At 39.4% G+C, this 129,992-nt stretch overlaps 1 protein-coding gene across 1 annotated transcript; it reads left to right on the top strand.

Moving 5' to 3' along the window:
• Positions 1 to 10,257: 10,257 nt before the first annotated feature.
• Positions 10,258 to 118,571, top strand: LOC149185598 (putative aldo-keto reductase 2). Its single transcript, XM_089410737.1, has 5 exons — positions 10,258 to 10,627; positions 10,752 to 10,949; positions 117,171 to 117,343; positions 117,433 to 117,535; positions 117,822 to 118,571. Exons 1-5 carry the CDS (start codon positions 10,409 to 10,411, stop codon positions 118,161 to 118,163), a joined length of 1,035 nt encoding a protein of 344 aa, XP_089266863.1. The 5' UTR covers positions 10,258 to 10,408; the 3' UTR covers positions 118,164 to 118,571.
• The last annotated feature ends 11,421 nt before the right edge of the window (positions 118,572 to 129,992 follow it).

Genomic DNA, 129,992 nt, shown 5'->3' with positions numbered 1-129,992 from the left:
GGATCAACCGTAAGTCGTGGTTGTCGCCCATGGTTTACAATAGTCTACAGATTTTTGCAGAATTTAAGGCAGACATGCATAACATATATATCAGGGCACGCAAGGATCTGATGAAGAAGTCAACAAAGCTACCCTTTGTAGCCACTGATGACGCCATTTTCAATGTCTTGGAGGCATGGCTGCCGGAATGGCGCCCCCAGAAATTGCAGAACTCGAGAAGTCAGCAGCACAAAAGAAGAAAGACGATGTTAAGCTTCGCATCGCACAGTTGGTCGAAAAAGGAAGAAAGGAAACAACAGTAGCAGAAGTGTGGGCAGCGCAGGACGCGACACAGAAAGCAGCCGAGCAGGAAAAGGCCGCAGCAACAACAATAACACAGGAAGCAGCCGCGAAGGCGAGCGAGGGCCAAACAACGCCTTCGCAAGGGCAGGCAACAGAGGAAGCATAAATAGAAGAAGGAGGCGCAGACCCACGAACCACGTCCACACAGCTGAAGTGGCAACACCTAGCAGAACGAGTAGGATCGCAGAAGAAGGTCAAGGCTTCGAAATTGTCCATTGACCCGATCACCCTAACCGAGGGTGATCTGCATGACATTGGTGAGACGGTGTGCGATGTCACAAATGAGGCTCTCCAAGATTTCATGAAGGAGAACTATATTGTGTTGGGGGCCCTCAAAGTGTAGTTGCAGGAATTACATGCGCGCCCCCTTCAAGTTGGCACCCTTTCGACCAACCTCGCAGTCCGATCCACGGTAGCAACGCAGATGTTGCGCGCACGGATAAAAAAATAGTGTTGCCGAAAGGGGCACTAGTGACATCAAATGAGGCAGACAGGCCTTCGGTTAGCATGCTGAAAGGTCTCGGTGTTAATCTAGCTGCCCTTCCTCACAAGACATAATATGTGCTGCAGGATGGAATAACTGTAGAGCTGCGAGCTAGGGAGAGTCGCGCGCTCCAAGTCCTCAGTGAGCAGAAGATAAATATGGAACAATTAAGCTTGCAACGCTACAAATTGGTGTTGCAAAATCAACAACTGATGCAGGTGATAGACGACGCTTGCCGAAGCGTCCCGGAGCTGTCCATCCCAGTAGATATACAAGTGGAGGTGCATATCCACAGGTTAGTAGCAGGAGTCCGCGAGGCCAGGGAGGAAATGACAAAGGTTCAGCTGGAGTTGAATCTTCAGATCGCTGAGCTGCGGTTAAAGGCGCAACTATCCACTCCCCTGGAAGTTAGAGAACAATGCGCTAGCGCTATCACAATGGGATTGGATGAAATCGGAGGTGCAGTGCGAGACTGCACTAGCATGTTGGAAGAATCACTTGAGGTCCTCACAACTCTGCAGGAGGACCCCAACATCTAGCGCTTAGAGACAGAGGTGCGAGAACTCCAACAACAATATGACAGTGTCCGAGGAACTGCGCAGACAATGGTCCTCACCCAACGACTTGTGAGGATGTAGCAGACTAAAGCACTGAAGGAGCAGGTGGACACGGAACAACATAAGGAGGCAGTCCTAAAAGCGCACGTCCAGCCTTGGATCAATGAGGCCTTCACCATCACAACAGACATCGAAGGCAAGCTCACACACATACAGGGGATGCACACATTGATGCAGAGAAACACTCACGACACAGAGGTCTCAGAACAATATATGCAACAGACCCAGCAAGAAACAGCTCAGTGCATTGTTGACCTCCGTGCAGTTCACAAACAGTTGAAGGGACTCCGCGTAAAGATCGTCGCACCAACAGAGTGACTCGAGGGCGAGTCATGATGTTTGTGTTGGGGGCCTGTTGGGCATGGAATCCCCCCAAGGCATGTTTTGGGGCTCAAAGCCCAAGTTTTGACCCAATCTTGTTGTAAAGCTCTGCGAATTGCGGGCACAAAGCACAAAAAGTATGATAGAGTCATAGGGTTGTCCACCCTGGTTTTGTAATGTAATGTCGGCTGGATAGACCTACCCATGGTCTGCGGACCATGGGATTGTATAAATAGAGCGAGCCTCTAAGTGTAAAAGAAAACTAGAAAGAGAGGAAGAAAGTCTAAGGAACTAAGTGAAGCGTGTCTTTGGGTTGTAGAGTAGGAGAAGGTTGTGCAGCTAAGTGCGCAGAGGCCTAGTAGTCCGCAGCTGAGTGCGCGGACCCCTGCAGATGAGTGCGCAGAGTCCTAGTAGTCCACAGCTGAGTGTGCGGACCCCCGCAGCGGAGTGCGCAGGGCGGAGTCGAGCTTGTAACCATGGAAGGAATTAATAAAGAGAAGTTTTATCATTATTCTGTGTATCTGTTCTTGGGTTAATGCATGTTTGATATAATTTTCAAATACACTGTTTATTTACAGGTCATCAGACATCTCCATGGTGCGGGAACCTGGTTCTAGCACCCTCCCTTACTACTTCAGGTGAGACCTCAGTGCACGCTCCACGGACTGTTGCCGAAAGGGCTAGTAGTACCAGGATTTGTTTGGCTAACTTAACTTTAAACTTGGGTCAGGCCCCTATAAGCCAACAGTTATGCTTACAAGAACCTCCCACTCAGTTAAACAAATAAATGATCTAGCTTATATATGACATTTGCGGAATTAAATACTTGAAATAGGTGTGTGTTTTCTTTTAACTGTTTAAGTGCTTTAAGTCCATTTGTTTCTATTGATACTAAACACATATAACATCCATATAATGCATCAAATAAACAACCACACATAACAACAAATTTAATCTAGGAGTTCACCCGAATATCGTGGGCTACGTCTCCTTGAGCTTTTGTCATCTTGACTTGGCTCTTTGGGATTATGGCAAAGTTTCTTTTACAAGTTCCACACTTAACTCCAAAGGTTACTGAACCGAACCAATGGTCTTAGAATACCATATATATCCTTGTCATGGTTGTCATCACTTTGCAAATAGATCTAAGCTCCCTTAGACTTGATTCCTTCAATCAGTGCTCTGAGCCACCCTGAGCTTCTTGATGGCAATAACTCCTTCATAATTCTTTAACTTTCCCTGAAACTTTATCTACTATCTCCAGCACATATCAGACACCGAAAATAGATTGATCATTTGCTCAAAATGAGCACTGCATCCCCAAACTAGGCCTTCCTCCACGGTTGGCACTAAGCTGCCTAAAAATTCCCTGTAGCATCTCAGCCTTTAGAAGTCTTCAAATGCTTCTGCAAATCCCTACAATGGATTCAAAAGGCTCATTACAGTCAGGAATGACTGTTGGTTCGCTGAGAACGAGTACTGGTAGCTCCTACAACTGCCTCCAACTCCTGGTGGCCCTGAGCTCCAAAATCTCCCTGGATGAAAATCTCTACGAAGATGACTTCCTCAGCTTCTCTGGACTATTCAATTGGCTTCAGCAGGCTCCAATTAACCTAGCTAGCCTTTTGTTTCACTCCCTCTCTCTCTGGCTCTGGATGAAAACTGCTCCTGGAGTGCATTTAATAAATATCCCCTAAGGATACTCCACCAAATTTGGTGAGTTGCACTTAACTCCAGCGAAACTTAGCATTCCGCCTAAATTTGTCTGCTCCGCCATGCTGACCGTCGGAGGTAGCCGTTACCATAATTGTTGGGCGTGCATATGCTGGCGGTATAACCTTGATGGTTAGGCTAATCTGACGGTCGTATTAACTTTAAAGACATATACATTGTTTGCAACCGGCGGTTACGTTGGTATCAGCACCTGATACCACTTTGATGCAGCAAAACTGCATATTTACACAATTCACACGTGGACCTAAGGGTTATGGGCCCACGTATACATCGGAAGCATTTCAAATAGCAGAATCTCCACCACAGATCTATCTCGCTTGATCCAACGGATATCGCGTCGTCCGCTCACCAACTAACCCGGACGATCTCCACTGTTGATGTGACGTGTCAAATAAAACAGGTGTCACACAATCTCGCGTGAAATATTGCTCAATTAATATCAGATCGAGAGCACGCGAGAAAAGTTGTTTTCTCGTGCTATGTGTCGCATGCTAAGGTTAATTGCGTGAATTTTAGAAATACCATTTCCAGCCTTTAGGGCGTGTGAGATATCGTTTCCCACTTTCTGAATACCACCCACGTTCTCAATACAGAACTTAAAGAAAGTCGTTTAAGGAAAGGTTTAGCGCTTAATTTGGTTTTTTTAATATTTTCAAAAACCAAATTAATCTTGGTCAAATGTCCAGACATTGCAGTTTACTGGACTTTTCAAATTGCAATAACTCCTTCATATGGTATCAGTTTTTTGAATCGTTCACGGCACCGGAATCAGGAAGACGAGATCTACCCAATCGCTCAGGTTCGACACTCTTTCTAGCACTTTGAAATTTGAGCTATCATTTGGGTCATGGATCAATATCTGATCACTAAGGTATGCAACCAATGCACAAACCAAGTACCAACTCACTAGCATAAGCCCAATCATGTACCAATCAACCACCATATAGTAGGTCATCCACACACACCAATGATTATAAACCATTCAACCATGTGCATAACAATCACATACTACTAGGTTGACATCAATGACAACGAACACCATTGCTAGTAGGTTGACGTTAATGCTAACCAAACAAATGAGCGATAATGCCAACAAAAATGACACCAAACGTCATTATTAGAGTCAATCCAAGTACATCCCTGCTATAAATGAAAGTAGAACTACTAAATAACAAGTGTTCCTCAAAATAAGGCTAAAAGTTCCATGCCCTTAGAGGCTAATTCAAATTGATACTTATACAAATTGATGGGGAAGCATCCTCCTTGAAAGGAGACCATTTTTCCCTCCAAAACCCCTCAAAAACTGGATTTGGTTCCCAACAGTAGGAATCTTCATTAAATAGTGAATTTTGGATTCTCTAGTAGTAGCAAACACATCCCTAGATTTTCTCAATCAATGGAGCTCTAGAGTCTATTCAATAACTTCCTAATATCCTATTCATTTATTGGTAAAATATTATTAAGCACATAATAGACAAATCATCTCTAAACCTTCCTAATAACATATTAAAACTAAAAAATACATTATTAAGTGCATAAGGAAAGGTTTAATACAACCTTTGTGTGCCTAGGAAAGGTTAGATGGGCCTTAATTTATATCTAATTTGGAGGCGCATCACCTACCAAAGCATTAACCTCGAACATGACTCAAGGGAATTCTTGTTACCATCAAAAAGATATTTTAACTAATCCAAGAGAAATATCAAACGAGTACTTTCATTTTGCAAACAAACTTTATTTCACTATTAGGATCAACTAGAATTTAGTTTTTCATTAAATCAAACAAACGAGTCAAATTTCTTTGTGACTAAGAGATTAGAATGCATTTTGCTTGAGGTAAAACTACATGTAAAAGAAGAAGATGTAACAAATCTAGAATCTAATTGCTTTGTTGAGGAGACACTTAGCTGAAAAGATGGACAAGGTATCTTCTTGGCAAGCCAATTCATCAAGCTTTTATAATAACAATTGAAAACTTATTGTACTTTTTAATACTACACATTCAACTTTCATTAAAAGAAACATCCTTTCTAATGTTGAAGAACTCCAAAAGGAACTTTGCTTAGGTATTCATAAAACACACATTTCAAAAATCATGCATTATGAATTATGCAATAGACACAAAACTGTGATAATCAACATTATCCATGTAGCTCATATTGCAGAGGGTTTTTATATTAGTTTCATAATAAATTTGTTGTCCATACTTCATTCGTATTTCATAAAAAGGACAAAATACCTAGAAACAAGACATTCTTATATCACCATAATATAAGTTTTCAATAATAGCATTCAAAAGATTACTCTTAAAAATCAATTCACTTCAATAAAACACCATAATATAAGTTTTCAATAATAACATTCAAAGGATTACTCTTAAAAATCAATTCACTTCAATAAAACTTATAATAGGAGATAAACAAGCCATGGATTTGACTATTAAAGTATACATCTTGATTCTAGGATAATGAATTTGACAAATCGAAAAGTGGAATTTCATTTAGGCACAATAACTATAACTATAACTCAGTTAATCAAAATCGATAAACAAATTTCTTTTCTGATAGTACCATAATTTGGATAGCTTGTCAAGACTTCAAAATAACAATATTCACTGCAAAATTATCATTTTGTCTTAGTGGGCAAGATACTACAATGAACGCTTATGCCCAATTTAAAATAAGGTGTGAACAAATGTGTCAAGGTTGCAAGATTGACTCAATTGAGAGAAACTTAAACTATCAAGTCAAGGTCACGCTTGAGCTAAAAACTCATGATAACATGTTTCCACCAATACAAATTGAGTAACAAGAAGGAAGAGCATCATATCGTTTTCTTTAGTTTTACTAGTCAAAATTTACCTCCTTCTTAATACTCTTAAATAATAAAATGTATTTGTTAATGTCAAAAATGTATTTGTTAATAATTAATACTTATCACCGTTATAAAAATAATTAATAATGAGTATTAATAATAATAAAAAGTTAACAAATAAAGTTAAAAAAATTAAAAACTTGAAAATGATTTAGATATACCATAAATTCTAAACTTAATTTAGTTATTTTCACTTAAAATTTCATAAATCAAGTTATAGTTATATTAAGTAATAATAATAATAATAATTATCTAATTTTAAGGCCATGACCAAGCCAGGCACCAAATTGGTGTATGAGACCTTTTTGTCTGTGGGACAAGGGACCCACTTCTGCGCAACAATTTGACTGCTAAGTCTATGAAGGCATACGTACTCTACCCCCCTCTGGTTTTGAACCTGCGACCTCTTAGGAGGAAACACATGCTCTTAACCATTGAGTTTGTGTAGGGTTTAGCCCCTATCAAGTCACAGATTCAAAGTTCATGGGGAGGGGTTGAGGTGGAAGCCACTTCGGGGGAATTAAACTTCCCAAGGGGCATTGACAATCTTAGTGATAAACATAGGCTAGTTCCATCCAATAAATGAGCTATTCCCAGCCTAGGTTTATCCTAATCACAAAAAAAATACATAACCTAGATCTTAGACTTTTGTGATCCATATTGACAATGATACTGTCTTTCAGATTAATCACATCATGAAGATTTGGTCGACGTGTCGAACCATCTAATGTGGTTCATCATCAGGACAAAGGTGAAAAAATCAATCTTTCCAAATGTTTAAATAATAGAGATGCACTTGGGTCGAGAGTTCACTGTTAGGAATTAGTTAGCCGTTAGGAATTAATTGTTAGGAATTGAAAAAAATGATTTTATTATTTATTTATTTTTATTTTATATAGATATTAAATTAATATCAAATCAAATTATAATAAATTATTATTTAATGATTAAGATCTTGCGGAAAATCTTTCATGTGATTTTCTGGAAGATCTTAATCATTATATCATGAATCACAAAAGCATCCAATCTGAGAAATTATTATTTAATTAAAGGATAAGAATTGTTTGTTAGGAAATAGCCATTAGGAATTAGTTTATTAGAAGAATATGAAGTTAATTAATTATTTGATTTTATTTTGCACAACAGCTAATTCTAGACCCGTATGCATCTCTGCTATTTAAACATTTGGACAGATTGATTTTTTTCACCTTTATTTTGAGGATAACCACATTAGATGGTTTTGACCAAATCTTCATGACGTAGTTAATGCGAAAAACAATCTCATTATCAATATATATATTTTTATTAAAATCAACATTATTAATTTCATTTACTGTTAAATATAATTGAGAATAATAATCTTATTCATCCATCTATAAATATTATATTTTAAACCTTCATCATAAATATTATATTTTAAACCTTCATTAACACCAAAATAAAGTTTACATTGAAATATGACGTTAGCTTATAACCTTCATCGACACCAAAATAAAGGTTACATTGAAATATGACGTTAGCAATAAGTTAATGACATTTTCACTCATGCATGTGTTGTTGAAACAACCATTTCTTTTGGAGGGGCAAGCAAATGATAAGTAATATATGGGTATCAAGAAGTTGGGTGTTGGAAAAGCAAAAGGCTTAGTTGAACTCCAAGCTGAATATCTAAAGTGGGGCTCAAAGATTCTTGCACCTCACATTACAAAAATCTTCAACAACATCATACAACAAGGGCTCTCCACAGATTGCTCAACTAGTCTGGCAATACCTCTTTTCAAGAGCGGTGACGTCAATAATCCCTCCAATTATAGGACCATCATGATAAACCCTTTGTTTGCAAAGCTATTTGGAAGCATGCTAGAAAACAAAATTAGCAAGTGGGCAAAAGAAAGAGATAAGCGTGCTAAAGGGAAAGCAGGGTTTAGACCTAAACATTCCACATTTGATCATTGCATAACTTTAAGGCACATCATTGAAAAAGTTTGGGAGAAAAAGGAAGAAGTCTTTTGTTGCTTTGTTGACTTCAGAAAAGCGTTTGACTTGGTTCCTAGGGATAAACTTTGGTAGAGAATGGAGGAACTTGGGGTTCCTAAACATTTGAGAGCAGATGTGCATAGGCTGTATGAAGATGTGAAAGTCAAAATTAGAACTTCAGCAGACATTTATGAAAGTTTTAGAAGCGATATCGGGGTCAAGCAAGGTTGCCCACTGTGTCCTACCCTTTTTGGTTTATATATCGACAAGCTTGATGAGTGGTTAAATTCGCAAGGGGGTGATGGTATCTATTTGTGCAAGTTTGTTATAAGGCTTCTTTTATATGCAGATGACCTTATTTTGATTGCCAAATCGGCTCTTGGTTTGCAAAAGCACTTACTATCCCTTGAGAATTTTTGTAGAAGTGTGGGGATGCAAGTCAATATAAGCAAAACGAAAGTAGTGGTCTTCTCTAAGAAAAGAAAGCATAACCAACATAAGTTCTACTTTGAAGGCAACATTCTGGAAGAAGTTGCGGATTACAAATACCTCGGATTGACTTCAACAAAAACCTAAGCTGGAATGGTTATAGAAAAAAAAGAACTTTGGGGGGTTGGAAAGCATTTTATGCTTTTCAAAATAGGCGTAGAGGGGCAGAGTTATGGGATTGGAAGACCACTCAAACTCTTTTTGGGTTTCTAGTGATTCTGGTGATTCTCTATGGTTGTGAATTGTGGGCTAGCTGTACCTCCGACATGCAGTGGAGACAAATTGAGAAAATTCAGAAGCGTTTGATTACAAACAAATTTAAGATTAAAAGTGCAGTTTCTTATGATATCTTGTTAAGTGAAACAGGGACTGCTCCTATTGAAGCAATTGCTATGGTGCGAGTCATAAGGTATTTAAAAAAATTTGAGCAAATGGAAGAAGGGTAGATGGCCTAAGGTTGTCTTTAATGATAGATTGTGCAATAGAAAAAAAACTTGGATGCAACAAAATAACAAATGGTTTAGTAAATGGGGTATTTGCTTGAACGCGTGTCCCATAAACAGTAAAGAGATAAAAGCTACGTACTTAGAATAAGGAGCTCGGAAGAAAGAAAAATTACTATATTGAAGTGTATAATCCCACTCATAATCATCAACCAAAAGCATACATAGAGGCCAATATTTCTTGGAGAGCCAAAATTCTTATTGCTCAGTTAAGGACTAATTCTCATCAACTCCGTTGTGAAACACGGCATTGGAAAAGGCCAAAGGAAGTGTGGGAGGAAAGGGTATGCATTTTTTGTTCTTCCGGAAAAGTGGAAACAGAAAAAGCATTTCATTTTAGAATGTGAGGCCTTCAAAGACAACAGAGAAAGTTATGCAAATATGCGACAACTAGCTCTTGGGATAATCTATTTAGCGAGGGGTTTGTCGAGAAGCTGGGAGCATTTATTGTGAGGCTTCACAGGAAAATGACCGAATATATCAAGCAGATGAAGAAGCAATCTGTCTCATAAGATATTTTTAGCCTCGTGGACATTAAAATAATTTCTTTCTTTCTTCTTTCTCTATATAAAATATATTTTATGTATATTTTATGTATATAACGAAATATCAACATGATTAGGTGTACATAGTTTGACCTTTGGCGTACTTCATATCCGTTAGAGTACATATCTCCGCACGCATGGACTTTCGTAACGCTGAGCTGCTGATTGCTTACTGCGCGCGCTGAGAAAGTAGGCCCGCCCTCTCACTTGAGTGGTTCATTTATCGATTTTTTTTTCCATTTTCTCGTGTTTGTTGACCATAATTTTAATTAATTTATTATACATCCTACATATTTGATCGCCTTTAATTGAGCAGTCGGTGGAAAGGGGATCACAGTGATCGTGTTCTATGAATTTGGTCAGGATTGGCGACTTGGGTGAAATGTCGTTAAGACTGTGGTTAAGGACCGTGGTTAACCATTCATTGCGTTCAATCCATAAATACGTACACTCCACAGTCGAAGGTACAACATTTGCTGTGATTTCGAAAAGGGAGTACAGTGAGTGCATAACAACACAGCAATGGCACAGTTAGCAGTGCGTAGATTGCGTTTGGGGTCGCAAGGACTAGAAGTATCAGCGCAGGGGTTGGGTTGCATGGGCATGTCTGCTTTCTATGGCCCTCCAAAGCCCGACGACGAAATGATATCTCTCATCCGCCATGCTGTCTCCAGGGGCATCACTTTTCTGGACACCGCGGACGTTTACGGCCCTTTCACCAACGAAATTCTCGTTGGGAAGGTAGGACAGCCGGCCTCCTGTCTTTTCTTTTATGTTTTCCTTACAATTACCATTACCAGTGAATGCTATATAGCTTAGCCCTGTTCTTCTGGAACTTAACTTAAGCTTTTGGTTGCACTTGCAGGCCATTAAAGGGATAAGAGACAAAGTCCAATTAGCCACAAAGTTTGGAGGGGTGTTTAAAGACGGAAAACGGGAGGTCCGAGGAGATCCTGAATATGTTCGTGCCGCCTGTGAGGCGAGCTTGAAGAGACTTGATATCGACTGCATTGATCTTTATTACCAACATCGGGTAGACATTAAAGTCCCCATTGAAGCCACGGTATGTATGCATATCATCCATTGATATAAAAAAATATTTTGTCCTTTTCAGTCCCTGGGTCGATGTCAAAGCATCCTCTCCGTTGTCTTGGTGTTATGTTTTTGTAGGATTTTTGGGTTGTCTTGTCTTGGGATTTTTGGGTTGGCTTGGTGTCATGTTTTTTGGGATTTTTGGAAAGGTAGAGTAGGGAAAACACACCCGTTGTTGCTCTTCAAATGTTCATACAAAATTTGATTTTTACAATGAATAGGGTGATGGTATTTATGTTTTTTGGCCTAGCTACTCCCCACACAAAATAACTTAACATGCATAGATTCTAAATTTGACTTTTCCCAAAATATACCTTAACCGACTCTCCTAAATTTAGCCAACTCTAACCTGTAGGAGTAATTGCAATTTCTTACATTTTTTGGTATTTTTTTTATTTTATGGTTGGTAATTGCTTATAGTATTGCCATATGTCAGCCATGCATCAATTTTACAGATATTGATATGGCATAAAGTGGTAAATTTTTTGAGCACAATAATTTTGTATATGGAAGTAAATTTTATATCGCTGAAAAGCTTAATAGTGACCTTAGAAAGAAAATTTGAAATGATCCACAAACAAAATAATAATTGTACCACACCTCCATAAGTGGCCTTAGGGATTTGGTCTATTACATGCATTCTTAAACTTCACAACCATATAAGAAGGAGAGACAAGCGTCTCAAGGAGAATTTTTTTCTTATCCGCAAACCAAAGGTTCATTGATTTACAATAGTTTTTGTCCATTATAAGCTTTCTACGTTCCATTTATCATTTTTTTTTACAATGGTGGATGGGTAACTTGTTGGAGCCATCTGCCTATAAAACAAATATACCAAGAATATATCACTTAGTAAGAATCGAGATGTCCCTTATTGATCAGGGACCGAGTTTCTCCTTGAGGCTGTCCATTCCTCTAGCCTCATCATAACAAGCTTAACATGTCATTTTTGAGGAATCGAATTTGGCCCGAGGAAGTTAACATCCCATCTTGACCTACCCTTGACTCAATTATCCTTTTCTTAACACTATAGTTCTAATAAGAGAATGTACGCTTCCACACTCCATAATAATAGTAATGGTGTTATTTTTGGGTATTGTTAATGTGTATGTAGATTGAGGACAAATGCCATTTTGGGTGGACACTCCACCCATATTAAAGGACTAAAGAAAAAGTGATTAGAAAAGAGTGAGCATATAGGATTATAAAGATGCAGAGAAAGAAAACCGTATCTAAATTTATATAAATTGAAAAATATATTTTGAAATTTTAAAATATTGAGTAATAATAATTTATTCAATTATATTTTTTATTAACTAACTCAATAACTAAAGAAATAATAATAAGTTAATAAATATGAAAAGTTAATGATTTTAAAACACTAATTTTTTATTAATTAACTCACTGAATAAAGAAATAATGAGAAGGAAAATGTAAAAATAAAAAAGGCAACATTAATAAAATGAAGAGGTTAAAAAGATAAATAAAAAGAAACCAAGAAAACTAAACTAACAATAATCATTTTTAAAAATAACGGCAATAGTTGTCTGCTTCGGGTAGCTCAATTGGCAATGGCCGTGGAAATGAAGTCTCACCAAACCGGAAGTCTTGGGTTCAAATCTTGTGCTATCCCCCGATGAGGGTGAGCAGTTGGACACGATGAAGATGTAAGTAACGCCAATAATTATTAAAAATAATATTAATTAATAAAAGGGGGAAGTGAGAGAAGGAATTGATAAAAGAAAGAAAAATGAGACCAAACAAAAATGAAATAAAGACTAAAGGGGAATCAATGTTTTAATGAATATTGATTTCAAGATATTTGTATGAAGGAACTTCCTCTATTCTATTGGTGTCATACATTGAATTATTGTAAGTGATATGTTTGAATTTAATTATCATAACTTTCATTTTGTTAGTGTTAACAAGCATACTCATATTATAGTAGAACTACTTGAGGATTCTTAGTTGCTTTCCGGATTACAAAGACTCCTCATTACACAATCAATACCATCAACATAATGAAGAAGGATGATGACAATAACAACAATAGTCGAGCTAACACAACCCACCTGTTCCAAACAATCTTGTAACTTGTGAATATCAATACTAAAAGGGATAAGACATTGGAGATAACCTTGCTTGACTTCTAATTACAATCAAGTTCTTTTGACCAACCCTTGATGTTCCTAAACTTTGCAATAATGTTTTGGTATAACCTTACTTTGACAACTCTCAACTTGAAAAGAACTCTTAGCATTTCTAACTTGTTCATAAGCTTAGTCTTGCACAATGTGTCAAAAGCTCTTCTAAATTCAATAAAACAATATAGGAGACTGATTTTATTATTCAACACTCATTTGCAATGATATTAAGCGTAACAAGATGACCCATAATTGAATGATAGCTGCTAAGTTTGATGTGGCCTTTAACTCTTTTTCCATGGCATTCTAGCCATACATTGATCTCTTTCCAAAATAATTCCATATTACTTCACTAAAATAGGGCTAATCATATTGGTCCTATATTTAGGGTGTTTGCTTTTTCACCACTTTTAAATATAGGTTTGATGAGACTCTAGGGTTTAAGGAAACCTTGTTTGACTTCTAGCTCGAAGAGCTTGTGTATGCAAGGGATGGGCCATTTGATCTCTATGATTTTAGCTTGGTAACTTTTGATATCCATAGCTTTCCCTTTATTTGTGTTGTTTAACCCCAAACTTATGTCTTCTAGAAAACATTTTCCCATACTGGGTTGTAGAGCACCTAGCTATTCTAGGAGCAAATAACTTTTTACTTTATTGAGATGTTTGGAATGTTGTCCACCCACATTGTTAAAGAATTTCAAGGTAAGAATTCCAGACCTAAAAAGAATCATATTATTTTCTCTAGTTTTATCAGAAAAAAATTACCTCCTTAATACTCTTAAATAAAATGGATTTGTTAATATTAAAAATCAAGTGAACTAATACATATTATTATAAAATCATTATTAATAAATATTAATGATAACAAAAACATATATATAAAATAAAGTGAACAACCACAAGCGATTTGAACAAGTGATTTTTTCACACAAAATACCTTAATAAAACATCCATTCACGGTCAATTAAAAACTTATAAACTTAATGAAATTGAAAAAATAAAAACTTAAAAATTACTAATTTTAATATTAATTTTAATTCTTAACAAATTCTAAATTTAATTTAATTATCTTCGTTTCAAATTTCATAAACCTTAATTTAATTATCTTCATTTCATAAACTTAATTACAATTAGATTAAATAAATTTAACATTACTAACCACAAAAAAAACTTCCCATTCTTATTTGTCATATAAATAAAAAACTAGTTTTAATAAAAAGACATACATAGGATTTTTATTAAAATCAAACATGGTTGAATTCATTGAATGTTAAATGTAATCGAGGATAATGATATATCTCCCACTATCAATATAAACATAATTGATAATAATGATATCTTTTAATATCTTAAAACCAATTTAATATAATTAGAATATTTTTTTTTATATAAATATAAAATTATAATAAAATAAAAAGTTAATTTAATTATTATAATTAAATAAATATTTGTTAAAATTACTTTATTTATATAGTAAAAACATATTTTAAATAATTAAAAGTTACAATCTTATTTAAACTTATCCCATGAAATTTCGATAAAATAATGAAAACAAATTTAGAAAAATGTGACTTAATTGGTTTTTGTGAATAGTTAATCATCATCATCATTAATATGCACAAAATTTCTAATTTTGTTCATCCATCAATAGATATTATATTTAAAACCTTTTTCGATAACGTAATAAATATTATACTGAAATATGACATTTTCAATAATGTCAGCGTTGTTTATGACATTTTCACTGATGCAAGATTTGTTTATGACGTTTTCACTGATGTTTTTTCATTGATGCAAGATTTGGTTATGACGTTTTCACTGATGACTGTGTTGTTGAAAGGACCATTTACTTTGTGGGGTGAACAAATGATAAGTAATGTTGGAAGGATACGTGTCTTGTTGGAGTCTGAGATCTGAGCTCTAGTTTTAGTTTCTGGTGATCTCTCGGTCTTAAGCTGAACTACGAGTTTTTGATATATGTGGCTTACTAGCTGTTTCATATAGGTGTTGTCTACTGAGGTGGCAATTTCGCCTTAATGACAATTTTTTTGCCAAAATCTGATGGTAAAATTTTCAAAAATATGACTGTTGTTGTTATCACTGGGCTAGAATAGGTTGAGACAACCCAACCTATTCTAGCCTAGTGATAGGCTAGAACAGGTTGGGCCGTGTCAACCTCCAACCAAGTGTAACTATTTCAAACCAACTTTTGATTGGAAGGCTACCTTCCAATCAAAAGTTGGTTTGAAATAGTTACACTTGGTTGGAGGTTGACACGGCCCAACCTGTTCTAGCCTACTGATAACAATTGGAGTGATTGATTCATTTTTTTGATGGTGGAAATGGATTCAATACCATAAAAAACCCCTGTAGCACCCAAAATTTTGAAGCTTGACAGATGTAACCTAAATTTCCAAAAAATTCCGCTGAATTTTGTCAAAATCTTGTTAGAATTTCCACTATTTTCTTGACAAAATTGTCTCTACTCTATGGCATATATCTATGTAGGTTACTAGTTCCCGTCAACCATTGTAATATATATATATATATATATATATATATATATATATCTGGAAAAATCAACATGGTCAAATGTACATAGTTTGGGGTGCTTTCACATCCGATAAGTATGTATCTCTTCACACGTTGACTCTTATAAAGTTAAGTTGCCAATTGCTTACTGCTCGCACTAGGAAAGTAGGTCCGCCCTCTCGCTGGTGTCGTTTAAGGTAATTTTTTCCTTTTTCTAGAAATGTTGACCCCCTTGTCAGTTGACCATAAGTGGGGAATGAACATTCTTGCGCCACACATCATGGGAATATTCAACAATGTCATTCAGCAAGGATTCCCAAGGGACTGGACAACTAGCCTAGCAATATCCATTTTTAAAAGTGGAGATATTAATAATCCTTCCAACTATAGAACCATTATGATCAATCCTTTGTTTGCAAAGCTTTTCGACAACATCGTAGAAAATAGAATCACTAGGTGGGCAGAAGTAAAAGAAAAGAAGGCAAAAGAGCAAGCATGATTTAGGCCAAAGCATTCTCAGTGGATTGTTGGATTTGGGTAGCATCGAATGTGCTCTAGCTCCGAAATTTTGTGGAGGGGCTAGAACACATGAGATCTCCAGAACCTAGAAATCGTTTGGAGAATTCTACCCAGATGAGAAGTTATTAAAATAATTAATATCTTTAATGAGTTCCCAAGTCTAAACTTAGGAAAATAAAAATATTAATGTGTATTAATAAAAATATGGGTGAGAAGGTTCTAAGTGACGAGGATCAAGCCTGTTTTAATCTTAGTCGTTGATTCATCAATAGGAAAAGTATAAGAGGAGACTTGAGGGTCAGTGGGAGATACACTAAGAGATCAAAGAGTTCAATTTTTCTGAGTCGTGGTTTGCTGAGAAAGTCGAGCTAAGTGATCTGAGTTGCAGTGAGAGTGGCAGTTCAGAAGAGGGACTTCAGTTCAAGGCCGAGGATACATAGCAGACAGGCAGAGTAGCAATAGGAGAGACAACACAACTCCAGAGAGGGTGACGCAGACGTTAGAGGGGCTGACGCAGTTCCTTAGAGGCAGCGCTGGGGTTTTCTGTGGGGCAGAGAGAGCAGCAGTTCAACATATCGACTTTTGAGCAAGGGAGGCTCACTGGGAGGGTGACGCAGCTCCTAGAGGAGGTGATGCAGTTCCAACACGGAGGTTGGAGCAGCCATCACTGCCAAGCACTGGGAACAACAATTGTCATCTATGGGGTTTGATCATCCAGTTGCTGGAATTGTTAAAATATCTGTCTCCAGATAGAGGTACTTCTGCCAGTTTTATTCTCTGTTGGGTGAGCCGGATTTGGGACGCTAGTTGTATTCATAAATTTTCTTAATAATACAAACCCTCTATATGCTGCACCGATTTCCCGAATTGGGTTTTGCTAGGGACGATTGTCCAAAAATAACGGTGTCCCTTGTTTGATTGTCTCGGTTTATTTCAGTTCATGATCTGTATGTATGTGTAGGCTGCAATAGTGTTTTCATTGCTGTTTAAGTAATTAAATAACTTGTTGAATGTAAAGAACAAGTAGGAGATGATAAACCAATGATTGCAGTAGAATTTCTGATGTGTAGATTCAAAAATTCTCACATGGTATCAGAGCATTGCAGATCATAGGAGACTGAAGACACCAGCCGAGAAATCCAGAGAATTTGCTATAAAGAAGTAGCTGTCCCTAGTGACAGCGCTGTACCAGAGGCAGAGGAGCAGCTGCAGGAGTGACGCAGAGCTAGAGGAGTGACACAAAGGTTCACGTAGTGCCCGTGTCAGCCTTTCGAACCTGCAAAGGGTGACGTAGAGCCAGAGAGGAGCCCACGCAGTGACTACGTCAACTTTTTGGGCCAACACAGAGCCGAGAGGTTCGAATTAGTCAGTTGCCGGGGCTGAGGGAGCATAGCAGATTCGATTTGAGGAGATGGTGGGACATTGTTTTTGTTGGTGCAGAACAGTGTCTATGGAGACAGAGTCGAGGTAGAGGGAATCACTGCCTTGAAAGATTTCTAGCCAAAAGAAATCTAGATCCGGGTTGCAGCAGCAAAGGAGGATTGGAGAGGAAGTGATTCGACAGTTGCCAGGAGGATTTCCGTGAAGGAACTCAGGACTCAGAGGGAGTCTATAGGAGCTTGTTCCTTAGAGGGTTTCTTGCGCCAAAGAAGTCTAGATCCAAGTCTTGCTAGATTGAAAACAAGAGAGAGAGAAGAGAACTAGTCCTATTTTTGAGCAGAGATGGCAATGAATGGGTTGAGGGATTAGGACAGATTGGATGGAGCATCCAATTTTGTCATTTGGAAGGCCAGGATCCTGGCAATCCTAGACAAACATTGCATCAAGGACTATGCCTTGAAGGTAGTTGTTGAGCTGGTCGACGCTGATCCGTTGAAGAAGTACGAGGAGGCCCAGGCTAAGGCCAAGTGCATGATCCTAGACGGGGTCAAAGATCATGTAGTACCACACATTGCTGAGAAGAACACAACAAGGGAGATGTGGGAGGCGCTGACCACCTTGTATCAGGGATCTTCCATCCAACGAAAGATGCTATTAGAAAATCAGCTGAGACAGTACCAGATGTAGAAGGGAGAAGAGATCGATCCCTTCCTTCTCAAGTTGCAAGGGATTCGCGACCAGTTGACTTCTGTGGGGTCTACACTAGATCCTGAGTTCATGGTCAGGACTACCCTAAATGCAGTCACCGAGGACTGGGAGAATTTTGTCCAAAGTATCTTGGGCAGAGCGACTCTCCCCAGTTGGGAGGAGATGTGGGCAGCTCTTCGACAAGAAGAGCTCAAGAGGATGACAAAGACAGGGAGTAGTGGCAAGGGAGCCCGGGTCAAGAAGGAGGAGGAGGAGGATGCAGTTCTTGCATCGTTGGGTCAGGAAGGGCAGCAAAAGAGAAAGAAGGACATAACCAAGGTCAGATGCTTCAACTGTGGGGAACTGGGACATTATGCCACTCAGTGCCCCCGGAAGAAGGGCAAGGGGGAGGCTTCTGACTCAAAGGCTGCTCCAACGAAAGATGACAAGGAAGGCGAGGATGACGATTGTGCCATGAGTGCTCATGTGCCTCTAGAGAAGAGGTGGGGCGACATGGAGTTGTAGTCAAGAGGACTGCATGGGGGGCAAGATCCTTGAGGTGCCCAAACTCTTGGATCACACACGGCTATGGGAGCCCTTAACGATAGTAGCAAAATGACGGGTGTCAGTTCGTGCGAGGTGTGATGGAGCGATAGTGGCAGAGTTAGAGTGCCAAAGTCTGAGGCAGCACAGTGGATATTGTAGCAGTGTGACAGGCACAGAGCAATTTGCAGCAACGTAGTGGCAGTAGAGGGTCAGCACAGATTAGCAGCAGAGGTAGCTTCAGCATCACGAGGTGTCCATACTAACCAGCATGTCAGTGGGTGAAGTTTCAGTTGCTTACTTCTCAGAAATTGAGTTGCAGTGTAGCAGTTAGCAGTGGCAGTGTTATGGGCAACATTTTGAGAGGGAGTTGTAGTACAGATGCAGCAGTGGCAGTGGCAGAGTCATGGGCACCAGTACAGGATGCAGTAGTGCAGTGGATGAAGGGCAACAGGCCAAGCATCAACAACACAGAGGACTGATGCAGTGGATCAGTGTAGTACTTCTGTTGAGAAGTGTTACTAGAGCACATTCCTCGCTAAGAGGTAGTGTTGATTTTGGGTAGCATTGGATGTGCTCTAGCTCCGAAATTTTGTGGAGGGGTTAGAACACATGAGATCTCCAGAACCTAGAAACCGTTTGGAGAAATTCCACCTGGATGAGAAGTTATTAAAATAATTAATATTTTTAATGAGTTCCTAAGTCCAAACTTAGGAAAATAAAAATATTAATGTGTATTAATAAAAATATGGGTGAGAAGGTTCTAAGTGACGAGGATCAAACCTGTTTTAATCTTAGCCGTTGATTAGAGATTAGATCACGACTGTTGCTTCATCAACAGGAAAAATATAAGAGGAGGCTTGAGGGTCAGTTGGAGATACACTAAGAGATCAAAGAGTTCGATTTTTCTGGGGCGTGGTTTGCTGAGAAAGTCGAGCTAAGTGATTTGAGTTGCAGTGAGAGGGGCAGTTCGGCAGAGGGACTTCAGTCCAAGGCTGAGGATACATAGCAGAGAGGTAGAGCAGCAACAGGAGAGATAGTGAAACTCCAGAGAGGGTAACACAGAACCTAGAGGGGTTGACGCAGTTCCTTAGAGGTAGCGCTGGGGTTTTTGTGGGGAAGAGAGAGCAGCAGTTCAGCATATCGACTTCTAAGCAATGGAGGCTCACTGGGAGGGTGACGCAGTTCCAATGCAGAGCTTGGAGCAGCCATTGCTACCCAGCACTGGGAACAACAATTGTCATCTGTGCGGTTTGATCATCCAGTTGCTGGAATTGTCAAAATATCTGTCTCCGGATAGAGGTACTTCTGCCAGGTTTATTCTCTGTTGGGTGAGTTGGATTTGGCCTCCTAGTTGTATACAAAAATCTGCTTAATGATACAAACCTTTTATATGTTGCACCGATTTTCCAAAATTGGGTTTTTCTGGGGACGATTGTCCAAAAATAACGGTCTCCCTTGTGTGATTGTCTCAGTTTATTTCAGTTCATGATCTGTATGTATGTGTAGGCTACAATAGTGTTTTCATCTCTGTTTAAGTAATTAAATAACTTTTTGAATGTAAAGAACAAGTAGGAGATGATAAACTAGTGATTGCAGTAGGATTTCTGATGTGTAGATTCAGAAATTCTCACATGGATCATGGTATTACATTGAGACACATTATTGAAAAGGCTTGGGGGGACAAAGAAGAAGTATTTTGCTGCTTGGTTGACTTCAAAAAGACATTTGACACGTTCCCTAGAGATTAGTTGTGGTGTAGAATGGAAGAACTTGAAATTCCTTTGCATTATAGAGTTGTTGTTGATAGGCTCTATGAAGAGGTGAAAGTCAAAATTAGAACTTCAGTAGGAATTTCGGAAAGATTTAGAAGTGACATTGCAGTGAAGCAAGGTCGCCTTTTATCCCCTACTCTTTTTGGTTTATATATTGATAAACTGGAAGAGTGGCTAAATCTGCAAGGTGAAGATGGTGTTCGGTTGGGGGAGTTTATGATAAAGCTTCTTTTGTATGCTGATGACCTTGTATCGATTGCAAAATCGACACATGGATTGCAGTTGCACCTATATGCCCTTGAGCATTTTTGCAGAGCAGCGGGGATGCAAGTCAATACCAACAAGACCAAAATAATGATTTTCTCTAATAAAAGGTAGCAAAGCCAACATATGTTCTTCTTTGAGGGTAACATTCTTGAAGAAGTAAATGAGTACAAGTACCTTGGGATTAATTTCAACAACAAACTTAACTGGGAGGACTGCAGAAAGAAGAGAATTTTAGGAGGGTGGAAAGCATTATATGCTCTTCAAAACAGAGGTAGAGAGGCAGAGTTATGGGATTGGAAAATGATTAAATTGCTTTTTGGACTCCTAGTTTGTCCAACGATACTATATGGGTGGGAATTATGGGCTAGGAGTACGCCTGTCTCAAAATGGAAACAAATTGAGAAAATCCAAAAATGCTTGATCATGAGATAGTTCAAAATAAAAAGAAGTATTTTGCTGCTTGGTTGACTTCAAAAAGACATTAGACATGGTCCCTAGAGATTAGTTGTGTTGTAGAATGGAAGAACTTGAAATTCCTTTGCATTATAGAGTTGTTTTTGATAGGCTCTATGAAGAGGTGAAAGTCAAAATTAGAACTTCAGTAGGAATTTCGGAAAGCTTTAGAAGTGACATTGTAGTGAAGCAAGGTCACCTTTTATCCCCTGCTCTTTTTGGTTTATATATTGATAAACTGGAAGAGTGGTTAAATCTGCAAGGTGAAGATGGTGTTCGGTTGGGGGAGTTTGTGATAAAGCTTCTTTTGTATGCAGATGACCTTGTATCGATTGCAAAATCGACACGGATTGGAGTTGCACCTATATGCCCTTGAGCATTTTTGCAGAGCAGCGGGGATGCAAGTCAATACCAACAAGACCAAAATAATGATTTTCTCTAATAAAAGGAAGCAAAGCCAACATATGTTCTTCCTTGAGGGTAACATTCTTGAAGAAGTAAATGAGTGCAAGTACCTTGGGATTAATTTCAACAACAAGATTAATTGGGAGGACTACAGAAAGGAGAATTTTAGGAGGGTGGAAAGAATTATATGCTCTTCAAAACAGATGTAGAGAGGCAGAGTTACGGGATTGGAAAATGATTAAATTGCTTTTTGGACTCCTAGTTTGTCCATTGATACTATATGGGTGGGAACTATGGGCTAGGAGTACCCCTGTCTCAAAATGGAAACAAATTGAGAAAATCCAAAAACGCTTGATCATGAGCTAGTTCAAAATAAAAAGTTCAGTTCCTTATGAGATAATGTTGAGTGAAATAGAAGCAACTACCATCGAAGCAATTGCTATGGTGCAACTTATATGATATATAAAAAGAACTGAGCAAATGGGAGTAGGTAGATGGCCTAAAGTTATATTCAATGAAGGCATGAGTGAAAGAAAGAAAACATGGATGAGACAAAACAACGAATGGATGCAAAAATGGGATATCTACCTCAATGCCCGTCCCTCAAATAGCAAGGAGTTAAAGAATTTTGTATTGAGAAGTTCCATAAGCTTATATGGGGAAAAGAGTTGGGTAGAAAGAAGAAGTAATATGTTGAGGAATTCAGCCCCACTTGTGATCTCCAACAAAAAGAGTACATTAGAGGTAGCATTTCGTTGAGAGCAAAGATTCTTATTGCTCAATTAAGAACTAACTCGCTTCAACTTTGGTGTGAAACAGTACAGTGGAAAAGACCTAAAGAAGCTTGGGAAGAATGGGTGTGTACTTTTTGCACTTCCAGGGCAGTGGAATTGGAAAAACATTTCATTTTGGAATGTGATGCTTTCAGAAACATTAGGGATAGTTATGACAATATGTTAGCATCGGTTCCTTGGCATTGTCTTTTTAGCGAGGGGACTGTTAGAAGTTCGAGTCAGCTCATCATTAATTTGAATAAGAAAATGATTGAACTGCAAAAGGTGAAAACAGGACGTTAGTGGTCCCCTAGAATATTTTTAGTCTGGTGGACGTCATTCATTCATAATTGTAATTTATTTCTATCTCCTACAAATATTTGATCGCATTCATTGACTAGTCAGTGGATAGGGAATCAAAGTGATCGTGTTACATGAATTTGGCCAGGATCGGCGAATTAGGTGAATTGCCATTTAGATTGTGATTAACTATTCTGTGCATTCAATTTATAAATACACACACTCCACAATCAAAATAACAATATTTGTTGTGATTTGGAAATAGGGGATAAAGTGATTGTATAACAACAACAATGGCACAATTAGCAGCAACATTAACAATTCGTAGATTGCATTTGGGGTCACAAGGATTAGTAGTATCAGTGCAAGGATTGGGTTGCATGGGCATGTCTGCCTTCTATGGCACTCCAAAGCCCGACAAAGAAATGATATCTCTCATTCGCCATGCCTTATCTAGAGGCATTACTTTTCTTGATACTTCAGACATTTATGGCCCCTTTACCAACGAAGTCCTCGTTCGGAAGGTGGGACGATAGGCCTCCTCATGGGTTTTCTATTTTCCTTAGGACCAGTGAGACCAACGATAGGCGGTCTTGAGAATAGCAATTGGTGCAGGGGAGACAACGATAGCTCTAGGGAGGCAGCAGTGGTTTCAAGCAACAGTCAGACACTGTTGTAGACAATGTTCTCGGAGTTCCAGGCAGCAGTCAGACACAACGCTCAACGCTCAGGTCGAGGTTTGGTTCCTAACAGGAAGCACAGGTCGGACCCACCTCTCTCCTTTTTAGACTATTTGCCTCTGTTCATTGCTTGTGTTTCAAACTGGCATAGAAAACCAGAACAGTTCAAACGGGCAAACAAAAACCAGAATAGTTCAAACTTGGGTCCCCTTAAACTCGGTTAAACCTCTTGTGACTGACAATTAAAGTGGGAAGATAACATAGCATGGGGACAAAGGGGCCCAATGCAGAAAAAACGCTTGTTTTGGTGGAAACTAAATACCCAGGAAACATAGAGTTAAGAAAAAATACCTCAAACAGGCGGGATGTAGCAGGAGGTTATCAAATGCAAATATTGAGTTCAGTACTAAGAATGATTTTGGAGGAAGGCTGGTGCCCATATTGGAATCCCAATCTCCAAATATCAGGAGGAGATAGGGAGCCCTATCCCAACACTATTGCAGAGAATATAAGTGGGAACTGGAATCCCTTTCTCCTAGAGTTTTCTCAAGCCAATGAGAGATCGATCTTTGTGAATGCAAAGCAGTACCAGGGGATTTTACGACACATACAGGCCAAAAAGCTAAGATAGTCACAGAGAAAAAAACTCACCTGGATCTTACCAAAAACAATTAAAAACAACACAATTGTTAATGCCAATATTCATCTGTTAGTAGAAGAGCAGGCAAATCAAGATGGGGATATTAACAAAAATAAAAAGGCCTCATCAAAATAAGAGGAACCTAGGCCAAAGCAAAATGAAAGTGAAGCTACTCCAACAAATAGAGAAGAGAGCAGTAAGGACACATACAACCCCACAACGACTTTGTTGTTGTGGCCGTCGGAGCTCTATGTAAGTGAAATCGTGAGCATGAAAAAAAGGATTGAGTATGTTGAGTTAAAGGGGCAACATGAAGATCTCAAATTAAAAGAAATTTTGGAGGCTAGTCCGAAACTTAAAAGGGAAAACAAGGTTCTCAAAGAGCAGGTAATAAGATTACAAAACAATATGGAAAGAGGGCAGCAAGAGTTGATCATGCTGAAACAAGAGTTAGAGCAAACGAAGTCAGTAGAAGAAAAAGACACAGGGACAAGGAAAATTAGCAGAGAAAATAAGATGGAAGAGAGTTTCAATAAACAATTGCAAACATGGAAATGAGGGAAAAAAACTAAAGCAACAAATAGAAGAAGCTAAATCTTAGGTTCAAGTGGTAAAGGAACCATTGGCAGAGCAAAAAGAAACCATGGAGAGACAAATAAAGAGGCAAATAAGAGAAGAAAAAGCTAGGCAAGACAAGGCCACAAATGTCATCATCAAGGGCTTGAAAGACTATGGAGAAAAAGAAAGAACATATATGTTATTAAGGGATTTTCTCAAGGACACGTTGAATTGGACAGGTTATGTTCAACAAGCAAATAGGATTGGTTGGAAGGCAGAAAATGGAAGAAATAGACATATCAGAATTTCATTACGAAGTATAGAAGATAAGATGAATATACTAAAGAATAGGGGGCTACTTAGAGGCACTCATATTTACCTAGACGATGACTTGACACTAGAACAACAAGACGAGCGAAGGAAGGAATGGGAGAAAGTGAAATCAACAAGAGATGCAGGAAAATGGGCATGGCTGAAAAATGGGAAAGCCCAAGTCAGTGAGCGCTTAACAAATAAAAAGTAGGGATTCGGGGTTCCCTGAGAGTATCTAAACATGGTGAGTTGGAATTGTAGAGGTTACCCATGGAGGAGAGGACTGGGATTGGGGCCCATAGCAGAAGGGAAAAACATCATTATCCTTATGGAAACCCATGAGCAGGATGGTTGCAAGGTTCCATTATTTGAAGGATATAGTAAAAGTTTAGTGTGGAATGAAGAGAGTAGTACAGGGAAAGGTCATGGAGTGATCACTGTTCTAATAAGAGAAATGTGGAGTGGAATAGTGAAAGTGGAAAAAGAGGATCAAAATAAGCAATTTATATGGCTAAATATAATAGACAACAAATTAACATTCAGGCTAGTTGCATGCTACTTTGCCCCAAAAAACTCGAAGTTCTACACGAAGACAAATTTAGATAAAGAAGACCGTTATGCTACTTTTAAAAGAGATATTGTTGCCTTCAGGAGTTTAGGAGTGTTGAAATTTCTAAGTCTGACACGTTAGAAACCCCTACTGCATTATCTGGTTTATTTCACCTACTTGTTTATTCCATTAACAAGTTATTTATACATATAAATACTGAAAATAAACACAAATGCAACCTTAACTCATATACAAATCAACAACTGAAATACTGGACAAACACACAAGGGACACCGTTATTTTTGGACAATCATCCCCGAAAAACCCAATGCGGGAAAACCGGTGCAACAATTCTGAGGGTTTTATTATTAAGCAGATTTCTTGAGTACAAATAGGGTGCCGAACTAGCTCACCCAACAGAGATTGTTACACGACAATAATACCTCTTCTCGGAGACAGATATTCAACTAGTCTGCCCCACGAAAATCCTTCTGGCGCTTCTCCAAGGCTTTGCGTCAGCCCTACTAGCCTCAGCGTCACTCCTGAACCCTCTGCATTAACCTTCTGCCTCTCTACGTCAACTCTTTGGCCTTCTGCCTCACCCATGTAGGCCCCTCAGCCTCTATGCAGTCTCTAGCTGCCTTTGTGTGGCTCTTGCTGCCTCTGCGTAGCCTCCTTAGTCACTGCACTGACCCTTTGGCACTATCTCTGCCTCTCTACTATGTACTCACTGCCCCTTGCTGTAACTCAGATCACTTGTTCAAATTTTCTTAGCAAACCCCACTCCAGAAAATCAAACTGACTGATCAATCTTGGTGTGTCTCCAACCGACCCTCAATCCTCCTCTTATACTTTTCCTGTTGAGTCTTCAACGACTGAGGTTAAGTCTCTAATCAACGGATAAGATTAGATTTGGCTTGATCCATGTCATTTAGAACATTCTCACCCAGTTTTATATTAATACCAATGTTTTTAAAACTGGAACCGGTGACCGGACCGGTCCACCTAATGAATCGGTTTACCGACCGGAACTGGTCTAACCGGGACTGGTTTGGTCTAAACGAACCGGTTTTAAAAAAATACATTAAATAATTAATTTTTAATGAAACAAACCTATTTTTAAGATGTAAAACCATGATTCCAAGCCAATAGAGACAAAATATGCAAAGTTTGCTCATTTATATACCATGTAAAGGTGAATATATCAAAATGGCACTGAGTGCAATACATATCATCGACAAAATAGCAAAATACATAAGAAATGAGGCTCTAAATGGCCTATAAAGTCCAAAAACAATGTTGCAAGCTATGAGGCCATTGGCCTACTACAATTCTACGGTGTACACATGATCATTCATCAAGTTCATCACCACTACTAGACACAGGATCATCATCAGGAACTACATAGACATCATCTGGTTCAGACGCTGAGCATGCCTCAGCCTGATCTGCAACCTCAGTATCAATGCCACCAATGATAATAGAAGTGGACCTAATGGAAGCACGAGTTTGTCGACCTGCATGACTAGTGCCTTCCATTGGTTCTTTGCCTTTCCTTGATGCCGCTACTGATCCTGGTTCTGATGCCACCACATAATCTGCTTCATCCCCTGCTAAAGCCATGTCGATATCAAAATCAGCCTCAAGCACAGGTTCTTCAGTCTCCTCCACCCATTCTGATGTTGGATCAATATTGTCCAACACAATGGGATCTAGATTAGGAGTTTTTCTCATCATTTGGAGTTCCGATTTCATTTATTGTTTACCCCCAAACCATGAAATCCTGAAAACCATTAAGTCTGCTGAGTGAAATCTAAAATTCTAGTTTCTCCATATGAAATCCAATGAGGTCGAAACCACTCTCAAACATCTTGAGTCATTTCATGGTAATATTAAAAATTTAAGTAAAAGGATGAAAATGAAAATTAAAGGAAATGTCACTTCTACTTTAAGAATTTAACATTACCATTAATTTCCAACATTGTTAGGGTTGAAACACCCTTAGTTTCCCCCTAAAACCCCTAAAACGCAGTAAAAAATATGCTTTTTTTAACTTTACAGTGGGCGTGCCTAAAACCGGCCGGTTTTCACTGGTTAGGGCAAAAAAATGGCGAAATGGCCTTTCCAACCGGGTTTTTTGACCGGTTTAGACCGGCGGCCTTGCTAACCGTCCGGTTAGACCGGTAACCGGTTTTGAAAACACTGATTAATACCCATTAATATTTTAATTTTCCTAAGTTTAGACTTAGGAACTCCATTAAAAATATTAATTATTTTAATATCTCTCTAACCAGGTGGAATTTTCCCAAACCATTTATGGGTCTTGGAGATCTCATGTGCTTTAGCCTCTCCACCAATTTTCATGGCTAGAGCACATCCGATGCTACCCCAAATCAACACTCCCTCTTAGCGAGGAATGTGCTCTAGTAATGCTCTACCACTGAACATCATACTGATCCTTCCGCACTGGTACCTGTGCTGATGCTTGGCCTATTGCCCAACATCCACTGCACTATTGCTTCTTGTACTGCTGCCCATGGCTCTGCCACTGCCACTGCGACATTTGTACCGCAATTCCCTCTGCTTCCTGTACTGCTGCCCATGACTCTGCCACTGTCACTGCTACATCTGTATTGCAGCTCCCTCTCAACATGCTACCCATGCTTCCCATAGCACTGCCACTGTTAACTTCTGCACTGCAACTTAGTTACTGAGAAGTAAGTAACTGATCTACCCAAATATTGACATCCTTGTCACCCTGGAAGCCTCCTCATGTTGAAGCTACCTCTGCCGCTTCTTGTGCTCCCTCTGCTGCCTCTGCGCTGCTGCAAACACCTCTGTGCCTCTCGCACTGCTGCAACCCCCTCTGTGCCTGTTGCACTGCTGCAAACACCTATGTGCCTCTCACACTACTACAACCTCCTCCGCGCTGCTATAGACCTCTGTATTCTCGCACTGCCTTGTCGCTCCATCGCATCTTGCTTCACCTGACATCCGTCATCTTGCTATTGTCATTCGAGGCTCCAGCAGCCGGATATGATCCAAGAGTTTGGGTACCTCAAGGATCCTGCCCCTCATCTTCTGTAGTCCTCCTGACTACAACTCGATGTCACCCCACCTCTTCTCTAGAGGTGCATGAGCACTCATGGCACAGTCGTCATCCGTCTCGACTTCTTTCTTTGCCTTAGCCGAAGCTGCCTTGGAGTCAGAAGCCTCTCCCTTATTCTTCTTCCTGGGACACTGGGTTGCATAATGACCCAGCTCCCCACAATGGAAGCACTTCACTTTGGAGATGTCCTTCTTCTTCCTCTTCCCCTGTTGTCTTGTAGATGCCAGAGCCGCATCCTCCTCCTCCACTTTCTTGATTCGAACTCTTTTGCTGCTACTCCCCGCCTTGATCAACTGTCTGATCTCTTCTTGGCGAAGAGCTACCCACATCTCTTCCCATCCTGGAAGAGTAGCTCTGCCCAAAATGCTTGGACAAATGTCTCCCACTCCTCGGAGACTACATTCAGGGCGATCCTCACCATGAACTCCTGATCCGGCGTGGCCCTTATGGAAGTAAGTTGTTCCTGAATCTTCTGCAATCTGAGGAGGTATAGATCTATCTGCTCCCCCTTCTGCATCTGATACGACCGCAATTGATTCTCCAATAGCATCTTCCACTGCATGGAAGTGCCCTGATACAATGTCGTCAAAGTATCCCACATCTCCTTTGTCGTGTTCTTTTCGGCGATATGTGGTACGACATGATCCTTGACCCCATCAAGGATTACACACTTTCCCCTCGCCATTGCATCCTCATACTTCTCATTATCAGTTGGCTCTAGTAGGATAGCTACGGTTCTCAAGGTGAAGCCCTTGATGTGATGTCTATCCAGGACTGACAGGATCCTGGCCTTCCAGATGACAAAGTTGGAAGCCTCGTCCAAGCTATCCTGATCCCTCATTCCGTTTACTGCCATCTTCGCTCCTTCTTCTGGACTCCCTCTGAGATTCGACTTCCCTCCTAGAAATCTCCCTCTAAGTTTTGATTTCCCTGCTGGAAATCTTCCTGCCAACTGTCGAACCGCTCCTCACCAATCCTCTTTGCAACTACAACTCGGATCTGGATTTCTTGGGTAGAAATCCTTCAAGGAAGCGACTCCCTCTACCTTGGTTTTGTCCCGTTAGGTACTGTTCTGCTCCGACAGAAACAACACCCCACCAGCTCCACAATCTGCCCATAGCTCCCTATGCCCCGACAATTGAAGAAACTGATCCTTCGAGCTCTGCGCAATCTCGACAAAGGCTGAATCACTGCTCTGGCCAACTGCGTCAAGCCTACCTGGTTGTGGAGGATGGCGTGGCTCTTTGTGAGCCTCTTCTGCCTCTCTCTGCCTCTGCATTGGCCCTCTCTCTGGCTCGAGGTGATGACGCAGGCCCTCTGCGTCACTCCTTCTCTGCTGCTTTCTGCTTAGGAGCAACTTTGTCTCTCAGGACAACTGCTACTGCTGCAAATACCTTCGATTATGCTGGTGCCTTCAGTCCTCCTGTGATCTGCAATGCTCTGATACTATGTTGAAATTTCTAAATGTTACCCATTAGAAATCCCTACTGTATTATCTGGCTTATTTCACCTACTTGTTTATTCCTTGACAAGTTATTTATTCATATAAACACTGAAAGTAAACACAAATGCAGCCTCAACTCATATACAGATCAATAACTGAAATACTAGACAAACACACAAGGAACACCGTTATTTTTGGACAATCATCCCTGGAAAAACCCAATGCGGGAAAACCGGTGCAGCAGTTCTGAGGGTTTTATTATTAAGCAGATTTCTTGAGTACAACTAGGGTGCGGAACTGGCTCACCCAACATAGATTGTTACACGACAGTAATACCTCTTCTCGGAGACAAATATTCAGCTAGTTTGCCCCACGAAAATCCTTCCGGCGCTTCTCCAAGGCTCTGCGTCAGCCCTGCTAGCCTCAACGTCACTCCTGAACCCTCTGTGTCAACCTTCTGCCTCTCTACATCAACTCTCTGGCCTTCTGCGTCACCCACGCAGGCCCTTCAGCCTCTGTGCAGTCTCTAGCTGCCTCTGTGTGGCTCCTGCTGCTTCTGCGTGGCTCCTGTTGCCTCTACGTAGCCTCCTCAGTCACTGCGTTGACCCTTTGGCACTATCTCTGCCTCTCTGCTATGTACTCACTGCCCCTCGCTGCAACTCAGATCACTTGTTCGAATTTTCTTAGCAAACCCCGCTCCAGAAAATCGAACTGACTGATCAATCTTGGTGTGTCTCCAACTAACCCTCAAGCCTCCTCTTATACTTTTCTTGTTTAGTCTTTAACGACCGAGATTAAGTCTCTAATCAACGGTTAAGATTAGATTTGGCTTGATCCATGTCATTTAGAACATTCTCACCCATTTTTATATTAATACTCATTAATATCTTAATTTTCCTAAGTTTAGACTTAGGAACTTCATTAAAAATATTAATTATTTTAATATCTCTCTAACCGGGTGGAATTTCCCCTAACCATTTTTGGGTCTTGGAGATCTCATGTGCTTTAGCCTCTCGACCAATTTTCATTGCTAGAGCACATCCGATGCTACCCCAAATCAACAAGGAGATATAGTTATAATCAATGACTTTAATGCTAGGACAACAAACAACCAGTGTATTCAGTGGGGAAGTGATGGGAAATTGGATAGCAATCCTCTTTGGTTAGAGGAGAATGAAGAGCACACGTGGAAAAGGACTTCTCAAGATGGGAATGGGAGTGTGTCACACTTTGGCGCTAAGTTGTTAGGCTTATGTAGCCTCTATGACATGGTAATTTGCAATGGCATGAAAGTTTGGCCAACATCCAGTGGCATCACATGTAAAACATACAATGGTCAAAGTGTGGTGGACTATGTAATATGCTCTCAGAACTCTATTTGCAATTTGTTAGAGTTCGATATTGAGGCTTGCCCTATTTTGATGAATTCTGACCATATGCCTCTCTATATTAAGTTGGGCATACACACAAGTGGGCTACAAGAAGGGCAGGACCAATAGTGTCATAAAAATGAAGAGCACACGTGGAAAAGGACTTCTCAAGATGGGAATGGGAGTGTGTCACACTTTGGTGCTAAGTTGTTAGGCTTATGTAGCCTCTATGACATGGTAATTTGCAATGGCATGAAAGCTTGGCCAACATCCGGTGGCATCACATGTAAAACATACAATGGTCAAAGTGTGGTGGACTATGTAATATGCTCTCAGAACTCTATTTGCAATTTGTTAGAGTTCGATATTGAGGCTTGTCCTATTTCTATGAATTCTGACCATATGCCTCTCTATATTAAGTTGGGCATACACACAAGTGGGCTACAAGAAGGGCAAGACCAACAATGTCATAAGAAAGGGCATGCAAATGGAAGAATCCTCATAAATTAAGAAAACCAAGAGCTCTTTGTTGTTGCTCTAGAAAAACACTTTTAGTGGGAAAAAAACAACACAGAAAACAAGGAAGACATTGCAAAAATAGAATGCATTGGCAGCAATATGTTGATCCCTCTGACCGACAAAGCCTTAAAGGTGTGCAAAAGATCTCGGCCTATGAAGAGGTTATCAAACACTTTTCCAACTAATCCTTGGTATGATGAAGAGTGCAAGGTTGCTAAAAGGTCCCTTAAGGAGAAGGAGACAGACATAGAAAGCAGGAAAAAGTATAAAAATCTAATAAAAACAAAAAAATAAATTTATGTAACTTCAAGAAGGAATGAATTAATCTCTTTGGGAAAGCACAACCCCAAAGGATTTTGGCAGGAACTACAACAAAAGAGAAAGCAAATAGATAATAATTTATCGGATACACATTGGTTGGAATATGCAAAGCTCCTCTATGAGAGAAAACAATAGAAAACTATCCCCCCCATAATCAGCGCTACACCCATGTTATTTTCAGTAGACGATGTCAAGCGTGGTATAAAAAATTTAGCAAGTGGTAAAGCCCAAGACATTAATGGGTTACAAGCAGATCTTTTAAAATGGGGTGTTGATATCTTGGCCCCAATCATCAAAAGGATCTTCAACAACATTATGCAAGATAATTTTCCAGATGAATGGACAACAAGTGTTGCTATCCCTCCTTACAAAAGTGGAGACATCAATAATCCCTCTAATTATCACACTATTATGGTCAATCCTCTTCTTGGAAAATTGTTTGGGGGCATGATGGAGCATAGAATCAACAGTTGGGTAGAAAAGGAGGGTAAAAGAGCAAAAGGACAAACTAGTTTTAGGCCAAAGCACTCTACAATTGATCATTGCATAACTCTTAGGCACTTCATCGAACAAATATGGGACATTTAGGGTGGGGAATCCTTTTATTGCTTTGTTGACTTCAAATAAGCTTTTGACACTGTTCCTGGGGATAAGTTGTGGAGAAGAATGGAAGAGCTTGGAATCTCAAATCAATATAGAGTTGCTGTCCATAAACTTTATGAGAAAGTTAGTGCAAAAATAAGAACTAAAGAGGGCTTTTCAGAATGCTTTGGTAGTGACATTAGGGTCAAGCAGGGATGCCTCCTTTCCCCCACTCTATTTGGTCTATATATCAATAAGCTAGAAGAATGCCTAATCAACACCAATGGAGAGGGTATTCAACTAGCAGGTTATGTGGTGAAGCTACTTTTGTATGCTGACGATCTTATCCTAATTGCAAAATCTTCTCAAGGTTTAAGAGAGCATTTGAAGGCCTTAGAGCTCATTTGTCAAGAGGTTGAGATGCAAGCAAACAGTAGCAAAACCAAAGTCATGATCTTCTCTTTGAAGCAGAAAAAGCAGCAGTTTAGCTTTATATTTGAGGAAAAATCCTTGGAGATAGTGGAAGAGTACAAGTACCTAGGAATTGTTTTTCACAACAAGCTCAGCTGGGAGTCGTGCATAACTAAAAGGATCCAAGGGGGTTAGAGAGCTTCTTACCTTTGTCAGAACAGATGCAGTAAAGCATAATTATTGGCCTGGAAAACCAGTAAAGCTCTTTTTGAAGTGTTGGTTACCCCAATTGTCCTCTATGGATGTGAAGTTTGGGGGAGCAACATGTCAAATCACAAGTGGAGACAACTAGAAAGAGTTCAAAAGCACTTGATCATTAGTAACCTCAAAGTCAAATCAACGATCCCATATGAGATCCTACTAGTTGATGCTGGAATGTTCCTGATGGAGGCTTCAACAATCATTCATTTGTTAAATTATTTAAAAAGGGTGGAAAGCATGGATGCACATCATTGGCCGAAGATGATTGTTGCAAAGGAGCTAAAGCGTAAGAAGAAAACTTGGAGGAAGCAAAATGACAAGTGGGTAAGCAAATGGGGAATTAATTGGCAAGATTGTCCTAATTCCAAAGAGGAAAAACTGGTGCTTGAAAATTTAGAACTGCCATGTGGGAAAAATAGGTTGGCAAAAAAAAAGTGCTATATGCCAAAATTTTCAACCCATCCCACTCACATGATGAAAAGACTTATTTGAGTGTCGCTATCAAGCGAAAGGGTAAAATTTTAATAACACAGCTGAGGACCAGATCTCACCATCTCAGGTGCGAAATAGGTAGATGGACAACTCCCAAGGAAGAGTGGGAAGAAATAACTTGTATCTTTTGTAGGGCAGGAGCGATAGAAACCGCATGGCTCTTCATCATGGAATGTGCAGCTTATGAGGACATTCATAATCAATTTGAAAGTGATCTAAAGGTGGACAGTTTGAGCAAATTGTTTGAGGAAGCAAGGCTTCACAAAATTGTGAATTTCTTGATCAAGATTCATGGAAAAATGGTTGTTTTAGAGGGAAACTTGAGATTGTGATGTCTTGTTTGGTTTGGATTCTAGGTCCCTTAGACCGCGGGGTTGTTAGGATATTCCGACACATAGGATATAGTTAAGTTCAACTTGGTCTAGTATAGAGTTAGGTTAGAGTTAGGTAAAGTGTGTTTCTTTACCGTTGTACATTTTGTAACTTACAATCCGACGGTCACGATATGTAGTGATCCGACGGTTCACTCTCACCTCGGTATTACCGACACTTGATCCGTGGCTTGACACCCGATTGGTCCATGAGTTCTATTTAAAGCGCATGGAGGGTCATTGTTCGGGTAATCCGTGCATGAGAGAAGCTTATGTAAATTTTCATTCTTTGATTAATAAATTGCCTGTAGTACCCACGTTGGGACAGGCCGTGGACTGTTTCCCTCCTTGCACTTTGAGGGTTTTAACCACGTCAAAAATACTGGTGTATTGATCTGTGATCTGGTTGTGAGCGGTGTCCTTTTGGTATTCTTTCAGAGGAACTTACCCTGTAAATTCCTACATGGTATCGGAGCTATTTGAGGGCCGCGTCCGTTGGTGATCCAAATCTGAAGTCGGTAGAATTGCATGCGGCTGTCGTTTCCTAGATCTGCTGTTTCTGACTGCTTTCGGGCCGAGAGGACTGCTCTGTTGCGTTCGGAGCATTTGTTCCAGTGAGGAACCCCTTTCGTTTCACGCGAAAAGGTTTCCGGTAGCCCTAGCTGCGTCATTTTTTCAGATCGGGAGGTATACAGTGTTTTTTGCAGTTTACTGTTATTTTCTCTATGCTTATTTCGGTCTCAGTTTATTTAGCCTTTTTTTTAACCGGATCTATACCTTTCATTTCTGCGTATGCTCTTTGCCCCGCGACTCTGTGCGATCTGGGCAAATCAGAAACAGAAAGGAAGGATTTTTCTCATGCGTATGCTCTTTTCCCTGCACCTTAGTGTGATCTCGGAAAATCAGAAACATTGAGAAAAATATTTAGTTTTTCGGCTAAAGCTAACTTTGAGATTTTTTTTTTAAATTTCTAGTTTTTTGGCTAAAGCTAACTTCGAGCCGCAAGGTTCGTTTTTTTTGCATATTCGTGTTGGGTTTTGTGTTTTGTGTTTTGTAGGGAAAAAGAACTTTCTCAAGGCAAGCACGCAAACCAAGCCCCCCCCCCTCTCTCTCTCTCTCAAATTTTTTGTATAGATCAATTGGTTCAAGCTATTTTAAGAGAGTAGAGGTCTTGGGTTCAAGTCTCCATTTTGTGGGGGCGGATTTTTTTTCATTCCCGCACATTCGCGCACTTTGCCGGCAACGTCAACAATTTTGTTTCAAAAAGCCATAACTTCTTCATCCGGAAGCCTTTTTCAGAGCCGTTTTTTTTAAAACCGCCTATTTTTTCGAGATCTATCCATTGGAACACTTACTTTCAGCATCTTCAGCTTCAGGTTTTTTTTAAAATGGAAAGTCCATGCCAAGTCATTCTTGACAGCACTAACTACTTCCAATGGGTAGCCTACATGGAAGATTTACTTAGAAGTAAAGGTCTCTTCAGAATAGCCACAGACCAAGAGAAGAAACCAAAAGATGAAGACAAGGCTGCAAAATGGGAAAATAGACAAGATCAAGCACGTGGTTTGATAGGGATGTCTATTTCTCCTGATCTTAGATTCCACATTGCAGAACTTGAGACTCCTCATGAAGCATTAGAAAAACTCGCTAAAGTTTTTGGGATTAAAAATGAAATTAGAGCCCATCAACTTGAAAATGAGTTGCTTACTTTGGATCCTAATAATTTTTCTTGCATTGAAGATTTCTTGTCCAAATTCAAGACTCTTCGATATCTCTTGGAAGGTGTTAAAGTTAAGAAAGAAGATGGTAACCTTATTTATTCAATCCTTACTAAGTTGGGACCAGCCTACTCTGTATTTGTTTCCACTTTCCATTCTACAAGGGAAGCTTTCATTTGTCAAGGAAAAGACTACAAGGCCCCTTCCTTTGACTCCTTTTGTGATTCCTTAATAAGAGAACAAGAAAAACTCTTACACCTTGGTCTTCTTAATCTTGGAAACTCTTCCGCAAAAGCGTTAGCCACCCAGCAGCAACCAAATTCAAAGAATCCTAAGAAGTCATATCCTCAAAAGAATGGTCCTAAACCATCTCAGCCTCAAAATGAAAGATCATTTCAGCAAAATGATAAGACCAATAAAAACAAATGGAAGAAGACTGATAGACACTGTAACTTTTGTAATCGAGATGGCCACTTAGAATCTAAATGCTTTAAGAAGATGGAAGCCTTGGAAGCCGCAATGAAGAAACATGACATCCATGTGGAGCCTACTTCAACTTCAACTTCCGGAATGGCACTTTCTGCATGTCGTTGTCAATCATCTCAGTCTGGTTATGCATTAAATGTATCTTCTTCTTCTTCTCATTCTCATGAGTGGCTCATTGATTCTGGAGCCTCTTATCACATGGCCAAAAACCAAGCCATGTTTTCTTCTTTAAATGATTGTAACACCAAAAATATATATATTGGTGATGATAGATCTCTTAATGTTGTAGGGACTGGAACTGTTCATCTAGACAATGGTCAGTTTAATGATGTATTATGTGTTCCAACCTTATCCTGCAACCTTCTATCTGTCTATCAGATAACTCATTCAGGTGAAGGTAAAATTGTTGAATTTTCACCTCATGATGTTGTAATCAAGGATCTAAAAGATCCTAAACAGATTCTAGCTACTGGTCTTGCTGATGATTCCAAAAGGTTGTATAAGTTTCACAACTTTGGGTCATCAAATCTTCCCTCAGTATTTGTTGCTCATAATGATGAAGTGAGCAAACTTTGGCATGAGGGATTTGGTCACTTAAACTATCGCTCCCTTCAGCATCTATGTAAAGAAAATATGGTGACAGGTCTTCCTATGGTATCTTGCAGAGATGGTGTTTGTTCCGGATGTGTACTCGGAAAACATCATCGGGACAGTTTTGACAAACGTGCCTCTTGGCACACCTCAGCCCCTTTACAGCTTGTGCACAGTGATTTATGTGGTCCTCTTCCTGTTGCTTCATTCTCTGGTTGCAAGTACTTCTTAACTTTCATTGATGATTTTTCCAGACGCACTTGGGTATACTTCTTAAAACTCAAGAGCGAAGTATTTAACACTTTTTTGGCCTTCAAAGCCTTTGTTGAAAAACAATCTGGACATCAAATTCTTAAGCTAAGAACTGATAATGGTGGAGAATATGTTAAAAACACATTCATCAACTTTTGCACCAAAAATGGAATTCAAATGCAACATACTGTTCCATACACTCCACAACAAAATGGTGTAGCTGAAAGGAAAAATCGCACCTTAAAGGAAATGGCTAATTGTATGCTGCAATCTAAAGGACTCAGTCTTAGTTTTTGGGCCGAAGCAATTAATTGTGCAAATTATATAATCAATCGTACTCCTACTAAGGTTCTAGAGAATATCACTTCAGAAGAAGTTTGGAGTTCCATTAAACCAGATGTAAGTCACTTTCGTGTGTTTGGAAGTGAAGCATGGGCCCATATTCCAGATGAAAAGCATAAAGCTTTAGAACCTAAGAGTGAGAAATGTACTTTTGTTGGATATTCTGAAGATGTAAAAGGTTATAGACTTATTCCATTTAAGTCCAAAAATGTTATCATTAGAAGAGATGTAAAATTTGATGAAAATAAATCGGCCTGCGAGCCTAGTCCGGCGGATGTGCCACCTCTTCCTATCTCTTCTACTTTTGAAAACATTTCTTCTTCAGATGATGAAAGCGAGGATGATAATCCTCCCCCACCTTCTCAGGATCCTCAACTTCCAAGATGGGTCCGTGCTACTCGGGATGCAGCAGGTGATCTTGCCGGTGATCCTACAGATCAGCGACGTACACGTTCTCAGTTTGAAAGAGCCTCTTCTTTACTGGCTCAAGCTCCAGTAAATCATGATCCTGACACTTTTGCAGAAGCTTCAGGCCATCCACATTGGGAAGCAGCTATGAATGAAGAATATCATTCATTGATGACAAATGATACATGGGATCTTGTTCCTCTACCAAAGGGACGCAAACTTGTTAGATGTAAATGGGTTTACAGAACCAAGTATGGACCAGATGGGAAAGTTGATAAACATAAAGCTCGTCTCGTTGCTAAGGGCTTTTCACAGGTTGAAGGCATTGACTACACTGAAACCTTCTCCCCTGTTGCCAAAATGAACTCTATCCGCCTTGTTCTTTCCCTTGCTGCCTCTTTAAAATGGGAAGTCCATCAGATGGATGTTAAATCTGCGTTCTTGCATGGGGACTTGCAGGAAGAAATCTATATGGAACAACCCATTGGCTTCATACAAACAGACTCCAGCCTTGTTTGTCGACTTAAGAAATCCCTTTATGGCCTCAAGCAAGCTCCTCGGGCTTGGTATGCCAAAATGGATAGCTTTCTTTTAGAATCTGGCTTTTCTAGGTGTCATTCTGACAATACTGTCTACACCAAGAAAGTGGACAACTCTCTTATCATCCTTGTTCTTTATGTTGATGATCTTATTCTTACTGGTAGTGATCCCAACCTTATAAACCATGTGAAGTCCAGCCTTAAAAAGAAATTTGAAATGACAGACTTAGGACACTTACACTATTTTCTCGGTCTTCAAGTCTTGCAATCCCAGGAGGGTATTTTCCTTTCCCAGTCCAAGTATGCTTGTGATATTCTTCGTCATTTTCACATGGAAGACTGTAAGCCATCCCCTTCTCCCTTTCAGTCTGGAGTCAAACTTTCAGTCTCTTGCACTTCTCTTGAAGTTGATGCTACCTTATACCGTCAACTTGTCGGAAAACTCTTGTATTTAACCCATACTCGTCCTGATCTTTCCTTTGCTGTTGGCCTTGTTGCTCGTTTTATGCAAAACCCCCGTGAAAGTCATTGGAAAGCAGCTAAAAGAATACTTCGTTATGTTCGAGGTACAGTACAGTTTGGGATTCATTACAGTGCCAAAGCAGCTCCTCTGTTAGTTGGTTTCACTGATTCTGATTGGGTTGGTGACCCTGATGATCGGAAGTCTACTGCCGGTTATGTCTTCACTCTTGGTTCAGGACCTATTACATGGGCTTGTAAGAAACAGGCTGCCATTTCTCTTTCGTCAGCAGAAGCAGAGTATCGTGGTGCCGTGGAAGCTAGTAAGGAAGCCTTGTGGCTTCGTCAGATCCTATCAGAGTTTGGCTTTGAGCAGCAGCATCCAACCACACTTTGGTGTGATAATCAAAGTGCCATTCAGCTATGCAAAGATCCAGTCCAGCATCAGCGCAGCAAACACATTGAACTACACATGCACTTCATCAGAAAGCTCATTCATGACCATGTTCTTGAAGTGCAATATTGTCCAACAGATGATCAGGTTGCAGACATCTTCACAAAGGCTCTCATAGAGGCGAAGTTCACTAAACTTCGATATATGCTTGGAGTTCAGGAAGTTGTCACTAAGGGGGGATAGGCTCTAGTGCCTCCTTCCTTCTCCTATTGTGTCATATTTGTAAATCCTTCAATCCTATCCCAAGTTGTTCTTAAGGGGGGATGTTAGGATATTTCGACACATAGGATATAGTTAAGTTCAACTTGGTCTAGTATAGAGTTAGGTTAGAGTTAGGTAAAGTGTGTTTCTTTACCGTTGTACATTTTGTAACTTACAATCCGACGGTCACGATATGTAGTGATCCGACGGTTCACTCTCACCTCGGTATTACCGACACTTGATCCGTGGCTTGACACCCGATTGGTCCATGAGTTCTATTTAAAGCGCATGGAGGTTCATTGTTCGGGTAATCCGTGCATGAGAGAAGCTTATGTAAATTTTCATTCTTTGATTAATAAATTGCTTGTAGTACCCACGTTGGGACAGGCCGTGGACTGTTTCCCTCCTTGCACTTTGAGGGTTTTAACCACGTCAAAAATACTGGTGTATTGATCTGTGATCTGGTTGTGAGCGGTGTCCTTTTGGTATTCTTTCTGAGGAACTTACCCTGTAAATTCATACAGGGGTCTCCTGGACTTCATTAAAATTCCTTCATTCATTCATTCACCAATGAGTGCTATATAACTTGGTAAAATGATAGAAGTTCTATGGATCTTAACTTCTTTTGCAATTGCAGGCCATTAATGGGATAAGAGACAAAGTCCAATTAGCCACAAAGTTTGGAATTAAATATGCAAATGAAAACGAGAGATTCAAGGAGATCCTGCGTATGTTTGTGCCGCCTGCGAGACAAGCTTGAAGAGATTTGATATCTTTATTACCAACATTGGATAGTCATTACAGTCCTCGTTGAAGTCACAATATGTATGCATATCATCTATTGACTCTTCTAAAAGTTTCTTGATGTCCTTTCTTTTCAGTCTGGGGTCGATGTGAAAGCATCCTCTTTGTTGCTTTGGTGTCATCATTTGTGGGTTTTTTTAAGTTTCACAAAATTGTGAATTTCTTGATCAAGATTCATGGCAAAAGGTTTGTTTTAGAGGGAAACTTGAGATTGTGATGTCTTGTTTGGTTTGGAGTCTAGGTCCCTTAGACCACAGGGTCTCCTGGACTTCATTAAAATCCTTCATTTCATTCATTCACCAATGAGTGCTATATAACTTGGTAAAATGATAGAAGTTCTATGGATCTTAACTTGTTTTGCAATTGTAAGCCATTAATGGGATAAGAGACAAAGTCCAATTAGCCACAAAGTTTGGGATTAACTATGTAGATGGAAAACGGAAGATTTGAGGAGATCCTGCATATGTTCGTGCTGCATGTGAGACAAGCTTGAAGAGATTTGATATCTTTATTACCAACATCGGATAGACATTACAGTCCTCATTGAAGTCACAATATGTGTTCTAAAAGTTTCTTTATGTCCTTTCTTTTCAGTCAGGGGTCGATGTGAAAGCATCCTCTCTGTTGCTTTGGTGTCATCATTTGTGGGTTTTTTAAAGCTCATCTTGAAGTTGCTATCATCTTGAACAGTAGGAATCATTGATACTCTTGACCAATATTACAAGTATTGGGTGAGCAATAGCATTTTGCAGTGATGCACACTTCAGTATATATATTGGTCTCCATGATGTCCAATGGCATACCTACTGATGTGCATACCACACCATATTGTACCTCACTACAAGGTGCATAATGCTTACCCAAGGTTTAGGTCTTGGGTGCCGTCAAGGTCCATTTTATCATTTATGGGAATGGGGGCTTTTTAGCCATGCAAAACCTTGGGACTGCAATGCTGCAATATCCCTGCCAATTATAATGATCATCCCATTTTCTTGCTTTATCATCTGTTCAATGTTCAAGCCTTAAGGGATCCCTTAAGGACTTTCTTAAAGCAAATGAAGAAAACCACCGTGAAATGCCAAACATTTAAACGACAAAAACAATGTGCCCATAATCTCATAAACCAATTTGCTCAAATACTAAGACAAATAATTTGACTGAATCATTTTTGGTAAAATGCCATTGTAGTAGGACTAGGAGTCGCTGAGTCAAATGGCACACAATAGAAACAAGCAAAATATACCTGCCCTATCAAACTCAGTCAAACTTGCCATGAATAGGTAAGTATAGGAAACCTTTATTGAGTATGATCTGAAAGCTCAGTGAACCCATAATGGTAAAGTAACCATTCTCTAACGTTCTCTCTCACACACACACACGCATTTAGAGGTGATTTTTCTGCAACTACAGTCTACATTTTGTTTGCAGGGGGAATTCAAAGTCTTTTGTAGGGTTTGATACATGTATTAGAGGGTAAAATGTCAAGGAAATAGTTTTCGTTCAGAATTGATTGGTTTTATGGGCTAGAAATGAAGCATAATGAAGAAATCTGAAGCACGAATCCTAAATTGCCAAGACAAAGCACATGAAAAACTTGCTTATGAAAACATAAGGCAATGTTTTCATTCACCCTGGCCTTTATTATACTGGAAAAGATATGTGTAATTGCTTGGAAAAATGGAAGATTTTTGTAGAAGTAGGCTACCCGTAGATGAGTGACACCTTTCATTAACCTATACAAAATCTCAAGTGTTACAAACTATAAGTTACCTAGATGTAGGAGTTCAAAGGTGTTGAGATGTCAAATTCTGCGAATCACAAAATTTAGTAAGGCAAACTCTTTATGACATATGTGACCTATGTCACAAGGTTTGTTAAACTTAAACCTTGAGATTCGTAATTCAGCGAACCTATTTTTTTTTTTTTTTTGAGGTTTGGCAAACCTCATCGAACCTCATGGCCATTTGATCAAGTCCATAACTCAGGCTCATATCCTCATGTCACAACTCAAGCTTGCAATCTATCCTTGTAGTTTCAAGTCCATGATAGCATTTTTTTATGTTTATTGATGTTGATATCTTGTTGTTTTATACTATATTTCATTTTAAAAAGTTTATGTTTATATATATATATATATATATATATATATATGAAATGGAAACTTCACTATAAGACTTTTTAAAAGACAAGAAGCTATATCAAGATCCTACTCAACGAGTTAGTGAGATCTGGGAGTTGAGTGAGGGTAGAAGTTGGTATATCTCATTATTGGAGTGTGAGAATGATGCCATCATATGAAGAATCATCGATAGATAGGGCCATGGTGGGTTGAGGGACCAAGAAAAAGAAGCCAAGAGGGGAGAACACACCCATCCAAGAGCCAAGGGACCTGGTCTCTCTGTTGGCCCTTAGGTTTATCATAGAATGCAATCTGGGGTAACTCTGTCTTGACTCTTATTTGTTCATCCAACAAGGCTTTTGGAGTGACAACTTGCAGATCACCTAGTGATGGAAGATCGACACATCTCTGAGCGGCCAACCAACTTGAGGAGAAAACGAGCTCGAGATTGAATTGGATTGAGAAGATGCTTCAGATGTGCTTTTGCAAGGAAGGAATACCACTAGAAACTATCAAGAATGCCATTCAGCCAAGGCGAAAGCACCTATATATATTTTTCTCCCTATTATCGCCCTTGTTGTTTCTTCCTTTAACTAACAATCATTGCCCCATGTCAAAGACAAAGCTTTCCAAGCAAGTTTGTGTATATATATATATATACTTAAGGGTGAACTTCATCACAAAATTCAAACTTGAACCAAACCTAATCATTGTTGAACCTAAACCATGTGATGTAGTATGCAACCAAAGATGATCCTAAGATTTACAATACAATGCATTGCACTCAAGGTGCCCATTATTTCTGAATCTTTTCTTTCAAATTTGTTCTCAATATTTGTTGTATAGGGGGAAACTGCTCTTTGGTGTGCGCTGATAGATCCACTTAGCTTGCAAAGGTAAGATTTGTTTTCTATCACTTAAGTATGTTGTATTCTATTTGATTCTTGTTTCCCTTGTCGTAGTATCTAGCGATGTGTCTTTTCGGAAAATATGTTAGGCATTTGTAACAATATCTTGTGGGTGTATAACTTTTTCCTTCTTCTTTGTATGCATCCACTAACATAATTTTAGGTTGTTAATGTTAAGCTTATAATGAATCTTAAGATCAACCAAAATGTTGAGAAGGATGACATTCACTCCAGTGGCTCACAATATGCTATACAAATCATATCTAACAAACTTTGATTACATGGGGTGCCTAATACACTAACAAGTGTACATGTGAGGGAGTGGTTGAGAAGGCTTGCCACTTTTTTGTGTGGCTTCTTTCTTGTTATATCATGAGGTGGAATTCTTGCAAATAAGATGCCTATCTCAAGTGGAAATGTTTTTTGGATTTTAGCCTTAAAGGAATTTAGCAACTCCAATGTTTGGTTGTTTGTATGCAAAACAGTTTCTTTGTGTACTTGAACTAGGTATGGATCCCTCATCATAAATGCTACGTCTCTACTTGGCATGGGATAGTGTTAAGTACTTGAACTAGCATATGGATTCCTCATCATAAATCCTATATTTCAACTTGGCATGGGAGCTTTATAGAGACAGGCCATTGGTTTCCCTTCCTACTTAAGAAAAATGGCTAGTGAATTGGGAGGCATCTATCATTACCTCAAAAGGTTATAGAATGTCAAGGAGTGAAAGTACAAGTGTTGAGAAAATTGTGTCTTCTAGATGTTGATGTTAGATTTTTGCAAGCCTAGCACCTAACACTTAAATTCCTAGCAAAAAAATGATCTACTAATTTAAATGCACTGCTAGGTTACTAATGCAAAAAATTCAGTGAAAGCAAATCTACCAATCTCGATTCTCAGTCACAAAAATCACACATAGATCTTGCCTAATCCAAATTCTTCATTAAGCTCTGAACTTACATAGGTTCCCTTGACGAGAAAATGGCCCAGTTGAGGAATTTGTTAATTTGGGCTAGCATCGGATGTGCTCTAGGCCTCAAACTTTGTAGGGAGGCTTGGGCACATGTATTCCAAAGAACCCAAAAGTGTTTTGGGAAACTCCACCCAGAAACACTTTTATTAAAATAATTAATATTTTTTAATGGGTATTAATCTAATTGTGGGTGTAACTTCTAGAAGAAGACGAGGATCAAGCTAAAATGATCCTAGCCATTGATTAGCTTTTAATCTGAGCCATTGAATGTCAACGAGAAGATTATTTAAGGGAGATTGAGGGTAATTTGGAAAACGCACTGAGCGATTAAGAGATCGAATTTCTGAATTGAGGAGTTCTCAGGAGGAAATTATGATAGAGTAGATTTTTTGCAGCAGTGAGTATCCGGAAGAAGGAAGTTTTCCTGGGCGGGAGAGTACGGGGCAGATAGAGGCAGACGTTGGCTCACGCAGTGGCAGCGCAGGCCTTAGAGGGAAATCGAATTCCTGCCAAGTAAATCGAGTTTTAGTAGTCACGAGCTGGGGTGTGAGATCGGGAGGCAGAGATTCAGATTTTCCAGCCAATAAAGGGTCCAGAGGAGGAGCAACGTGATACCCAGTAGGGGTGACACAAGAGCTGTTTGGGAGTGACGCAGTTCTGCGTAGAGGCTACGCAAAGACTCTAGTTTAGCATGATCAGACTCTGATTCTCCCAGTGAAAGGGTGAGAGCACTTCATCATTCGTTTTGTCTAGTTTCTCTTTGTATCGGATTGCCAGTTGAGCATCCAAGAATTGTACTCAGATTTACTACTGCATAATAATAAAATCCTCAGATCTGCTACACCAGTTTCCTGCAATTGGGTTTTTTTGGGGATATTTGTCCAAAAATAACGGTGTCATTTGTGTTGTATTTTCTTTCTTGCTCAGTCTTTTGTTTCGGCATAATATTTAATTAAGTGAAGGCTGCAATGTATTTGCTTCAATATTTACCGTAGAACACAGTAAATAACTTGTATGGATTAACAAGTAGGAGAAGTAACATCAGTTTGCTGTAGAGGGAATTCCGATTCAGGAATTTTCACATGGTATCAGAGCTGCAGGTGAAGCAAGAAGAGCAATGCTAGAGAACCTAGCGCTGAGGAGAAGAGGGAAATCAAAAACCTGCAGGGGGCGACAATTCGAAACCCCAGAGGGTTTGCGTAGTTCTTTGTTGGAGGGCTGAAATTTCGAGGCAGTGTCTCTCCGAGTGAGTCGACAGAGAGAAGGGATTCCAAATCGAATGTTTGTCGGGGTAGAGGGAGCAACGCTGAAGTCTCGCGTGAGGAGAGCTGGTGGGGCGCAGAGTTTTCTGCGGGGCAGTTTGCTGGGTAGAAAATTGTCAGAAGAGAGAGGAGAAGCACGACTGAGGGAATTTCTTCCTCAGAGAATTACTAGCCAAGGAATTCGAATTCTCTAAAGCTAAGCAGCAGTAAGGGGCAGTAGTTTTACTAGCTCCAACAGGGAGTGCGTAGGCTAGCCTAGCAACAACACATAAGAGAGAGGAGATTTTTGATATTTGTGGCAGAAATGGCAACCAGTGGCTTGAGGGATCAGGATAGGTTGTATGGAGCATCCAACTATGTCATCTGGAAAGCTAGAATGTCATTCCTTCTAGATGAGTATGCCCTCAAGACATATGTCGACAGCGTGGTGCTTGTGCCTGTAGATCCAGATCCGCTGAAGAAGTACCGAACAGAAATGGCGAAGGCCGAGAGGATGATCCTGGATGGAGTAAAGGATCACGTGGTTTGTCATGTCGCTAGCAGAGGGACTGCTAAGGAGATGTGGGATGCCTTGCCTACGTTATATCAGGGATCTTCCGAGCAACGAAAGATGTACTTGGAGCAGAAGCTGAGATCTGCTCAGATGTAGAAGGGGGAGGGTGTGGATCCATTCCTCATGAAGCTCAAGGAGACCTGTGATAAATTGTCTATTGCGGGGCATACACCTCAATGTTCAGAGTTGGTTAGACGGGCCCTCTATTCTGTCTCAGATGAGTGGCAAGTCTTTGTCCAAAGTATCCTGGGCAGAGTAGCAATTGCCAAATTGGGATGAGATATGGGCAGCTCTAAAACAAGAGGAGATGAGGAGAGACTTAGTCAAGGTTAAACTTGACGGAAGCAGTAGCAGTGGGTCGAAGCCCAAGGAGGAGGAGGATAATGCAACCCTTGCATCGAAGGGACAACAGGAGTAGTGAAGACGTAAGAAGGACATCTTGAAGATCAAGTGTTTCAGGTGTGGTGAGATGGGTCACTATGCTACACAGTGTCCTCTCAGGAAGAAGGACAAAGATGAGAAACACAATTCGAAGGCTGCGCCCGCGAAGATCGAAGAGGTGTTCGCCATGATAGCCGAGATACCTCTAGGAGAGAGGAGGGCTGATTTGGAGTTGTAATTCAAAAGAGCTACAGATGGGTAGGATCCTTGAGGAGTCCACCTCTAGGATCATTTCCTTGCTACAGGAGCCCAGATTAGAAGTAATAGGATGGACTAGTGTCAGATGGTGACGAGGAGTGTCGCGGAGACAGTTGCAGTGGATAAAAGCACCAAAGACTGAACAATGTAGAGCAGAGTTGGCATCAGTGCAGATTGCACAGAGCAGAGGTCAGTAAAAATGCAATAGATTCAGAGGGTCAGTGTAGAGACTAGCAGCAGCCAGGCTCCAGCTTTCACGTGGTATCATACTGAACACAGTTAGTTCAGTGATTTTGGATGTTTTTCCGTTGCTGATAGAGTGGCAGCAACAATTTGCAGTGTAGTGTCAGTGCTAGCAGCAGCACAGATGCAACACTTGAGAGGGCGCTATAGTATGGATGCAGTGTTGACAGTGGCGGTGTCAGCATCAATACAGTTATAGTAGCAACGCAGTAGTTGGTGGACAGCATGTCAGACATCTGCAACACAGAGGACGATGGTTTAGAGTCAGAGCAGTATGCAACAACGTATATTGTTGGAGCACATTCCTTGCTAAGAGGGAGTGTTGATTTGGAGTAGCATCAGATGTGATCTAGGTCTCAAATTTTGCAGGGAGGCTTGGGCACATGTATTCCAAAGCACCCATAAAACGTTTTGGGAAATTCCACCTAGAAACAATTTTATTAAAATAATTAATATTTTTTAATGGGACCCTAAGTCTAAACTTAGGAAATTAAAAGTATTAATGGGTATTAATCTAATTGTGGGTGTAACTTATAGAAGAAGATGAGGATCAAGCTAAAATTATCATAGCCATTGATTAGCTTTTAATCTGGGCCGTTGAATGTCAACGAGAAGATTATTTAAGGGAGCTTGAGGGACATTTGGAAAACACACAGAGAGATCAAGAGATCGAATTTATGAAGTGAGAAGTTCTCAGGAGGAAATTTTGATCGAGTAGATTTCTTGTAGAGAAGGGCAGTGAATATTTGGAAGAAGGAAGTTTTCATGGGCTGGAGACTACGAGGCAGAAGTTGGCCCATGCAGAGCTGACGCAGTGGCAACATAGGCCTTAGAGGGAAATCAAATCCCTGCTGAGGAAATCGAGTTTCAGTAGTCGGGAGCCGAGGTGTGAGACCGGGAGGCAGAGATTCGGATTTTCCAGCCAGTAGAGGGTCCAGAGAAGGAGCGGCGTGATACCCAAAAGGGGTGACGTAGTTCTGCGCAAAGGGTACACAGAGGCTCCAATTTAGTGTGATCAAACTCAGATTCTCCCATTGACAGGGTGAGATCACTTCATCATTCATTTTGTGCAGTTTCTCTCTGTATCAGATTGCCAGTTGAGCATCCAAGAATTGTACTCAGATTTACTACTACATAATAATAAAACCCTCAGATCTGCTGCACTAGTTTTCCCGCATTGGGTTTTTCTGGGGACATTAGTCCAAAAATAACGGTGTCATTTGTTGATCCAGGTGGATCTCCAGACACCAGTGGCATGGAAAAAACTCAAAATTAAAAGTGGCGGAAAGATGATGAAATTGACATTAGATCGAAGTGCTCGTTACCCTAATTCCAACGGTGTGAATGACACTCCAATCCGAGTCCGGATGAAGGAGATAAAGACAATCAAAGTTGGGTTGACTTTTTGATGACTGGGCTGGGTTAATGAAGGCACAATTTGGACTTTTTCCGACGGACGGAATCCGGCCAACTCCGGCCAGATTCTGCGCAAAATTGTTTTCTCGTTAAAAAGACTCCTTCGGTCCAAAACCAAATTTTCAAAAACGCGCAATTTGTTTTAGTTAAACAAAAAAATATTAAAAAAGGGGGTGGTGGGCCACCAACCCCGCCACCCCAACCCAACCCTACGTAACTGCAATGTTAAATATGGAGGGGCGAGCCATGACCCCAACCCCTCCCCACAGCCCATAGAATGCAGCAATAAAACACGGGGTGGGCGGCCATGACCCCACCACCCCACAGCCGTCACAATGGAACCACGGAACTTTCCATGGCTCCACTTATGAGGGAGTTGGGTGGGCCGGCCCTTGGGGCGCAGGCCCAACCCACAACGAGCCATCCATAAAAGCAATGGAGCTAGCGGAGGTGGGGTGGGCGGGCCCAACCCGACCCATTTTTAAAATTAACAAAATATTGTTATAAAAAAAGGAGGCGGGGTTTGACCGCCTGACCTCCTCCATAATAAACAAATCCTTAACCAATTGCACTATAACAGTTTCACTGAAAAATCCGCCACCCATTTTATACTTAAACGCAGTTTGTCAGTGCGCCCACGCAGAGGAGGTAGTGCACATAGTTCGAGGCATAATTTTGCAGGAGCGCCGAATTTTCACTTTGTCAAAATTTGACAAATTTTATATGGTTTCTACACTTCTCGACGCCACGAATGCAATGGCGTTGTCCGTTTCTCCATCAGAGTTCTGCATTTTTCAGCCATTTTTCAGTATGGAGGTATAAAACTCCTTTTTATAACTGATGCTTGTACTCTTCTTTCTCATGCCACTTAATGAATGAAGGCCTCCCCATTGATCGAGCAAGGCCCGGAGACGTAGTCCAAGTTGGACGAACTCTGTTATCAAGTATTGTTGTCTTATTTCATACTTTATGTGTTTCTCCTGTTCTCTCATGTGCACATTAAGTTTTCTATGTTAAGCTACAATTTATGCATGTAATTCTTTAATACATCTATAAGCAAAAGATTTTGGATCATTTGTGTTGTATTTTCTTTCTTGCTCAGTCTCTTGTTTCCGCATAATATTTAATTAAGTGAAGGCTGCAGTGTATTTACTTCAATATTTATTGTAGAACACAGTGAATATCTTGTATGGATTAACAAGTAGGAGAAGTAACATCAGTTTGTTGTAGTAGGAATTCCAGTTGAGAAATTTTCACAGAATTAAATACAACAATGGATTTGATCTAGTTGATCATCCCTTGGTTGATCTAGGTCTCCTTGTTGCTCCTTCCTTGGATCCAACAGACTCACTGAGAATCCTCTCTCAATCTTGTGCTGTTGTATATTACGTGTTCTCCTCCCTAGAATAACTTTACATTAAGCTAAATCCCTAACCCTAATCTCCAAAGTGATTGGCCATTGAGACTATATCTCGCCTCAATTGAGATGTAGGGTTGAGATTAAACTGTAATCACTAAAGTAAATAATATACTTTTCCTAAGTTTGTTTTAGCTCAGTAAGCAACAAAATAATTATATGTTTTTCCTAAGTCTAACTTAGGCTAAGTTGCAATAACAACTTGCCCACACTAGAGAAAGTGTTCTAAGGAGATCTTGGGTGACTTTTGCATGCCTAGACACTTAGGCCTGTGCAAAAGTATCTGCCCAAGCTACAAACAACAACGGTTGAAAGATTTTTTTTTCTTTGATTAGTGGAATTACTTGGTACTTTTTATAAGTTGATTTGGAAAGAGCAATTGAAGAATAGAGGCATATGAGTTTCCTATGGAATTTATGCCTTTCAAGGTCTATTTTATTTTATTTTACATTATTGGTCATTGGCCATTCTTTGAGCATTGTTTCGTAGGAACTACATGAATCCTTGAAATTGGAATAAAAATGCATGGCACTGAATGTACTCTTTCTTAAACAAACATTTTTCGAGTTTTGCCTCAAGCTGCTTTTCTGTTGAAACTTAACACTTGAATTTGCATGAGAAAATCCAGTGTTAATACTACTGGTTCTCTTTCTTTGGCACTAATACAGTTGGGCACCCACAAGGAGATCTATTGGGCTTAATCTTGCCTTCATTGATTACCTTGGTTAGTTGTTTTTTAATTGATCACTTTTCGTAAGTTAAGCAAGCAGCTAAAAGTCCTTTCATTGCTTTTTCTGGAACACTTTAAATTTTTATCTTGTTAGACCATATGAAAGCCAAATTTTGTGTTAGTGTTGGCAAGCTTCGTTGTAGTTTTACTTGAAATGAGGATACTTGGTGATGAAGACTTAGATTGATAGGTCTTACTATCCTTTCATTGTTTATAGGTGTTATGGTAGACATCATAAATGGCATGTATTTAATGCAAATATGGCCAACCATGGAGAAGGTCACAACAATGCATGGCATTATGTTGTATTGTACTATGTTGAGAAAAGTTTTAAAAAAGATGGCGTTACAAATACAAATTTTGTTGATACATGATAATTTTTTGTCCTTCTTCAGCCATCCAAGGTTGTAAGGCTACATATGCTTGCGTTGAGTCAAATAAACTCTATGAGACATGATTCCTCGTGTTGTTGCAATCAATGATGTAATGGGCCAATTAATCTTTAATTTCTTTTGACCATTGAAGCTTTTGTCTTCGTCTTGGCCACATAGTCTTGGATGTGATCAATAACAACCCTTTTAGTGCTGAAATTAAGGAATATTTTATCAATAACCTAATGTTCCTCTAGCTTCTTGGAAAATCTCATCTTTTAACTTCTTTGCCATAATAATCATGCAAAGTTCACTTCTTAGTTCTGTAAAAAAATAGATTTCTTCTCTACATTCCATTTATATTTCCTTTCTACGCTCTGCATGATTTGAGTTTGTTTGAGCCATTTATATAAAGGCCTGGTGAGAACTTGGTTTTTCTTTGGGTTATAAGAAATTCTTGGTTGAGGCATCTATCATAATCAATCTACTACAATATTTAGTAAAGAAACCCTATTAAACAAAGAATAAGAATCTTGTCTCCTTTAAATAATCAAGACAACATAAATCCTTAAAAAGAATTATTGATATGAGAATGGCATGCCCTTCAATAAGGAATAAAGGTGTTGACACTGAAATAGTAATTGCGGTTAATGTTGGAATGGGCCAACTTAAGTACAAATGAATAGAACTGCAGTATGGGATGATAGGCCAACATATAATCTTGATAATGCTAGTGCTAGTGCTTTATGGGTCCCTCATTGATGTTCTAGAGCGGGTTTGTTGGTAAAGGCAGCTTGATCTTGGAGAACATTACTCCCAATTAATATGCCATTGTAGATGGAACTAACATTACTCCTAATTAATGTGCCATTATAAATAGAACTGCCTTGGAATTGAAATATAGAAAATTCTCTTCGATTCCAATCTCCGTTCTTACACCATTTGAATACTACTCTGAATGTAGTAATATTTCTCCGCAAAGTAGAGAGTTATTTGAATACTACTCTGAATGTAGTAATATGTTCTCCACAAAGTAGAGAGTTATTGAGTTACACGTTTCTCCCGTATGGTAGATTATATCAAAACATTATCAAAGCATGACCATTGAATTCCCAAGGAAATGCAGTCATAACTTAGTCATTAGAGGGTAGAATGTTATGTTTGTTGGTAAGGGCAAACAACATTTACCCCGAACTTATAATGTCGTAAGTACATAGACATCATGTTAGGCTTGTCTTCTTGAATTGTGTTTTTATGAAATTCAAAGTGATAATTTAGGATTGAGAAGTATGTAGCATTGCCCAGTTCATCTAACAAATATCATTATAAAAATTGGAAATGTCTTCTTGATTGCTAACTTATTAAGCACCATTTGAGGAGTTAAAACTAGAAAAGCTACAATCCTCGTTCATTACTAAATGATTGGTTCTCCACTTGTACTTTTATCAATGGCTACCCACTCTTGAGACAAAATATATAAATGCATCTTCCATAATTCTTTCTTTTCTTTCTTGAGGTAGATTGTAGAATTACAAAGGGATTGAGAAAGGTTATATTACTTGTGGCAGAATTTCTAGGTCAATTAGATGGGCTATGTTCCTTGAACTAAATCAACAAAAGACTCCATTTCTTAACACCTAGGAAACCTTGGCGCTGTTGTTGGGGAAATATCTTAAATTCCTCCAATGTTTATTGTGGTTGATGTCCTAGTTTGGTTTCATTTTCCTATTGCTGTTGCCTTGTTTAAGCAATGAACATGTTAGTTACTTAACCTAAGTTAAGGGCACAATTTTTTTTCCAGTTAAATAAATAATCTCATGCAAAAGTAGTTTCCTAGCCACTATGCATATATAATTTTGATTCTGGCAGCTTTTCCCCAAGTGCAACAAATTCCCTTATGAAGAGTGTTACACAGTTACCCTTAGGCCTAATGTAAGTGCAACTGGGCTCATATTTAATGTGTTTTTGTTAGATATAGGCTAGGTTGACCTAGCTTTTTTAGTGTCTTTACGTAAATCATCGCTTATTTTATTCTTATGTCATTTACAATGTTCCACCAAGTTTTTGGGATGGGGGGATGTGAGAATAGGGAGATGCACAGGGGTGACGTGTGGGAGAACCTCCAAATTTTAGGGAAATTTTAGAGGGGGCGGGGGGCCATTGATGTGTGTGTGTGTATTATAAACATGATTCAAATTCAAATTCAATAATGAAATACATTGATTCATACATCATAAATGATTCAATGAAATAGAAATAGTAAAATATTGTATACATTGATTTAAATTCATCATTCATTATTCTAGAATTTACATTGATTCAAATTCATCATTCAAGAATTTACATTGATTTAAATTCATTATTCATCATTCTAGAATCTATTTTGATATAAATTCATCATTCATTATTCTAGAATTTGATTAGTACTAAGTAAAATAGTAGATACTAAAGTCTGAAGACTGGAATAGTAAATTGGAATTATGCAAACTCAAAAATAGTAAAGAGTGACGAGTCAAAGACTCTTTTTGAGGTCATCAATATCTAGATTCACGACTCAAAAGCTAAGGCTGAAAATGAACAATGGGCAATGAACCAACGTAATCAGAACTAGATTGGTCATCAAACTAATCAACCCCAAAACCAGGAACTGGAAAAGGACTGGACCAAAAATCCAGTCGGCCAAAAAATACATAAATATTCAAATTTTGAAAAAAATACATAAATATTAATGTGCATCCATATGAAACCAAACAATTATACACAAATATGCAAAATTTATTATATATATAGTAGGTGTGCATATAAACAAAATAACATTGAGTGCAATCCATCTTTGAACCAAAAGTACATCAATAAAGACGCTCTTTTTTTTCATTGTATCAACAAAGAAGCTCTAGATGACTTCTATAGTCCAAAAAAATTATGCTACAACAAATATCTACATATCATCAAAATCATTACCTATATTGGGATCCTCATTATCGTTATTACCCTTTGAGGATTAAAATAAGACAGAGAAAACTTAACATGTTAAATCGAGATTTTATTTCAGTGATGGGTATATTTTTACCAGGGTTATGATAGAGGAGTTCAACAACCAATGCCATCAAGGTACATAGAGGGCTTGATGCTCTTGATTAAATGCCAGTTCCATAGCTTCATACATGATAGAATCCAATGGAAACATTGCAATCCCATCCAATCCTGAAATCTCGAAAATTGTTAAGTCTGTTGGATTTTGAGTGGGATCTAAAATTCTACTTTCTCCATATGAAATCCAATGAGGTTGGAACTACTCTCAAACATCCTAAAACGTTTAATAGTAATAACAAAAATTTAAGTAAAATGATGAAAATTTTCATCCTTTTACTTTAAGAATTTAACATTATCAACATTAGTAGAGCCATAGGGTTGATTATTAGGCTTCCTCACTAATAAATTAATGTTTTTAGGAAAAATTTAGGTTGGATACCCAACCCTTTTTGAGACAATATGCCCCCAAGCACCCCTTTTGGGGAAACACATCCCCCATATTGAGGAAACATTTCCCTTTGCATCTCCCCAAAGTTCCCCAAAAGGGGCATGTGGGGAATCGTTTCCCCAGGTGTCCCATGTCCTTGGAGCATGGAAATGTTGGGACCACACCCCCACCCTAGGGGATTATCCTTGTGAAAAACTAGTCATTTATCAAGGTATGAACATGAATACAAGCTTTTATGGTCAGTTGGCTTCCTTTAATTACTTGTTTAAAAATTGTTGGTGTGCAATTTTTACCCATTCGACCCATTTCTAAAGAGATTTGTGATTTGAAGCACGTGTCTAAGGCATTTAGGGGTCTACAATTGCCTATCGAAGGCATAATTCAGCGATGAACTTGCTCTTGGGGCTAGTAACTTAACTTATTAGGCTTTCTCAATTTGTAATTTTGGTGTTGTGTTTTTGAACAGAACAGCCATTGTTTGTACTCGTTATCTTTTGGAAGGTGTTCTTTGAGGTCTTCTTTTTGTGGAAGCGCCCTATTGGAGTGTTGTTATTGTTTCAAAAGTATAAACTATCTGTTTCTCACCTGTATAAGATAGACTTGTGTAGTTGAGTGGGCGTGTCTGCTTAAATTGTATACATATTTCAGAATCTACAGTGGTATACCATGCTATTATAAAAACTGAATTATAGAGGTGATGTGGTAACATTTTGAGATGGTATGGTTGCCATGAACAAAAAGGAGCCATTGTTGCAAAAATCTTTTTGGCTGAGTCTTTGATTCTGAGAGCCTATAATCCACTCATCAAATAGAAACTCTTGCAGAAATTCTGAGAAAGTAAAAACACTCGGGTTATCTAGAAAATAAGTGAAGGAACACTTAAATATATGAGGACTGTATTATGGGATACCTTACAACGAACATTATTGCTTATTCATATTTACAATGATCGTCCAAATTGCAATGTATTTTTGATACAACAAATATCATAATATGAAGAAATCCTGAAAGCTACTTACCTCTACTAACTTGTTTGAAAGGGGTCAGTTACAAGTTTCCTTCATAAACTTGCCTTTCTAGTATACTCCTGCTATCTCAGGTACAAAATTTTATAGAATCTATTGAGACCTTTTTTTCCAGTTACAAAGGGTTGTCATTAGTGGAATATCAAATGGTACTTGGATGGATTTTACTACCAAAGAATGAGATGTTTTGCAGAATCAAAAGTTTTTTTTCTTATAGAGGTCTCGCCATTTCAAGTGCATGTGCTTACACACAACTATGGTCAGTGGCCTTGGACCCAGACAAGTGTGTTGCCCCTTAAACCTTTGTAGAAGTTTATAGAATTTTATATAGATCAACATATTGTCAAAAGTCTTTAGGGTAAGCTTATGCATATTGAGATTACCAAAAGTTTTATGGGTAAGAATGGGGATGCTATCCTTATTAAAGGTGTACATCTATTCTCACGGATCACATAAAAGCAGGGCCACAAATGCTTTGATTCTCTTATAAAGTTAGGATGGGAACATTAGTGGATGGTGCAGACTGGTAATAAAAGCATAGTTGTTGGTAACAAGTACGTTATTGACCATCGCACAAGTCTTGAACCCTAGGGTATTTTAGGTCCCTCCTAATTGCTTGTTTTATAATGGCCATGTTTACAAGTCTAAATAAACTAGTTAGCCAACCTAGCTTAGAGATTATTGATTTGACCTAGCATTGTTTTCTCCCATGAGCCTGTTGCTAAATCAGGGTCAAAGTTCTAAGAGCATAGTTTGTATTGCTTGCACAGCAAGTCAAGCTTTGCTTATCCAGAGAGAAACTAACTTAAATTGCTAAACTAAGTTTTGGTCTGAATTATTAAGAAGCTGCATGAAACATAACTGTTCTTCCTTACTACATCCAATTGATAAGTTATAACTTGGTGTGTAGGTTGGACATCACCATGCCATGCAATCGTTTTCTGCGTAGCTTGAGAGTTTTTATTAATACATGGACGGATACTAAAATTAACATTACTTCACTTGCAACTAAATGGATTCTCAAATATCATTACAAGCTGTAAAAAACAACAAAGCGGATTGTATTTGAAGCAATAGCCGGGGTTCTCTTGGAGCTGTAGAAATATCTGAAATTGGGCAATTAATGCAAATTTGGAAATTTCACTTCAAGCTTGATGTTTCCCGAATCCAATCCTTTTAAACTTTCAGCCTTAAGGCAGATCTGAAATACTAAACTATGCAGTAATATATCACTTCTCTTCAACAAAATTTCACATGGCATCTCAAGAGTATAAATACCATGCAAGTGTATTTCAATTGCACAATGCTACAGTCCTGAGGGCACACTTTTTTAGGCATATAAGAGATCTGAATTCTCTTATTACAACAAATTGTAACAGTCGCAAATCCACTCTTTTATCTTTAAGATATGTATTAAATCACTTAACCAATTCAGCTATATATTATGTGAAATCGGCATGAACAAGAAGTGCTAGACTCTACCCAATCAAGAAGCTAACATAAACTCAAACTACACAATATTTGGACAGCTAGAAACTTCCTATAAATATATATAGAGAGAGAGAGAGAGGTGGGGAGGGATGAAGTACAAGTACATACCATGATTTTTATCACAAAGACGGTAAAAGTCAAGCTCTCCAAAACCTAGATAGGGAAACCATAGAAAACCCTAGCCACCACCTCCTAGCCAGGAATCACTACCTATAATTCTCAGCAAGCTAGCATCATCATTGGCAAGTCCTCCTTGGCACCAACACTTGCATCCTAATAGTGTACAAGACATCTCCTCTTCTCCACAACAAGCATAACAAGTAGCCCTAGGCTTTGCAAATGACGCGAAAACTGTCTTCCTCTCTCATAAGAGCTACATGATACAATGCTCCTTTTACCTTCTAGGGTTTATCACAAACCCTTCTTCGCCTCTTAGGGTAAATCCCTACCCCTAGATTCTCACTTGAACTTGCTCCAATAACTCTAGCACCTAAGAAAAAGAAAACAAGTATACATGAAGAAGATGACTTCTCTCTAGTATCACATCTCTAACTCAAGGATATGATTTTCAATAGTGAATAAGTACAAGTTGTGAAAATTCCAAACACGAAATTCTACTGCAATAACTGATTTATTTTTCTTATTTATTTCCACAATAAGTTATTTACAAAAACTCTTCAGTAAACATCAAAGTAAATTCTACTGTAGTTGTCACATAATAGCATAGAGAAAAGAACAGAGAAATACAAGCACAAGAATCAATCACATCAACACAGTTATTTTTGGACAATCGTCCCCGGAAAAACCCAATGCCGGAAAACCGATGCAGCAGATGAGGGTTTATTTATTAATTTTCAGCGACAATCTCTTTACAAGGAATGATTATGCAGAACTTAGAGAAACTTTTGAGAAAAACACCTGAGATAATTTTCACCTTACTTGGAGAAATTATGACACTCCAGAGACCCTCCAGCCTTCGCTGCGTCACCTTTGTGTCATCTGCGTGAGGATTGCGTCCCTAGCTGCGCTATTTCTCAGGGCTCTCCCTCTGCGCTGTCTCTCTGATGCACTGCATCACCTCCTCCTCAGTCTCTGATTGATGTTGATGCCCTCCTTCTCCTTCACCATGCAACTCTCCCTCTGAAATCAAATTCTTACTCCTTGAGAATCGACTTCCCTTGGGTTATTGAGTATTTGCCCATTGTATTTGAATTGTTGATTTGTGGTAGCATTGGATGCACTCTAGCCATGAAAATTGGTGGAGAGGCTAAAGCACATGAGATCTCCAAGACCCAGAAATTGTTTGGGGAAATTCCACTCGGTTGGATAGGTATTAAAATAATTAATATTATTAATGGGGTTCCTAAGTCTAAACTTAGGAAAATTAAAATATTAATGGGTATTAATATAAAACTGGGTGAAAATGTTCTAAATGACATGGATCAAGTCAAATCTAATCTTAGCCATTGATTAGAGACTTAATCTCCGTCGTTGAAGACTCGTCAGAAAAAGTATAAGAAGAGGCTTGAGGGTGAGTTGGAGATAACACCAAGATTGATCAGTTAGTTCGATTTTCTGGAGTGGGGTTTGCTGAGAAAATTCGAACAAGTGATCTGAGTTGCAGCGAGGGGCAGTGAGTACATAGCAGAGAGGCAAAGATAGTGCCAGAGGGTCAGCGCAGTGACTGAGGAGGCTACGCAGACGCAACTAGAGACTGCGCAGAGGCTAAGGGGCTTACGTGGGTGATGCAAAAGGCCAGAGAGTTGACGCAGAGAGGTAGAACGCTGACGCGGAGGGTTCCAGAGCTACGCAGGGGCTAGCAGGGCTGACGCAGAGCCTTGGAGAAGCACTAGAAGGATTTTCGTGGGGCAGACTAGTGCTGAGAAGCTGAATATCTGTCTTTGAGAAGAGGTATTACTGCCGTGTAAGAATCTTTGTTGGGTGAGCCAGTTTTGCACCCTAGTTGTACTCAAGAAATTTGCATAATAATAAATCTCTCAGAACTGCTGCACCGGTTTTCCCTCATTGGGTATTTCCGGGACGATTGTCCAAAAATAACGGTGTCCATTGTGTGTTTGTCTAGTATTTCAGTTGTTGATCTGTATATAAATTGAGGCTGCATTTGTGTTTACTTTTAGTATTTATATGAATAAATAACTTGTTAAGGAATAAACAAGTAGGTGAAATAAACCAGATAATGCAATAGGGATTTCTAATGGGTAACATTTAGAAATTTCAACATGGTATCAGAGCATTGCAGATCACATGAGGAATGAAGGCACCAACATAATCAGAAGTATTTGCAACAATAGTAGTTGTCTTGAGAGACAGAGCTGCTCCTAAGCAGAAAGCAGCAGAGAAGGAGTGAAGCAGAGGGCCTGCGTCATCATTTCGAGCCAAAGAGAGAGCTATTGCAGAGGCAGAAGAGGCTCACGAAGAGCTACATCATCCTACTCAGTTAGGTAGGCTTGACGCAGTTGGCCAGAGGAGTGATTAAGCCTTTGCTGGGATTGCGCAAAATTGGAAGGTTCAGTTTCCTCAATCGCTGGGGCAAAGGGTGCTGTGGGCAGATTGTGGATTAGGAGGTTGGTGGGGTACTGTTGCTGTCGAAGCAGAACAATACCTAACGGGACAAAACCAAGGTAGAGGGAGTTGTTGCCTTGATCGATTTCTAGCCAAGAAATCCAGATCTAAGTTGCAGTTGCAAAGAGGATCGGAGAGGAGAAAATCGATAGTTGGCGGGAAGATTTCCAGCAGGGAAATCGAGACTCAGAGGGAGTCTAGGAGAAAACTTCCAGAAGGGAAGTCGAGACTCAGAGGGAGTCCGAAAGAGGAGCGGAGATGGCAATGAATGGACTGAGGGATCAGGACATGTTGGACGGGGCCTCCAACTTTGTCATCTAGAAGGCCAGGATCCTGCCTGTTTTGGATAGACATCGCATCAAGGGCTTCGCCTTGAGAACCGTGGCTATCCCAGTGGACCCAGCTGATAATGAGAATTATGAGGATGCAATGGCGAAGGCAAAGTGCATAATCCTTGATGGGGTCAAGGATCATGTCGTACCTCATATTGCCAAGAAGAACACGACAAAGGAGATATGGGATACGTGCAGTGGAATTTTCTATTAAAAAATTGGTTGCGGTTGTTTCAGATGCAGAAGGGGGAGCAGATAGATCTATACCTCCTCAGATTGCAGGAGATTCGGGACCAACTTACTTCCATAGCGGCTACACCGGATCAGGAGTTAATGGTGAGGATTGCCCTGAATGCAGTCTCTGAGGAGTGGGAGACATATGTCCAAGGCATTTTGGGCAGAGCTATTCTTCTAGGATGGGAAGAGATGTGGGCAGCTCTTCGCTAAGAAGAGATCAGACGGTTGACCAAGGTGGGAAGTAGCAGCAAAGGAGGTCGAATCAAGAAAGAGGAGGAGGAGGATGCAACTCTGGCATTTGCGGGACAACAAGGGAAGAGGAAGTAGAAGGACATCTCCAATGTAAAGTGCTTCCATTGTGGGGAGTTGGGTCATTATGCAACCCAGTGTCCTAGGAAGAAGAATAAGGGAGAGGCTTCTGACTCCAAGGCAACTCCAGCTAAGGTGGAGAAAAAATTCGAGACGGATGACGACTATGCCATGAGTGCTCATGCACCTCTAGAGAAGAGGTGGGGAGACATCGAGTTGTAGTCAGGAGGACTACAGAAGATGAGGGGCAGGATCTTTGAGGTACCCAAACTCTTGGATCATATTCGGCTATGGGAGCCCCAAGTGATAGTAGCAGGATGGCGGATGTCGGGTAGGAGCAAGATGCGATGGAGCGACAAGGCAGTGTTGGAGTGCGAAGGTTTGTAGCAACGCAGTGGGGGTTGCAGCAATGCGAGAGGCACAGAGGTGGTTGCAGCAGTGCAAGAGGCACAAAGGTGTTTGCAGCAGTGCGAAAGGCAAAGAGGTGGTTGCAGCGGTGCGAGAGGCACAAAGGTGTTTGTAGCAGTGCAAGAGGCACAAAGGTGTTTGCAGCAACGCAGAGGCAACAGAGGGAGCACAGGGTAGCAACAGAGATAGCTTCAGCATCAGGGGACTTCCGGACTGACAAGGATGTTAGTAGTTGGGTAGATCAGTGACTTCTCGGTAACTGAGTTGCAGTGCAACAGTTAGTAGTGGTAGTGCTATAGGCAACATGATGCAGCATGTTGAGAGGGAGCTGCAATACATATGTAGCAGTGGCAGTGGCAGAGCCATGGGCAATAGTACAGGAGGCAACAATGTAGTGGATGTTGGGTAGTAGGCCAAGCATCAACACAAGTACCGGTGTTGGATGATCAATGTGATGTTCAAAGTTGGAGCATTACTAGAGCACATTCCTCGCTAAGAGGGAGTGTTGATTTGTGGTAGCATCGGATGTGCTCTAGCCATGAAAATTGGTGGAAAGGCTAAAACACATGAGATCTCCAAGACCCAGAAATAGTTTGGGGAAAGTCCACCTGGTTGGAAAGATATTAAAATAATTAATATTTTTAATGGGGTTCCTAAGTCTAAACTTAGGAAAATTAAAATATTAATGGGTATTAATATAAAACTGGGTGAGAATGTTCTAAATGACATGGATCAAGTCAAATCTAATCTTATCCTTTGATTAGAGACTTAATCTTAGCCGTTGAAGACTCAATGGAAAAAGTATAAGAGGAGGCTTGAAGGTGAGTTGGAGATACACCAAGATTGATCAATCAGTTCGATTTTCTGGAGTGGGGTTTACTAAGAAAGTTCGAACAAGTGATCTGAGTTGCAGCGAGGCAGAGACAGTGTCAAAAGGTCAGCGCAGCGACTGAGGAGGGCTACGCAGAGGCAACAGGAGCCACACAGAGGCAGTTAGAGATTGCGCAGAGGCTGAGGGGCCTGCATGGGTGACACAGAAGGCTTGAGAGCTGACACAGAGAGGCAGAAGGCTGACACAAAGGGCTCTAGAGCTACGCAGAGGCTAGCAGGGCTGCCGCAGAGCCTTGGAGAAGAGTTGGAAGGATTTTCGTGGGGTAGACTAATGCTGAGAAGCTGAATATCTGTCTCCGAGAAGAGGTATTAGTGCTGTGTAAAACTCTCTGTTGGGTGAGCCAGTTTGGCACCCTAGTTGTACTCAAGAAAGCTGCATAATAATAAAACCCTCAAAACTGGTGCGCCGGTTTTCTCGCATTGGGTTTTTCCGTGGACGATTGTCCAAAAATAACGGAGTCCCTTGTGTGTTTGTCTAGTATTTCAGTTGCTGATCTATATATGAGTTGAGGCTGCATTTGTGTTTATTTTCAGTATTTATATGAATAAATAACTTGCTAAGGAATAAACAAGTAGGTGAAATAAACCAGATATTGCAGTAGGGATTTCTAATGGGTAATATTTAGAAATTTCAACATCAACGGCTGAGATTAAGTCTTTAATCAACGACTAAGATTAAATGAGACTTGATCCTCGTCTCTTAGAAGCTTCTCACCTATATTTTCATTAATATTGATTAATATTTTTATTTTCCTAAGTTTAGACTTAGGAACCACATTAAAAATATTAATTATTTTAATAAAATACAATTCGGGCGGAATTTCACCAAATGATTTCTGGGTCTTGGAGATCTCATGTGTTCTAGCCCCTCCTCAAAATTTCGGAGCTAGAGCACATCCAATGCTACCCAAAATCAACACTCCCTCTTAGCGAGGAATGCGCTCTAGCAATACTTCCTGGTAGAAGTATCACACTGATCCACTGCATCGGTCCTCTGCGCCGCTGATGCTTGCCCTGCTGCCCTTCATCCACTGCAGTGCTGCCCATGACACTGCCACTGTCATTGCTGTGTCTGTACTACAGCTCCCTCTCAATACGCTGCCCATAGCACTGCTACTGCTAATTGCTGCACTGCAACTCCCTGCACTATCCGCTTCTGCTACTGAAACAGATTATCAATCATCCCCATCTTCTCCCTCAAATAAACAAAGTTTGTTCTTCCTAGAGCCTTGGTGAGAATGTCTGCCACCTGTTCTCCTGTCGGAGTGTACCGTAACTGCATTGCTCCTCGCTGGACACAGTCTCTAATAAAGTGACACGTGATGTCAATGTGCTTTGACCGATCATGAAAAACTGGATTCTCAAAGAGCTTGATGCAACTCTGATTATCACACAAAATATTGGTGGCTTCCATCTTTCTCCTGAGTAGATTCACAAGCAACTTCCTAAGCCATATGGCTTCACACGATGTTGTGCTAGCTACCATATATTCAACTTCAGCTGAGCTCAGAGCTACGGATTTTTGTTTCCTACTACACCAAGAGGTCATTCCTGATCCAATGTTGAAACAATACCCAGTGGTACTTTTTCGATCTACTGAACTTCTAGCCCAATCTGCATCAGTGAACCCACTCAGCTTGATGTCATTGTCTCGGATGTACATTAATTCATACTCGACTGTTCCTCATACATATCTGAGAACATGTTTGGTCGCTACCTAGTGCACCCTCTTTGGTTCCCACCATGAACTGATTGAGGGTGTTGACAGTGTAACAAATGTCTGGCTTGGTATTGACCAAATACATTAGGGACCCTATGAGCTGCCTGTACAAGGTGGGATCGACTTCTTTATCTTCAGACGCATCAATATTCTTCCAGTTGGTAATCATTGGTGTAGCCGTAGGTCTACAGTCCTGCATTCTGAACCATTTCAAAATCTCTGTAGCATATCTTCCCGGTCCAAGGTAAATTCCACTCTTCTGCTACCAAACTTCCAACCCCATAAAATAATGCATCCGTCCCAATCATTCATGTCAAATTCTGTAGCTAGGTTTTCCTTGCAATCTTTGATGAACAAGTTAGAAAAAGGTCATCCACATATAACACCAGAATTAGAGGCTCATTCTCTACAATCAGATAGTAGAGGTTGGGATCTGCATCACTCTTGACGAATCCCATCTTCTGCAAGTAACCATCAATTTGATCGTACCATGTTCTAGGCGCTTGTTTAAGCCCATACAAGGCTTTCTTCAACCTGCACACATGAGATTTCTTCTCATGTGTCTCAAAATCCTCTGGCTGTTTAATGTATACTTCTTCTTCTATCACCTCGTTCAAGAAAGCAGTCTTGACGTCCATTTGGTGAATCTCCCACCCCATCTGTGCTGCAATAGATATCACGGATCTGATAGAAGTATACCTGGCCACTGGGGCGAAGGCTTCTTCATAGTCTATTCCTTCCTTCTGAGCATACCCCTTAGCCACGAACTTGGCTTTGTATTTTTCCACACTGCCATCTGCAACATATTTAACTTTGTAGATCCATCTCGAACCTACAACTGACATGTCCTGAGGTCTAGGCACCACCTCCCAGACATCGTTGACCATTATGGAATTGTATTCCTCCACCATAGTATCTACCCATACTTGATGCTGCACGACCTCCTGAAAACTAGAGGGTTCTCCAACCTGAGCCACTAAGGCTTGGTACCTATCTGGTTGTCTACGCTCCCTTTTCTCATTCCTAGGAGCTTCAACAAGATCCTCTGCATCCTGTAGTATTTGTCGAAGTTCCCGACTCGTTCTTCCAGTGGTAGTGGGTAGATCTATTTGCTACTCCTCCTGAGACTCCACCTGCTGTGATATCACTGGATTATTGTCTTTTGGAGAAATACTGGAGCTAGTTTCTGCTGGTCGAAGTGGTTGGACCAATGTATCATCCTTAGATTGCTCTTCGGAAGGCATTTCTCGGGATTTCCTAATAGCTTTGTCCTTCATGAACTTTGCATCCCTTCGTACTATGATCTTCCAAATTCCCATAAGGTATATTCTGTATGCCTTAGCATTCTCGCTATATCCCACAAGATATCCTTTTTCTGCAGTTTGATCCAACTTCTTCCTCTTTTCTTCGGGTATATGGCAGTGTGCAAAACTCCCGAACATTCTGAAATGACTCACTTTAGGGTTATTGCCGGTGAAGACACTCTCCAGAGTAATCTTATGTAATGCCCCGTGAGGAGTCTTGTTTTGGACATATACTGCTGTGCTGCATGCTTCTGCCCATAGAAATTTGGGCATATCCTGATCATACAACATTGCCATTGCTGCTTCAACAATAGCCCTGTTCTTCCTTTCTGCTACTCCATTCTACTTCAGATTATATGGAGCTGTCCATTCTCTTCTGATGCCTTCCCCTGCGCAGAAATTAGTGAAGTTCTTATCAATGTACTCTCCACTATTGTCTGAGCGTAACACTTTTATTCTCTTCCCTGTCAGATTCTCAATCAGAGCCTTAAACTCTTTTAATCGATCAAAAACTTCATCCATGGTTTTTAGAAAGTAGATCCAAGTCTTCCTGGAATGGTCATCAATGAAGATGACAAAGTACTCGGCACCACTAAGAGCTTTTGTGGACATCAGTAGATATCTGAGTGTATCAATCCCAAAACACTCTTAGCCCTACTGTTACTTCTGGAGTAAGCTGCTTTAGCGTACTTGCCTAGTGCGCACCCTCTGCATACATCGTCTCGTTTGGTACTTAATTCTGGAACTCCTGTGACAGTCCTTTTGAGAATTCTTAGAGTCCCATGGTGTAAGTGCCCCATCCTCCTGTGCCATAGTTCATTCAAATTTTTTTCTCCACTGTTGCCTATTAGTGCCATTGGAGATTCTAGCTGTAACTTATACAGTCTATAACTTCTGACTCCAATATGGACATTCTTCTTCCAACTCGGATGTTTGAAATATACTTTCTTCCCAATGAAGAAAAATAGAAAGGAAGTTCATCCCCAATCAAGGCACATGCAACACATTGGTAGCTTGAAGCCGATCCCCTGTTTCTGTTTGAAAAACTATAGTACCTCTTCCTACGGGGTACACTTTGACTTATTTCCCATGGTGATTTGGAAGTTCATCTGTTCTTCTTGATAGCTCGAAAAACATTCTCTTATTCTTGTCATGTGTGCAGAAGCTCCACTATCAATATACCAAACCTCTGAGGAAGCAGAACTTGCCAATCAAGCGACTTCTTCTTCCAGTCTGGATGCTAACATAGAATAGTCGTGATCCATATTCTTCATGCTTTCCTCTTTCTCGAGAGAACTGCGTGAGTCCTTTTGAGTCGTTGCTCCAACATCATGCTCCCGACTCATTGCAGATTCTCTAATCCTGTTGCCTGAACTCTGCTCTGATACCATGTGAAAATTTCAAACACGAAATTCTACTACAGTAATTGATTTATATTTCCTACTTATTTTCCACAATAAGTTATTTACAAAAACCCTTCAGTAAACATCAAAGTAAATTCTACTGCAGTTGTCACATAATAGAATAGAGAAAAGAACAAAGAAATACAAGCACAAGAATCAATCACATCAATAGTTATTTTTGGACAATCGTCCCTGGAAAAACCCAATGCGGGAAAACCGGTGCAACAGATAAGGGTTTATTTATTAATCTTTAGCAACAATCTCTTTACAAGGAATGATTCTGCAAAACATACAAAAACTTCTGAGAAAAACACCTGAGATAATTTTCTCCTCACTCTGGAGAAATTATGACACCCCAGAGACCCTCCAGCCTTCTCTGCGACATCTGCGTGAGAACTGCGTCCCTAGCTGCGTTGTCTCTCAGAGCTCTCCCTCTGTGCTGTCTCTCTGATGCATTGCGTCACCTCCTCCTCAGTCTCTTACTGATGTCCGTCCTCCTCCTTCACCCTGCAACTCTACCTCTGAAATCGAATTCCCTCGGGTTATTGAGTGTTTGCCGGGTGTGTCTCCAACTGACCCTCAAGCTTCCTTTTATACTTTTCTTGTTGATGAATCAATGACCGAGATTAAGTCTTTAATCAACGACTAAGATTAAATGAGACTTGATCCTTGTCTCTTAGAAGCTTCTCACCCATATTTTCATAATACCCATTAATATTTTTATTTTCCTAAGTTTAGACTTAGGAACCCCATTAAAAATATTAATTATTTTAATAAAATACAATCCGGTCGGAATTTCACCAAACGATTTCTGGGTCTTAGAGATCTCATGTGTTCTAGCCCCTCAAAATTTCGAAGCTGCACATTCGATGCTACCCAAAATACATGAGCTCTACCCCATCATCACAGCCATCACCCTTGTTCCTACAGGTTCTATGAGCCTTATTCATCATATAGGAACTCATGATTGTCCCAACTCTTGGTGGGCAATGAACCGCCTCACCCTAAAAGGGGGGAATTCACTGCTATATCTTAATACATCATGTTCTAACTCCTTGAGCCCCGAGCAGTTAATCAAAGAAAATCATAAAAAGGAAAAAGGCATATAAAGAAAGGTGGAAAAATCAAGGTCAGGACACCTCATGTACCACAATTGCTCCCTCCGACACATTATAAACCCAAGTGTGGTCTTCCCTCTTATTAGCTACCCTTGTACCCCAGCATGTGGCCCAGGGTTGCCCCCCTCTCATCCCTTCATTCACTTGTCTATCACATGCCACCGTCTTTTGAAGGGTGTACCTTGAATATTGTCCCCTTTAGAAGTAGAAACCACCTAATAGGGCGCTTGGTTAACCCCATTTGGAGTTTAGGAGACAGTGACACATCACGAAGCCCATTATGTAAGGGCGGGTTATTATGAAGTCCCCACCTGTGGTCCATGATTAGGTAAGTTCATTTACTCAATTTCTCTAATGACTTACTGTACTAGAAGGCTAGGGGACACATTGGATCTTATGCAGGATTGCAGATGGTTTCCATTTGGGGTTTGTCTCTCTATACGGGGTCCTAATCCTCCAAAGGGCTACATTGGCACATGTAGGGTGAGCATTGAGAGCCATGGGCCTCCACAACAACAGATTGCACTCCATGGATCCTCATAGCCATTCAAAGATTGCTCGTGGTTCACTTATTGGACGAAGAGGATGCACCTGATCCATCATGCACAATCGGCCCCAGATCTACACCATACACTTGGCAGATGATCCAGGACTTGCGCAATGATGTGGCATCACCTACACCATCATCCTAACCCTTGCAAACGATCTACAACATCTTTGATTTGTTTGGAGACCCATAAGGACACCTATGTGCCCCCATATGTCATTTGGAGCACCACAGGTTATTACAAGGGGCCAAATTCTTGTCCACTGCTTTTGAGGGTCCTATTCTTCATTGTGGCACCCATGGGCCTCATTAGGCCTCTTAGAGGGCCCTACAACATGCATAGATTATTATTTGACCTCTTGAGAGGCTTAATTTTTCATTTATGAGCTAGTTTGGTGGGCTTGTTACCAAAAGTGTATTATTAGAACATTATTTTATTTTTGGGGCTTATGTAGGCCAAGGAGGCCAAATCGAACTCCTAAGTTGCGTATAAATACAAGTGAGATGAGTTCATTTATCATCATCACTTTGGTTCGGATCTCTTATCTCTCTTGATATTTTCGCACTTTTTCTAAGGATGAATTGGAGCTTTATGGATGAGTTTTGTTGCGTGGATATTGGTCTATCTTCTCTTGGAGCTTCTTTATTGTCAATTGTGAATGGTTGGATATATTCTATTACATGTAAGTACGTACTTTTGATGTTATTCTTGTTTACTTTTTTCATGTGTTGGATTGGGATTTTTTTTGTTCTAGGGCTAATCACTGCATTCATTTATTGCTTAATATTGTGGAATTTGTCTCTATTATAGCGTTTTCTTCAATGGTGGGCCATGTAATGGGAGTGAAATCTCCTAGGGGTGAAATTTGACCTTGATAAGCCATTCCTCTTGCACATCGAAGTATAAAAGCTGCAAGGTTGCTTCTTCTTGACCGAGAAGGCAACAAAGTAATCTTGAGGCCTCCTTGACTAGGAACCAAGAAACCCTACTCTTTTTACTCAACATTGTTGATTTGGGGTAGCATCAGATGTGCTCTAGCCACGAAAATTGATGGAGAGGCTAAAGCACATGAGATCTCCAATACCCAGATATGGTTTGGGCAGATTCCAAACAGTTTGGGGTATATTAAAATAATTAATATTTTTAATGGAGTCCCTAAGTCTAAACTTAGGGAAAATAAAATATTAATGTGAATTATATAAAACTGTGTTAGAAGAGTCCAAAAGTCATGGATCAAGCCAGATCTAATTTTAGCCATTGATTAGGGACTTAATCTCGACCGTCGATTTGTCAACGAGAAAAGTATAAGAGGAGGCTTGAGGGTCACTTGGAGAACACACCAAGAGATCAAGATTTCAAATTTTTGGGGATGGGTTTGCTGAGAAAGTTGAGAGAGTGATCAGAGTTGCAGCTGAGGGGCAGTGAATACAGAAGCAGAGAGGCAGAGATGGCACCGGAAGGATCAACGCAGTAACCGAAGAGAGGGATGCAGAAGCAGCCAAGGGTTCACGCAGAGGTAGCGAGGAGCTGTGCAGTGCCTCAGAGGGCTAGCGTGGGTGACGTAGCGGGCCAGAGGACTGACGCAGTACCTCCAGAGGCTCACGCAGGCCAAGCCAGAGTGACGCTGGTCCATAGAGAGGCTGACGCAGTCCCTGGAGGCTGATGCTAGGGTTTCGTGGGGCAAATTGGAGCTATGGAGCTGCCGGAGTGTTTATCCGGGGTTTCAGCCGAAATATCTACTTCCGAGTAGAGAGATACTAATGCCAAGATTTTTCTCTGTTGAGTGAGACAGATTTGGCACCCAGTTTGTATTCTGAAATTGCTTCATAAATCAAACCCTCAGATAGTTGCACCGGTTTTCCCGCATTGGGTTTTTTCGAGGACATAAGTCCAAAAACAATGGTGTCACTTGTGTGCTTGTTTCTGTTTCCTTCAGTGGATGATCTGTAATGTGTTGAGCATGCACTTGTATTTATTTCTAGTATTTATATGGTAAATAACTTGTTAATTAACAAAACAAGTAGGTAGGAATAAATCAGAAAGTACATGAAGGGTTTCTAACGGGTCAGACTTAGAAATTCCAACATGGTATCAGAGCGTGGTTGCAGATCACAAGAGAACCAAGGGCATCAACCGAGCAGAGCAGCATCAGCAGAAAACAGTTGTCCCGAGTGACACAAGCTATTCCTAGCAGAGTAGCAACAAGGAAGGGGTGACACAGTTCCTGCATCATCAAGATTGAGCCAGGAAGAGGCAGCACAGAGGATGAGGGAGGCAAAGACAGGCTCACGCGAAGCCACGCAGAGGCTAGGAGGGCTGACGCAGTTGGCCGAGGAAGCTGATTTTCTGGTGCTGGGATTGCGCAGAGGCTAGGAGCTCTAACCTTCAGTTTGTTGGGGTTTAGGAGGTTGTGGGTAAGTTGCAGAGTAGAGCTGGTGGGGTATTATAGTCAAAACAATACCTAACCGGGAAAGGCCAAGTAGGAGGGAGTTGCTACCGAGGATTTCTCGCTGAGAAATCCGGATCAGTGGTGCAGCTGCACTAACGATCGGAGTGGGGGGCATCTCGACATTGGCAGAAGGGTTTCCAGGAGGGAAATCGAGGCTTAGAGGGAGTCACATCAAAACTTCTAGGAGGGAAGTAGAGGAGCATCGAGATGGCAATGAACGGTGTAAGAGACCAGGACAGGCTGGACGAAGCCTCAAACTTTGTAGTTTAGAAGGCCAAAATCTTATCCATTCTAGATAGGAATCGTGTCAAGCACTTCGCCTTGAGGACGATAGCTATCCCAGTTGACCTAGTTGATAACGACAAGTACGAGGAGGCAATGGTGAGGGCCAAGAGCATCATTCTTGACGGGGTCAAGGACCATGTAGTATCACATATTGCCGAAAAGGAAATGGAAAATGAGATGTGGGAGGCCCTAAAGAAATTGTACCAACATACTTCTATGCAGAGGGGGATGTTACTAGAAAATCAGCTGCGATCATACCAAATGCAGAAGGGAGAACATATCGACCCCTTCCTTGGTCGATTGAAGGAGATCCGGGATCAACTGACTTCCATAGGGGCCATGCCGGATCAAGAATTGATGGTGAGAATGTTAAGTTATGGTATGTTGTATGCTTAGAACAGTTTACTTCTTTTTCTAATTATATTCCAAAGATTAGCAATCACATGTGCATAAAGTAAAGTGTAGATAGAACATTAAACGATCGACAGAAAAAAGCCAAGACAAGAGACACAAGATGTGGCGGCTAGCCAGGGACAAACCCCACAATGTGTGGGGAAACCCTTTGATCAAATCTTCTTTTATATTCAATATTTCAGCAGAGAGAAATAGTACAATAAATCTGATTTATATCAGTAGTAGCAAACCCTAGATCAGCGGCATCAGCATTAGTGGCTTCATCATCAAACTAGGGTAGACGATTTCTCACAAACCGACCGTCGGATTGGCTTGATTCCACCACCAGAAGTTGCGACTTCCAGAGGAGGTTCATATGAACCTATAACGCAGTTCAGATGAGGAGATCTTCTGGTCCACGCAAGTCAAACTTCACTTCTGTAGTTGCAGCTTCCTTCAAACTACGGCAGTTGATATCTTGCAAACTGTCCGTCGGATTGACTTGATTTCACCACTAAAAGTTGCGGCTTTCAGAGGAGGTTCAGATGAACCTACAGCGCAGTTCAGATGAGGAGATCTTCTAATCCACACAAGTCAAACTTTACTCTGCAGTTGCAGCTTCAGTTTCAGCAGCTTCCGGCTTCACATGTGTGAGGGAGAGACCCTTTTCAGCGCAGTAGAGAATAGACTCTTTTCCGCGCAGTAGAGAATAGACTCTTTTCCGCGCAGTAGAGAGAGATATGTGATGAGATGAGTGAGTCCAAATGAGGAAAAGTTCTGTATTTATACAAAAAATTGGTGTTTGAATAGATGGGACTGTTGGGCTTTTGAGCCTACATGAGTTGTAGGTCGGCTTGATAATAATTCCATAATCAAAATAAATTCATATCGCCATGAGTACTTATTGGAATCAGATTATCTATATATCAATTCTACACCTCTCGACGAGAGGAATCTAATAAAAATATTATCAGCCATGAATAAGATGACCCACATGAAGTTTGGCCCTAGTTGCCAATTTTAACAGAGAACAACCCTGAATGCAGTCTCAGAAGACTGGGAGGTGTTTGTCCAGAGCATACTCGTCAGGGTGACCCTTCCAGATTAGGAGGAAATGTGGGCTTCTCTTCGCCAAGAAGAGATCAGAAGGCTGAGCAAGGCGGGAAGCAACGGAAAGGGGATCAGAATCAAGGAGGAGGAGGTGGATGTTGCCCTAGCATCTGAGGGAAAGTGGGAGAAACGGAAGAACAAGGACCTCTCCAAGGTCAAATGCTTCCACTGTGGGGAGCTGGGTCATTATGCGACCCAGTGTCCAAGGAAGAAGAGCAAGGGAGAGGCCTCTGAGACCAAAGCTACGCCAGCAAGGGTAGAGAAGGAAGTGGAGACAGACGATCACTGTGCCATGAGTGCACACACACCACTTGAGTGGAAGTGGGGAGACATCGAGCTGTGGCCAGGCGGACTACATGCGATGAGGGGCAGGATCCTCGAGGTACCCAACCTCTTGGATTAGACCTTGCTACGAGAGCCCCGAAGAGGAGTAGCAGTACTAGCGGATTGTTTAGTCAATTTAGTGTTCCTAAATTGATGTCATTAATTGTCAACCCGGGGCTCGTAAGCTGATGAAGTGAAGGTGTACTATATGTACTTAAGCAACTTTCTTAGAGCTTTTGTCGTTTGGGGTGTTGTTTATGGTTAACTTATCTTCCTAAGATGGAGTGATGATTATAGACAGATGAGTGCAAGTTTGTGAAAAGTGAGTTCTAGATGAGTGAAAGTGTGTGATTGGTGATTTCTAATTACTTGCTTAATTTGTAAGGGAAAAGAACTTGAAAGAAATGAATAAATTGAAATGACTTGAAAGTAAATGACCACGTTCTAATGGCATTAGTCTCTACCCATATTGCTGCAAATAAAAGAAACAAGAAAATCACTTCAAGGATTGATGATAATGGTTATCTCCTCCTAACTCCCTGCTTCTACCACATAGTGCTGCGTAAAACACGATTAGGAGGTAGCTGAAGACAAATCCAAGAATTGATAAAAACTCTAATTGACAAATTGTAACACTACTAAGCCTTTTCCTTCATGCTGCTTCCTACATATGTGATTATGTGTAACAAGTGGAAAAAGTATTAGTGCCACAAGCCAAGATTACTCAAAAACAAGCTGCAATTAATTAGTGTTCTGTTCTCTTGAAAGATAAGCCATTCATGATAAAGAGAACATAAATTAGTTAGCATCCAACTTGTAAAACTAAGCTAAAAACTAGTCTAGAAAACAGAGTAAAAAGGGCAGCATTATGAACAAGACAACTGCAACTACCATTAGATATTAAAGCAAATACAACACACTCAACCCCGGGTGAAAACCTGCAAAGAAGCAAATCTGATCAGTGAAAATAAAGGCTGCAGCAATGAAAAGAAATCAAGCTGTACATAACTCAAGAAAAGGAAATGCTGTATGTGAAATAAAGAAATTGCAGAAGTATAAACATAAAAATACTTTACAAGGCTAATACGAACAGGGGCCCTCCATTCATATTATCCACAGAAAACTCAGATGCTCTTAAAACTTCAAAACAACACTGTTTCCATTACTTTATATGCAGAAATACATAGTCAAAAAGTGCTGGAACAGCTCTTATAAAAACAGAGTTCAAAAACGTGCCAAAATTCTCACAAGTTCATAAACTACAGCATCTAAAAGTTAACATAAGCGTACGCAGACGCAAGTATATATAGGCATCTGCAAGATGGCCTAATACGTAAAGCATAAGACAGAAAATAACTGAATATCATGCGTATTAAAGATGCAGTTAACACGTCATAGGCTTCATGGTCGAGCTGGAGGTCCTGGTCGATATGGGCAATGAATCCAGCATTAGATCATGTCCCCCACGGCTTTCAAAACACGGACAAGTCACCTTTTCCACCGACGTGATCAAACAGCTTACGCATCAACGTTAAGCTGCCTTTATTTGACCGTAACTTGACCCCCTTTGACCGGAGGTACAGATGACGTGGCTGGCTGAACTGATGGCACAGGAACCTCGAGCACATATATTCCAACATGCCCACGTGGCTCGTTCTGCAAAATAGCACGTGGAACCTTGAGATCAACAAAATGGCTGCGGAATCATCAGATGGCTGCGGAATCAGCAGATGGCTGCGGAATGCCTGTAAGTATGTCAAAAACTAAACAAAACAATCACCCATTAGCAAAGCTCACTTGATCATGTTTAATGACAACTAATGTAATGATCTGGGTGGAAAATGAGGCAAAAGAGAGAGGAAAGTGATGAAAACAGTAGGTAATGATGGATGATAAGGTGTAAAGTAGAGACTCTACATACCCCCACTACGAGGGCATTGCATGTCCTCATGCAAAAAACACTGATCAATCAACCTGCTGTGATGCCTCTGCCAAGACATCCAATCTCCTCTTCTTTCTCTGTGTAGACACATTGACCCTTGGCTTCTTTACTAAGCATCTGAACTTTAGGTTGATCAAGGCTCTGTTTAGCTTTTTGCATTTCTTCCTTAATTTTTTTGTTATTTCTTTGCCACAGGCCCAAATGTAACATGGTGTTATCATGAATCATCTTATCCAATTTGGCTTGCTCTTTCAACTTTTCATTTTCTTGCATGATATGTCGATTTAGAACCTCAATCTCAAAAATTTCCTGTTTCAAGGAGTGGACTTGTTGTTCTAAAGGTTGAACATTGCTTGGGCCAGCGGCTGCTTGCTCCAATGTTTCCAGATAATTATACACTTTTTGCTGCCCCGGGTCAACCTCAGGTGACTTTTTGGGACTTGGTTCATAATCAAATTCAGATCCATGTTCATGCTCAAGTTCATGTTCAAACGGACTTTCCTCACGTGGAGGACTAGTCTCAATGTGCTCAGCGTGTGAAGGACTTTTCTCTAAGTCAGGACTTGTAGCACCTTTTTGAGGTGAGCTTAAGTCAATGAAGAATGACTGTTTACCCTTTGTGGCCCTTACTTTTCTGTTTTGTAATCTGCTGCTCCTTCTTACAGAGGTGGTACTCTGTTTTTCTTTTGGTACTTTTTGCTTTGGTTTTTCCTCCTTTTTGGTAAGGGCAGTTTTATGAAGTTTGGCCATTCTTTGAGCTAAGGGTTGAGTATTTTCCTCACTAGAATTCTCAGGAGTGAGGTGAGTTTCTTGGACTACAGATTTACCTTTATCTTGCTTTCGTTTCTTCTTCCCTTCTTTTCTTTTCTGAGCAATTTCTTGAGCAAGTTCTGAAAGAGTTTCAGTGATAATTCCTTGGGCTGCTTGGTTATCATCTTCAGTAAATCCAGGACCAATTTCCTGTTCAGGATGCTGTATATCAATTTCCTCATCAAACTGTTCTTGAACAGTTTCCTCTTGGGCAGTTGTTTCAGGAATAGTGGTATCAGGAACAATGGTTTCTGTTTGGGCAATAGATTCTTGGTTAACCCCCTCTCCTTTTTTTCTTCTACTTCTTTTTGGTACTTGAGGGGACCCTCCAGAAGTTTCTCCTAATTCTTGAAAATGATTTCTTATGAGAAACCTCTCCCATGTGTCTCTTTTTGATTTCAATTGTTCCTCCACTAGCAATTTCACAAGACCGTGATGATATAAGTGTGCTTCAATATTTCTGGGGTTCTTTTGGACCATTGCACACATTTTCTTAAGTCTTGAAAATAGAAAGTATGGGAGGTTAATATCATCTCCTAGAAAATGCATCATAACCTTTGCATGATAAACATATAAGACCCCAAATCTTCCCTCACAAGTGAAAATTTTTTGCACTAACAAGAGTAAAGTGGTCCACTCCTCCTTAACATAAGAAACAGGAATCCCTTTGGTAAAGATACTGGTGTCCATACCTGGGTTTTTTAAAATTTGTTTCCACTGCTGATCTTGAACTGACCGGTTCTTAAACCACCTTTCTCCAGTCTGTGGAAGTGAGGTAGCTTGTGCTATGCTGCTTTCATTGACTGTGAATTGTAAGTCCCCTATCTCCACGTGATTATCTTTTTCTCTGAAGGACCTTGCAAAGGCCTTTGTAACCTCCCTATGGTAGCCTCTGAACTTCTGTACGCATTGTAACCAGTTTGCCTTTTGTAATGCCTCTTTGACCTGAGGATAACCCTCCAAAAACTTTGAACCTTCCGGTTCTGCCCTCAAGAGCTTCCCCATTGGCTCTTACGGCTCTGTTCTATTTAAAACACGGCTTCAAAACGGCCTTACACAGTCAATTCACGGCTTTGTTCTAGAACACGGCTTCAACAAGGGTCTTACACAGTGAATTCACGGCTCTGTTTTGGAACTCGGCTTTAAAATGGCCTTGACTTAGTGGATTTACGGCCTCAACACAGTGGATTATGGTTTCAACTTTGAATACGGCCGTAACAGACCTCCACTGGTGATTAGAATTAGCGGAGAGGAAAAAAACAGAGTATGGTGAATGGTAGCAGCGTAGTGAGCACAGCGTAAATGGAATGAAACAGTGTGAGTGGAAATGAAACAGCGGAAGTGAAATGATATGAGCGTAAGAGGGTAGAAGGGTTATGGAATGATGAATGGAAACGGCTATGTCCTTAGATTTCGGTTCGGAGTTACACTTGGCTGCGTGAGTTAATGTCATAGAGACGTAGTACATTAGGTTACGTCACCTAAGTACGAGATCTTAATGGAAGAAGCAGCCGCAAGTGAAATTCAAAATCGTGGTAATAAAGGACTGATAGTCGTGGAAGATACGTGGGTATATGGTCGCATGACTGGTAATCATTACACTTAGTGGCAAGAAACATAACCTAGAAAACTTTGCATAATGAAATAACTGTAAGTTTAGGATTTAAACCATACCTCAGATTCCCGCTTAGATTTGCCTTTGATGACTTGCCACTAACCCTTCACTGACTTATGGCTGTTGCATGATTATTTTCCATTTATTATTGATGACTACTGAGCTGTAAAGAAATTTCAAACAGACTGTGTGTTTTTTTTTTTTTATGCAGGTACAGAGAGCTGCGGAATCATTAGATGGCTGCAGAATCTTCAGATGGCTGCGGAATCTGCAATAGTACCCTCCGGCTGCACAAAATAACTTTAGTTGTAAAAAAAAATGACTTTATTAATGAGATGGAATGTAGTGAGTGGATGGATGAATGAAAAAAATGAGGTGGAGTGGAAAATGAATGAAATGGTGGATGAAATGGTAGTGATGATGAAATAAAATGAAATAAGGGAAGAAAGAGATTTTTTTTTTTTTTTTAGAAAACATGAGGTGTCAGGTGACCCTGATTTTCACCTCAGGTTTTCTGTATGAGACTGCCAATCAGAGATTGGTTTTCAGGCTCATACATTTATTCTTTTTTTTTTTTTTTTTTCAAAAACCAAAGCTTTAGGCTGATGGAGGAGAAGAATCCTTCTCCACCAGCCTGATTGCAGAATCTTCTTTGAACAATCTGACAAACTCTTCTTTTGAAAATGGCTTTTGATAGATTTTCAAGTGGTGGCCATTCACAATAAGAGGAGTATGAAATTCATCGATAGTTTTTACTCGAACTGCTCCATTGCTAAAGACTTCATCAATCTCATATGGCCAAAGCCAATGAGTTTGAAACTTTCCTTTGAAGTCTTTGAATTTTGAATCAAACAATAGAGCCCAATCTCCTTTCTGAAACTTTCTTTCCTTGATATGACGATCATGCCATTTAGATCTTTGGTGCTGAACTAGATCGGTCCTTAGAATTGCATCTTGTCTTATTTCATCTAGCTCATTTAGCTGGTCCATTCTGTGTCTTTGAGCTTCTGAGAGGCTCATTCCCAATTGGACTGCCATCTTGAAGGTCTTGATTTGGAACTCGATAGGAAGCAGGACTTCCTTCCCATAAACAAGTTCATAGGGAGAATGTCCTGTTGTGTTCTTCCATGTGGTTCTATAGGCCCATAAGGCTTCAGGGAGCCTTTCTGCATAATCTCTTCTATAAAGATGAACAGTCTTGGTGATAATGCCTTCAAGAACTTTATTGGTAGATTCCACTTGACCATTGGATTGCGGATGGTAGGGAGTAGATGTTCTGTGCTTAATCTTATATTCCTCCATCAGCTTCTCCATCAAATTAGATGTAAACTGGCTGTCTTGATCTGTCACAATTTCCCTTGGGACACCAAAACGAGTGAAAATATCCTCAAAAAGAAATTGAACAACTGCATTTTCAGTGGCAGAAGGCAATGCTTTTGCTTCTACCCACTTAGTAACATAATCAGTACAAACCAGTATATACTTCTTTTGCTTTGATGGTGGATTAATTGGTCCAACGAAATCTAGAGCCCATTTCTCAAAGGGTTCGATGCATACCTGAGGCTGTAGAGGCATTTCATTTGAAGGAGTTGGTTTCCCAACTCTTTGGCAGCTGTCACACCTTTTAACATATTGCTTTGCATCTTTAAAGAGAGAAGGCCAATAATATCCTAGAGAAAGGATTTTATAGGCTGTCCTCTTGTCCGCAAAGTGCCCGCCGCATGGTTCATCATGACATGCCTTAAGGATGTCAGGCATTTCATCTTCCCGAACACACCTTCTGATTATGCAATCTGGCCCTGTTTTGAACAATTCATTAGAAATCCAAGAATAATGTGAACTCTCCCGAATGATTTTCCTTTTCTCATTAGGAAATAAGTGTAGAGGAAGTTTCCCTATAACAAGATAATTAGCCATATCTGCATACCAAGGAGTCTTGGTAGTCACTGCAAACAAGTATTCATCTGGAAACTTATCTTCTACTGGAGAATCCTCATTAGTGTTTTGGATTCTAGACAAGAAATCAGCTACTGTGTTTTGCTTTCCAGGTCTATCTAACACAGTAATGTTGAATTCTTGCAAGAGTAAAAGCCATCTTGTAACTCTACCATTAGTGACAGGTTTGTTCATTAAGTATCTTATGGCAGAGTGATCAGTATGGACAAAGGTTTCATAGCCGGTTATGTAATGTCTAAACTTGTTGATTGCATGTACCACAGCTAAGAACTCTTTTTCTGTAACAGTATAATTTAACTCAGTAGGAGTTAAATTCTTACTTGTGTAATAAATGGCATAAGGGATCAAATCCTTTTGTCCCAAAACAGCTCCTAGAGCTGTATCTGAAGCATCAGTAGAGATGTGGAAAGGGAGTTTCCAATTTGGTCCCCTTAAGATGGGTGCTTCAGATATTCTAGACTTTAAAGCTTCAAAGGCAGATTGACACTCAGGATCCCATTTAAACTCACAGTCTTTGGTAAGCAATTTGAAAAGAGGAGATGCTATCCTAGTGAAGTTTTCAATAAATCTTCTGTAATACCTAGTAAACCCAAGAAAACTTCTAACATCCTTTTGGCAATTTGGAACAGGTAACTTAGAGATGACTTCAACTTTGGATTTATCAACCTTGATCCCATCTCCTGAAATATGATGTCCTAAAACAATCCCTTCAGTAAACATCATAAAACACTTTTCATGACTTAAAGAAAGATTTGTTTCCTTACATCTTACCAGTACTTTTTCCAAATTTTCCAAAGCTTCTTCAAATGTATTACCATAAACTGTGAAATCGTCCATGTATACCTCTACACAATCATGAATCAGATCTGAAAAGATTCCTAATACAGCCCTTTGAAATGTAGCAGGTGCATTGCACAATCCAAAAGGGAGTACTCGGTAGGCAAAAGTTCCCCAAGGACAAGTAAATGTGGTTTTGTCTTGATCTTCAGGTGCTACCTGAATTTGATTGTACCCACTAAAACCATCCAAGAATGAGAAATACTTTTTACCTGCTAAAGTGTCTAGTACCTGATCAATAAAAGGTAAAGGAAAATGATCCTTTAATGTTGCCTTGTTCAATTCTCGATAATCAATGCAAACTCTCCATTTACCATTCTTTTTGGGCACTATAACCAAGGGAGAAACCCATTGGCTGTCTGAGATGGGGTAAATGAAGTTTACCTTGAGCAATTTCTGGAGTTCTTCTTTGACGATTTCCCTAAGGTTTGGATTCATCCTTCTTTGTGGTTGCCTAATAGGTTTGCTATTCTCTTCAATGTAGATGTGATGAATACAAGTCTTAGGATCGATTCCTTTCATGTCAGTGTATTCCCATGCAAAGGCAGTGGAATGTTTTTGCAACAGTTTAGTTAATTCTTCTTGTTGTGGTCTTCCCAAGTTTTTGTTAATGTTTAATGTTTTTCCTGGGAGGATTTCAACTGTAGAACTACCAAACTCTTCCATTGAGAAGAGAGACATTTGTCTAGAGGAGAGATATTCAATGTCTGCATCTATCTGAAAATGTTCAGAGTCATATTCTAAAGATACTTCAAAATTTTCTAATGTATTTAGAATTTGACTATCCTCACTGATCTCAGAGATGGTTAGAACTGGTTGTATAGTATCTTCATCCTCTACCCATTCATCTTCTCCTATTTCTGTTATAGCTTTTGCTGGGGGATACAGGTTGAACTTCTTGGTGGAATTACCATCTGATATATACATGTCTCCAGACCTACAGCTTATGAAAGCATCAGCTGTGGCCAGCCAAGGTCTTCCTAAAATAAGAGGATGTCCTCCTAGATTGTTCTTGGGAGTTAAAATCATAAAATCAACTGGATATTCCCAAGAATCTAGAGAGACTGGAATATCTTCCAATACACCATCAGGTTTAATGATTGATCTATCTGCAAGCTGCAGCAAGGTAGGTGTAAAGAGAAGGTTAGGAAGCTTTAACTGATCCATGGTCTGTCTACTCATGATGTTGATCGCGGCTCCTAAGTCAATTAAAGTATTTGGGATTTCAACTCCATTAATATGAGTTTTGACAATAGGACTACCGGGATCTACATACTTTTGCATGGTAATCTTACCCATCATTATGTCTGCAATTTTTCCAACTAGATGTATCCTTTTAGTATCTCTGGTTCTTTTTACTGTTTTCTTCAAACTCAACTCCTTTATTGTCTTCGCTAGAATGGGAATTTCCTTAATGGCTTGTAACAAGGGGATCTTGATACATACATTCTTCAATTCATCTAGGAAATTATAGTCAGGCACCCATATCTGCTTTTCCACCCCTTTATCAATTTGCAATCTTTCAGGAAAGGGAGGTGTAGTTGTAGGTGTAGGTTGCTCAACTAAGGGAGTTGTAGAGATTGATTCTTTTTCTTTTTCTTTTTGGATATTTTGGTTTTGAAGTGATACTTCAGAACCTTTATTGACTTTGAGAGATTCCTCCTCAGAAATGCTTGGTTGTTGAACACTTGTGGAAGGTTGATCTAGGATTCTACCTGATCTAAGTTGTACTTCATTAAGAGGAACAACCATGTAGGTAGGGAATGGTTGACCTTCCATCATGTAAGCATTTAGAGGGTTCCTATTATTTGGATTTGGTAATGGCTGAGAGGGAAGTTGATTAGATTTCTGCTGGGATTGAAGTGCTAATTGAGAATTTTGATTTTGTGGAGGAGGTTGTTGTTGTTGAGGGTATGGCAATGATAGTTGTTGACCTTGGTTTGGAAGTTGTGGAGCTTGCTGATTCTGAAATGATGGGGGGTATTGATAGAATTGAGCAAATCTCCCATAGGGATTTTGCATGCTTTGCATCCATGCTTGGAAAGCATTTTGAGGTTGAGGCCAAGGTTGTTGCCAAGGATTCCAACTTGGTTGGGATTGAGAATTCATAGAGTTGTTAAACCCTTGATTCTGTTGTCCTTGCCAAGGTCTCCTTGCAATAAAACAGAGAGATTCAAGTGTATCTGGATCCTCTTGAAAGATTGCTTTCAGGCCAGGGATTGAAGGACAATCCTTGGTCTCATGAGTTTCTGAGCAAATTACACATGTTTCTACAACGTGTGCATCTAAGGGACATTCCCTTAAAGCATGTTTCTTTCTACATTTCGGGCAAAAGATAGCCAAAGCCTCAGCTTCCGCTTTTTGTTTATTGTGAATCTTAAGGGTATCAAGTTGTTCACTAAGACTCCCTAAGATGTCAGTTTTAAATTCATCAAGCATACTGCCGATTTCAGCCCTACTCACTGATCCTGTTGCAGATTTATTTGCCCTAAGGAGAGAAGGATCTCTAGGCCCTTTTTGAGTTTTTGATTTGCCCCTTGAGAGATGGATACAAAGTTCTGCTATGTCATTGAGAGAAAGTTGAGAAATATCCCCTTTCCCCATCATGTTTAAGATGTCTATCCATTCATCCCTGATGGCCTTTAATAAGAGGGCTTTTAAGGTCTCTTCATCCAAGGTATTCATTTTTGCTCTTTTCAAGTTATATTGAAATCTTTCAAGTAAATCTTCTAGACTCTCATCCTCTTTTTGTACCATTTTAAAAACCTCGTCCTTGTGATTAGTAGGCATGCAATAGTCTAAATACCTATCCAAAAATGTCTATTTCATCTCATCCCAAGTCCTAATGGATTGAGTGAGTAACCCCATGAACCATTTCAAGGCTTGATCCTTCAGTGTTGAAGGGAACAACTTGAGTTTCTGAGAGTCATCCAGGTAGTCATAAGTTCGACACACCACTTCAAACTCAAATAAGAATGTTTCAGGGTCCTCAGTCCTTAACCCATGGAAGTTAGGGAGGACAGATGGTGATATGTTTTTCATAGTGGCTCGGGAATCCTCATCAACAATGGGAAACCCAAATGAATTATCCCCATTTCTATTTCCTCCTCCAATGGGACCTCTACCTCCATTATTGTTATTGTTATTTCCTCCTCCTCCTCTACCTCTACCTCTACCTCCTCCTTCTTCCTCTGCCATGATGATTCTCCTAGGGATTTCAAAATCTTCTGGTTCCTCTACAAAAGGTGAATGAGAAGAGATTTCTCCTTCTTCTTCAGATGATTCCAATTCCTCAATTACAATTGGTCTTCCTGTAGGAGAAAGAGAAGAGTCTCTTCCTGGTTCAAACTCAATAGAAGGTGTAGGAGAGTCAACTCTTGGCTCTTGAATTCCAGGAATTCTAGGACTAGGAGTTTCGGTTGGAGATAAGGGGGGTGTCTCTTGTCTATCCCTTGAAGCAGATGGACTTGTAAAAATTGAACTTCGAGCTCTAGCTAAAAACCGTCCTCTAGAATCTCTAGCTCTATGCATGTCATTTTTTATTTTTTCTTCAAGTCAAGTTAATAGTTCTTTTTTTGATCTTCCAGTTCACTCTAGGTGCAAGAAGAGAGCATACTCAAGAAACTACTAAATCAATAACTTTCTCCTTTCTGATCCTCCAGATCACTTTAAAGTGCAAGAGGAGAGCATACTTGGATAGGTTATTAACTTCTTTCCTTGAATTTTTTTTTTTATGTTTTTTTTTTTTTTCTCTAAGTATGGCTACTTAATTTCACTTCCCCGGCAACGACGCCAAAATGTTTAGTCAATTTAGTGTTCCTAAATTGATGTCATTAATTGTCAACCCGGGGCTCGTAAGCTGATGAAGTGAAGGTGTACTATATGTACTTAAGCAACTTTCTTAGAGCTTTTGTCGTTTGGGGTGTTGTTTATGGTTAACTTATCTTCCTAAGATGGAGTGATGATTATAGACAGATGAGTGCAAGTGTGTGAAAAGTGAGTTCTAGATGAGTGAAAGTGTGTGATTGGTGATTTCTAATTACTTGCTTAATTTGTAAGGGAAAAGAACTTGAAAGAAATGAATAAATTGAAATGACTTGAAAGTAAATGACCACGTTCTAATGGCATTAGTCTCTACCCATATTGCTGCAAATAAAAGAAACAAGAAAATCACTTCAAGGATTGATGATAATGGTTATCTCCTCCTAACTCCCTGCTTCTACCACATAGTACTGCGTAAAACACGATTAGGAGGTAGCTGAAGACAAATCCAAGAATTGATAAAAACTCTAATTGACAAATTGTAACACTACTAAGCCTTTTCCATCATACTGCTTCCTACATATGTGATTATGTGTAACAAGTGGAAAAAGTATTAGTGCCACAAGCCAAGATTACTCAAAAACAAGCTGCAATTAATTAGTGTTCTGTTCTCTTGAAAGATAAGCCATTCATGATAAAGAGAACATAAATTAGTTAGCATCCAACTTGTAAAACTAAGCTAAAAACTAGTCTAGAAAACAGAGTAAAAAGGGCAGCATTATGAACAAGACAACTGTAACTACCATTAGATATTAAAGCAAATACAACACACTCAACCCCGGGTGAAAACCTGCAAAGAAGCAAATCTGATCAGTGAAAATAAAGGCTGCAGCAATGAAAAGAAATCAAGCTGTACATAACTCAAGAAAAGGAAATGTTGTATGTGAAATAAAGAAATTGCAGAAGTATAAACATAAAAATACTTTACAAGGCTAATACGAACAGGGGCCCTCCATTCATATTATCCACAAAAAACTCAGATGCTCTTAAAACTTCAAAACAACACTGTTTCCATTACTTTATATGCAGAAATACATAGTCAAAAAGTGCTGGAACAGCTCTTATAAAAACAGAGTTCAAAAACGTGCCAAAATTCTCACAAGTTCATAAACTACAGCATCTAAAAGTTAACATAAGCGTACGCAGACGCAAGTATATATAGGCATCTGCAAGATGGCCTAATACGTAAAGCATAAAACAGAAAATAACTGAATATCATGCGTATTAAAGGTGCAGTTAACACGTCATAGGCTTCATGGTCGAGCTGGAGGTCCTGGTCGATATGGGCAATGAATCCAGCATTAGATCATGTCCCCCACGGCTTTCAAAACACGGACAAGTCACCTTTTCCACTGACGTGATCAAACAGCTTACGCATCAACGTTAAGCTGCCTTTATTTGACCGTAACTTGACCCCCTTTGACCGGAGGTACATATGACGTGGCTGGCTGAACTGATGGCACAGGAACCTCGAGCACATATATTCCAACATGCCCACGTGGCTCGTTCTGCAAAATAGCACGTGGAACCTTGAGATCAACAAAATGGCTGCGGGATCAGCAGATGGCTGCGGAATCAGCAGATGGCTGCGGAATGCCTGTAAGTATGTCAAAAACTAAACAAAACAATCACCCATTAGCAAAGCTCACTTGATCATGTTTAATGACAACTAATGTAATGATCTGGGTGGAAAATGAGGCAAAAGACAGAGGAAAGTGATGAAAACAGTAGGTAATGATGGATGATAAGGTGTAAAGTAGAGACTCTACACGGATGTCAGTAAAAACGGATGCGGATGGAGCGACAGAGGGAGCTACAGTGCAGGATTCCTAGGACAGTGTGAGGCAGTAGTGCGAGAAGCACGGGAGTGTTGCACCAGTGCAAGATGGCACAAAGAGGTGTGTAATGGTGCAAGATTCATAGAGTTGTTGCAGCAACGCAGAGGTCAGAGAGGGAGCACTTGTCAGTGACAGAGGGAGCTTCAACATCAAGAGTGTTTCTAGCTTGACAAAGATGTCAGAGTTGGGAGATCAGTTACTTACTTCTCAGTAACTGAGTTGTAGTGCAACAATTAGTAGTGGTAGTGCTATGGGAAGCACGATGCAGCATGATGAGAGGGGTTGCAGTGCAGATGCAACAGTGGCAGTGGCAGGGCCATGGGCAACAACACGGATGCAAAGGGAGTTGCAGTACGGATGTAGCAGTAGCAGTGGCAGGGCCATGGGTAGCAGTACAGGATGCAATAGTGCAGATAATGGGCAGCAGGCCTAGCATCGGCACAGGGACCGATGCCGGATGATTAGGGTAGTACTGAGTGAGGAGTATTGTTAGAGCACAGTCCTCGCTAAGAGGGAGTGTTGATTTGGGGTAGCATCGGATGTGCTCTAGCCATGAAAATTGGTGGAGAGGCTAAAGCACATGAGATCTTCAATACCCAGAAATGGTTTGTGCAGATTCTAAACAGTTTGGGAGATATTAAAATAATTAATATTTTTAATGGAGTCCCTAAGTCTAAACTTAGGGAAAATAAAATATTAATGTGAATTAATATAAAAGTGTGTTAGAATGGTCCAAAAGTCATGGATCAAGCCAAATCTAATCTTAGTCATTGATTAGGGACTTAAGCTCGGCCGTTGATTTGTCAATGAGAAACGTATAAGAGGAGGCTTGAGGGTCACTTGGAGAACACACCAAGAGATCAAGATTTCGACTTTCTGGGGATGGGTTTGCAGAGAAAGTTGAGAGAGTGATCAGAGTTGCAGCTGAGGGGCAGTGAATACAAAAGCAGAAAGGCAGAGATAGCATCGGGAGGATCAACACATTAGCCGGAGAGGGACGCAGAAGCAACCAAAGGTTCACGCAGAGGCAACCAAGAGGTGCGCGGTGCCTCAGAGGGCCTGCGTGGGTAACACAGAGGGCCAACGTGGATGACGCACAGGGCCAGAGGACTGACGCAAACCAAGCCAAAGTGACGTTGGGCTAACATTGGGCCAGAGAGAGGCTGATGCAGTCCCTGGAGGCTGATGCGGGGATTTCGTGGGACAGATTGGAGCTATCAGAGTGTTTATCCAGGGTTTCAGCCAGAATATCTGCTTCCGAGTAGAGAGATACTACTGCTGAGATTTTTCTCTATTGGGTGAGCCGGATTTGGCACCCAGATTGTATTCTGAAACTGCTTAATAAATCAAACCCTCAGATAGTTGCACCGGTTTTCCTGCATAGGGTTTTTCCGGGGACATAAGTCCAAAAACAACGGTGTCACTTGTGTGCTTGTTTATGTTTCCTTCAGTTGATGATCTGTAATGTGTTGAACATGCACTTGTATTTATTTCCAGTATTTACATGGTAAATAACTTGTTAATTAACAGAACAAGTAGGTAGCAATAAATTAGAAAGTACATGAAGGGTTTCTAACGGGTCAGACTTAGAAATTCCAACAAACATAGACTCCATTCTCCCAAAGATTAAGTCATTGATCTACCAAGGGTGGTCACTAAAATCTATATTTTCTCACATCCTTCCAGGACTAGCCACATTGGGGTGAGTAGGGCATCAATTTCCCGACAAGCTATCCATTAAAAAAATTCGATCTCGTAGGGCCTCCTGCACTGGCATTTCTTCGAACCCTCCTCCAATTTTGAAGCCATTCCGACGGTGGAGTTGGAAGAAAAGTCAAGCCCTAACTCCGGGATCAAAACTTACCCTGCCATCCCAAGGCTAGTGTCTCGTAGGGTCAAAACAACATCTTTGAGTAAAAATACTTTTTTTTATCCTTTCCCACCTTGTCTAGGGTGAGAATATCATTGGTTGCTTCATACTTTCCTCATACCCTAGATCGGGTCCACATGGCCGCATGTGGTCCTGCTCCTTCAAAGGGCCATTCTTCAAGAACCATCCGAGATACCAATTTTAACAAGGATTTTAGGATTTGGGGAATTCCTTCACAAAGCCTATTCCCATATACCTAACCCCCAAAATCCTCTCTTCCTAGAATCTATACTACCTTGCTTAGTGAGCAAGTAAGCTCCATCTTTCAAACTTTTTTGGGAAAGGGTTAGTTTGGGTCACTCATATCCATTGATTTATCATTCATTACTGACTTCAATACATATCGGGTCTCCTCCCATCGGTGAAATTCCGTAAATAGAAGGGAGTCTGAGCTGAGGTGACAGTGGGCTAAGTCTCCATTTGTTTGCCTTGGCCTAGCATTTTCCCTTTAGGGATCCCCCTTAGGTCCTCTGCTAGTTTGAGGGGTAACACACTACAAGCAACCTAACTTTACAGAAGGTAGGTCCACATGTGGAGCACTCCAACGGTAAGTGACATTGTCAAGGTCCATGGCATGCATGTTCAACAAGTTGGGTTCCAAGGTTGAATGCTCCTCAAGCAAGGTCCAACACTCCCCCAAAGGTCTCCAAAGTTGCAACACACCTCCTAACTTTGATTCAACCCCACCGACATGATTGCTCCTCAACCCAATTATTCTCAAGTCAAGTACAAACTTCCATATGAGCAACCAAGTATCCCCATGTTATCTTGGGGTTAATGCCCTCCTCTAGGATGCCCAACACTTCTCCTCCAATGCAAGTTGTCCTCCCAAGCGAACAACCCACCTCCATGTGGCCATCATGAAGAATGCTCTGTAGTTCTCCATTGCTTCAAGGAAGAATGCCATATAGGCATCATGACAAGGTTTACCAATTAATGAGTAAGCCAACTCCAATGTGTATGTCCATCATGGAACAACCAAGGCTTGTCCATACACCGTGCATTTGGCATCACATGAAGCATTCCCAAGCATGATGTCAACATTTTTGGAGTAACCTTGAAAAATAACACTCCTTTTGTGAGGGTCCTTTGCTAGCTTCCCTACTTTAGGGACTTAGAAATTAGTCGATTAATGTATGCAACCATTTTCTTTGAATATGGCCTGTTAAATAGGTAATTAATGTAAAAGGGTCATGTTACCACACAATCTAGCGGGGTCCTAGGAGGGGTTCCTAAGGGACAACTACTAGACCAAATGGCAACAACGGGACAAGGACCCACTGTCACCTCAGTCAATGTCCCTTGCTCTTTACAAACTATTGTTGATGGGAGGAGTCCGGGTATGAAGGAAATCACTAGAATGATGATGTCAATAACAATGTACAATGTGATTTCCAAAGTCCATTCAAGGAGAGGCTCAAATAATGTCTTACTTGCTTCAAAAGGAAGAGAAGGGCTTTCCATGAAAGACTATGGGAGGAAGCCTAGACCTAGGGAAGAGGGATATTCAAAAAAAAATAGGGATACACCCAGATCAAGGATTCCTAGGGGAATAAGACCTCTCTTAAGATTTTCTGAGATAAGATCATATAATGGTTGGGACCACAAGAGAGACCTATATGTGCCCTAACTAGGCTTAGGGTTTTAAGGTTTACCATGAAAGAGACACCTCCAAGGAGGACCCTAAGTCATGCTAGAACAAAGAAAGGGTTAAAATTGATCAAGCCTTGATTGAATGTAACCCTTAACAAGTCTCTCACTATGATTCTAAAGGTTGACTTCCAAAATCCCAACTAGGGCTTAGATTTTCTCACAAACGAACCGTTGAAAACTCATGAAACTGGGTGATCCACTAGAAGACAACAACACAAAATTTTTTCCAAGTGGAAGTGAAAAATCATCCCTCTAGAGAAATTCACATGATGCCCTAGCTAGGATTTCTAGGTGAAAGACAAAAATTTTGGGGGGAGAAAAAGAAGAGGGAAGAGGGATTGATCACCAAATTTGCTCAGATCAACGCCTTGTTCTTGGGCTATGGAGTCTATGTGATTCGAAATCCGAACAAAATCGTTTTCAAGGGGGCTAGAAAATCATGCCCTAGCAAGCATTCTCTAACATTTACCCACCCAAGATTTATGGAATTTCATGGAAAGAAAACGAGTTCTACACCACTAGGAACATTCATCTACTTGCTATCAATGAGTAACAAGAACAAATTTGCAATCTAACATTCCTTTACAATGATATTCAACAATTAGGGCATGAAAGAACAATAGCTAGTTGCATAATTTCCACACATTAGACATTATTATGCAAATATCTTTCAAAAGAATACTTACAAGACAACAAGAGATATATCTAAATCCAAAATCCAGAAAATGGCTCGAAGATAACCAAAATTTCAGCTCCAAAAATATCAAAATGCATCAGGTGATCTCCAATAGACAACAAAGAAAATATGCGAAATTCCTTTTTAGAGAGAGATAATCCAAGTTAAGTGATGATGAGTGATACAATGAGGCTCTCTTGAATTTATATGAGCCTTTAAGGTTTTGAATGGCCTAAGTTAGCCTAATGATGCCCCTAGAATAAAATAACGTACACAATAGCACTATTTTGGTGAGAAGCCCATCAAATAGCTCCAAAAGATGAATAATAAGCCTCTCAAGAGTGCTAAAATGATAGAACAATAGCTAATAAGGTCGTTGGAAGGAAAAATCAAGTTCCTCATGTGCCATAAGGAATAGGAGGGCTTCAATAACAATGATGAAGGGGGTGGCCCCTTAATCTCCAAGCAAATAACCTATGGTGCTCCCAAGTGGTTGCGGGGGCACAAAGAATGGCCTCATGGGTATTCAACTGAATCAATCAAGTTTGTGCTCCATCTGTAAGGGTTGGAATGATGATGCAAGCCCTCCCTTATCTCCTTAGGTGAGACAAAATCCCATCTGGGCCCTGGATCAACTGCCAAGTGTGGTGCAAGTGTGTAGTCAGCTGGGCAATGTGGTCCAAGTGCATCATCATCATCAAATAATAGGGACACGAGCAAACAATAGGTGGAACTAAAGGATCCCATGGTGTGGCTATCTGCTCTCTGCTATGGTGGAGGCCCATGGCTCTCAACAGTCACCCTACAAGTGCCATCATGACCCTTTGGAGGGCTTGGATCCCGTATAGGGAGACCAAACCCCAAGAAGAAGACCCCACCTGCAATTGTGTATAAGATCCAATGCATCTCCTCACCTTCCGGTGCAACAATTCATTAGTGCAATTGAGCAAATGAGATTACAAATCATGGAACCAAGTGGGCACTTCATAGTGGTCTGCCCTTCCATAATGGGCTCTAGAATGTACAAGTGTTTCCAGGTTCAAGACGAAGGTTAATCAAGGACCCTATTAGGTGGTTTCAACCTCTAAGGGAGTGACAGGTCCATGGTACATCCATTAGATGGCAGGTATCATATGAAATAATGATGGAACGGAGTGGGGCAACAGGGAAGGCTGCAAACCACATGCCATGGTACAAGGGCAACTATAACGAGGGAAGCCCACTCTTGGGTGTATAGATATAGGAGGGAGCAATCCTGGTACATTAGTTACCCCGACATTTGTTTTTCCACCCTTCTTCATATGCCTTTTTCCTTTTATTGATTTTTCTTTCATCTAACTGCTCGGAGCTCCAAGGAATGAGAACATGATGTGAATGATATAACAGTGGATACCCCTTTAAGGTCGGGCAGTTCATCGCCCACATAAGGGGCCGTAGGAACTAGGGTGATGGCCATGATGATCGGTGTAGAGCTCATGTTTGGATTTTGCCCACGTGCTAAATTTTCATGTCCTCGCCATCTTTTGCATTTTATGGTGCATTTCTTGTTGTAAGTGGCCAAATTATGCTTTTAACATTCTTTTAAGTTGCATCAACCTTTGGGGCATCGTTCTAGGCCCGACCCAAAGTGTGGACAATGGGAGGGGAAGGCTAACTCCTTGTGGACCCAATGGGAAAATGTGGACCTGGATGTATGTATGTGGTGTCAAGAAGTGGGACCATGCAACCAAAATTGGGGTTTCCCATGTAGTGCCACTCCTAATGCTAGTAGCTAATAAAAGAAATCCCACGAGACTAGGATACAATACTAATCACCAAATTCGTTAACGAGACAAGAGGATAGACCAAGCCCATTCTTTCCGTTGAATCCCTCCACTAATCCATGTCGAGATGTGTCTATGATAAGCAAGTAAAAGTACCCAATTACATAATGAAAGCCATACCTTTGGGGTTGGAAGGCCCACCTTCAAACATATGATCATAACAGATGGTCGATGGCACATTATGGTTGGCTCAGGTAGCAGAGATGGTGGCACATCGAGATATCTGGTGGTTGCAAGGGGTTGCTGACTGAAGACAATCTAGGAGAAAATTTTCTCCTATGGGTTTCACCCATTGGTGGTGGGTAACCGGTCCTCTTTACCAAATAAGCCTCAATAGGTATTTGGTGCTCATTAATGATGTGACTACAAGTGGTTAGAGTTTTTCCTATATAAAGGGCTTGGATTCTATGGAATTTTTTTTCCATTTTTGTAATTGGAGCTTTGCTCAGTGAGAGGTTGCCCCACCTTAATAGGAAATTGAACATTGTTTCCCTTCTCTGATCATTATTAATACAAGGGTTTATTTCACATATTTCATCTTATTTGTCTCTTGTATCTTCTTTTCTACATTTACATTCTTTGTATACCTTGTCCATAATCTGAGTTTAAGGCTTAAGGATCACTAGACCCTCTTCATGAGGAAAATGTTTTCACAAACATCATTTTGCTCTCTCTACAACTCAACCAAACCTACAATCTGCAAATTTGAACTTGTTGCAATCTTAGAATCAACCATTGGCTCCTATATAGAAACTTTCCCCCAAACATCACACTCCTCCATTAAGGCATGATTCACACCTCCCCTCCTAAAACAACTAGAAGGATCACAAATGGAAAAAACTAATACAATATGTTTGGCATATCTCTTAGGACGTATGCATATCTTATAGTAAGTATACTCTCCCTCACTAAAGATCTAGGTGCTCCTACTTGCTCACATGCATCCTATAATATATGAGCAATCCATCTCAATTTCATTCAAGTTGGCATAGAAGTTGGGAGCATATCCATCCGCAATCTCACCTTATACACTCTTGGATTTGATCTTTCTCTAATCTCTAAATCAACATTTGGAATAGAAATTTCCTCACACCCTTCAGTATCTGAAGGAGACACTTGTGAACTAAAAGACCTCACATCCTCGTCAAACTTCATATCTCAACTCATCATAGTCTCCCACTATGTTGGAATGTAGATCTTGTAAGTTGTGGAAATCTCGTTGTATCCAACAATACAAGAAGTTACCACGTCTTGAACCTCCAAGAAACATTTACCACCTATGAATTTTATGGAACATAACCTAGGTTTGTTAACTTTTAATACCAGGGTTGATTTATTTTTCTATTTTATACCCAAAATTATTTTGCTCAATAAAATTTTGAAAATCGCTGAAAACAAATACACTAGTTTTTTTTTTTTTTTGTTCTAATGTTTTCTTTCTCCTCGCAAAAAAATTGTAACTTTTTATTAAGATATATAAAAAGTTACATAAGCACATGCATTTAAGCATTTCATGATATAGCAGCATATATGAGCATATATCAAAAACTGAGTTGTGAGGGAGAGGTCCTCTAGCCCAAAGTAGTCCTAGGAATGATAAAAAATTATCTATTAGTTATACATAATAATAAAAACCTGATAGAAACTGAAAACTGTCTGTGAAACATGGATGAACAAAATATTAAAATTGCCATGACATAATGAGAGTCCGAGAAACGAAAATAGTAAAAATTGAGAAAATACTGCAGCATGAGTGATGATCTTGAAAAAGTGTGCAACTCGGAAAAACTGATGTTGATAAACAAAGATTGTATCCTCTACAAACTCATTGATCTGCCAAGTCCCCTGATCTTGTTGAGCACTATCCTTAGATAAGGTGTCGGCATCTGCATTGCGTTCCCTGTCTATATGGCAATACACACTAGTATTTTCACTTTCACAAATAAAGAGAAAATCAATCTCATGAAACAAAAAAAAAATTATCCTTCACTTTATTAATTCAGGAATTAGGGTCTTGACCTAGAGAATATGCAGAAAATACAACACAATATGAAACCTAGGTTTTGGCTCCCTTGGAATTTCGATCTCTAGAGAAATTCGAAACACTGGAAATTTGGCACATTAGAAAAATCTCGGCCCTGGAACACTTGGCTCCTCCACCTGTAAATCGACCTCCTTTTCTTTACCTTTGTGACCCCATTGTGTGCTTGTTATGAACATATATTATGTAAAAATAAAAAGAAAATGTAACGAACAAAGCTTGTCTACTTAGAGGAATGTTATGATACCAATGTAACAACCAAAAATCGTATACGCAACGGAAATATTTAAAATACTTTGTAGACAAAGACATCCATTGTAGGACAATGATTGTAAAATGTATATTGTATTAAATAATTGATGTAGGATGATTACAATTGAGAATGAGGGTCCTGTATATATAGCCAGGTAAGTACCATTTCACGAACATGCATGTCTCTAAGACATGCCTTTTCATTATTAACTAACTAACTATTAGTTAATTTACTTATTATTTATTATTATGATTATTATATATTATCTATTTTTATTTATTTTTACATAATTTAAGTTCATAACAGTGCTAAGGAATTCAACCTTCCTCCTCTATGCAAACCCTTGGTTGGAAAACTTGGCTTCGCACTAGTTTCGGCTGATTCTTAAATTATTGTGGATATTCCACTGAATAGTTCGTCACAAAGATCTGATAATTTATACTTAAAAATCCAAAATCTACGCTATGAGGGTTTATTTCTCTTTATATTTATGGGTTTGTAAATTATTTATTGTTAGGATATTCCGACACATAGGAAATACTTAAGTATAACTTGGTCTAGTGTGGAGTTAGGTAAAGTGTGTTTCTTTACTATGTACTTTTGTAACTTACAATCCGACGGTCACGATATGTTCTAGACATGAAGTGATCCGACGATTCATTTTCTCCTCGGTATTACTGACACTTGATCCGTGGCTTAACACCCGATTTGTCCATGATCTCTATTTAAAGAGCATGGAGGATCATTTGTAGGTTAATCGTTCATGAGAGAAGCTTATGTAAATTTTCATTCTTTTATTAATAAATTGCCTGAAGTGGCCGCGTTGTCTCAAGTTGTGGGCTGTTTCCCTCTTTGAGGGTTTTAACCATGTCAGCAACACTGGTGTATTGATCTGTGATCTGTTTGTGAGCGGTGTCCTTTGGTGTTTTGTTTGAGGAACTTACTCTGTAAATTCCTACATGGTATCAGAGCTATTTGAGGGCCGCATCCGTTGGTGATCCAAATCTGAAGCTAGTAGAACTGCATCCGACTGTCGTTTCTTAGATCTACTCTTACTGACTGCTTTTGGGCCAAGAGGATTGCTCTATTGTGTTATGAGCATATGTTCCAGTGAGGAACCCATTTTGTTTGACGCGAAAAGGTTTCCGGTAGCCCTAGCTACGTCATTTTTAAGATCTGGAGGTATACAGTGTTTATTTGCAGTTTTTAGTTATTTTCTCTTTGTTTATTTTGGTTTATTTAGCTCTTTGTTTTTTTATTACCGGATCTATACCTTTCATTTTTGCGTATGCTCTTTGCCCCGCGACCCTGTGCGATCTGGGCAAATCAGAAACAAAAAGAAAGGATTTTTCTCATGAGTATGCTCTTTTCCGCCGCGCCTTAGTGTGATCTTGGAAAATCAGAAACATTGGGGAAAAGATTTAGTTTCTGGCTAAAGCTAACTTCAAGCCGTAAGGTTTGTTTTTTTTTTTTGCATGTCCGTGTTGGGTTTTGTGTTTTTTGTTTTGTAGGCAAAAAAACATTTTCTCAAGTAAGGACGCACCTCAAAGCTTCAGTGACTAAAAAAAAAAAAACCCTTCCTCTTTTCACTTGGTCCAAAGCTACTTTACGAGAATAGAAGTATTGAGTTCAAGTCTTTCTTTTTGTTGAATTAATTAGATTAAGTTTGGAAAGGGGGCGGATTTTTTTAAATATAACATTATCATTCATTTCGGCACATTCCCGCACTTCGTCGGCATTTTCAACAACTTTTCTTCAAAAAGCCATAACTTCTTCATCCGGAAGCCGTTTTTTTTTAATCAGCCTAATTTTTCGAGATCTTTCCATTGAACACTTAGTTTCAACATCTACAACTTCAGTTTCTATTAAAATGGAAAGTCCATGCGAAGTTATTCTTGACAGCACCAACTACTTCCAATGCTGGTCCTACATTATGGATTTACTTAGAAGTAAAGGTCTTTACAGAATAGCCTCAGGCCAAGAAACCAAACTGAAAGATGAAGATAAGGCAGCCAAATGGGAAAATAGGCAAGATCAAGCACATGGGTTAATAGAGATGTCTATTTCTCCAGACCTTAGATTCCATATCGCAGAACTTGATACTCCTAATGAAGCAATGAAACAGATCACTAAAGTTTTTGGAATTAAAAATGAACTTAGAGCCCATAAACTCTAAAATGAGTTGCTTACGTTGGACCCCAATAATTTTTCTTCCATTGAAGATTTTTTGTCCAAGTTCAAGACCCTTAGACTTCTCTTGGAAGGTGTTAAGGTTAAGAAAGAAGATGGTAACATTATCTATTCCATTCTTACTAAAGTTGGGACCAGCCTACTTTGTGTTTGTTTCCACCTTCCATTCTACAAGAGAAGTCTTCATTTCTCAGGGACAAGACTACAAGTCCCCTTCCTTTGATGCCTTTTGTGATTCTTTAATAAAAAAACAAGAAAAACTCTTACATCTTGGTCTTCTTAATCTTGGAAACTCTTCTAAGAAAGCCTTAACTGCCCAGCAGCAACCAAATTCAAAGAATCCTAAGAAGTCGTATCCTAAAAAGAATGGTCCTAAACCAAACAAGGGTCCTAAGCCATTTCAGTCTCAAAATGAAAAATCATTTCAACAAAATGATAAGGCAAATAAAAACAAAGGGAAGAAGACTGATAGACATTGCCACTTTTGTAATCGAGATGGCCACTTAGAATCAAATGATTTAAAAAGATGGAAGCCTTGGAAGCAACAATGGAGAAGCATAACATCCATTTGGAGCACTCTTCTACTTCAACTTCATCTTCAGGAATAGCACTTTCTGCATGTGGTTGTCAGGTATCTCGGTCTGGTTATGCACTAAATGTATCTTCTTCTTCTCATTCTCATGAGTGGCTCATTGATTCTGGAGCTTCTTATCACATGGCTAAAAATAAAGCCATGTTTTCTTCTTTAAATGATTGTAACACCAAAAATATATATGTTTGTGATGATAGATCTCTTAGTGTTGTGGGGACTGGAACTGTTCATCTAGACAATGATCAATTTAATGATGTATTATGTGTTCCAAGCTTATCCTGCAACCTTTTATCTGTATATCAGATAACTCATTCAGGTGAGGGTAAAATCGTTGAATTTTCACCTCACGATGTTGTAATTAAGGACCTAAGAGATCCTAGATAGATTGTAGCTACTGACATTGTTGATGATTCTACAAGGTTGTATAAGTTTAACAGTGTTGTGTCATCAAATCTTCCCTCGGTATTTGTTGCTCATAATAATGAAGTGAGCAAACTTTGGCATGAGCGATTTGGTCACTTAAACTATCGCTCCCTTCAGAATCTATGTAAAGAAAATATGGTGATAGGTCTCCCAATGGTATCTTGCAAAGATGGTGTTTGTTCCGAGGGTGTATTCGGAAAACATCATTGGGATAGTTTTGAAAAACGTGCCTCATGCCTTTACAGCTTGTGCATAGTGGTTTATGTGGTCCACTTCCAGTTGTTTCATTCTTTGGCTACAAGTATTTATTAACTTTCATTGATGATTTTTCCAGACGCACTTGGGTATACTTCTTAAAACTCAAGAGTGAAGTATTTAACATGTTCCTGGCCTTTAAGGCCTTTGTTGAAAACAATTTTGACATCAAATTCTTAAGCTAAGATCTGATAATGGTGGAGAATATGTTAACAACAATTTCATCAACTTTTGCACTACGAATGGAATTCAAATGCAACATACTGTTCCATATACTCCACAACAAAATGGTGTAGCTGAAAGGAAGAATCACACCATAAAGGAAATGACTAATTGTATGCTTCAATCTAAAGGATTTAGTCGTAGTTTTTGGGCAGAAGCTATTAATTGTGAAAATTACATAGTAAATCGAACTCCTACTAAGGTTTTAAAGAATATCACTCCAGAAGAAGCATGGAGCTCAATTAAACCAGATGTAAGTCACTTTCGTGTTTTTGGAAGTGAAGCATGGGCCCATATTCCAGATGAGAAACATAAAGCTTTAGAACCTAAGAGTGAAAAATGTATTTTTGTTGGATATTCTGAAGATGTCAAAGGATATAGACTTATTCCACTTAAGTCCAAAAATGTTATCATTAGAAGAGATGTAAAGTTCGCTGAAAATATATCGGCCTACGAGCCTAGTTCGGCGGATGTGCCACCTCTCTCTATCCCTTCTACTTTTGAAAATATTTCTTCTTCAGATGATGACAGCGAGGATGACAATCCTCCCCCACCTTCTCAGGATCCTCCTTCAGCTCCTCAGCGTCCAAAATGGGTCCGTGCTACTCGGGATGCAGCAGGTGCTCTTGCTGGTGATCCTACAGATTAGCGTCACACACGTTATCAGTTCGATAGAGCCTCTTCTTTACTAGCTCAAGCTTTAGCGAATTATGATCCTGACACCTTTGCAGAAGCTTCAGGCCATCCAGATTGGGACACAACTATGAATGAAGAATATTGTTCATTCTTGGAAAATGATAAATGGGATCTTGTTCCTCTTCCAAAGGGACGAAAACTTGTTAGATGCAAATGGGTTTACAGAACCAAGTATGGCCCAAATGGAAAAGTTGATAAACATAAAGCTTGTCTTGTTGCTAAGGGTTTTTCACAAGTTGAAGGCATTGGCTATACTGAAACCTTCTCCCCTGTTGCCAAAATGAACTCTATCTGCCTTGTTCTTTCCCTTGCTGCCTCTTTCAAATGGGAAGTTCATAAGATGGATGTTAAATCTACCATCCTGCATAGAGACTTGCATGAAGAAATCTATATGGAACAACATACTGGCTTTATACAAATAGACTCCAGCCTTGTATGTTGGCTTAAGAAATCCCTTTATGGTCTCAAGCAAGCTCCTCAGGCTTGGTATGCCAAAATGGATAGCTTTCTTTTAGAAACTGGCTTTTCTAGGTGTCATTCTGACAATACTATCTACACCAAGAAAGTGGGCAAGTCCCTTATCATTCTTGTTCTTTATGTTGATGATATTATCCTTACTGGTAGTGATCCCAACCTTACCATGTGAAGTCCAGCCCTAAAAAGAAATTTGAAATGACAGACTTAGGACACTTGCATTATTTTCTTGGTCTTCAAGTCTTGCAATCTAAGGAAGGTATTTCCCTTTCCCAATCCAAGTATGCCTGTGATCTTCTACGCCATCTTCACATGGAAGACTGTAAGCCAACCCCTTCTCCCTTTCAGTCTGGAGACAAACTTTCAGTCACTTGTACTTCCCCTGAAGTTGATGCTACCTTATACCATTAACATTTAGGAAAACTTTTGTATCTGACCCATACTCGTCCTGACCTTTCCTTTGTTGTTGGCCTTATTGCTCAGTTTATGCAAAGTCCACATGAAAGTCATTGGAAAGCAGCTAAAAGAATACTTCCTTATGTTCGAGGTACAGTTCAGTTTGAGATTCATTACAGTGTAGAAGCATCTCCTCTAATGGTTGGTTTCACTGATTCCAATTGGGTTGGTGACCCTGATGATCGGAAGTCTACTGCAGGTTATGTGTTCACTCTTGGTTCAGGACCTATTACATGGGCTTGCAAGAAACAAAGTGCCATTTCTCTTTCTTCAGTAGAAGCAGAGTATCGTGGTGTCGTAGAAGCTAGTAAGGAGGCCCTATGGCTTCGTCAAATCTTGTCAGAGTTTGGCTTTCAGCAGTAGCATCCGACTACACTTTGGTGTAATAATCAAAGTGCCATTCAACTATGCAAAGATCCAGTCCAACATCAACGCAACAAACACATTGAACTGAACATGCACTTCATCAGAAAGCTCATTCATGACCATGTTCTTGAAGTGCAATATTGTTCAATAGATGATCAAGTTGCAGACATCTTTACAAAGGCTCTCACAGAGGCGAAGTTTACTAAACTTCGATTTATGGTTGGAGTTCAGGAAGTTGTCACTAAGGGGGGATAGGCTCTAGTGCCTCCTTCCTTCTCCTATTGTGTCATATTTGTACATCCTTCAATCCTATCCCAAGTTGTTCTTAAGGGGCTATGTTAGGATATTCTGACACATAGGAAATAGTTAAGTATAACTTGGTCTAGTGTAGAGTTAGGTAAAGTGTGTTTCTTTACTATTTACTTTTGTAACTTACAATTCGACGGTCAGGATATGTTGTAGACATGAAGTGATCTGACGGTTCATTCTCTCATCGGTATTACCGACACTTGATCCGTGGCTTAACACCCGATTGATCCATGATCTCTGTTTAAAGAGCATGGAGGGTCATTTGTAGGTTAACCGTTCATGAGAGAAGCTTATGTAAATTTTCATTCTTTTATTAATAAATTGCCTGAAGTGGCCGCGTTGGCTCAGGCCGTGGACTGTTTCCCTCTTTGAGGGTGTTGACCTCTACTGGTCAACTACCCATGCAGTACACCCCCCTTTTCTTGGCAAAAAGGGGCAGCACCTGATCAGCATGTCCGTGCCATCCTGCCATCATCAGCAACTTGATCTTTTTGATTGTAAACCCAGCCTGCATGTATTAATTGTAAATAATCTTAGCAGACATGAGTCATGTATGTAATTTGCCTAGGTGGACCTAACTTTCTAATGATAATCTACGTCCCGGAAGGTTTTTCGTCTCACCGATCCACGGATCGGCAGAGTTTTCCTTCAAACCTGACCCCAAAGCCGGGATTGATTTTGTCATTGGAATTTTAGGAGAATCCTAGTGTGTTGATCTGCTAAGATTATAGTTGTGTCGCAGAACTGGGTGATTGATGAGGGTCTATGTTAAAGGGGTTTTCTCCCTTAAGATGTAAATTGTAAAAGTCATGATGTAATGTGTCCTGAGGGTCGAAAAATGTTTTAAATCCCCTCATGAGTCCTAAGTCCTAGGTCCTAGGTGATGTTTTCGAAGGCTTAGTTCGATGATCCATTTAAAAAATGAAATAAAATAATAAAATAAATAAAAAACTAAGAAATTTAAAAATTTAAAAAAATTAAATAAATAAAAAATAATTTAAAAATTTAAAAATTTAAAAAATAATAATAAAATAATAAATAATGAAAAATTAAAAAATAAATAAATAAATTTAAAAAATTTAAAAAAATAAGAATAAAAAATTATTTGAATAAATCGACGGATGAGATCAAGAGATATCTTGATCCTCATCAACGGTCGAGATCATTTCTACATGGATCAGTCGAACTAGCCGTTGGATCATTGCCTTTAAATAGGGTGCTAGGAGTCATTTTCGATAAATTCGATCTGTGAGTCTAAGACTGAAGAAGCTCTCTTGTAAATCTGTTTCTGGTTAATAAAAGAAGACTTTGGGGTCCATATCTTGCTGGTGTTACTCTCTTGAAATGCTGTGAGATTGTTTTAATTTTCTGCATATGTTATTTTCAGCTGTTAATAATAGCTTTTGTAGAGTATTGTGGGTACAGGTATCTTGCTCACTTGCTAGGGTTTGGGTGCTGTTAGGGTTTCTGAAGTAATGGCAGGTATCTCCATTACTGTTTGAGATCTAGCAGCATTTTTGCCCTCTTTATTGACGATTGTTTTGAGCTGTGCAGAATAACATTTTCTGAAGGAATTTTGTGGGCGTTCGGGGAAGTTCTCGGCTGAACCAGCCAACTCCCGCAAGCGTTTTTTGTTGAGCCCAGCTGGATTTGATCCTGGGTCTATCATTCGGTTTTATTTTTCTGATCTGCATGAGAAGATTTCTGAAGTTTTTTCACAGTGACAATCTGAAATTTCTTTTCTTTAAAATATTTTTGTGCTTACTGCTAAATCTGGCTGCTAAGGGCCTAAATCTGTAAATTATTACGCTGATCTAGGGTTTTAATATTTTTTCATTAGGGTTTTAAATTTTGTTCTATGCAGTTTTCACTAGGGTTTTCAGTTTCTTGGTTTTAGGCATATTTTTTCTTTGGGTGATCTTTTCCTTTCATGGTTTGCAGGATTATTAAATTTTCAAGCCGAGATGCGAATATTGATATCTGGTTAATGATTTGGATTCTCGTGGTGGTTTAAAGCATTTATCTTTTTTCAAAATTCTCAGTCGCTGGATATCGTTTGGTTATGTGATTTCGCTGATACCTTTTGATGACAAATGATTGTTGTTCACAGTTTATTTTTCTATATCTAACAAGTAATCATTTTAACAATAATCTCTTAAGGCACTGGTCTGCTAAGTTAATCAAATCTATCTGGTGCTTTTCATATCGTGTCTCGTGTCTCCCAACCAACTGGTCGACAGTTGGTCTCATCATCTCTCAGGGACTACCCCCCTTAGCTGCGGGGGACAGGCTTAAACGGAGGGATCGGGGATCAGAGTGACAGCCCCCGGTCTGAGCGTTGTCGTGTCAATCCGCGCGACAACAGAGGGTTTTAACCACGTCAACAAAACTGGTGTATTGATCTGTGATCTGTTTGTGAGCGGTGTCCTTTGGTGTTCTGTTTGAGGAACTTACCCTGTAAATTCCTACATTTATTGCATATGCATGCAAATTAAAGTTATGCAAAAAATAGAAAACAATGAAATAAAATCTCACAAATCACAATTTGACATAAAATATAACTTGGAAAACCCTTTCGAGAGAAAACCCCAGCTGGAAGGTGAGGCTAGTCTGCTCTCTTTCTCTGAATAGAAAATCGTCGAGTACAAAGAAGTAAGGCTTGTGGTCTATGGGTTATTACAATGCACAAATCCTCTCTGTAAGCTCTCTCCTTATACCTCTAAGCTACTCTAATTGTCTATGGAACAAATACACTAAAAAAGAATCGAACTCCTTTCCCTCCTAGTGGCCCAGTTATAACACAATTTGATAGCTTACTACTAGTTAGGTTTGACACCCTCAACTCTTAAACAGAGTCACAATATGGACTCTTATAGAGTCTTCTTCATCATTATCACGTGGTGAGCCCCTTTTCCATTAGTTATGGGGACTGATGTGGCAACCTCTTGAATTATGGTGGTGAAAAAAGGAAGGTCAACTTTCGAATGGCATAACTTTGCATACAGACTTCGATTGAGGCGATTCTTGTGCCATTGGAAAGGTTTTTGTGTAGAATATGAAAAAAAAGGTGATGTGTTAATGTGGAAAAGTTTACCCCCCAAAAAATGATGTTTGATGCTTGAAAATGCTCCCGAAAGGTTTTAGACCCCAATTTGCCAAACCGGGCCTCACTGGTAAAAATGGGCCTGTGAGTTGATTCCTCCACTGTTTCCACTTCAAAAGCATCAAGATGGATGAAAAACATATATGATCCAATTTAGGTCATCGACCTCCTCCAATAACCTGACCTTCTTCTCCAATAACTCAGCCTCCTCCACAAGCTTGATCTCCTTGAATTTCTCTTCTGAAATTACTTCACTGCACACCTTTTCCTTCTCTTCAATCGTTGAGTCTTTCACTTGAGAAATTTACTCTCTCAATCACAATGTATTTCACCTCTCCCTTAGGCTTATTTTATAATTTCATTAAGCCAAATCCCTAACCCTAATCTCTTAATAGATAAATGGCGAGAATTAGATCTAAGCCTCACTTGAGATCAATGGTAGAGATTAGATCTAAATCACTTAAATAATTAAATTATTGACCCTTAGAAACTTGGCTTAATACTCAAGATTAATTAATAAATTGATTAATGTACTTTTCTTAAGTTAAACATAGGAAAGAAATCATAATTATCACTTACTACTCATGAACAAGCACCTAAAGAGGCAATTTGACATCTACATGCTTGACCCCTAGCCTATGTAGAAGCACTTGTCCGAGCTATAAACATCGACACTTCGAGCTAGTGAGTAAGGTGTTCTATAACACCCTTGGCTTATCTCTATAAAACACAAACTTGATCTTCACTAGGGGCAATGTCTGCCACCTGCTTATTTATGGAGATATACTTGAGCTTCACAACTCCCCTTTAGACTCTGTCTCTGATGAAATGATTTCTGATCTCTATATGCTTGGACTTGTCATGAAACATTGGATTCTCTGAGAGCTTGATGCAACTTTGATTGTCACACTGAATGATTGTTAGATCCAACTCAAGACCAAATAACCATGCGAACATTTTGCAAAGCCAAATGAATTCACATCTCATCATGCTAGCTTCCATATACTCTACCTCGACTGAACTAAGTGCCATAGAAGACTGCTTCTTGTTGAACCATGAGATCATTGATGACTCGAAATTGAAACAACACCTAGAGCTGCTCTTCTAGTCCACTGCACTACCAGCCCAGTCCGAGTCTGTATAGCCTACTAACTGCACTCCACCACTCCTTACATACCGAAGCCCATACTCCATTGCACTTCACGTATTCCTCAGCACATGCTTGGCTACCAACCAATAAACCCTCCTCAACTCCACCATAAACTTGCTCATTGTGTTTACAACAAAACATATATTTGGCGTAGTGTTGACTAGATACATCGAAGAACCTATCAATTGTTTGCACAATGCTAGATCCACCAACTCTGACTTAGAAGCGTTCAACTTCCTCAAGTAGGTAATCATGGGTATTGACATAGGCTTGCAATCCACGATCACAAATCTCTTCAGGATTTCAATTGCATACTTCCCTTGTCCAAGGAAGACCTCACGTGTCTACTGCCACACCTCCAACGTAGTGCATCATGTCGTTGTCTTTCATTTCAAACTCTATAGCTAGGTCTCTCTTGCACATCTCTTTGAGATTCCTGGCCCTTATAAGAAATAAATCTTCTACATAAAGTACCAGAATGAGTAAATCGTTGCAAACTAGTATGTAGTACATGTTGGGATTTGCCTCACTCTTGGTGAAGCCCATGCCTACCAGATACCCATCAATCCTTGAATATTGTTCCCTAGGTGCCTGCTTGAAACCATACAAAGTCTTCTTTAACCTGCATACATGAGAATCTCTCCCATGCACCTTAAAACCCTGCGATTGCTCAATATACACTTCCTCCTCAATCACTCTGTTAAGGAATGTTGCCTTCCCATCCATCTAATGTATCCTCCACCCCATCTCTGAGGCAATAGACCTAATAGCCCTGATACAAGTGTATCTGGTGACTGGAACGAATGTCTCCTCATAATCCACTCCTTTCTTTTGAGAAAACCTTCTCTCCGTGAACCTGGCTTTATACTTCTCGATGCTGCCATCTATGGCATGTTTGATCTTAAATATCAATCTCGAAATGACCATTGATTTTCTTACTAGCTTAGGAATAATATTCCATACATCATTCTTTGTAATGGAAGAATACCCATCCATCATGGCATCCCTACAAACTTGTTGATATGCTACCTACTCAAAGCTAGAAGCCTCAAAATCACTGATGTCACTCATAAGTGCCATGTAGTTGGAAAATTTCTGCATTGGTTTGCTCTTTCTAAACATCCTCCTAGGAGCCTCCACATACTCCTCAACACCACTAAGAGTTTGCTCTAGCCATCTCAACCTCCTCCTGACAGAACTAGAAGGTGCCTCTTACTCCTCCTAATCTGAAGACTGAGTTCCTGCTACCAGTGTTTTTAGTCTCTCCTCAATCTTTAGAGCCTATTCCTCTTGATCATGTATGGTATCGTGTGACTTCCTCAAGGCTCTATGCTCCTAAAATCTCACATCCCTGTTCATCATATCATGTTTGATCTTAAAGATCAATCTCGAAATGAACATTGGTTTTCTTACTAGCTTAGGCATAATATCCCATACATCATTCTTCATAATGGAAGAATACCCTTCCATCATGGCATCCCTACAAACTTGTTGATATGCTACCTACTCAAAGCTAGAAGGCTCAGAATCACTGATGTCACTCATAAGTGCCATGTAGTTGGAAAATTTATGCATTGGTTTGCTCTCTCTAAACATCCTCCTAGGAGCATCCACATACTCCTCGACACTACTAAGAGTTTTCTCTAGCCATCTTGGCCTCCTTCTGACAGAACTAGAAGGTGCCTCATACTCCTCCTGATCTGAAGACTGAGTTCCTGCTACCAATGTTGTTAGTCTCTCCTCAACCTTTAGAGCCTCTTGCTCCCAATCATGTATGGTATCGTGTGACTTCCTCAAGGCTTTATGCTCCTCAAATCTCACATCCCTGTTCATCATAGTCTAAATCTTGTGATGGAATGTACACCCTATATGCCTTGGAAGTCTCACTGTACCCAACAAAAGGGGGTGTGACAACAACATAATGTTTTAGTTGATGTTTTGATTTGGAGATGGTAGCAACCAGTCTGAGGTTTGAAGACAGGTTGGAGGGCATCTATAGCTTCATTCCCTGGAAGGCGACGACGATTTCATTGATTCTCATGGAGAATGGCATATGGGAGTTTGTTAACACCAAACTCACTCTACCTACAAATGTTGAAAATTTGACCATCCACAATCAAAAGGACGTGGAAGCCAAAAGGATTATCTTGGATGTGGTTAAAGATCATGTGATTCCTCACCTTTTTGAGAAGAATATAACTAGGGAGATGTGGGAGGCTCTTATGAAGCTATACGAGAGCAAAAATAACAATAGGAAGATGGCTTTGAGAGAAAAGCTTGGGAATACCAAGATGACCAAATTAGATATAGTGACTACTTATCTCACCAAGATCACACAAGTTCGTGATAAGTTGGCCCCAATTGGGGAGAAAGTGATAAATGGAGAGATGGTAAGGATGGCCCTGATGTCTTCACCAAGCCATGGGATCTTTTTATCAAGGGCATCATAGCAAGAGAGAAACTTCCTAGTTGGGATAGATTGTGGGATGATTTCATCTAGGAGGAGATTCGAGAGGAATCTCTATTGGGAGGCCATCACAAGAGTGATGATGAGAATCTTGCTCTAACTAGTTGGCTAATGAGGAGCAAAGGAAAAGGTTCGAGCAACAAGGGTGAGGAGTCAACCACACATCTGAAGAAGAAGAAGGACTTGACTATGTCAAGTGTTTTGCTTGTCATAAGATTGGACGCTATGCTTCATAGTGTCTAGATAGGAAGAATGGTGGAAAGGGTATGCATTCAACTATAGTTGCATCGACAAAAGCTCAAGAAGAGTTTTCCACGAAGTTTGAATACGAGTTCACACTTTTTTGCTACCTTTTCTTGGGTACCTTACCAGTTGGTGCATGACTACTGGATAGTGGAGCCACGAGACATATGACAAGGGCACAAGAGTTATTTGATCGCCTAATCGAGTGGGATTTTGAATTGCATGTGGAGTTTGGTGTTGATACCAAACATGCAGTGAAGGGGGTTGGAACAGTGATATTCCAACTTGAGTCAAGAGGCAGGTTGGAAGTGAAAGATGTGCTATGGGTGCCAGAACTTAGGTGGAGTTTGCTCTCATTATCTATGGTAGAGAGGAAGGGATTTGTGTATCATTTCAGGATGGACTGGCATTGATTAGACCCATGGGATTTAGCTCTGATTAGAGCTACATTGTTGAACTTGTATAGGCTAAAGGGCCAACCTATTTGAGCAATGGAAAGAAGCAAAGTAGTGATAAAGAACAAGGAGCAAGAAGCTCTGAAGATTGAGCAATTCATAGGGAGTTAGCCTTTAGGTTCAGGTGGGAAGGAGTAGTCAATAAATCCTTCCAAGTCTGTTAAGAAGGTCTCATGGTATGAGATGACCTTACAAGATGTTCAAGAGTAGGAGGTTTCTAGGAACAAGTCCAAGGGGAGCACGTCTTTATGGATAATTTCGAACCATGTGTCAACGAAGACTTCTAATTCAGAGAGAGCAACCATGGCAGTGGATACAATTCTAGGATCAGAGTTAGTTTCACGAGGTAGAAGTATCCCCCTCACTAAGAGGGAGCGTTGATGCTTGTAGCTTGAGCAGGTACTTCTACACTGACTTAAATGTCTAAGCGTGCAAAAGTCATCCAAAGTCTCTTTAGGACACTTTCTCAAGTGTGAACAAGTTGCTATTGTAACTTAGCCCAAGTCTAACTTAGGAAAAACACATACTTAATTATGTTGGCTATTGATCTAAAAACCCATGAACTATCATGTCGCTGACGCTGAAGACATTACAAAAGAATCCTTAAAGTCGTTAAAATGTGGCTGGTACAAATCTGAAAAGAATTAAAAATGTAGCTGGTACAAAATCTTCAAGCTTTGTGTTTTGCAATCATTGATGTTGGACCCCAAATTTTCAATTCTCCAAGCAATTCATGGAGTATTTGTCTTGAGCTTAATTTCAAATTTGGAAATGAAGTCGTAGATTGTGAACAACCCTAGAAGACCAAGTGATAACTCAATTCGAATTCCTGCATGAAATACAAACAATCAACAACTCTTGTTATAAAAAGATGCATATTTGAATGACAAAGAGGTAATAGATGTTAATTTGGTACCTCAGGGACAAATTCCCTTCTTTGGACAACATTTGTCATCAAGAAAGACCCCTCCTAGCCCTTGGAAGAATTTAATTTGGTTAAGGAAAAATATATCTTTAATGTGAAAACCCACATGTGCACAAAAGTATAGGTTGACTTTAAAGACAAATTGGGTCTCATCCAATGCCTATAAATATAACTCATTAGCACCTCGTTTCGACACACATCTCACACATTCATTTCTTCTTCTCTTGGAGGTTCGTACATCTGAAAAATTGTAGGTCTCTTTCACATGTGCGAGAAGGAAAGAGGAGATTTTGATTGGGTTGAAAATATGTCTTTGACTAGCACTTTGACCAATGTTTACTTCTAGAGATTGGGCATAGTTTGACTTGATTTGACTTGGCATTTTGGACTATTTTTGGAGGCCGAATTCTTTGGCACAAGGACTGAGGTTTTCTGGGAACTATGACTTTGACCACAAACTTTCTCTCTTCGTTGACCAAGTTTGACCGAGTTGTTTGGGGTTGTTTTGATTGAGGTTTGACGAGCTTGGAAGGCTGAATCTCTTGACCTTTGACTGAGCTCTTTTGGAGGCTATTTGACGGTTGACTTATAACTCGTTAGGGCATCTTTGACTGCTATTGAATTTCTCCAAATTTGACTTTTGGCTCATTATTTGGATAATTGGTTGGTTGATCTTGTTGGATAATCAAAGAATTGACTTTGACTCTTGATTGGTGAATTGGTTCATTGCACTCTCTCTGGTGAACATTTTATGGCAATCTAATAAGAAGAAGAATTTGAAAAGGTTTCCCCCCTTGTGGGGTTTTTCCCTAGTCTTTGACTAAATTTGGTGTCTCTTGTTGTTTGTCATGATTGTCTTCTATTGTACATTGATCTATAAGTGTTAACGATCATTGAAAGATTAAATTGTTTTGAAAGATTGCTAATTGAAGATAAGAATTGGGCTAGAGTGATTGTAACAACATAAAACAATGGAAAAATTAACAAAAGAACTAAATATTGTGAGGGAAATAATTCATGAACAACCTGGTAAGGAGAGATAGAGAAAGATGAGTAGAATAGAGAGAAGATTTGAGAAGGAGAAGCTGAGAGAATAAGAAGTTGAACAAAGAGCAAAAATTGAGTTCATAACAGAGACAAAGACTAGGTAACCGGTAAAATCTATTTGTTTTTTTATAGGGGATTGTAGTCTCTTTTCAGGTGGTAGCCTGAAAAAGAGCAGGTTGTAGCTTGTAGAAGAGGAAGTAGGAGCTTCCTTGAAAGTTGTAGCTTGCAAAAGAAATTTGACGTAGTAGCCTCCTGTAGGTGGTGGTTTGCAAAAAGTTTGATGTAATAAGGGGAGTAGGAGCTTGCCTTCACATCACTTTAGCAGAAATTTATGGTTTTTCCCTTTATGGGTTTCCACTTATATTTGGTGTCTTCATGTGTTACATGTTGAATTTCTAACTTGTGTGAATGCTTTTGAATTCATTATTATATGTTGAATGCAAATGTCTCTCTAGTAACTGCAAAAGAAACAATTAAGAGATGAAATATACATAAGCCATTAGAAGCAAAATAAAATACTTGAAAGGAAAAATTAACTTGAAACGATTATTTAAAAAGACACAATTACTGTCAAAGAAACATAGCTCAAGTGGTATGGGTCACGATTTGTGTCCCAAGTAGCATGGGTTCAAATCTCCAAAGACATGTTGGCCCTTGTGGCATTTCTGAAATATTGGTTCTACTAGGTGGAATAGTGACAGTTGCTTCTACGAAGTTATTGGTTGTGCCTAGTGGAATGTACTCATCATTGTTAAAAAAAAAGACACAATTATTGATTCACCCCCTCTAGTAATTTCCAAGTATTCATCAGGAATCGGTAGAACCAATTGGTTTGACCGATTTGGGGGTCAAACCGGTCTAGTTCGAGCTTTGGAATAAAAAATGGTTGGTTTGATACTGAACCGGCTAGTTCTGTAATGAAACCACCTAGTTTGTTACAGAACTGACCTTTTTTCACTGACCCGACCAGGTCTGTACAATGTGACCAAAGATGTTCCAAACACAATTTAAAAAAAAATGAGAAATTTTGAGTCAAGAAGCCTAATATTCAAGCTTATTTTCCTACTATTGCCATGCAATTCATGGTAATATTAAATTTTGAAAGTAAACATGACATTCTCCTTTATCTTTCATTTTCATCCTTTTACTTAATTTTTTAACATTACCATGAATTAACTCAAGATGTTTGAAAGTGGTTTTGACCTCATTGGATTTCATATGGAAAAATTAGAATTTTAGATCTCGCTCAACATTGATTGAGAGGGATTTTCTCAAGTGAGGAGTGTGATTATCAAGTGTGTCGGGTCTAAGTAAAGTGTGGAAGTGTAAAATTGGAGATTTAGATCAGCCAAGAAGATCCAAGACAGATCTACGACTTGATCTGCTGGATTAGATTGAGGGTATGTTGTAATTGTATTTCTTCAGTGGTGCCATTATCCTAGGATGGGAGCCCAAGTAGGTTGTTAGTTATTAATGAAGAACTGTTGATTGGGTAGAATTTGTTTGTGTCACTTGTGACTGAAATTGGTGTAAATTATGCTTTCATTAATTGTGTTAAGAACTAATTGTGCCTTTATTAAGTAGATCTGTAATCTGCTAGGTTAGTGAAGTGTCAAGTCTAGGTTCAACAAAAATTAACTGTTATGGATACACACAACATCAATCAGAGCCTCCTATTCATGTCCCTCCTAGATGGTGAAAGCAAGGCCTCAAGGAAGGCCATATTGGAATAGTAGAAAGTGATAACCACCTAGGTGAAGCATAGGAACAAGAATTCACCAAAAGACAATCTATTAACCAATTCAATTTTTGAGTCATACTAGAAATCCCTTCAACATTAAATGAAAGAACTTCAATACAAAATGGTTAATGTACTTCATATTTGATGAGCCTCCTTCATCGAATGAACAAACTAGATGAAATAAAGCATTGATCGGAGCATGGATGGGAGGCATCTAAGTCTAAATATATGTGGATCATCATAGGGTTGCTGGCTAGCAAGCTGAAACAATAGGAGAAAAGTTTTCTCCTAGTGTTACCCACTTGGGTGGGTATCACCTCACTAGGGTGCATTCTTCTTGGGGAAGAGTTTTGGAAATATTTCCATTTCTAACATATCCTAAGATAATGATGGAAAATATCTATAGCAATTTCCAATAAAGGAAGTGTCGTGATGTTTCCTTAAAAGGGGAATGGTTGGGAAATGTTTCATAGCCATTTCATGATATATATATATATATATATATATATATATAGATATAGATATAGTGGTTTTCCATCTCTTAGAATTATGAAAATGGCTTTTCTAAAGCTTATATCCATTTCAAAAACTATACTTGTTTCCCTATTACACTGAGGTTAGACTTGGAACAAGGGTTACAACCAAGGTTTTTGAATTCCTCTTCCCACTCAATCCAATTTATTGGATAGTTTTGAGTTTAATGAATGCATTGACCTATCTTTTAGTCTGAATCATCTTGGATTTAAGATTGCATTTTTTCTTCTTTAACTACATAAATAGACTCCACTCAGTCAATGTTGATTCCTCCTCCTCTAATAGAGAGTCGTTCATCCAATTATATAGTGAGATTCCTTTAACAGAGTCTATATTTTTATTAATGGTGTTATTGTAGTTAATAAAACTAGTCAAATTATCTTTAACCAAGCCATAATATTTGTCTTGCCATATGTAAATTCCCTATCTAGTATACACAAGGAAAAAATATGTCCTTTCTTCTTCTAACTAGTTCTCTTTGTGATTTCCACTACCCCTAAGCAACCTATCCTCTCAATTTTGGTTGGCTCTTCTCCAACACAAAGGGGTATCCCTAGCAATTAAGATTGCTAAAGCTATAATAATGAATCTCAAAGGTGATGTGAAGAGATAACTATAGAAAAACAATGTTTTTGCATCTTTTTCTAGTATCAAGAATAAAGGGGTAATGGAAAGTAGGGAATTCGTGCCTATCCAATCTTAGACCAAGAGGGTCAAAAGGCCAACCCAAGAGAGAAATTTATGAATGGTTAAAATGCATAGAGCTATTATAAATGCCACAATACAACTTGACTTGCTGCTAAATGATGAAGAAATGTACTCAGAGGGGTCCTTAAAGGTGCCATGCTCAAACAATGTTATAAGGGTGGGTCCTATAATGAAGTATTGATTCAACAACAACTCTTAACAAGATGATAGATGCAAGAGAAGACATTCATAAATATGACAACAAAAGAGATTAAATGGAGCAAATATCTTACATAAAACCCTTCCACATATGGAAAATGAGCCCTTCTTTACAACTTTTCATTACAAGGTCTTTGCAAGCAACTTCTAGCATCCACCAACAATCATTAGTAACAAATATAACTTCACATATGATAAACAAGAACCATTGAAATTTTCATTAAGCCTAAAAGAAAAAAGATATTCAACAAAGCTCAAAGAGGAAAGACTTCTCACAAATCCAACCATGAGAATTAATGAAGAGAGCAACCGCTTTTATAGGTTTCATCTCTATCCTCGTCTACAATAAATAACAATATCCAAGGCCAAAACCCTAGATCTAGCCTAGTGAGGAGTTATGAAATATCATTCACCTTAAAATGAAATAATATTCTCCTTACAATACATAGAATGATGATAATATTGATCGTGATTACTGTCCATTAACACTAGAATTTGTCTATTAGACCTTAAGATAGTGGTCAAGCAATGTGTACAAATCTCCAACAAAATAGCTCCATTTAGGTGGGATGTCTTCATCAAAGAGGGCACAAGACATGGCATGCACCAACATCCTCCATAAAATTCTCAACGATTAGTCACTCCATCAATATATTCTATATAAATGTACAAACAATAACCTCCAAGTGGCATGCGACACTCAAAATGATCCCTCACGAGAGTTTTGAAACACCACAACCTTGTTAGTTTCTATTTGAATTTCTATGATGACCCCAATTCAGATATCCCATGGTCACTCTATATCTAATGGCATTGATTTGGTGGAGAGTTGAGCATTCCGTCAAAAGATCACTGCTCTTAAAGTTAGAATGTCCTCAAAATATGCAATGGAACCCTAGATCTAGGGTTTGGAACCTCCTAGATCTCCTCTAATGTGAAACATCCTCATCAATGGCATGGAAAATAGTGCAGTGATCGAGTAAAACTTTTCAATAATGTATAGTATGTCTCTAAGGTGAGACATCCTCCTCCAATAATTAAATGTGCAACAAGGCTTCCAAAGTGGGACATCCTCAACAACAAGCATGGATATCAGTGCAAGCAATCTCCTCAAGGTTGATGTCTCCTCAAAATGGGGTTTGAATCAAGTCAAACCTTGAGCGATAGCATGTGTGAGACCTGCAAGTCAAAACATCCCTTCAATAAGGCATGGACGAGTGTGCAAAGTGGCCCCAAATTGTGGATTTCCTCCTCAAATCAAGTGCCATCCAAGTGGGTCCATGGAACAAGGCATCAGGTCTTTGAAGAAAACATGTGGATTGTCATCAATGCTCAACTAGCTTCATGAAGAAAGGGTTTGGCTCCTCATCAACCAATAAAATAGGATTATGTCTCAACATGTGTGCCAGATAGTACTCAAGTTGAAGGTCCAAGATGTAACAACCTTCTAGTAGTGTGGCAAGTGAAAGTTCCATAAAACAAGGAATGAATCCATTATGCAACAAATGTGTAATGTGCTATATCCAAACCATGTGTCTAAATGCCAAGTCATCAATCAATTCATCAAGAAGGGGAATGGCCTCATCAAAAGATGACAAAATGACAATGAGTGAGTATGTGCCTCCACATATGAGCCAGGGAAGGAGAGTGCTTCACACAAGACCATGATCCACCTCATAAGTTTAAAATGACCCATCCATGTGTACAAAACATCTATAAGCACTAGGGAATGGGAAAAATGGGTCTCTAACTATGCTCATACCCATTGATCAAAGTCATAAACCATATACAAAAGAGTGGGGGTTAAGTTTTCCAAGCACTCAAGATGTAGCCAAGCAAATGAACATGCCAATAGTGTCCACTTATCCCTAAAGTGCTAGGGTATTCCACCAACGGATCCATATATCCTCATATCCATTCATCTAGCGAAATATGGAGACTAGAACATCACATGACCAAGTGCAATGCTATCTCTCTATGACAAGCAAGCATACCAAGCAAAACATCATCAAGACATCCGTTATCATATTATCCCATCAACTATCAATTGAGGCATGAAAATTATCAATTGGACTCACAACCCCTAGGCCATCCAAAGCTCCATCAACATGTAAACCTGCCTTTGTGATAAAAATCACAAAAGTAGTGAAAAAATTCAGAAGTGTAGGCCTCATGCAAAATGAGGGGTAACACACTACTTTAAGTCCCAACTAAATTTGAGTTTAGAGCTGGAAGTTATGAAGATTCTAGGGGAAGGTATTAAAAAATTCAACAAATTAGGGTTTTTCTGGGACTTTTAATCAGACTAAATATCGCTGTAATTGCCATACAAAATAGTCCAAGTTTTTGACTGAATATTCTCATGTGTGTCCTCTTCCAAACATAATTTAAATCATTTGATTTGAATAATTCCATTCAAAATTTAGACATAATTTAAGCTGACGTATTGCTTACAAGTTACAACTCTTCTATGACTGGACAAGCAGCTCACACACATGAGAATATTCAGTCAAAACATCCTTTGAATCACTTAATTTGGATATTCCAATCAAAACTTCAGCCATTTTAAGCTGACATATTGTTTATAACCTTTCTAGATAAGTAGCCGACCTTGTACTAACAGTAAATCTGCAATTTCTATGTCAATTCCTACGAAATTTCCACCAGTTCTTCTTTCTAATCACACTTAATTTGGATAAACGAAACTGGAGTTGTACATAATATTGTCAGCGGGTGGTTGTAAAGGCGTTGCAAGTGGATGGGTTGCGGGTTCAAACCCATGGACCCCTTGTCATTTTGGTTTGAATTCTTTGGAATTATCCCAGTTAGGACTTAATTAGAGACCTATAATTACTGACCATTCTTAGAATTCAAACTTGTAAGAATTGTAGCTTCAAGAATTTCATACCAAATAATGTGAAATTTTATCTTTTGGTAGCCTCAAGTGTATTATTTCCATAGCATCAGATATCACAGAATTCTGGTCAGTCAATCAAAAGTTATTTTCAATTTACGTAAACTTACTATTTTTTACCATTCTTTAAAACTATATTAGAACCTAACTTGTACTATAGATAAAAGTGATGAAGAGTTGCACTCTATGAAATAGGAAAATATCTCCCAATAACGCTAATCTATTTGTGTGAGAACTACAATAATCTCCTATGTACTCTAGTTTCTCAGTAATTCACGACTAGGGCACCACTAGGGCCTTGGATCAGTAGTGAGGTCAACCGAATATTATGCCATCCACCAGGGTTCCATTCTCTCTATGGTTTGCCTCACCTGAATGTGATGGCAAAAGAGGATGAGATGGGTGCAAGTCTTGGGTGATTCTGGCAAATAGATACCCTGTAGTCCTACCATTGGATCTGAAGAAAGTCTATGCCATTAGGTGCAGCTTTTGACTTCCTTGCATGTTTCTCAAAGCAATTTCCAAGATATTGTTTTTTGCTCTTATTTCTCTTATGCGATCAACTCCTGACTGATGTTCCATTTACTGATACGAGTGATCCCTGATATTGACCTTGTGGATGACACAAATATCAACGTTTTAGTTTGATATGGTAAGATGATGCATATACCCAGTTTGATAGAATGAATGGGAATGGCTGACAAGCTATAGCCTGTTTATAGTATGCTAGTTTCAACTCCTAGAAGTGTAAACATTCATTAAGACTTTTTGGCTGCATCTATTGGACATTCTGCTTCAATTTACTAGTTCGATCCATAGAATGAGGCGGTCGTCAGGAAAAAAATTCTTTCGGATTTTGTCTTGTAATCTTGGTTCAAAATCACTCTGTAGTGGAACCAAAGGGTCAAATTATTCACAGAATCAATGAACAGTATGAGAAATGGCCCCACATCTCTCTCTCTATATATATTCTTTTCCCATGAACATGACTCTGCAGCATGACCTATTGTTATGCCTAACTACTGATATCATGCATTTGTAATATATTGAGATTATTAATCTTTCAACCGGACATACTGCACACGGTGTGGTCTTATTGTCGGGGAGCAAAGTGAGCTGACTTGTTATGTTTCTTGATTACAAGACAAATACAATGTTATCCTCCGATCTGTTAGCCTGCTCTTTTGATGTGGTTTGACAAAATTATGTAATAGATGGCATCTCACATTTTTTATTTGGGATGGGCAATGGTTGGAGCAGAAATGCAATATAGAGGTTGATGCTTCTTTTGTGGTTATGATTTTGAAACATTTACAGATCGCTGAGCTTCCTTTTCTCCTTCCATTTCAGTAGTTGAATGCTTAGGTCTAATGCTTTGTCAAACTTGTGCGCTTAGCTTATGGCAAGTGTAAGGCGTTCCTGCATTTCCTTCTACTAAAATGTTGAGCTCAAAACCGAGAAAACTATCAGTTTTCATTTACTATTTGATAGATGCAGAAAACTGTTAATTGTCTCGGAAGTTCATTTTTAATTGGTATAATCGATCTGCACATCAGCCCTAATCTTTTAGGCCCTAGACAAAGTTGAACTTATTTTATGGAAGGTGTTGGCAATTTTTTTCTGCTTGTCCATATTCAAAGTATTAAAATCCAAACATAAACCATGATCAGATCTGGATGCGTATTCATTTAAGCAGGAGCAAGTTTGTCACTTTAATGGTCACTTGCATATCAACTCTTCATTTATGTGTTTCTTGGTTTTGCCTTTTTAATTTCAAATTTTATATGCTTAACTATTGTTTGCTGACATGTTTTATCTGTCTATTGCAGATTGGAGAACTGAAAAAATTAGTTGAAGAAGGGAAAATAAAATACATTGGACTTTCTGAGGCTTCTGCATCAACAATTCGAAGAGCTCATGCTGTTCATCCTATAACAGCAGTTCAATTAGAGTGGTCGTTGTGGAGTAGGGATGTGGAGGAAGAGATTATTCCAACTTGCAGGTACAGGATGTTTTGGAGTTCAGATTTTCCATGTGGCCATTTGCCTAATACTATAAGTTACAAACTGAAAATTAAACATTTCATTGCAGGGAGCTTGGTATTGGAATTGTGCCTTATAGCCCTCTAGGGCGGGGATTCCTGTCTGCTGGAGCAAAGTTAATTGACAATTTAGAAGATGGTGATTTCAGAAAGGTATTTTGGATCCGTTTATTCTTATTTTGTACATTTTAGTTTTATGAACAGTTTTAGTTCTTTAATAGATACCTGATTTTATTCACATAAGCTTTTTCCATTTTCCCTCTTTTTCATGCTATGTGAACTAGAGATATTGTTTGAAAAGGCTTCGTACATGCTCACTTAGCGTTTCCATTTCTTCATTTTCTTTCGTCTATTTCCTGATAATTAGGTGTGGATCAACATGATTACACATCTTTGATTTTATGGCATATTTTTAATATACTTTTTTGTTTTGGTGCAGTTTATGCCAAGGTTTAGTAAAGAAAACCTTGAAAAAAATAAGGTTATATTCGAGAGAATACGTGAAATATCTTCAAAGAAGGCGTGCTCCCCCTCCCAACTGGCACTTGCTTGGGTGCAACATCAGGGAAATGATGTTGCACCCATACCTGGGACAACCAAAGCGAAGAACTTAGAAGAAAACATAGGTGCTCTTTCTGTTGAGCTCACACCCTTGGAGTTGAAGGAAGTAGCAGATTTGGTGTCCTCAGCTGGTGTATTTGGAGATCGATATGGTGACATGAATACCACATGGATAAACTCAGAAACACCCCCTCTGTCTTCATGGAAAGCTGCAGTATAATCTTTTTTAACATATGCGAATGAAATCCGTGGAATAAGTCTAGTAGGGAAGCTGTATTTCTTACCAGCGACACTGTTTTTTCCTTTTCGTTTTTTGTTTTCCTCTCTTGAATACATTATAGAGATGCCATGCCTTTGTATTTCTATGTATATGATGTATGTCGGATCCATGTTTTGATTTACAAATGCGTGTCGCGTTTCAATTAGTTATATGTCATACGTAGGGACATTAGACAGGCTGTCGCCTGCCAGCACAACGAACATAAAGTTAATTAGTTGCAGCTTTCTCCTTTCAACTGGTAATAGAATAGCAAAATTGTTGGCTGAAACAACCTTGAGTTAATTAGTCGTAGCTGTCTCCTTTCTCGTTTCAAATGGTAATACAATACGAATTTCGTTGGACTACGCTCTTGTATTTGTCATTCAACATTGCTTTTGTTTCCAGGTGGACATTATCAAGTCGACATGACAACCAAGAGATATGACAAACAGGTTTGTGGCCATCAACAGTATGTTAAGATTGTCGACGGTACAAGGAATGCTGAAGGTTGGGCAGCCACTGTGGAATGATGATATACTGTTAAAATAAATTATCTCAATGGGAGTTTGTTGGTGTACATGTACCTAGTTAGTTTTAATTAGCTTAAGTTCAACTTTAGTTATTGTATGTGATGTCTATTTGCCTTTAGTTAGTTAACTCGAGTGCTTACATGTGGTATGCATTTGGTTTTAGTTATTTAACTCTAGTGCTTTCATGTGGTGCATGTGCACATTAACAAAACGTAAAGCACACTTAGCTTCAGTTAGCTTTATTTATCCCTAGTTATTGCATGTACAACTAAGCTTAATTTATTGCTTTATGTATTGCTTCTCAAACCAATATTGAGAAAATCAAATTCTTCTTGATTCCAATTTTCTTTTTCAATTTCTTGCAAGTTTGTGCAATTATTCTTCAACTAGATCTGTATTTGTGCTCTAATAATTTTATATGGTATCAGAGCTACAAGGGCTTGGAGAAGGTGCATGAACAATATTTTGCAGGTTTGAATATCAAAGAATTGGAAATTGTTCGGAGATTTGATTTGCAGATCAAAATATTGGAGAACTACCACAATTGTTGCTACAACTAAAGGTGAAAGAATGGAGTTCTCATCTTCAGCTATTCTTACTTCGTATAACTACTTCCAATGGAAGCCAAAGATTTTGCTTCACCTCAGAGGCAAAGGCTTGTATCGAATAGTTATGAATATGGAAGTTGAACCAAATTCCGCCATTGAAAAATCCAAATACTTCAACAGGATGGACGAGGCTTTTGGTCTTCTATTATTGTCCATATCTCCAACATTGCGTTTCCATGTGGACACATGCAACACTCCAAATGAGGTCTAGACAATCTTGGAGAATTTATTTGGAAAGCAGGATGAGATGCGGGCTCATATTCTCGAAAATGAGCTAAATTCCTTAGATCCAAACAACTTTGAGAACATTCAAGATTTCTTTACGAAATTCAAATCATTGCTTCTACAATTACATGATTGCGGGATCGATAAATCCAAATAGGAAGGTCAATTGATCCTTTCTATTTTGTCTAAATTAGGCCCTGAATATGTTTTTTTTGTTTCTACATTTCATACAGTTAGACTTGCAACTGGAGATAAATGGAAAATGCCCAAACTTGATGCATTTATTGAGTCTCTCATTCATGAGCAGGATAAGCTCATCAAAATGGGTTCATTAAAGTCTCCAAATGCACATGCACTTGCCATGCATGAGAAAGGAAAGTCCAACTCGAAACCAAATCAGCAATCCAAAGGCAAAGGAAAGGCAAGAGATCTAGATCCAAGAAAGGGAGGAAATCCAAAACCTCCAGATGATTCTTCCAGCTCCAAGGGTAAGAAGGGAAAGAAAGGAAACTCCAAGTGTCCTTATTGTAATAGAGGTTATCATCCTGAATCCTCTTGCATGCAGAAGACTATTGATCTAATGGCAAAGACTCTTTAGCAAAATAATCTTGGTCATCACATTCCAAAAAGTGTCAAGAAGAAGGCAAAGGAAAAACTATAAAAAACAAGGGGTAATGGTCATGCTTTGATTGCCCTTCATTCTACACCGCAAAAATGGATCATCGATTCAAGAGCTTCACATCATATGGCTTCTTCAAAGGAATCATTTTCTTCTCTACATGCATACTCGAGACCTCCTATTCTCATGGGGGACAATTCTACAGTTAAAGCAACTGGACAAGGAAGAGTGCAATTCGAAGATGGAAGTTTTGAGAATGCCTTGCATATTCCAAGGCTTTTTGTGAATCTTCTTTTAGTGTATCAGATGACGCACACAGGCACCAGAAGGAAAGTGGAATTTACCCGTTATTCCGTGAGCCTTAATGATATGCAAACCAACTTGAAGATTGCATTTGGAAAGGTAAATGATCAATCTTGTATGTATATATTTTACGACTTTTTTCCTCAATTAGATTCTATTTTGCTACTTATGCATGCAAATGAAGAAAGTAGGATTTGGCACGAGAGAATTGGACACTTGAATTTCAGATATATGCAGCAACTTACCAAGCAAGTGATGGTTAAAGGATTGTCAACCATTGAATTTTCAAATGGTGTTTGTAATGGATGTGCTCTTGGAAAGCATCCACAAGACAAGTTCGAGAAGGGGCATGCATGGAGAGCCTCTTCACCTTTGGAGCTTGTACATAGTGATCTCATGGGTCCATTTCTAGTACTTTCAATGAGCAAAGCAAGATATGTGTTGTCATTTATAGATGATTACATGAGATTCACTTGGGTTTACTTCTTGAAACTCAAGTTTGAAGTTTTTCAACATCTAAAGATTTTCAAAGCACATGTAGAAAATCAGTCTAAAAAACACATCAAGATACTTTGCGCAGATAATGGGAAGGAATATGTCAATAAAGATATCAAGAATCTTTGTCATGAAGTAGGCATACAATTCCTTACACTTCACAGCAAAATGGGGTGGCCGAAAGGAAGAATAGATCTTTGAAAGAGATGGCCAATTGCATGTTGCATGCAAGATCTCTTCCATCAAAATTGTGGGTTGAAGCTATCAATTGTGCCTCATACATCCAAAATAGATCTCCTCATAAATATATTATTGGAAAAACACCTTTTGAGGCTTGGACTGGCATGCAACCTGAATTCAATCATTTCCGCATTTTCGGATCTCGAGCATGGGCCCGCATTCCTACAGAGAAGAGAAAGGCTTTGGAGCCTCAGCGTAAAGCATGCATGTTTGTTGGATATCTTGATGAAGTTAAAGGGTACAAACTGCTTGATATCAACACTGAAGTGCTCTTTATAAAAAAGAGTGTAAAGTTTGAAGAAGATGCTTTGCATGCACTACCAGATGAACATGTTACAAAGTTTCCCTCACCATTAATTGATGAGTATGCAAATGATACTTCATATTATAATTCTGGTCTAGATGAGCCTTTGCCTCTGACACATATTGGACTGCCAATTGTTGAACATCAAGATCATACTTCCTCATGTAGTTCAGAAGATTCTTGACCACTTTCAACACAAAAATGGCACAACATGAGTGATCTCCTAGATGATCCTACCACTATACCTCAGTTTGAGGAAAATCCACAAGCACTCTTAGCTATGGAGGCATGCATGCCCATGCACGCTTATATGATGCATGCATCTGATCCACAGACTTATGCACAAGCAATTGGGCATCCTGAATGGGAAGTAGCTATGGATGAGGAACACAACTCTCTAATTGAGAACCTGACTTCGGATCTGGTTCCGCTACCTTCCAATCGTAAACTTGTGAGGTGAAAGTGGGTTTATCGGACCAAGAAAGCAAAAGATGACCAAGTTAGTCGATATAAAGCATGGTTGGTGGCGAAAGGTTTTTAGCAGGTGCATGGTGTTGACTATGATGAGGCTTTTGATCTAGTGGAAAAAATGGATACCATTTGGCTAGCTCTATCCATTGCAGCAACAAGAAGATGGGAGGTGCATCATATGGATGTGAAGAATGCCTTTCTTCACGATGTTCTCGAGGAGGAAATCTACATGGAGCAGCCACATGGATACGTGCAAAATTCATCTCTGGTATGCAAACTAAAGAAGTCTCTATATGGCCTCAAGCAGACACCTAGAGCGTGGTATGCAAAGATGGATTCCTATTTGTTATCTCAAAATTTTGTATGGTGCAAATCTGATTCCAATGTTTATTTCTGAAGAAAATTGGCTCCTTGTTGATCATAGTACTTTGCTTAGATGATCTTTTGATAATAGATAGCTCAGTGTCCACCATTGTTGAGATTAAAACTGCGTTGCATAAGCAGTTTTCTATGATAGACATAGGCTTACGAAATTTCTTCCTTGGACTAGAGATCAATTAGAGTGGTTCTGGGATTACCATTTCTCAACCAAAGTATGCTAGAGATATTTTGGGACGATTTCACATGAGTGACTGCAAGCTCACAACCACACCTTTCTTATGAGGGATAAAGCTTGAGAATGGAAAAGACACACCATTGGTTGATTGCACATTGTACCGTCAACTTGTGGGAAGTCTTCTTTATCTCAATCACTCCTGTCTTGATCTCTCATATGTCATAGGAGCAGTTTCCAAATACATGCAAGAGCCACATGAGTTGCATTGGAAAGTTGCAAAGAGCATCCTTTGATATGTCCAGGGGACAATCACCTATGGGATTCATTATGCAGCAAATTGTTCTTTGGACCTCATTGGATTCATAGATTCAAATTGGGCTAGCAACAACATTGATCACAAGTCCACCTTTGGTTATGTACTTAGTTTGGGATCCGACCCAATTTGTTGGTCAAGCAAGAAGCATGTTGCCATTGCTTTATCATCAGCAAAGACTGAGTACAGAGGAACCATCAACGCCATTATTCAGGCCATTTGACTATGTCATTTCCTATCTGAGCTTGGTATCAGTGTCCATCGTCCAATTGTCATTTGGTGCGATAATCAAAGTACGCTAAAGTTTTGTAGACCCAATGCAGCGACAACATACCAAACATATCAAGATCCACATGCACTTCATTAGAGAACTAATTCATGATGGGATCATCGATCTTCAGTGATGTCCCAGTTTTGAGCAGATTGTCGATATCTTCACCAAGACTTTCACTAAGCAAAAGTTTTATTTCTGCGAGATCATCTCGGGGTGAAGGACACCACTGCCTACCAATTGTCTTTTCTCTACTTTTGGATTATATTTTGAGGGGGGGAGGGGTGGGAGGATTTCTTCCCACTGGGGTTTGCCTCTTTCCTCTTTTCATGCATTGTATATGAGTACCTAAAATGGCCTTGTTGTCGAGGCTAATTCATTTTGTATCACACTCACCTAAGTTATGCTTAAGGGGGGGTGTTGGTGTACATGCACCTAGTTAGTCTTAACTAGCTTCTGTTAAAATCTAGTTATTGCATCTGATGTGCACTTGACTTTAGTTAGTTAACTCCAATGCTTACATGTGGTGTGCACTTGGCTTTAGTTAGTTAACTCTAGTGCTTGTATGTGGTGCATGTGCACATTAACAGAACATAAAGTACACTTAGCTCCAGTGAGCTTTAATTATCCGTAGTTACAACATGTACAACAAAGCTTAACTTAGTTGCTTTATGTATTGATTCTCAAACCAATATTGAGAAAATCAAATTCATTCTTGATTCCAATTTTCTTTTTTTCAATTTCTTGCAAGTTTGTGCAATTATACTTAAGCTAGATCCCAATTTTTGCTCTAATAATTTTACCGAGCTAAGAGCGTTATAGTCGGATATATAATTACATCGAGTTCTTGATAAAGGTAAGATGAGTGGAGATATTCTTGAAAAACGCCATTTTTAGAATTGATAAATTGATATGAAACAAGTGTAAATTCATTTTAATTTAATTTTGGATTTAGCCAGTTAAGAGATTAAATTTATTAGGAGTTATTTTGATGGATTTGATTCCTTTTTATGTTTTGTAAATTCAGAATCAAGATGGATCTATGGTAAACTCATAAACTCAATAACCATTATGAAATTTACAGCATTAAAAATATGAATAATAACAAAATAGCAATGTTCAATGATAAAGAAGGTGAATAATAACAAAGTGTTAGTATGCAGTTTCAATATATTTTCTTTAGTGTTTCTCTTGTAGACATACTTGCACACTTTGCCATCTTGTCATAATGATTGTATAAACTCAAGTTAAAGATCAAACTCTACTAATTTTTCTTTATGATATTAATATTTATTTTTCTAACGTTAATATTTGTGGCTTATGGACCATTAATTCTCAAGAAAGTCCTAGTGGAATTTGTTGAACTATGCAATGAGACATGGGACACGAAGATAGGTGGAAAAGGTGTTAACCATGTTAACAATATATTTATCCGATGATATCAATATATATTATGGGATGTAATCACTTCATGAATTTAAAAAGTGACAACACACTAGCAGCGCATCAAAAGATATGGATCACTTTATCAAGGATAAGGATGATAGCCAATCAAGAGGTGTTTTAAGACTTTGTGATGCAAGAGCATTGGCTCTCAAAGATCAAGCTCGAAGTATCTAGTCGGACCTAAAGGTCTAGACGTTAGCCAAGAAGGGGCCATTGTAAAATTTCATGTAAAACAATCGTTATTTCTTAGCAAGCGTAGATAGGTAATCTATTTAGTGGTTCATTTAAAATTAAGGTTGGCTCAGCCATTATTAGTTTTAAATTAGGCAAACAGATCAAGGTAGGATTAGTTAGGAACTAGTTTGAAGAAATTGTTGAACAACTGAAAAGTAACTGAGGAGCAGTTCCTCAACTGTAAAGAAACTGCTAATAATGTATTGAAAAGGAAAAAAGAGAGAGGTTGGAGAGGTTAGACAGAGAGAGAGAGTTAGATATTTAGTTGTGTTTGTAAGCTTACGGGCAGATGATGATCAGAGGCCACTAATTAGAAGATCAGGCCGAGAAGAGACAGAGAGTCTCATCATGTAATTGTTTATTGATATATGTATAAGAACAGAGATTCAATTCTAAATTGTATAAGTGTGTGTTGAGTATCGAATGGTGAGTGAGGAGTGAATTTGAGTATTCTGTATAACATATGTATGCAGGCGAAGTTCAGCAAACACACAGAGGGAAGCATGATGAAGAGGATCATAATGGAGTGTTGAATCCATTAGAAGGATCAAAGACAAAGCTCAGGAGAAAGTGCGCAGTGAAAAAGCCGAGGGACCAGAACTTTGAAGAAACCCGAAGCCATAGTGAAACGCTGAAGAAATAGCGTAAAAACATAAGTAATTGGAATAGCAGAGAAGTGAAGTATCCATGCACAGTAGCTGTCGGATCGGGAAGATCAACGGCTAGGATTAAGTCGTAGGGGTGTAACAATTGGGATCACATTGCAATCTTTCAAAGGGAGGAAGCGAAGTGCGATTGCAACATGCGATGTATAGCCGGACCCGAAACCCTTATCGAATGTGACCTAGAACCCATCGGGTCCGAAATACATGTCGGATCAGAGTTTTAAAGTGGAAGAAGTCAAGAACAAAGGTTAACGGAACGGCCAATAAGGGACATTGCGATACGCCAATTAGGCGATGGTCGATCAATGCCAATACGCCAATAGCGATGAAGCCGATCGGAGATCAGAGATGCGATAGATCGGAGGCATCGGCGAACGGGAATCAGAGGAGGAGCCGCGCAGCGGAAGTTTTGATATGGAAAGGCGGACCCGACGATCTTTATGAGCGCGAGTGTAAAACAATTGAAGTCTGGCCTTATGTGTTTCGGGTCAGTATTTCATGTATTTTCCTTTGTATTCGGTAAAATGTTGTGCCGAGTCTTTTAAGGCTTAAGTGGTGTTAAACAATTTCGATAGTCGCATATCAGAGTCGGAGGGGTGATAGAACATACATGTGGTATGACCACGGTAACTTGCGATGAGCGATTGCGATAAAGGTAATTCTCAGAAAATGTGCAAAGGCTTATGAAGGGCGGAAAAAGGTATGTTTGTGCATGTTTTTACGTGTATTTTCTTATAAGAGAATTACAATGGATTAAAGCGCCGATAGAAGGGTTTTTCCAATTATAACCCAAAGTTATAAAGTGGGTTTGGATATATGTGTGGCATGGGGACTAACAAAGGTTTGTGAGGATTTAAAGAGTCCCGATAGTGAAAGGAATGAAGGGTTAGACTATATGGTCAGCTTAATAAATGTTTCCATATAAGTTCTAATGAAAGGGGCCTTAACCTATTTTTGATTATAATGAATCTTTGACTGGAAGGTCATATAATTCCTGGGCAGAAATGGTTTATGCATGGTTTATATGCATACTGTGGGTAAAGCAGGGGTAACCCTGCGTCAATTGGTATCAGAGCAGTTAAAGCTTTTTGAGGAAACTTAGCAGGTTATGTTTTTTGAAGAAAGAAGACAGACAGGAGGTCTGTAGAGGAAAAGAAATCAGATTATAAATCTGAAAAGGTGGAGGCAAATGTAGAAAGGAAAGTTAGACAGTAAAATCTAACAAAGCGATGGTTGATTTCTTGGGAAGAATGAAGATCCATTCGAATGTTGAAGAGTGGAAGCAGACTGCCTTGTGAAATCATGCAGGTAGTGTTTTATGTTAACTCTGGTTTGAATTTTACAGGTTAACGACAGATTAAAGATTGATAGCAGCAGACAAACAAGGAAATTTGTATGTGTTCTAAGGAACAAAGTGAATGAAAGACTCTGGAGAAAAAAAGAAAAAAAAAGTAGCAGTGAACCTGAAGAATCCAATTGAAGGTTGGACAGAGAGGATAAGAGTATTCTCAAAAGGGAACTGAGAAGCAAGCTTTTGAAAGCTTGGGAATGGTCTTTGTTTTAAATATCATTGATATGCAGGTAACAACAATTAGTGAAGCATCTCAGCAAGAAGATCACAACCTTAAGAGTAGTGATGAAGGAAGCCAGTAAGGGTTTCTAAGAGAGTGTGGCCAGAACCTAGTATTTCAGTTGTGATTGAAATACAAGAGGAAAATTGTGTTCTCTAAGGTGCAAATGAGTTGAAGCCTAGAAGGAGCAGAGAGAAGTGCTCAAAGGAGGTTCCAAAGATAGAGAACCAAGTACTTGCCAAAAGACCAAGTACAAAGGAAAGCTTGGTGAGGTAAGTTGCAACAAGGAGGACTTGTTGTTGCGGAGGCTTTAGTGCAGCTCATAGTGAATGAATGAGGAACTCATAGAGAGAGGAGAAGAAGATGGCTACTGATAGTCATAGCAGAGGTTCTGAGGAAGACCACAGCAGAAGAAAAGTGAAGAAAGAAGATGCCAAGGCAAATGGCATATGGAAGCAGTTGACTGATGAAGAATATGAGAGGGAGAAGGTTGAGATAAGAGTCCATCTTGAAGTACTGATGGAACTGTTACAGAGGAAAGAGAAAGACCAAAGGTATGGTTATATAATGAGAAAGAAGGTAAAATGGCATAGGCTACAAAAGAAGAGAGAGCAGCAGGTGAATACTCAGTTAATAGAGGAGCTTAGGAAGCTTGAGCAGATAATGGATGTTCAATTGAGGTCAGAGAAGCTCAAAGGAGTTGAACTACAACAAAACAAAGTTGCTGGAGAAGAACAAGTTCCTTGTGAACTTGAAGATGGAGAAATGATATCCAAAACATCAGTTGAGGCTATTGAGCCTTATGCTTTTGAAATTAACAATTTGTGTATGTTTGCAGATGTAATACATGATGATGGACGATCTTTGGGTATTGTCAAAGAAGAGGAAAAGGAGAGACAAAATTTGAATTTTGTTTTAAAGAAGAAGGATGAGACAGTTAGGTCTCATGAGGAAGCTTATACACAGTTGGGGGAAAATATTGCTTTTCAGCATACTGCTAAAGTTGTAAACAGAGGGAGTTTGGCTTATATGGGTAGCCAAAAGCAAGCAGAAGAGAAGGAAGATGTCAAGCATACAAATTTAACGCTTGAAGAAGCTAACAGAGAGATTTTATTGTTAGAAAATATGTTAAGAGAGTCTGAGTCAAGCCATGAATTGAGACCTCAGGTAAATGATTTAAGTTTTAGTAATTTTGATGAAGAAATGAGGTTTTTTGAAGAATGCATAGGTAGAGATGTGAATGAGGAAGATTCAGTCAGCCCAGAAGGACAGATGAAAGTGTCACGTAACAGTGACAAAGAGAAGAATAGAAATGTACAAGAGGATGGGACAAATATGTCTCATGCTAAAGAAGAATCAGTCTTAGAACTGAAGGAGACTGAATTGACTACCAGGATTAGTCAAGGAGCTGAAGGACAACTATGGAATGTTGTCAAGGAAAAGGAGGAGATTTATGCTAGAATTGATAAGCAGCATAGTGATGAGGTGTTTGAAAGGAATCAGGTAGAAAGTTAATTGCTGAACTATTTGCTGGCGGCATCTGAGCATGGGAAAGGGATTGCAGACATTGACAAAAGAATATCTCAAGTTTTGACTAAGACAAAAGCAGGTATTAGTTTGCTAAACTATGTGATGTTAACTAATATACAGAGTAATGTGAGTGAATATGTTACTGCAGTCAGGGAATTAGAGAGCAGTTTACTTTTTGAAAGTAAATTTACAGACAAGGAGCAACAATTGGATATTGCAGAGGGAGATAACTTGAAGGATACTCAGGAAGTTTGGGTAGCAACAATATCTGGAGCAATCTCAAGAATAATAACAGAAGTTGAAGCAGAAAAAGATGAAGGAAGTAATCAGCAGTTTAAATATGAAAGGACAACGTGCAGTGAGATGCAGTGGCAGAGTAATAAAAGCAAGATTTGTTATCAACAAAGGATTGAACTGCAAGAGGCCATAGATGAACTATGGGATTTGATGCGAGTACCTAAGAAAAACTACAACAGAGCCAAGCAAGTAATCCATTGTAAAGTTGAATGGAGGGTGAAGAATGTTGAAGGTAAAGACAGCGGAGCACTACAGCATAAGGTGTGGAAGCCTGGAAGGTTACAACCAAAGAGAGATGAAGACAGTGAAGCTTATGGACAACAACAAACAAAATTTTGGGACCCTGGAGGTTTTCCATTTAACTTATGAAGGCACATGATCAGGAGATCATGAATGTTTTCAACTTTTGGAGTCTGATGCAAGAGCATTGGCTCTCAAAGATCAAGCTCGAAGTATCTAGTCGGACCTAAAGGTCTAGACGTTAGCCAAGAAGGGGCCATTGTAAAATTTCATGTAAAACAATCTTTATTTCTTAGCAAGCGTAGATAGGAAATCCATTTAGTGTTTCATTTAAAATCAAGGCTGGCTCAATGATTATTAGTTTTAAATTAGGCAAGTCGATCAAGGTAGGATTAGTTAGGAACTAGTTTGAAGAAACTGTTGAGCAACTGAAAAGTAACTGAGGAACAGTTCCTCAACTGTAAAGAAACTGCTAATAATGTATTGAAAAGGAAAAAAGAGAGAGGTTGGAGAGGTTAGACAGAGAGAGAGAGTTAGATATTTAGTTGTGTTTGTAAGCCTACGGGCAAATGATGATCAGAGGCCACTAATTAGAAGATCAGGCCGAGAAGAGACAGAGAGTCTCATCATGTAATTGTTTATTGATATATGTATAAGCACAGAGATTCAATTCTAAATTGTATAAGTGTGTGTTGAGTATCGAATGGTGAGTGAGGAGTGAATCAGAGTATTCTGTATAACATATGTATGCAGGCGGAGTTCGGCAAACACACAGAGGGAAGCATGATGAAGAGGATCATAACGGAGTGTTGAATCCATTAGAAGGATCAAAGACAAAGCTCAGGAGAAAGTGCACAGTGAAAAAGCCGAGG

Source organism: Pinus tabuliformis, chromosome 3_1 (assembly GCF_031772625.1).
Source record: "Pinus tabuliformis cultivar Carrire ecotype Pingquan chromosome 3_1, CPIR1, whole genome shotgun sequence".
Classification (NCBI taxonomy): domain Eukaryota; kingdom Viridiplantae; phylum Streptophyta; class Pinopsida; order Pinales; family Pinaceae; genus Pinus; species Pinus tabuliformis.
Note: the sequence above shows the minus strand (reverse complement) of the source record. Positions and strands in the feature narration are given on the sequence as shown.

Bases quoted from the DNA above. Each gene is read 5' to 3' on its own strand.
- LOC149185598 (XM_089410737.1), top strand. From the start codon at position 10,409: ATGGCACAGTTAGCAGTGCGTAGATTGCGTTTGGGGTCGCAAGGACTA. The intron at 117,344-117,432 runs GTACAGGATGTT...ATTTCATTGCAG, and splicing joins GAGATTATTCCAACTTGCAG to GGAGCTTGGTATTGGAATTG. The intron at 117,536-117,821 runs GTATTTTGGATC...GTTTTGGTGCAG, and splicing joins AAGATGGTGATTTCAGAAAG to TTTATGCCAAGGTTTAGTAA.